The sequence below is a fragment of the Coloeus monedula genome, assembly GCF_965178545.1.
Source record: "Coloeus monedula genome assembly, chromosome: 4".
Classification (NCBI taxonomy): domain Eukaryota; kingdom Metazoa; phylum Chordata; class Aves; order Passeriformes; family Corvidae; genus Coloeus; species Coloeus monedula.
This window is the reverse complement of record NC_138784.1, coordinates 70,562,251-70,684,146: the sequence shown is the minus strand read 5'-3', so window position 1 is coordinate 70,684,146 and position 121,896 is coordinate 70,562,251. Positions and strand designations below refer to the sequence as shown.

General features: G+C 39.2%; 1 protein-coding gene across 2 annotated transcripts; it reads right to left on the bottom strand.

Moving 5' to 3' along the window:
* Window positions 1-799: 799 nt before the first annotated feature.
* On the bottom strand, window positions 800-113,313 carry USP6NL (USP6 N-terminal like). 2 transcript variants are annotated; one of them, XM_082279942.1, is made up of 15 exons: window positions 113,217-113,313; window positions 108,069-108,158; window positions 60,900-60,973; window positions 58,751-58,833; window positions 41,783-41,822; window positions 36,971-37,051; window positions 28,728-28,835; window positions 26,714-26,823; window positions 24,481-24,529; window positions 22,715-22,835; window positions 19,381-19,475; window positions 17,742-17,807; window positions 17,555-17,654; window positions 15,267-15,419; window positions 800-4,374 (listed from the first exon to the last, which is right to left on the bottom strand). In XM_082279942.1, the coding sequence occupies exons 2-15, from the start codon at window positions 108,070-108,072 to the stop codon at window positions 2,933-2,935; spliced, it is 2,526 nt and encodes an 841-aa protein (XP_082136068.1). In that variant the 5' UTR covers window positions 108,073-108,158; window positions 113,217-113,313; the 3' UTR covers window positions 800-2,932. The 2 variants fall into 2 exon arrangements, with proteins under 2 accessions (XP_082136068.1, XP_082136069.1); XM_082279943.1 differs by lacking the exon at window positions 113,217-113,313 and adding an exon at window positions 111,011-111,038.
* Between the last annotated feature and the right edge of the window lie 8,583 nt (window positions 113,314-121,896).

Here is a 121,896-nt window from a genome sequence, read left to right as displayed (position 1 = left end):
AAAGCAGTGATCTTGGAAAATTATGAAACCATATGAAGAAAAAAAAGGTCTCAAGTATTTTATGTTGATACTTACCACTCCACTGTCTTCAGATCAAAGAAAACAGTGACAGCAAAGCTCTTATGAGGATATCTAATCCATGACACTGAGATGATTCCCTCCATCAGCAAGGCACTGGCACAGCTGTGTCTCACTTCACTCTCCATCAAGTGGGTTTTGTTACTGGTATGAATGACAGACTCAAGTCTGGCTGTACCTTGAGCCTGGTTTGTCCAGTTAAATGAAAATAAAAATAAAAATGTATTTTGTACTATGAACAGATGACACATGGTTGGGTTGTCTTTTTTTAAAAAAACAACTCAACAGCATCCTCCAAACACGTGAGAGATGGAAGCCACAGTCAGACTATTATTTTGCACCTTGATCAATGCAACTTTGCAAATTCCTCATGCCAATAATTCTCTTTCAAACTGATATTGGGTGAGATTATTAGAACAAAAAAACCCAGTAAATTATGATCATAGTTTATGCTCCTAGCTTTTGCAAATGATAGGCTAAGGTTTAGCAGTGTAATAAACCACAATCAATGATCTTGCCGCTTCTGCAATAATGCAAAAGCACTATATAGATTGTATCCAGACTGCTCAGTATAAAAATAAACATGTACAGATTAAATAGGCTACATCATATATATACATGATTCATTTATGAAAAGCAATTATTTGTGCTGAGAATAGAAAAAGTCCAGTTTGGAGCTAATCAAATAATTAAGAATAAAGACAAAACAACATAAGCTTAATTATTATTATTTTAACATGTTAAAAATACAGTCACATCAAAATAGGGTACACAGTTATAAAACTGTTGCAGATGAAATAAGAAAATAGTGTGTATATATTTTATATATAAAAATCTACAGTATTTACTAATGCTGATACATATTTTGGAGCCTCATGTTGTTTGCACAAATAAATTGTACAGCCTTGTTATGAATTACAGAACCATCATTAAACACTGAGATTATTACACTTAGCCACAATATTATATACATACATTTCTAAGCTGCTGTAAGCAATCAGAACTAAAGTAAGCCCAAGTCATATTTATCTTCACAATTTTAGTTCAGGATTTCAGTGTAGTGCTTGGCTACAGTTACTTCACTGCCATTTGCAATTTTTAAACCATAAAATTGCCCAGTTATTAAAAATTACATCAGACACGTTATATACACAAAAAAAAAGTTTTGAAACAAACTAAGTAAATGTTACTTCCACTTGTAAAAATTGTTTTACTTCTGTACCTTAAAACTTACAGAGCCAACCTGCAGCAATAATAGGCACTAAAGCTCATTCTTTAAAGGAAAAAAAAAATAATATCCATTTCTATGTTTTCAGTTAACAAACCTTACAAAACAAAAGGGAACAGGACAACCTTCCAAACCATACCAAACTGGTGTTGATACCAATGTTTAGTACTTCAGTATTAGAGAAATCTCTCTGTTCAGCACTCCAAGGACCTCTTCTGGAGAGACCCTCCTCTGCCTCAGCTCCCCGTGAGAGGTCAGCACGTCCTGCAGCTCACAGGACTACATCCTACATGTGCCACTTCACCTGCTTTTAATTCCACCCCCAATTCACAGTCAAAGAAAGGAAAACACAAAGTAGAAAAGGCTGCAAACACTAATTAGAATTACTTATATTAGCAGGAGTTTAAGGTTCCTGTTAACAACAGTCAGCGTCATTTTAGTGTAAAACACCGCGCAGTGCGAGCAGCCCGACACCACAGCAGCACAGGGCCCAGCACAGACACGAACCCGCCAGCAATTTGGGGGGGAAAAGGGCAAAAACACAACAGAATCCACTCGACAAAGCTTAAGAGAGGGGACATTGCATACTCACACAGCTTGGGGAATATCAAGCCTGGAGCAAAGCTCAGACTCCTGCATGCACTTCACGGAGGTGTCAAGGAGCTGCGCAATTCTCTGATACCTGTGAGATTTGGCCCTGCAACCAGTTTTAGTCTGACAGCACAGCATGGCAAAAAGTGAAGGGCGCAGCACCATTTCTGTATCTGGCATTAGTCTCACTGTGCTCCAGTATTTTGCATATAGAATGACATTCTGAAGGTAGATTTGGGTGAGAAGGTACAAGTTCTCCACTTTCGATGCACCTAAAAAACCCCTAAACACTGCCCTGAATTTAAGCACCATTTCTTAGCCAGATTAGAGAGACATTTTTGGCTTTCTGCTTTTGCCTGCCTGCTCCTTCCTGCTGAGGAAAATGACAAACAGTAGTCAAAGGAGAGGAAATTAACTCTCACATATGATTAAATTAATAATCCCAAAGCATCTCTCCTGCCCAGAACAGATACTGGGATGCTGAGGCAGCTGCATAAAAATGACAGAAATTCCCATTCAAAATGAATGGCTTCTCAAATAAATTACAAAGAAAAATTAATATGAAATAAAAGTACTTCAAGAGCTTTGCCCAAAGTTAAATGCATTTACATTTAAACTCTTTAGCTCTTTTCCATATGAGTTTGTGTACTGTAAGTGCCCACTCACACAGGCGCACACACACAATCCATACAGTGCATTAACAATGTCAGTCAAAATAAAACTTTTCAGTGTGTTACAGATTTTAGGCAGAAGGATTGTAACACAAGTTATTTAAATGTAAGGAGTGATGACAGCATGAACCACATGACATATATGAGCTTATTGCTATGTCTATGTGCATTAGATCACTTCCAGTAGCTTCCATGCAAGTCCAAGAACTCCACCAGCCTTCAACCAAAGTCTGAAACATCTCTGAAATAGTGTCATTATTTTTGAACTGACATGAACCATCCACATTTCAGAGAACTGAGGTGGTAACACAGTACTGTTCAACTGGTTTTGGTTCTTGCCATTTTACTAAGCTCAGCCAGATTCTCAGAGAAGCACAGATTCATGCATAGACAACCCATCAGTTCTGTTCCGATAGTGTTGGGCTTGAGCTGACGGGCTGGAATATTGGTACTGTGGGGAACCATTCTCTTCAAAGGTTGGGGAAGTCCTGTATCTTACTGGACTATCCACAGAAACAGCAGGAAGACTGTGGTCTTGTAAAGGTGTTGACTGAAAATGCTGGTATTTCTGGAAATTATCCAAGTGGCCTTTGTTAAGGTCTTGGCTCCAGGGCTGCCTGTAGAGTTCGTGTCTGTAGACAAAGGTGGCGTCTGGCCACTTTCTCTCCTCTGGTAAATAATCTGCTGGAGGGATTATGAACTTGACACCTGGGGAGGACCTCGAGTTGCTGGTATAAGCATCGACAGGAGCAACTTCTGTCTGAGCAGGGGCTGGTGAAAGAGGATTTTGGCGACTGGCAGGATAGGAATTCATTTGCAGTTTATTTGGGGAATAATCGACTGATACAAAAGGAGGGTATGGCCTTCCAGAGGGGCTGGGTCGATTCCCGTGGTAATGCAGAGGTGCAGAACTTGTACTGCCTATACTGGAAACATGCTTTGGAGAACTCCCATAGTAAGTAGGGGGATTACTATAACCTGGCAGTGGCTGTTTTACATTCAGTCCATGAGGTGGGCCATCAGACTGAGATGCGTATTTTGGAGATCTGGGTTGTGAAGTGAAGGTGTAATTATTGGGTATTTTTAAAGGAGCTGGTATTTTTTCCATTTGTTTTCTTGGACTGTTAGAAAATGCTACCTGCCTAGGACTCTGTGGATGAACTCTCTCAAGCATCTCTTCAACAACATTCTCATTCTCAGTTTCATCATCTGAAACATTGTCGTACTGAGATGCATTAGACCCTCGCTTACCTTCATCAGCATCCAAAACCCTCACCTTTTGCTTTACATTCAAAGGCTGCATTTCTCCAGGACTTGGTGGTGGGCCCAAAATCAAATGGTTTACTGGCTTCCCTTTCACCTCTGCAGTGAGTTGCATTGTCTTTTCCATTATTTTGATATCAGATGGTTTATTCCACTTAGGTACAAATTCCCTTCTTGTATTGGAAGTAGCATTAGAATTTTGATTAGCAGCTGCATTATTGTATAGACTCGAATTGTCTGGCTCTGTTGGTGGAGGCTTTTTTCTGGTATCTACCTCACTCTTAGGCAAACTGTTTTGTGTCTCTATTGGTTGCATCTTTTGCTGTTTTAAGGAAGGTTTCTTTTCCACAGAAATGTTTCTTTTTCGGTCATTTGGTGAACTTTCTGGTTCTTCTTCTGTGGATGGTCTTCTCTCTGTCCTTCTTGCTGCTTGTGTACCAGTACTGTTCTGTCCATTAAGCACTGGAGTGGAGTTAAGCACAGAAGGCTGAGGTCCTGATGGAATCTGCCCCAATGGCTTCTTTGGAAATTCATCTTCTTTACCTAAAACAAGAACAATAATAACATAAATTCACCTTTGCGCAGAAGCCTTCTTTGACCTTTTGGTCATGTAAGCAAAAATAGCTACAACTTAACTGGGCCTCTCTCTGGGTCACCATTCTGCTGGACACCTCAAAGGTTCTTCTGTACACTGACATCAAACAGAGATTTTCTTTAACCTCTCATCCCAACCAGTTTTTCCTTCCTACAGCTCATGCAATCTTACCAAGCTTTTGCTCTGTCATGACACTGCTGAAAAAACCCCCATTTTCCTAGATGACATGCTGGTTACAGTACCTACTCTGTATGGAAGCCTCCTTACACTGTCACATTAAGCAAACTACTTTGTCCACTTTAAAAATCCTTCCCAATATCCCTCTCCCAACTGACTGTTCTCCATTCATTCATCTTTTCATGTTCACCCCTAGCAAGCTACACTATCAGCTCCTCCCTCACATGCACAAAGTTCCCAGATGACATCTTTGTTTGTGAAAATGTCTCTCACTTCAGTTTTTAGGTGCATCTCCTCATTAACATCTGCACAATTAAGACCTTATTCCTCCTAAAACCCTCCCTGCCTAAAAATTTCATCCTCAGTATTAAAAACCTCCAGTAAAAGGCTCTAGACACAGAATTTTTTTTTTCAGTTCAGCTTTTTATCAATACAGAACAACTGAAGCAGCTGACACCAATACCAGCTACGTCATGGTTTCAATTGAGTGTTCCGTGGCCGGGTTTTGCCAAACACAAGGACATCATTTACAGGACAAGGACATGAATGGAAAGTTCTCCCAGACTGGAGCTCAATACATTGTAACAGCCAGTGGTAAACATCAACTGTGTGGGGACCCATAGCAACCCACACTGACATACAGAAACAATAAAGAAGCGTTTCATGGCACTCGATGCTGCTCACAGAACAACTCACATCACATCTTCTACTGCAGTCCTTCTCCTTAGCAGTCAACGCCCTTCATAATTGCAGCCAAAGTCTTTTGTCATATCTACTTGCATATAACTTATTTAATTGTGTAATCCATTACTTTCCCATTATAAGAAGAAAAGGTCATGCACTTCCCATTAAATGTATTAATCTAGATTTAATTCATTTAATGTTCAGCATTTAAAAAAAAAAAAAAGTTTTAAAGTCAGCATTACCAAACAAATCCTACTCACTGTGTACCTATTTGCACAGCAGAAGCTCTGCTGTAAGGAGGAAAAAAGAATGGCTACCCTTACTTAAGTGCTATGCAAAATAAATTACATAAAATGGCTGTTGGTAAAATAATCAGAGTTAGCACCTCACTTTGTAGCTATTTGTAATTTAAATTCTTTTTGTTTGTCTACAAGGGTTCACAGGAGTGAATACACACAAATGTCTCTCCCTGACAAGTGCTGTGGTTACAAGTGAGCTATGTTCATTTATACAGGCATGAGCAGGAGCTCAATCTTTGATGAGTGGCTCATGATACAGATACACTGAGGAAAGCCAGCAGCCAAGGTCACTGTTATTTATTATAACAGCATAACAAACTACCAGCACGGATCAGTTGCTGTATAAACTAAATGAAAACTCAAGAGTTTGAGCCAGCCAGGCCATAGCAGGAAGACAGCAGAGAGGAACACAACAGTGCTGTGTGTCACGACAAGGTAACTAAATAAAAGCACTTAATAGAAATAGCCTGGCTTTGCCAAACAATTAAAGTAGTCTTTTCTTGATTTTTCTGCCTGAGAGCCAAAGATCATATGGAAACCTACCCTTTGCTTCAGAAATAACTTCAGAAACCTCACTTCACATATAGCACATGGTGGGGCCTAACCTCAGCATTAGGCTCCAATGAGCAGCTCTGAAATTTTAAGTCTGATGTTTGGCCTCTTTCCATATGGGCCCCCACTATTCCCAGATCAGGCTAAAATCTGGAACAGGGCTCTCAGATCTGCACTCCCCAGCAAGGGAGTGTTCCACCACTGGAAGAACAGATGAGGGGACAAAGGGAAGAGTTGCATGGATGCTGTAAAAAAGGGTGATTTAACAGCTCCTCAATACACTGACTGCTGCACCAGCCTCTCCAAAATTGTCCTTTAGTCTTTATGAATAGGAGTTCACTTTCTGAACTTGATTCTGCTTGGCAAGAGGCATTTTTATCACTTAATTCCATCTGCATCCTCAAATACAGGGTTAGGCAAAGCTGAAGATCTTGTCTCATAAATAAAAGTGCATTTTGCACATAATAAATATTCCTGATATTCAAACCATAGATCGCAGTGCTTTCAGTCTTACTAATCTTGAATGTGAAAATAGCATGAAGTTTGAATTAAGAAAAAATACTCTGGTATGTACAAAATATATACCAAAAACCTGCCACCTAAATCATACAAAACTAATCTTTATAGGCTGCTAATCCGTTTATAGCCTCCAGGAGATCCAAAGTAGTTATGCAATAGCACAAGAAAATGGCTCTGCAACATCTCTAAATTATTTAATTTCTGTCCTTGTATGCAAGACATGTTTTAGAAAAAGTGTTTACTTTCTTCCACACTTGAAGTTAAAATATTCTAGTCATATATATAAAAATCTGAAGACCAGTTCCTCTGGTAGCTGCAATGCTTCCTTCATTTGCCCAGGGTCATCAAAAGCATGAACTGATTTCTTTTCTCCCAGCTTTTACTCTAAGAAATGCCTACAGAGCAATAGGAGATCCTTTAAATACACTTGGTTGCACAATAAAGGTGGGGTTTGTGTGAGTTTTTGGTTTTTAATTTCACACACTTAAGGTTTCCTAATTACAATTAAGCTCTAATAAACCCAAGTGAGAATACTGCAGCCATTTTTATTGAATTCTACCAAGGCTGCTTTGTGCCACCTTTCCTTCTCATTTCAGGGTAAAGGAACACCCTACAAGCAGGCATATGTGGGCTGCATGGTCTAGATGATGTATCCTGAAACACGAATTACATCTGTAAAATTACTATCAGAGAAATCTTGCCATGTCTGTAGTGAAATTGTTAGAATTCAACACTAATTCAAATCCTGAGCAACAAGGAAAGTGGTGCAAGACAACAGCTCATTTAGAAGAAAGCCTCTGCATTTTAACAGCATGATACCATGTTTATAGGCTGGTAACACCAGAGCTTAGTGCTTTCAGGGAAAACAAAATACAGAACAATGAGAACGTGTGGAAGGAGGCTCAGTGGGGAAAAGAAGAAATACAGGTTGAACCCTAGCCACAGGGCTACCACAGAACTCAGTTTAACTTGACCTTAGACACAAACAAGTGGCACTGGTTGCTCAGTCACCCACATCTTCTTGTGGAACTAAGCAAGGCCACATTGCTGGAGGTATCAACTTAGGAATTAAGGTTACCAGAACAGGCCTTGTTCTGGTTCAAAGGTGCTCCAGCACTGATCACCTTCTGCCATAAAAAGTGCTGGGAGGGAAAGAATTGTGTAAGGATCTATTACGCTCCACCAAAAAGACATCCTGCAAACCAATCGCCTTTTAAAGGAAATTTTTTTGAAACTGAAAAATGGCTACTTAATTCTAATTTAAATGTACAAATCATACCTAAATGCCCATACACACACACACATGCAAACAGTTGCCAATTCCAGTGAAACTAATAAATACTTAAAAAAAAAAAATAAGAAGTTCAAAAAAGTTCACAAAATAAACAAGTAGAGGATAACCAAAATTACCACGATGCACATGACTACAATGGGACACTCTTCCAATGCACAAATAGCATGCCAACTGTGTTGGGAATACTTTAAGCCATCCACTATCAGCAGTAACAGCAAGAAACCCATGATGCTGCATGCTGGCAAGAAAGAAAGAAAAAAGGTGGTAAAAGCAAAAAGCTGAGGAAAAGAAACCATAATGCAAATGCAAACAAAAGAAACCAAGTCACAACAAACATCTCTACCTGAAGAGGTGCACAAACAGCTTGCCAGACAAGCATGCAAAAGCACCAATTCCTTCAAGCCACATTTCTTTTATCTACCATTTTTCCACTCCAAATCTGCCTAAAGCCTCACATACAATTCTCAACCATCTCCTTTACTACTTCAACTAAACTCACTGTTCCAACTCCTCAGATCTGAACACGGAGAAATTTTATTTGGGTGTTTTCAAGGAAATTCAATTGAATACCTGTTTGTGTTGTTGATCCAAGATCTGAGTTAATTCACTGTCTGGATATATCTGTCTGACAGAGAAATGGAGAAACTGCTGATTTCTACAAGAAGTACTTTTGGGACAAGTGCTTTTCTATACGATCTGTGATGTTTACATACAAGAATCGAAAGCTTTTTAAAACTAGTTGTTAAGACACAGCTGTCTAGTTCAGCTGTGACTGTTTTGACCTCTACAATCATCCAAATGTCCATTTGTCCTCTGAAGTGATCTGGGCAATTAGATTTTTCCCAAGTTGCCAGTATTCCTGTGAGATATGGATATCTCTACTCTCATCTTCTCTCCTTCCTTCCTCCAACAGAGTAGGTTTCTAGACAGTTTAGTTACTGGCTTTTCCCAAAGACAAGCAATATAATAGCTTGTATCAGAATTTACAGAGCAGGAACTATAGATTTTCTATTTTTCCTTTAAAAGAAAGGCAGTGGTTTAGTTGGCTTCTATGCAGTATAGCATAAAATAAGCAAACAACAAAGGAAACAGGGTGAAAAATGGATGAGGAAGGAGAGCAATGGAAGTGGAGAGAGACAATTTAAGCAAAACAAGAACAATCAAATGCTTGTTTGTTGTTGGCAAACATATTCCCTGACATGAAAAGGAGCAAAGCAAATATGAGCAGATCTGACTGTTCCCCAAAAGGTAAGAAATACAAGTCATATAAAAGAAAGTTTGCCTCCTGACTTCCTCCTGCTCAAACAAGCCTTGGCCACCACCCAGTGGAAGTCGAACTCCACTACAAGACTTTTACAGATAATTGCTTCAGGAGGCACTAACAGCCTCATGCATCGAGTAGCAGACATGTAATTGGAGTAAAGTGCTTTAAGTGCTCTCTCCGGTGAATAACAGTCTAGTCCTTAATTTCAGCACCAGAATACATGCACTTTGACTGTTCTAACACAATTTTCAAGGATGGTAATGGTCATAAAAACAACTCTTAAAATGACATCTTGAAATTTTGTGTTTATTTTCCACCAGTGACATCCCATCTTCTTCGGTTTACAAGTCCAGGAGAATTTTAAAGAAATTTAAGTGCCTGCACTAGAAGCTCAAGCTGCTGTCTGAAAGTCAACCTCTGGTCCTCCTCTATCACTGGCAAAGGAGTTGCTAAATGAAATACTGCTGGACAACTTGAAGGGAGAACAAAAAGCACTCTTTGCCTCTCTGATGCTGTGTCACTTTAGTAGTACTGACAGTAAGGAGAACTTATTTTATAAACATCTGCATTCAGATAAACAACAGAAATTTCAACAGATTTAGTCATCAGCAAGAAGATACAGGTGACCAGCTGCATGTCTGTAAGGTGCCCTTGCAAAAAAAGAAATTTGTAAAATTAGCCACTGTGCTTTACATTCCTAATTTCACATTTCTTCCAGAAAATATACTTCCTTGAAAAGTCAGTTTTAAACAGCAATACTAGAAATGATCACCAACACAACCATCTGGATCACGTGTTTAAAGATCATGCACGTTTTAAACAGTAAAGATTTTTAAATGATGCAAAGCCAACATCTAAAACTGCTGAAGATACATACAAACTATATTAGTATAATTCCACGTATTATTTTAGTTGACAGTCTTGTAAAATAGCTGCATCACACAAGAAACAAGGCAGAAAAAATAGTTTAGTTGATTAAAACATGAAGTGCATTGTCTGAAATAGCTACTTGTGTATTCTTGAAGTACAAGAGAAAAATCCAAAATTCCTCTGAAACAAAACACAACCAAAAGAAAGACACCATCAGAAACAGGAAAGTCAAGCTGAACTACGTATTTCTATTGTTTTGGCTGTCAAAATGCTCATTAACAGGAGAGACCAGACGATATTTAATAGATTACTAAGGTAGTATACATTTCTCCACTATCACCGAAGACTATGTAAAATAGATAAGTGAATAAAAGACACTGATAATAAATTTAGTAACATTTAACTTCAAAGATAAATACCAGATAAACATTTAAAAATTTATGGCAAATGCAAGATTCAAACTTTACTAGTTTTCCCTGAATACAGAAAAGATTGGGAAAACTACAAGAACTGCAGTTTAAAGCTGGTGTTAATCACAAGGACACACGCAGATTCCAAATTTGCCAATATTGCTTTAAAATTAAGGTACAAGACCTTTATCTCTGATTTAAGGCTTTCAGCTGCTGTAAAGTCTATTAAGCTTCCAGTGCTAAAAATCCAACCCAGGACCCCTCTGCCCTTCCCTTTTCAGGACACCTTATATTAAAACACAGGTGAGAAATTGTCTCAAGAACATACCTGAGGGGCTTCAAGACTTGAAGGTGGCCCTGGCTGTCTTGTTTACAAAGCACTGGATTAATAAACTGTTTTCAGCAACATATTTTTAATATGGAACTTTCACTGGTAAGCACTTCTGTTTATTAAAGTCAGACACTATAAAAATCTATCCATATATAAATATTGTTTATTAAGGATTGCATTATTCATGTAGTCCTACAGGAAAAAATTACAGCAAAGCTGGAAATTCTATCCATATCTTGTGAGCATTTATAGAATTTAGCTGCTGTTTTAAATAACAGACAAGGAAAGAATTTGCATCGAGGAATTTTGGAAATCAGTGGTGTGTACCAAGAAAGTTCTTCTCATTATGGTCTTAACATCATCCTTGAATTAAGGAAAAGACTGTTGAATCTACAGTGGATCTGGCTCCAGAAGAATATGTAAAGTCACACAGATTTAGGTGAGAGAGCTGTTCAAGAACCAGCCATGATGTGGACACCTTTCATCATGTTCCAGGCAACCCAGAAAATACCAAATGCCTTTTCTTCTTTTTGAGGGTGTGTCAGAGAAGTACCTTCAAGGACAGTTTCTATGTACAGCTGTCACAGCCTCCCTTCTCCAAGGTCTCAACAACCACAGCTTCCCAGTAAGAGGTGTGCTTATCACACAGCCCCCCGTCTCCAGAATCACAGGAAGAGAGGGAACCCACCTTGGGTTCCTGTAGGAAAAGCACTGGAGTTCCAAGCCATCCTCTGGAGGTTACAGTTGCAAAGTATGGGCTACCCTACACTGGTCAGCGCTCAACGAGAAATGAGCACAGAAAGCAGGAAAAATCCATGGTTTTCTTTATGCTAAACAACCCTGGTATTGACAAAAGCAGCTCACTGACATCCAAAATTAGCAAGATCCCCTTAACACCCATGTTTTCTGGCTGAGCATTTTAGGGGCTGTATCAGTGAGAAAATGTTAAACAAGTCCCTTCCTTCTCTGCTCTGAAGGGAACAAGGAGCTCCTTAATTCAGTGAGAGAAGCCATGGAGGAAGTGAGCCAGAGAAAGCTACATCAGACATAAACAGACATCCACTTTAAAGTAACACGAAAGTTATTACCTCTTTTAATATCCTACTGCAGCTTACCCTACTAGGGCAGGAAAATCTATACAGCCTAACAAAGGATGCCAGATGGAAAATTCCACTGAGCTTAATTAGCTCACTGCTATTCCTGGATGACTGATACTGATGCAATTGCAAGATGAAGATTTTTTTTTCTTTTTTCCTAACATGCATTTTTACTTTAGTTCTTAAAGGTATAATTCTTGCTCAGTGAAAAAAATAAAAAACATACAAGACAGGAAGCAGTGCTTTGATTTCAGCTCAGAAAACTAAAATAAACATTATTTTCTCAGGCTACAGTGAATACTTAAATGAGCAGGCTAGTGTTTTTTGTGTCTGTACCACATATAATAGTTTCATATGTTTTACATTAAATTAGAAGAAAAACAGTAAGACTCGAGGTAGTAAGGACAGTAGAGCCAGACATCTCTATGGAGTTTACATGGCCAGGTTTTGGCAGCCTGTGGGAGGGACCCCAAGCTGGAGAAAGGGAAGTGTGAGGGAGTCCTCACCTCGGGAGAAAGAAGCAGCAGAAACGATGAACTGATCACAACTCTAATTCCCTGCCCCTCCCTGTGCTGCTGGGGAGGAGGAGGTAGAAAAAAAAATGGGAGTGAAGTTGAACCCATGAAGAAGCGAAGAGTGGGGGAAGGTTTTTTTTAAGATTTTATTTCTCACTATCCTACTTTGATTTAATTCATGATAAATTCAATTCATTTCCTCAAGTCAAGTCTGTTCTGCCCAGGATGGTAAGAGCTGAGTGATCGATCCCTCCCTATTCTTATCTTGATCCAGAAGTCTTGTTTTGTTTTGTCTCCTCTGCCCAGCTAAGGACAGCACACAGTATCCTACCAGGATCAACCTGCCACAACACATGAGCAAAGCTGAATGTCTAGAGAATGTTCAGAACCTGTAAAAGAATATTGCTTGAAGACAGTGATTAATAAAACCAAGATTAAGAGAGTGCAGAAAATTTTAAAAAATAAAATAAAACCAAAGGCTTATGAAGTTCCTATGAAGAACGAATGAGGCAGCCTCACTCAAGCAGAGATAAGAGCAGACAAATCAGCTAGATTCCCAAGGATTAGGATGAAGGCATTTTATTTTTATTCTGTGTGAGGTTAAGTAATGTTCCCTTCTACCCCTAGCAAAAACATACCACACAGAAAGGCTTGTCCAGGCTAGTTTGAAATCAAAAAGGAAAAAGCTCAATTCCAGCATCAAAATACACTTTACTTTGGCTTTCGTCTTCCTGTTTTTTTAAAATTGAACTTCCCTTATTTCATGCTGAGGGGAAAAAAAACCAACACACAGAGACATTTTGTTACCAATGTTGCTTTAGCTACCAAAATTAAGAACCAATGTGGCTCAAAACAATTAGCATCCTGTCAGCTCACCATATCAGAAGTTACACCTAAGTGTGCACAGTATGAAATCAAACAACTGTATCCCACTGCCAAAGTGTCTTGGCAAGAAGACACAGTCACCATTCCTTGCTGTTGGTAGCCACAAGAAGACTCCTTGAGTCTCACATTTTCTGTCACAAGGTGGGTGACTTACGTCACCTCAATCGTCCTTGAATTTTCTGTGTTAATCCACAGTATTCTCAAACAAACTTCCATCTGAAGGCATTTTATGTTCTACCAAAACAAAGGCCTTAAAACATAAATAAGTTAGGAACACACTTTCTGCCTTCTGAATCAAGAAAATTTCCAGTAAATTCTGTATTTTCCACAGAGAAGCTCAACACAACCTACATGCACATGATTTTCTAGGCTGGAAGATAAACTAACCCTATCAAGTAGCAAACTACAAAAATCTTTCCCAATTCTTCCCCTACCACAGTTTCAAGTGGAACTTTTCACTGATGAAATTTACTTTAAAACATCCATTAAAAAGTCTATGCATCTACAAACAACTGAAGTTGTTGGGATAACCCCCTCACTGCTGAAACACAACCATGAAGAACTCTGTATTTAAGATTTAAGAGACAGGACTCCTGTGATCTACGTAACGTGGTGGTGTGGAGCTGATGTTAAAGGACACAGCTGCTCATATTTGTCACCACTGTGACAAGATGCCTGAGACAGCACGTGGCTGAAGAGCAGCGACAAAGAGCAACTTCTTCTGAAGAGAAAGTCAAGACTGAAACTTAGCTTGGGGAAAAAAGATGGAGAGAAGGTAGAACAGGAATGCTGTGGTGAGAAAGGGGAAGCAACTGATTAAAAGGCGAAAGACTTACACCTACTGTGGCTAGAAGAAATTCTGCTGGACAGATTGTACAGAAATTCAGGAAGAGGGCAAAACACAGGAATATGGAGCAAGAGAAATCGAAACGCTGACAAGAACCAAAAGAAGAAACAAATATACAGAAAGTGTTTGTACTCCATAGGAACAGATCTGCTAAGAACCAGATGAAACAGGTATTTATTTGTGATGAGTAGTTCTGACACAGCCCAATACTGTGTGCAATAAATAATATCTACAGAAACAGAAAAATTAAGTTCATTAATGAAAGAATAAATTATCACAACAATGCTACACAGGCAATCTTTATTCTGACACTTCTTAACTTCTGAAAGCTAACCACAGCAGCTTTATTAAGTTAATTCAAGGTAAATTCTGCCATGTTTGTAATTTTTAAAAAAACATTTTGTCACATACTTTCCTACAGTTAGCAAGGATAAAGTAAAAGGGCTCTGAGTAATCACAAGAAAAATTCTAATTAAAGACTACGGAGATAGGGATAGAAAAGAGAATAGAATCTTAAGAGGAAGAAGAGATCCCATACATTTCATAAGTAGGACCACATGAAACAACCATCTCTTATCTGTAACCAAAAAGTACAAACACTAAGAAGAAACAAAGAAAACTATTCAATTAAACACCCAGAAGGTCTATCTCTTACAAGAAATTAAAAATCTGGATTTGACTAACAGAAGAAGCTATTTGACCTGAAGTTTGGTCCATATCTAATCAATCTACAAAACAGTCTGGATTCTCAGACAATGTAGTGTTTCAGACACTTTGAAACCTTGGTATTTAATCCTGTATCTGAAAGGTTTTATAAATTCAAGTTAATAAAATTACCAGAACATGGTATTTTTCAAAGTGCTTTGCTATTAGCTTAAAACCAGTAAACAAAACACCAAAAGAAGAGGAAATTCATGAAAGGAAAAGTGCTGATTTTACACTGTAAAATATTTTTGGGTAAAAACTCCCCAAATGTATGCAGTGATGAAGAGGAAAATATTTGCACAGTTTTCAACAGCATGAATTAACATTTAAAAAACTAACAATGTGTGAAGAGTTGCAAATATCTAACTCTGCATATGTGCAAGTTTCTTACCAGCTACTGGTAAATCCAGCTTTGCTCGTTTCAATTCTGATATAGAATTTTGGAGCTGCTCTATTACAAAGTCATCTTCATAGAAGAAATCCTTGGCTAAAGACTCCTGCAGAAACTCTACAAGCTCTTCCATTTGTAATTTCATCAGATGCTCTATACAAGGAGAAAATAGTACATAATACATTAAGATATCTTGATAATGAACACTCAAAAATGTACTTTAGTCATTAGGTGCTTTTGTTTTCAAAGCAGAATGAAAAACACTTGTTAATTAGGCAGATAACAGATTTCTACAACCGGAGATCTAAAAATACATTAAAAATTCACTTGCAAGTCACCATGGAAATCCTTTCTACACGTTATTCTCTAAGAACAGTGCTTTCCAAAACGGGGCATCTGCAGAGAACTAACTACAAGTCATCCTCCTTCAGCCTTCTCATGTCCAACAGCTTCAGGTCTTTATTTGTCAGCCTGCATCCTCAACTTACAAACACTGCTGTAGATCAGTACAATATACATCATCTCTCTTATTAGGAGCTCTGAAAAGCAGAAAAACATTTTAAAAATCACTGTTTACAGTACCCTCATTCAGAACTGAATTAACTCCCAATGAAATGATGATGGCAGCTCACTTCAGAACTGTTGCTTCAGGCCCTCTGAAAATTCAGGTCACATTTTGAAAGTCATTTTACAGTTATCAGACTATTTTTCTTTCTCTTACAGCAGTAAGGTCATGTGGATTGCAAGGCTGTAACTGCATACCTATGTCGCTTTTTTCATCATTTGTATGTCATCCAAAGTTTCAGAATGTATAATTTTAATATGGAAATCACAAAAAAATGTTTTGGTGCTGTAATAAAAATGCTCTTGGCATGTATTCCACAATGACACTTTGACTGGATAGCTATACCATCCACATTTTTGAGGGTAGACAAGAAACTGGAAAACAAATCAGAATCTGTCTTCTGCCAGCTTCTCATCTCCTCTGTTGCCGTGAGGTTCTCTGTGTTTGATCATGGAGGAAGTTGCTGTGTACTTGCTAAGCAAGCAAATCCACACTCAGACTTTTTCCTCAGGCCTTCCCATTAAAAGAGTGGAGAATAACAAAAAACTTCCAGGTAGACGTCTATTTGCAAATAAAGAAAAACCAAAATGCTAAGCCTAATGATTTGCTTCTAGATGTTTAGCCTTCTCAAGTGCAGTAATGTAAAAAGTAACCTTTTCCATTTTTCAAAGCAGTTTGTAAACAAGCTCACGGGAACACCCCAGTGAGACAGTGAGGTAGCATCACCACAGTTCAAGAAGGATAAACTAGCAAGGAAATTACAACATTGATTCTGCAGGCCTCATGAAGACCTCTCTGCATTTACAGAGAGTCAAATGACTTCACTCAGAAAACCAAAATCCCACAGGAAGAGTGTCTCAAACTCGAGCTACAAGTTATCATCCATAGAAATGCTCAAGTCTATTTAGAAGCCAACATCCACCTTCAAAAGCTTTTTGGATCCTTTGGAACTTAGGATGCTAAGTCACTTTGGTGAACCAAGCATAGATGCTTTAGACAGTTCTATCCAAAATCTCGATTTTTACCTCACCTGAAGTCAAGAGATGAAGGAGAAGGTCACACAGGCAGACTAGAGAAATTCTGGATTTTAATTACATTCTTGGACGAACAATGGTATCACCACATAGACTGGTGATTCCTCGTTGCTGAGGTATTTGCTGGTAGATTTTCAGCATTTAGTGGAACACTCTGGATTCTTTGTGTGCTTTTTTAATTAATTTAAATCCTGTGAGGGCTAACAAGCCATTTCCAGACCATGGAACTACCACACTTCACCCCACTGTTTAGTCAGCAATACAACTCACTTCAGGTCCAAATAACTTTTTGACACTAATAAATACTTTTCTTTGACAATCACACTGCATTGGACCCAGCTGAGATGGAATTAATTTTCCCCACAGCTGCCCTCACAGTACTGTGCTGCATACTGGTGTCTAGAAAGGTGCATCTTGCTTTCTCCTTCCCCCAATCCTGCTGGAAGAGGGGAGGGATAGAGCAGTTTGGTGGGCACCTGGATCCAGCCAAGGTCGATCCACAACATACATACATTAATAAAGCAAAGATTTTTAACTTTTTGTGTGTAAGGAATGAAAAATATCCCTCAGAAGCAGCATAAGGCAAATGGGAAACTAAGATGTTCACACATTAAGGTCAAACTACACAAAATCAGATCAAAACTAGCTGAACGTCTGTTTAGGTTTCAAATGTTTGAGGAATTTCTTACTTCTGTGCAGTTTCAGAATTGTGTAAGACATAGCAGTGAGAATCCGCTCTCCTTCAAGTATGTAGATATCCCATATCCTGAGGCTTAATGTAAAGGGAGTCTGCAATGACAGAATCAGGCAATGCTGTGAAAACAGTCTGCCCCAAGTCACAATTAAAAACTGCAACAGAAAGAAAAACATACTCACACGATCAAGAAAACACTGGAAAAACCACTTGGTTGTGTAAAAGCTGGTGGGCATATCCTGGGAGTCCTGCAAACAACACGACAAAGAAGTTGAAAAATATTTTCAAAAATTCAAGTAATGAATTGAACTGTCCATGAAAAAACATTTTCCCCATGAGGCCAATGTAGGCAATAGTCAATAAATAATTAATTAAACTATATAAGACATTGTTACTTCAATCCAACAGATGCAATTCTGTTTTTTATAGCTTTTCTTCATCAATTTCACCATCTGAAGAACATGCACTTGGAAATGCAGAAGTATTAATACATCCTAGACTTTTATCACGTTCTTGGGACAGAGGTAGCAGAGGATAAAATCCTCTCTCAAGAAAATAAATCAATATTCTGGAGCAACCCAAGTTCAGGCACTAGGTCCATTAAGTCTTTCATCTCTCTGTAGCAAGGCTGCCAATTTATGCCAAAGGCTGAAAGAACTTTGTTACAAAAATATATAGGCACCAGAAATGATTGTAAAACAACCAAATTCCTTGACCACTGGGCCTCAAAAACAGGATGCAGGCTGATACGGAATTTTATTTCTGAATTAAGGCGCCTAATTTCCCCTAGAGCACTGATAATCCATGTGGTATGACACTCATTCAAAGATTGGTAAAGCTTCTCTGCAGCTTCATGGAGCTCTTCAAAGTCCTTTGCACAGCTAGAGGAAAAGTTGAAGGAAAAGCTGAGAAGTTAAGAAACCCTGAATTTAACTGTGGGATAACATCATATTCTATGCTTGCCAGATTCAGCTTTTCCAAAAATTATGGACCAAATTTAAGAACTTAGTTATACAAACACTGAATAAGCAACGGGCCAAATCCCTTTGGTTTATGTGCAGGCTTTACTTCTGTCTTTCAGGAGTTAACATTGGCTCATTTTAGTGACACTCACACAAAGAGATGAGGAAAAAGATGTTGTTGCAAGTGAGCATCTCTAACACTACCTTTTAAGAACTGGAGATGAATTCTGGCAGTACCAATGTAGTGTGAAAGGAAATTCTTGATGACTACTGGAAGGACATTTTTCTCCCATGAGAAAAATAATTTACATCTTAGAATAAATATAGCCAATATTAGAAAAAAAAAAGGCATATTATTTTCTATTTAAGAGTATTAGAAAAGATAAAACTCTACATTTAGCTTCAGGAAAATAGAAGTATTTTAAAAGAACCACTAACCCCTCTTATAAGGGCTCTTTTTTAAACAGAGATTAAAACTGGTTGTTCATAAAAGTCACCTCTGTCCAGAGATGAACCACAAAGCTAAACACACAAAAAGCCCTTGATAAAATGTTCTAGCATCAGCTTGCTTACAGCAGCTCACACAAGGCCAAATAGAAGAACCACACATTGTCCTTAACTCAGAGGTCCAGAGTGAGACAGACATCCAAACTACTCACTCTTAGGATCCAGTTTTACCATAAGTCTGCCAAGGTACACCATAACTTTGTCTATAATGAAAACAACAGCACATCTGCTTCTTAAAGCTTTTCATTTTTTCCTGAGGTTTGAGTATTCTTGATCTAGTGGGTTCACCTGAACTGAAACAAGGTAGAAAGCTGTAAAGTAGCGTTGCTTGTATAGTGAAATAAATACTTACCAAATGCTGCTTAAGTTTGGACAAAAACTTCTTCAGTATTTTGTCATGATGTTCCTGAAACCTCAACAGTTTTGGAAAACCAGGAATAAAAAAACCTAAGAAAAGAAGTTGACCATTTAACAAGCATTTGTACTATAAAAATTACATTAAAAAAGGCATTAAGACTCCAAGAACATTATCCTTCTATAAGACCACCGAATCTGAACAGATATTCATAACAATATTTTGATGCTTCCATACAGATATGGACATCCTCCTGCCTAAATAGCTATAATCAATAGTAGTGACTATTACTAGATGTGTGACTTAGTGACTATTATCAGATCAGAATGACAAGTGACAGCAGATCCATCAGTGCTACATTAGCCAACTCAATATAAGATCATGTGAAAACCGTATTTATAATTATTCTTTAAAAGAAAACAAAACAAAGAATCACAACCCACACCCACTAAAATTGAAATTATAGCCCAGAAAATTCATGATAGAAGGGCAAACAGCATAGGTATCTAGTAGAACTGTCTGCATTGAAGAAAAGACTATAAAAAAAAGACGAGGGATATTCCAGCAAGACATCATGATTATATAAGTAAAGACTGTAAACTCATACAACTGAAACAATGGGCATAAAAAACCCTATCTAATAGGTTTAGTGATCATACATGGAAAAGGAAAGCTCTAAGATCCCCTTCCAACTGAGGTATCAGCAGAGTTAAAAAATGGCCCAGAGCAAACACATAACACAAGGCCAAGAATCACAGACAGACACTGGGTTATATAGATCTAGTAGGGCAGTTCCCTATTCTTAGGATGAAAAAGGCTATTAAAAAAATTCAAATATCTTTTAAGCAGTATGAAAACTGGAAGAACAAGTATAGATCCATAGCAGCCATACCACTTAAAAAAAAAAATGACTAAAGAAGTTCCAAACCCAAAAGCAAAGTCTTTCTAGTTACCAATTGTGTAACTCAGTGCATAGTCACTAAAACACAAGATTTACTACCTCAGAATCACACAGGTTTATTATTTTATAGATACAAATGCAAATTCTACAATACTTAAATGTCAGGTTGCATATTAGGAAATTTCAATAACACAGGCAAGGCATTTGGTTTCTTTCTTACTGTAAACAGTGAATGACTACATCAAAGCTAATTAGCCATCAACAGTAACAATAAAGGCTCTTTTTCCATGGAAGGTTGCTCTTTCACGTTTATATACACCAACTCGTTATGCTGAATTTTTAAGACTGTAGAAAAGATCAATGGAAAGAGCTTCCCAAAAAAGCAGATAATTTTCAGGGTCAGGTATCTGTATTTTTATCATTTAGAGACTTCACATACAATATGAAATACCCCAGAGACCAAATTCATCTCTTGATTTCAAGTGGTGTTATAGTAGAAATTAGTCTGGCTAATGGGCTGCACCCAAAAAGTATTCCAGGTTGCCATATCACAGGTAAAAGTGAAAAACACATGAAAAACCTTGTCTGTGGGGAGGAGCTTTCAACCATCCTAATCTTGCCAATATGACTCTAATTGAATTACTCAGCCCACTCCCATGATTTCCATAGGGAGATGCCCATTTCAAAGAACCATCTGATGGTCTGTGGCATCAAGTGCAATTAGAAAAGTTTTTCTTCACAGATATTGGCAAATTGGAATTGAAATTACTTAAGCTTTAAAGAGTTGACCAACAGTGCTTTAAGCTACTTTCTCCAAAGAACACAGAAAGCGCAAACTGTAATATGACATCAGTTAAATCAGTTTTAAAGTTTTCTTTCCACAATCTGCAGTGATATTTACAGCTGCACAGTGACATAAACTGATTTAAAACAGATGCATTCTAAGAATCACAGGAAATCCAGGTTGCATGGGACTTCTGGAGATTATCTGGTCCAACATGTTGAAGGCAGAACCTTAGACTAGTTGGCAACATTTAATAAATGATAAATTGGCAACACATGAGTTACAATTAAAGTTTTATCAGCATATCTATAAATGCAAACTTGCCTAACAGGAGCTGCCAAGACAGTTTCAATGTGTATAATAAAGCTGTGGCATGATGGTTCATATGCCCTGTGGAGGAGCTCATCAAGCCTTGGGCTAACTCAAAGCTCCCTCCTTCCCTCTCATGTCACTTGGCAGGTGTGTGATAGGAATGAAGGAGGGGAAGAGAGAGGTTTGCAATATCTCAAGCGACAAATCTGCCTGTGTTCACCCTCTTGTTCATCACATCTTTGTTTACCATGCACACGATTCGGTAAATAGGGAGCTGATTTTGACTTACTTCCCCCAAAACACCTAGAATTTTCTGTGAGCTTTGAGAAGCTCAATATTCTACACTGTTGTAGTTGCACAGGTTTGGATTATTATGAAATCTATAGATTTTTTGCAAGATGCTTTTAGTCTGTGTTTATTGTGTAAAGCTCTAAGAAAATATTTTGACATTTGACGAATTCAGAATTTCATTTATGACACTGACATCAGATAACACTTTTTTTCCTTCCCCAGTGCTGATAGCTTTGCAGAACTGTAAACAGCAAACTAATAAACTATCCCTTTGTTTTGGGGGTGGAGAACATTCAGGAACACTGAAAAGCTCGGGAAGGAAGATATCACAGAATGAGAAATTCTTCAGCAGGGAAAAGCAGCTAGAGCTTGCTGGAAATGTGCTAAAACCCCAAGTTCTGGATGGCATTTACTTTTGCAGCCTTCCAAGAACCACAGCTTTTGTGAATCACCACAACTGTAACATCACAAAGGTTTTGGAATTCCTGGGCTTGCTCCATACCAACAGCCATGTAATATGCAGAGATCATAATAAATCTGGCATGGAAAGAGAGAACTACCAATAACATAAGAACAACATTACCAAGAGAGCAGGAAATTCTGTGTGAGGCAGAGAAAAAACTGAGAAGCCTGAAGTTCATGCCTAGACACAAGTCCATTTTTTACTGCAGATTCCTGTCCTGCCAAATGATAGCACAGCTGCAATATTATTTAACACATTCTCTATTAGGTTTCCACTACTATTTTATTACTATATAGATGTCTACATAACCAGCTTTCAATTGGTTACATTCCCTGAGAGAATAAGAGAAGAGGAAACCATCTGATTTTCATTAAGAACTACTTGAAAGATATCACATATAAAAACCATTACTTACTCTTACGGATGAGAGCTCCAGTAACATGCAATACCTCCCTCAAGTATAAAACTCCCATTATGTCTTATTTTTGACCAATCAGAACAGCATAGTTCCATTTTCAAATAATTTACAGCTTAAATAGGAGAGGCTGAAACCTAAATATACTGACATGAAACTCCATACCATGCATAGCGTGCTTTGGACCAGAGAGAAGTTTCACCAAGGCCCAGAAGGCATCTTCTTCATTCATGTACATCAGGAGCAAAGCTGTGATCTGGCTCATTCCCTGACAGTATCCAACTTCCTGAAAACCATACAGTGGAAATATTAAAATGCTGGAAACAAAAGCCTCATAGCCATAAGCTTTTAGCTTTTCCTTGGGGTACTGGAGGAAAGATGATGCCTGTCCTGATGGCAAAGCTTCCCACCAAACACACTTCATATTTAAACATTAAAAATATTGGCAGGTAGAAGGGATGATGCACAACCCTCCAACTGAAAAATAACTTGGAAGTATTGATTGCTCATTAGAACTCACTACTGATGAACAAAATCCTTTGTCAATACTAATATTTTCGAGTTACTGTATCATCTTATTGTCCAATGGATGCGTTTCTCATTTAGCTGTAATTTGGGGGGTTCTGTGGAGGGTGAGAGTATCTGGCTTTGTTCTGGTTTACAGTCAGGGCACCATCTGATAACCGCAGGATTTTTCAAGAGTGACCTGTAACTGTAAACTTGCTCAAGTTTAGCAGCCCAATAGCAAGCAACTCTAACAGACCCAAAGAAAAAATTTATTGTTCCAAAACTGAACTTGAGTACTTCCTCTGCTATTAATTTTGAATTTTATGGCAGGAACCAGCTGTCACTATCATTCAGCTGTTCAGATAACCCCATCAATAAAGTTTATGTATGGAAAATTACTTAATTGTTGAGTAAGTTTTTTCAGGTTTCCAAATTCTTAGCACAACTTTGCTCTAGGGAAAAAACCAAAACATTAGAACTGCTACACATTAAGAGGAAAAATACAACAACAGAAGTGCAAAATAAAAACTTCACTATAATATTCTCATCATTACAGTTTAATGATTGATTTTAAACATAATTATTCATGCAACTTGAAAATACAAGTCCAATGTTTTATAGAAGGCATAAAAGGCCAGACAGAAAGGTTTGGATTTTGAAAAAATCCAAACAAACCAGTATTTAATTCAAATAACTGCTTAATTTCTCTTTCCTCTTCTAAAGCTAATGTATTTTATATTGACTTCTAGAGAGTTGCTGATGGATACAAAATGGAAGATACACAGAAATGCTCAAAATGGGCCCAAGGAATGAGGGGACAGTGCATTAAAACCACAGTTAAACGTGGACACAATGGTGTTTCTTTTTGTTCTATTTTTAGCATACAGCCAAAAGACATTGCAAAATATATAAGCTTCTAACCCTTATGAAATAGTCTGGAAAGCCCACTCTAAAAAATCCCCATCCAGGACTGCAGCCAAGACAAAGGGCTTATGTAAAGAAGATGCAACCTTTTAAACTAATTTCAAATTTTTAGAACCTTTCAGGTTATGAAACACACCTGTGGACTCCAACATGAATCTTTCTGCAGTATTTTCCTCCCCATCATTCAAATGAAAGGGAGGCAGATAAAATAATGGGGGGAAATATCAGTTACATAACACTCCAGCACAACACAAATTCATTATTTTAATTAGACACAATCCTTGGCTTCAGCCAAACTGTAAGCACAGTTCAGTCTGTCCAATAAAACTCCTGAGATGCTTTATTTTAACTTCAGCTCAAAACACGCCAACAAATCATTTATTTCTGTGTACTTCCAAAGGTCTCTGAAATGTCTGTTGGTTTTTTAGGGAGAAAGCAATGCAAGTTATCTTACAGCACATTCAGAGAACCAGATTTAACTGTGAAGGAACACAACTTACCGTATTATATATGGAATATGCAGCTAAAACATGGAACAAAGATTGTTGCCTGAAGAAATAAGAGCAGAAAATGAAAAAATTATAGTATTATCTTTTGTAAAAACAGAAAAACATAGAAGTAGTGAACTGGATTTTGGAAACACGTTTTCCCAATTTAACCTGTCTAGCACTGAAGACCAGGATAAACCACACTTCACAACGATAAGTGCTTCTGATTTCAAGCCGATTTCATAATTAGCACCTTTAAGATGTTTTACATGTTGAAATGTTTCAAAAAGTATCAATAATACTTTAGAAGAGAGTGATAGCACATCATCATTTTTACAGACAGGTAAAGTGAATCATTGCATGGGTGATATTTCAAACACTGATTTATTGTGAATGCCAAAATTTAAACGCCCTAAACCTGATTTCTGTGCTTGCAGAACACTAACAGCTGTTAGTGATTCCAAACAGAGATGTAGAAGTGAAGATGTGAAATACACAAAGCAGTCACAAAGGTGTCTTAACCTTGGCACCAAAATTAGAGTCTGCTCTAGTGACTGCTACTGTCGAACTGAAGACAAACAATATTAACTCTGGCTCAGCATCTTGTGCTCAGCCCTCTGCTGATCTCTGGATACTTCAGAATTACCAAGAGCTTTGTAGAAGTCCTTTTCTTTCTGTAAAACAGTCTAACCTGTGAAGGTAGCCAGACAAAAAACCCCAAACAACAACAAACCAACCAGCACAACTCTGCTCTTTCCAAGTGGTATATGAAAGTAATGGTGGAGAGCTCTCATAATCAACTTTTAAACTCACAGCTACTTTTTGTCACCTGTTCAGGAGAGAATCTGGATACCTGAACACCTACTTTCATCTACAAGCTGAGTTTTTCACATTGTTCTTTTTCTATCCAGAGAAATTTTCTTCCTGTTACTAATCAATGAATGGAAAGATGTACTAGCAGGCTAAAAAACAGCATAAGCCAGAAGCAGCTTATTTTCTTTTGGGAAGAGGATTTATACTTGGAGAATTTTACCAAACATCTACATTATGGCATTTTGGTTTACCCTCTTGCAGAATTGAAGTTTAGCCATTCTTCAGCAACCAAAGAAGGTACTAGCCATTAAGCTGGAGCCTCATTTTACAGGACAAACTAACAGGTCCCCAATGTACATAGGAACCTCCTGTACCCTCAGATGACCATATGAAACTGAGCATAGGAGCTCTATCTCATTCACAGTTACATACACAGAATAATGGTGATTTTAGTATTATTTACACTAGATGGTAGCACTAAAGACCTGTAAAAGAATGACCCTTCAAAGACATGCAGTCTGCTTAAAAGTCAAACAAGCTACTGACTTACCCAGGGGACTTTATTTCACTATGTGAAATGATTTCTGAATTTTTCATTGAGGCATTGCTGGAAATGCATAATATATGTACAGTAATTCTGAGATCTATTCCAAGTGTGAAATTGCTTTAGGCAGCCAAAGGCTTTCCTGTGGACTCTGAGGGCATGGTTACAACAGCCACAGGGACTGGAGATGGCTCTGTTTGTGTTAACCCCAAACTGATGAGGCAACGAGCTTCTGCTGACATCTAAAATGTGCGCACAGAACAAAGAGAGGCCCGAGCAGCACAGGCACTGACAGCCCTGCACAAATGGATCTGAACTGCACTGGCTGCATGAATAGTCTCAGCTCGGGAATCTCCGCTCTGTGCTCATTCCTTACAGCCATCACAGAAATTCCCCTGATTTAGAATTTTTCCACAAAACATCTAGAATAACAATGGAAGAAAATGTTACTTTTATTATCACATCGAAGTCCACAGCTCTGAGTACTGCTTTTTGAGAACAGCAGACTACCATAAAATCTGCCTTGGCAAGAAAAGGAGATTAAAACCTGAACTAATACAGAAACAGAAGGGGAAAAATACCCTCTCTTCTTCTCAGCAGGGTGCTGACGCTGCAAACAAGCAACAGTACTGATGTTTGTATCCCCACTTTTTTCACTATTAAGCATTTTTAAAGATGACAGCTGCCTAATATTCCTCATCTAGTGGCAGCAAAAAATAACAAAACATTCTGAAGAAATTCAAAAGCATTATGGCCTACAGTTCTAAATAATTAAATGCTCACATACAAAAATACTGCTTTATTTGGTTCTGAATTAGATACTGGGAGAAGAAGAACACGAAATCCAAAGAAAGTCTAAAATCTCTGGGAAGGTGAAAGTTTACTTACTTTACACCGTATCTGTCCCGAAACATGATGTGGTCTCTGTACGTCCGGTTTACATCAAGGTCAATTTGCCGGATATCTGGCGACGACCCTCGTGCTTGACACTTCAATTTCTGGGAACACGGTAAAGAACAGAATTTAAGTTTAAAGTTGTGAACTCTAAAATAGCAGAAATCTGCTTGACTGTACAGCTATATTAAAGTAATTGCCATCACCCGATTTAAAACAATACAGAATAGCAACTCGTGAGATTAACAGTTTTAACTCCCAAAATGAGCTTATACATGTACAAATTCTGTGAGTCAGAAACAGCCACAGAGAAAAGATGTAGAAAGACCAATCCCATAACACACAATTTTTCACTGCCCATATTTAAGGTTGTTTCAGCATTTCGAATTTCTTATTGCCATTTCTCAAGCAGGCACAGCACTAGAGAAAGACAGAAAATTAATTTTGCTACTCAGGAACAAGAACCTGAGATGCAAGTGCTCTAGACTAGACTTTAAGCAAATGATTTAGTGTGGTTTTCATACTTTTCCTGTCGTTTTTTCTAGCAGAAGTAACAGCTAAATAGCTGCCATTTATTACCTAAGTACAGATAATGGACATTTCCCTAGTAATTTCCTCTGTCTTTCTGTTCTAATCTAATTTAGCTGTAGAGTATGTCTACTTTAGCACTTGCTTTAGTGTTTTATAATTAAATCCATTTTTGTAATTGAATACTTATGAAGCCTGCACAGGTTTAGACTGACACCTTATTTTTTGCACTTAAAATAATTTTCTCTTGACACTCATTCATTTATTCTCACTTCTGTCCGTAAAAGTTGAGTTTGCAAGCCTCTGGATTCAATATGGTATTTTCAGAACATTACTTCTGACTATCAGAGAATACCACAAAAGGCAAAACTCTACAGACTCTGGTTGCAAGAAAAGAAGAGTAAAGACAAAAAGAGTAATAACAAAGGGATCAAACAGGGAACAGTAACATGCATCAAGTCTGTTTGAACACAACCAGAAGCTTTAGGCACATGAGGAATTACTTGTAAGTCACTGAACCAACATAACACTAACCACATCTCAGCTATGTGCACCTTTCAATATAATTTAAACTAAACACCCAGAATGATCTGTCCCCCAGACAGACAAGAAAGGCAGCAAAAGGAAAATTTCTGGTTTTTAAACACCTATGGTTTGATGGGATATAGGAAAAGTAGCACCCTGAGCCCTTGCAGTCGTGGCAGCTTCACGTGTGAGAGAACAGAAAGGTACCGAAAATTTGAGAAACAGGAAGGACAGAAGATTTAGAACTGGTCTTTCCCCTGCAAAGAGAACTGAAAGAAGGTATTTCACCTACAACAAATGTGTATTATTCGTCTAAATTTAGGGTGTGCAGTTTGTGACATTTGCAGTGAGCAGTGTTAATATCATTTCAGGAAACAGGAAAATAGAGAGCAGCAAGATGAGTATATCGCAAATAAATCAGATAATGATGGAAGAAACTCTTTCTACTTCTGTATCTGAACTACAAACACGTCTTTGTTTTGTATTGAGCATTAGATGACACTAAAAATTTCTGAAGATTATTTCACCTATTTTTAAATGCTTCTAGTTTTACTTGGCATTCTTCCCTGCAACGACATTAATCAGCATTAACTCTGTTTTACTTTGGATCTCCCACTACTCTTACTGAGGAATTTACAAAAAATATAATAGTCTGAAAGAGCAGCCTGTTAGACTAAAGAGTGAGAAATATGAGGAAGGTAACAGACACCAAAATTTAGATAACACCAATCCCAACACCAATCTTCTTCCATAAGATTCCTCATCTATTCACACTCAGTCTCAGCTCAGCTTTTGAAATACACAGCCTTTTTCCTAGCTGAAACAAGCAATAGAGTGCAATGTAATTTCTAATTTATTTTTTTAACACTGCATAACAGCAAAGGCTTAATAAAGCCTGTAGTTTTAGTATCTGGTATTTTTTAATTAATATTAAGTAGAAATTCTACAAACTCACATTATAGAAGTCTTTCATTTCTTCTTTCATCTTAGGAACATCAAGCAGCAAAGACCAGACTTGCCCTCTGAACTGCAGTGGGATGCCTTTATAAATTCTCCTATGAAACTGCAAAAAGAGAAAAGAAGATAAAAATGCAGCACAATTCACAATGCTCTGAATAAAAGGAATAGTGATGCACAACATGCTAAAGAGAAAAATGCAATTACACCAACTGCCCTAAGAAAGGGATGACCTGCTGGTGACGAAGTGTTCCAATGTGTTTTGAGGAACATGTCCAGCAATGCCATTTGGGACCTCTTGACGGAATCCAGAGGCACAGGGACAAAATGGATACACAGGCCAAACCTTCCCACGTGGCATTTTCAAGTCAGGACTTTTGCATGTAGGAAGGTCTGTCAAAATTGTATCACCTTTGCCGAGCAACTTTTGTGATTTAGATCCCAAAAATCAGATTCTTAGCAACACTATTTCAGGATAAGCCACAAATAACTCACTGTAATTATGGTCTATAAATAGAAATAGCAAAAGGCAAGCAGCAAAATCACAAAGCTTTAAAAATTATCAGTAAAAAACCAAAAGCAGAACTGATTTTTGAATTCTTGTAAAACTGCAACAGAGTGCTGAAATGTATGTTATGCAAGGAGACAAACTGTGAGATCACAAAAAATCAGAATGCGCCATTTCTAAAGCTAACAGATCTCAGACTCTATTTCTAAACTAATAATCAGTCTCCTACATGCATATTAAAACATTTCCAAAAAAAACAACAAAAAACACAAAAAGGTGTTACCATCTTTTGGAGACATACCTAAGACAAGGGAAATAAAAAAGGCAACCCTGGCAAAGAAAATGAATCCTTCTGAAGTTATGTTTTTACCTTTATTTTAATGATTACACAGGGAGACAATTAGATTCAAAAGAGAACAAACCACACACAACTGCTCTCCAATTTTTCCTTCGTGTTTATCCTACAATGAAAGTCAGACCTTAAAAATCTCAGTTGAAAAAGCTACCACTTCCTTTAAACATTTTTATAAAAAAGTTATGCTTGCAGTAAGAAATATTTCAAAAGCAATGTCCTCCTCAAAGACAGGATTTTTTTTCTTTTCACGTATTTCACATCTCCAGTTTTGGAAAATTAATGAACCCCTCTTTGCAGTATATTTCCAAACCTCCTGCCATTTGGAATATATCGGCTCTTTAAAGGTGTCTTTAATTCCAGCAAGGATTTGTGTCTGGATTGCAGAATCCGTAACTCTTGCACAAGTAAGGTTATGAGTTTCTTCGCTTGCTCCTTTTTCAAATGAAAATTATAAACTTGTATAAAATACAGCAGCCATCCTGAAGACTGTCCACAAAAAAAAATGTTGTGCTTCACAAAGAAAAATTTGCTGCCTTAATACTAAAAATGCTAAAGTGGCAACACTTGCAGTGCGAGCACAGCTGTGCCAGTGCAGTTTCTTCTGTGAAGGTGAAGAAGAACATACAGAGCTCCAAAGCAGCCTTCTCTACAGACGGATACCCTGAGCTCAGGTCACAGAATTCCAGTGTGTGCCAACCCAGACACAAGGGTAACTGTTTGTGGGAAATAATTCAAGTCTTTTGAAAGCCAGACATCCCCAACTGCAGTGGAGTCATCCTAGGAAGAGATTAGCCTGTCTACTGGAAAGCAAAATGAGCCAAATCTGCAGGAACTTTTCTGGAAATCTAGAGGAAAACTAGGGGAAAAAAACACAGTGATCTATGTCCTCAGTGATGGGTAGTACTATTTATTCCTCAGACCCATGTACAGCAACAGAGCACCTTCACAACAAGCACTTTTTTCAGCTAATTATAATTTTTTAACTCATTGCAAATGTCTCCAAGAAAAAAGATTATTAATGAAGACAACTGGTTGAAGAATAAACTCTCAAGACTACTGTTGAATAAATTAGTATTTTGAGAGAAGGTCAGGTGGATACAAAAGGCCAGAAATAAGCTTTTATAATAATAGCTTCTTATCCAAACAGAATTAAAACAATTCAAACCATCCATCCAAAGTGTGGAGATGTTTAGGGGCTTTTTGGAAAATAAAACTGAAGGAGACGAACCTCCAGTTTCAGAGGAGTCCTTGGCATTTACAATTTTCCCATCTCCTGCACTGCCTAGATTGAAACAGCCAAATGCTAGAAGAGCCCTTAAAGGAGGAAGTAAAAACTGAGACACAGAACTGTGGAAGCGCTTTTCACAGAAAAGTTTGAAAAATGAGTTGCAAATACAACTTTTAAAAGAGCAGAAAGGACAGAGAGGCACCACCTGACAGAATAAACCCAAATAACATTCACAGCTTCTTGCAAACTATTTTAGATCTGTGTTCAGCTGACTCTGCTGTTCCAACTATTCTTTTATTGGGGCAGAGGAAAGCTCTCAGTCATCCCAAGACAGTACTAGATCCTGCCTACAGACTCAGCAGAACACTAGACCGAAAACTTTCACTATCTGATACAGAGGAGAGAAATGTCACTCAGTCATGGCACAGGTTCCACTGCACAAAGAAGAACATGGAAACAAGTGTGAAAAATTTCATACACAATGGAAAACTAAGAGGAGTGGCTGATACACCAAGAGGGTTGTGCTGCCATCCAGAGTGATGTCAACAAGCTGAAGAAATGGGCTGCCAGGAACCTCACAGAGTTCAACAAGGAGAGAGGTTCAAAGTCCTGCACCTGGGAAGGAACAGCCCCAGACACCAGAACATTCTAGGGGTCACCAGCTGGAAAGCAGCTCAGAAGAAAAGGACCTGGGAGTCCTGGTGGACACCAAGTTGAGCAGCAGCCAGTGCAGTGCCCTTGAAGCAAAGATGACCAATGGTATCCGGGGCTGCATCAGACAAACGTATTCCCAGCATGTTGAGGGAGGTGATCCTTTCCCTGTACTCAGCACTGGTGAATCCAGTTGTGGACTCCTCAACATGAGACAGACATGGACACATTGCAAAGGGCTACAGGGATGATGAGACCATCTCTGCCATGAGGAGAGGCTGAGAGGGCTGGGACTGTTCAGCCAGGAGCAGAGAAGGCTCAGGGGGATCTTATCAATTTGTCTTTTGCAGAACAATGAAGGACAGGTGCAAAAAGGACAGAGCCAGGCTCTGTTCAGTGGTACCCAGTGACACAACCAGAGGGAACGGGCATAAACTGAAACACTGGAGATTCCCTCTGAACTTCAGGAAAGATTTTTTCACTCTGAGGGTGATGGAGCACTGGCACAGGTCATCCAGTCAGGCTGTGGTGTCTCCAACCTTGGACATACTCAAAAGCCATCAGGACATGGTCCTGGGCAGCTGAGGTGGCCCTGCTCAAGCAGGAGGCTGGACCAGGTGACCTCAGAGGCCCCTTCCAACCCCAACCTTTCAGTGACCCTGTGCAATGCTGCAGCTTTGTGAAAATGACACGGCTGTGCTGCATCTTGGGGACTGTGGGGGGGAACCCACACACACTTCACTGCAAAATTAATTTCTGATAATCATTCAGTCACCAAACAGTTAAAGAAAAGATAAATGAACAAACTGATTATTAGCTAGCTGAATGTCTTTACCATAAGTACCATTCTAGTGCCCTCTGCTGTCTTTTATATCCTTACGTAATACCAGGTTAAAAATCTGCTGAGAAATGCTGGTTGGGTCTATACACTTGCAGAGCTCTCATCTACTTTTCTGCTATCTCTGAATTAATAATTAAAACAGAAAATGGAAAATTCAGGAGGTTACTTTTTTCATCTGCTTCAGGGAAGATGAAATACTGAGTTAATTTTTAACAAATTATTTAAAATTAAAGCTTCCTTAAGGTAATAGCTCAAAACAAAATATATAAATATACATAAAAATACAGGTTTAAGTTCTGTATCACATCTAAGCTGATATTCAGCCAAGGACAGCAGTCAAACTCTTGCAATTATTAGTAATATTGTTGATCCTGAAGTAGGTAGGAGAAACTGACACTAAATGAGGCCCTATCACCCAGGAATTCAAAGGAGCTTCTCATGCAAAAACAAATTGGACCTCTAAAGACACTGAATATACAGAATTAACTAAAACCCTTGTAAAGCAAGAAGACAAAAAAAAATTAGTATAGTCTCAATGAGGTCCATAATGCCCAACATGCAAAAAAACACCTGGAAAACATACAACCTCCCCTCCCTTTGTCCAGCCCCAGTATCTCCACCTCATAACCCAACTGGTTTCTGGACAAGAAATGAGGCCACTGTCACACAGCACTGGCCTGAAGAGTGGCAACTGGCATCATTGCTCCTGCAAAATGTAAAGCTGGTTTTCTTGAAAATAAAACTTTCTCAGCTGCGTCAGGAAGAGCTGCACAAGTAGCAGAGGGACTCTGCCACCTCAAAAAGAATCAGTGATGAGAAGCATAAGAATTAAAATCTGAAGTCTCACAAGAAAGTATATTTATAATGAAAAGAAAATATATTTATAAAGCCTGCTGCCTTTAGAGGTTCTTCAGCTTCTGTGGGTTGCATAAAACAAGAAAAAGTGCAAATAGAGGAGTTGTTCCATCTCATTCAAAAATCTCAGGAATGCAAAGAGGGTTCTTCGTTAAGGCTCTGTGTTCAGATTCCAAACGACCTGGAGACTTGATTATTATACTGCGTGTGAACACAGCAAGAACAGCTGGAAATGGCAGCTACCCTGATTGTTTCTCTTCTTCCTTTCCCCTTCAATTTAGGCAACTTCAATCACAGATAGATGAAGGCAAACAGGGAAAGACAGAAATACTTTGGTGGAAATACTCAAATGGGAATACAGCATGTAACAGTTTTATTTAATCTTTCCTGAAAATTATGATCATACTAAGCCAGGAAAGATTTACTGTCTGTGGATGGTTGATTGTACCCTGAACCACTAAGCAGTAGAATACAAATAGGAAATAAAAGCATAAACTAGAGAAGGACCCCACTGAAACACAAACTTTGCTGCTCTGTGCCACTTCCTACATAAGAAATAACTGATGGGGAGATGAAAGCTTTGTTTTGACAAATATCAATCATGCAAAGACACAAGGGCAGTTACACAGTTCAGAGTGGTATCTATAAGAACCATGACAACTCCACTGAAAGAGATGCCTAAATAACCACACAGGAATCAAGGAGTTTTATACACAAAGAGCAAGTCAGACAAAAGCATCAGGAGGCCTTTATGAATGAACAGGAGCTCCTGGACAATCTCAAACAGAAAATGGAAGCCTACGGGGGGGGGGGGGGGGGGGGGGAAGCAAGGACAGGCAGTTTGGAGGAATACAGAGAGACCGTTCAAGATGCCAGGAAGCAGGTTAGAGGGCTAAAACCCTGGTGACACTAAATCTGGCCAGGGACATCAAGGGCATCCTATGTAAGGAAGAAATTCTTCCCTGTGAGGGTGGTGAGACCCTGGCACAGGTTGCCCAGAGAAGCTGTGGCTGCCCCATCCCTGGAAGTGTTCAAGGCCAGGCTGGATGGGGCTCTGAAGAACACAGTCTAGTGGAAGGTGTCCTTTGTGTATGGCAGGTGGCTGGAACTCAATGATCATTAAGGTCCCTTCCACCTCAGACCATTCTATCATTCTGTGATTCTACGTTGTTATAGAGCTGTACATGGGCTCACTTTATTATGGTGTGTTTCATTACCTCTAAACTATTACTCAAACATGGCAGAGCCTGGCATATTTCTGGTCTCAATATGACAATTCTTCCATCTTTTCCCAGTTCCTCATGGTATACATTCCTAATCTCTATTCCCCACCCCCCTTTTTAGAAGGTTTAAGCACAAGCATTCTAACCGGAAAACAGTGTGAAGTTCCCAGAGGCTTCATCTCTTTCGAGATATTCTTCAACAGTGAAGATCAGGGGAAGATGTAAACTGAAGCATCTCAAATGCACACACACACCACCAGTGTGTTAATGTTTTCTCATTAATTCTCTTTGTGAAGTTATGACAGAAGAAAAAAGTTGAGAAGCAGCCTATAGGCAGGCCTGCAAGAGTACTGAATGAAAACTGTAGTTTTCAATTAAACATTTGACAGTTTGGGATAATGGAATCAAATATATGGATTCATTTACAGTATGTGTACAGTATGAACAGATTCCTTCAAGGCAAAGTTCCCTTAGCTGTATATTATGAAGGCTCACACAAACAGCCTGTCCAAAGCCCTGTATTTTGTACATACCTGTTGTATACCTGAGACCATCACTTTCTCTGAGTCTCCCTTCCTATCTAAGGGCACAAGCGTATCTCAAATATGCCATTTTCCAAAACCAAGCCATCACTACAATTATAATCTATAATCCTACAACATTATTACTGTTGTTGTTGCTGCAATGTTCCCTTCAGTGCTGTTTCTAAAGAATACTGATTTCAGGAGCAGCCTGACTGCACAGAAATCATGGCAATGTCAGGTGAAGTGAGTCTTGTAACACACAGGCTGTTCATTTTCTTTAGCCATTTGTTCTTCCAGCATTAACCACTTTATCCAGTCAAGTGAAGACAGAACACAAGAGTCATGAACTGTTCCTGCAACTACTCCTTCCATGCTTCAAGAATGTGAGCATGGAAAGCTGGTGCATTCTTCCAACACACTTCCAGATAAAAACTGTCTTTAAGAACATGGGCAGGTTTTCCATAAAGAGAAGTGACAAATAATGTCTGGCTTTCCACTGGATGCTCAGGAGGAGGAGGCAGCTGATGCTTTATTCTGTATGTTCTGGTTCACTTACCACATAAGATGTGAGAGAGAATAAGGAAAACACCCTTGTTTTTTAAATCTCATATGCTCCACCAGAGTTCAACAATGAGTGAAAATTTTTCCTAGCCTCAAGCAAAGTTCATCCCTTTATGAACATATTGAATTATTTCAGCCACTATTTATAGTTCAGCCTATAATTTGTTACATGAACTGAAACTCTTTCTGCTCAGCTGATCTGCTATATCTTCTGCATGCCTGGTGAAGGGAGGCTTATTTATTTAAGTCAGTGTCTCATGGACTGATGTCACCAATGGCTGAAGAGTACAACCACTGCTGCTTACATGACACGTGGTTATTGTGTTACCTGAAAGGTCATATTTAACACTCTCTTTGCGAAGTAGCTGTTACAGAGGTTTTTTTATTGTCCCTTTGACTTGGGAACATATTTGATCTTAAAATCTCCTTACTGCCACATTAAGAAAACAAAGTCACAAGTGTTAAGACCCCTAGTTTCTCCTCCCAGAGAAAATGGCAGGACAGAAAGTAGGATAATAAGAAAAACTTTGAGAACAAATAATTATTTTTCATGCATTCACATCATATTTCAAGGAAGTGGACTTTCTAGATTCTGAGCTATACCCTGAAAGACATCAACCACTGGCTTTGGTTTTTAACAAAAGCAAAATGCAAGATACAGCCACCAGTCTAAAAAATGCAGGTAGTGAGCAGACAGGATGAGCAGGGGACATGCCAAGTAAATTTCTCCCTCTACTTTACTTGTAGCATCTCAGCTCTCTGCTCATCAGGCTAACAAGTATTCTGGTCTCAGTATCTCTCTTCAAAGGTCTCAACTTTACACAGATCATTTACTTAAGCAGAAGACCAGTAAGGTGACATTCCAGGCCAGTCATCCAGGCAGGAACCTGGGATGTGTAACAGCTGTCCTTGCTCCTCTGCACAGTATAGGTGGATCAGCAGCATCAAAAGTACCCCCAAAAGAAAATGCAAGTCTTAAGCTGTGTTGAAGAGAAGGAGGAATCTGAATTTGGGATTTTGTGCATTATCCACCGAACAGCTACAAGACCATCTATGAAACCCCCCCCCCCAGAACCCAGTGTTGGGAATACAGCCTCTCCAGAAAGGTTTTTCCAGCCAAAATTCTTCCGTAATTTTAAGATGACCAAGACTACAATTCCAGCAAATAAACTGTTCACATGGAAGTCCCTACCTAGCTTTTAAAACAAGTAAAAGTACTTAGCACTTAATGGCACACCTGACATAACCCACTCTGTCTACAGATTATTTTGCACACATGAACACACTGAACAAAATTCCTCTCTTTTGAGCACCAATTTTTTTGGGTAATTCCTCTTGGGTTATTAGGTATTATTGCATTTTGGAAGAACAAAAAACCTTATTCTTTCAGTGTGGGGTTTGGGTTTCTTTCAGCTATCAAACACAGGCAATCTAATTTCAGGGTATACATTCTTTCAGAAGTGACAGCCAATGACAAAGGCATGCAGAATTTTACCTTTTCACTATTCTTGTATTTTTCCCAGCTTTTCAACATCTTAAGCCATTTTGTAGTCCTTTCAATTTCAAGGTGCTTTTGCTGAAAAGGAATTAGGAAATTTTAGTATCTCCAAAATGAATGCATTTAAAGTTATTTACGTTTTTCTCAAAATAACAAGAAAAAGTTTAACAGAGCATTATGAACTTTTTATTCAGTCATCTGAGAACAGCAAAGAGTAACACCAGTTCATTTAAGACATCCAAAAAACCAGCCAACCAAAAACCAAGCAGAAACTCTTATTTTCAGCACTATGGAAGAAATGTATTTTGTAGGAGGAAGTTAAGAGGACAAGATTTCTAGAAGTTTCTTCTTTATACATTGGGCAAATTAAAAAAAAAAAAACAAAAAACTTCAATTTGTTTTCATACTCAGTAATCAGGCAAATAATTTCTGCTGCAAGCTACTTAAAAGTTAGTTGTCTCTGAAATTATCTTCTTTACCCAGACTTGCCCTAAACATAATTAGCTTCTGTTTGCTGATGATCACACAAACCATCCCTTCTTAAAAGGCACAAAGTTAAAAAGGAACAAAAAGAAGTGCAAGCAAAAGTGACACTGCAGGAGCAGAAATGGGAATAAGCTTTAATTCTAGACATTAAAAGCTAGAAATCCTTGCCATAATTCTCCTCCTTGGCATGGCATATTTTCACCTGAATTACCAGGTAACTTAACATCAGGATTTCTTCTGAAGATCTATTTGCTCAAATTTTATTACTGACAAGAATATTTCAGTAACAAGGTGATAGAATGAGAATCAAACCAAAACAAACCCCATCTTCTCAAAATAAGTAGTCACATTAAGTAGTCTAGCAAGTACAGCTACTACCGTAGAGATTGCCCTTCTGTCTATAAAAATATGCAACAGTTGCTATCAACTTCTCAAATTTGGGAACCAAACAACAACTTGGAATCAGCCATCTTAGTCCACAGAATTCCAAGGTGCTTTGGCACGACATGGTAAAAAATCTGTATTTTGTTAGCTCCAATGATGACTTTTCGCAATTATTTTTACAGCTCAGTTTTACATTTTGGAAAGTGTCTCTGATTATACTGCAAAGTTAATAGTTAGCTGTGTGTTTTTAAATTTTTTAATGAGACTACTTCAACTCTCTCATAAAGCTTTGGAGTGGAAGATCCAGACTGGAAAGGTTAATGCAGAAAAATGTATGTGTGTGGCTATTGCTTTCTCTTCAAAGCTGAATACAAGGAAGAATTTCGTTTTATTGTAAAGGACAGCCCCCTTACCTCCAACTTCAAATCCAGGGATTAATAAAGACAGGAAGGATATTCACATGGCTAGTGATTGAATCTCGTAACAATGTAAAAGTTTAATTTTAAAGCTCCGCAGGATACTAAAAAGCTATTAATACTTTCATTAAGTATTTATAAAGTCAATTGCATCCAAAATGTTGGGGGAAAATATAAAAGAAAATTATTACTTACTGTCCCAACAGAATCCTAGTTTTACTTCTAGCTTTTCCCCCATCAGAATTTGTTCATTCTTTCTCAGCTATCAATGTAATAAAGTGGGCTTCTTTAACTTCCTGAACTTCTTTAATCCAAGATCCCAAAGCCTTGCATTAGCAGAAGTATAACTTCATGATGTTTAGGTCCACCCTAATTATGACAGGTCCACGAAACTTCCAGGAAATAAGTTGGTTTGGGCTTTCAAGTTATTTTTGTTTCAATTCAAATGATAAAAGCCTGACACAAGTATAAAAATGTTACGGGGAAAAGAAGTGCCTCTACTCTTTCAACCTTACCTAACTACTCATGTTGCAATCAACTGCCCACATTCCTGTTCAGGTTCTGGCTGTACTGGGGTATTATCTCAAATACTTGCCTTTTAAAAAAAAAATTTAAAAGACGTCTCTTAAGAGTTATGTTAGAGGGGAAGGCTAGAAAAACTATTGCTTCCCAGATATCACAACACTGTTTCTGATTCTCCTTCACACTTGCAACCCCGTTAAGGAATCAGCATTTTCAACGTCTTAAAGCAGCTGTTCTCTACGCACAGTTTAGACTGCAGGAATAACAGGAAGTCAGGAAAGGTCTCTGCCCTCAACAAGTTCTTCAGAAAATTGGTAAGAAAAATAAAACCCTTTCTGTTTCCACAGTCTTTTTGTTTGTATGTTTGATCTGCTTTCAAGATTTTTGGTCTTTTGAGCCAGAAGCTCACTTCAATTGTAAGTTTGTTCAAGCTTTTATGTCTTTGTGTCAATTTATCCCCGTTCTCAACTGATGCTACTGTAGTCAAAATAGCAATTATTTCTGTGTTCAGTTGTTGAAAACTTTTAGCTACTTCTTTCCCTGCCTGAATTATGTTCACTTTCATGTCTAACAGGTACAACACTGAAAACACAGACAGATCTGAGGCAGCTCATTGCAGAGCAGATGGACGCTGCTGCTGCTCCTTCAGAAAAGTTCCATGTAGATGTCACCAAAAAACCACAAAAAAAAATCCATTTATCTGTCTTCTGAGTACGTTTTACACTTTGAAGCATTTTTGCCATTGAGAGTAACAGAATCCCTAATTGAAGCAGAGTTGGTTTCCTACTCATGTCAGTAAACAATGCACTAGTGAAAGCAAAAATAGTTGGCAAGCATCCCTCTCGTGTGCAGCACTCCACCTTCCCAGAGAGCACGTGTGCCAGGGGATGAGGCTTAAAGCGTGCTTCAGCAGAAGCTTCAGAAAAAAACAGAACATGCTAAACTGTCCCCCAGAGAATTTATAATCAAGTAAACCAAATCAAATCAAATTACAAAACTTAAAAAACTGAAAATGACTTAGAAACATTTCATAGACCTTCAAAATCAGAGTCAGACACAGACTCCAGATTTCCTGAGGTCAGTTCTCTGACTCCTTTCCTCCAGAAAATCTTTCCTCCCCTTGTTTTAGCTGAGGTGTGCTGTATGATTCATCTCAAGGTTAAGTAGTACATAACGAAGGACACTGATTTGATGCATTTAAGGCACCAAATGTGCAGCAAAGTAATGAAGCACCAAAATCCTTAATTATAACTATTAATGCACAGTAAAGGTATTATGACCAAAATACACACACACACAAAAACACACAGAAATCCCAGCCAATTCCAGCATAAGTTTGTTTTTATCTGAAGACCAGATTCCAAATTCACAAGGATATCAACCTTCTACATAAGTTGCAAATGAAACGAAAACTTGAGTTAGGAGTATTTTTTAAAATTCACAAGGCAAAAGGAAAGCATAAATACTTCTGCCGAGTAAGTGACTTCAAAAGCCATTGTACCAAAAGCTCATAATCTTAGCCTGCATTAACATAACACAGTAATCCTTACAAATGGTAATCTCGAAAACTGCAAGGATTCAAACCCTGCTGACAGAAGCCAGATAAAGCCCAGACCAGCAGAGGTCAGGATACCATCAGGAGTGTAACCAGGAGTCTCATGCAGGAGCATCACTGGATGATTATAAAAACACACTAGACTTGCAATTTAACACTGACTCCATAAATACAGTTTCTATGCTGACACTTTGAGACAGCACAAACAAAATTTGGGACAGAGAACTGAGACACTATTTCCACCAATAATTTAAGGCTAACTACAAAGCCACAGTGAATCAGAGCTTCAAAATACATTTACCATAGTTGCAAGCTGCCTAATATTTCTGCTGAGAGACTCACCCCCCCTGCTGTGTCCTTCTGATGGAAATGAAATTATACATACACTCACTGTGTTATTAAATGTAATGAAACATGGCAGGAAAATGCAACTATTTCAGGCTGTGTATGCAAAACCACACATGAACCAAGGCAAAACAAAAGAGACTTACAAGTTCTATTCTTTTATAGTAAGCATCTCTTACTAGCTTCAGTATATAATTGAAGCTCAAAATAATTAATTTTCCAAAGCACTGCTGCTCTTAACACTCAAGGAGCTGATGAGTGTTAAGTCATTCCATCCTTTTTCCATGTATTCTACTGATTTATGCACCCAAGAGGGCTAACTTAAACTTACAGCTTTAAATATTTTGAGTTTTCTGATCCGATTTGGTCTTGGAGAAAGCAACAGACCCAACTGACCAAGGGGAAATACCAACAGTAACTAGGCCCAGACAGGCAGAAATTCAGTTCCCCATTATTTTTATTGCTTTCCACATTCCCAACACATCAGTTGTCAAACTACTTCTCCAGTACCCTCCAGCAGCAGCAGGATTTTTGGACTAGGACATGCTCCAGCTGCCAGCAGGACCTGCATGTCCAGAACACACGCGGCTCAGCAACTCAGCATTACAAGGGAGGTCACCACACTGTAGTGGCAGCAGGATACTTGTCACCATTCCCCAAAGCAGCAAAGCACCCCACGCTCCTCAGGATGGCAGTGCACACCTCAGTGCCAGTGCCACCACCTTGCTCACATCATCCATCCCCCAGCACAGCTGATGGCAGCTCCTGGCACAGGACCACAGCTCTCACTCTTTCAGGGCAGAGCCGGCTGTGAGCTCTTAAGTAGCTCCATTTCCTTCACTAGGTCATATGATGGGCAAGGAATATTCACATCTCATTGACAGGAGCAAATGTAAGAATGAGTGGGCCCCAAGGGATCTGTGGGTGAGTTAATGTGGCCTCAAGGATACAGCTCTTAGGGGACTTAGAATGTGCTTCTTTGGAAATGCAAATCACTAAAACGACTCACCAACTCATTTCACAATGATTTATATTGTTAAAAGCTGTAAATCTGTAAATGTTTACTTCCTAGTAACAAAAGCTGGAGGACAGTGGACTTACCTTTTCTATCACCGCATCATGGACAGGAAGCTCCTCTGGACTGAAAACAAAGATAAAGTTTATATTAGTCTTGGTTAATCTTGGCACAAAATCATTTCTGCATAGCTTCTTACAAGTCACCATTTACAGCAGCAATTTGTACTAACAAGTGAACAAGAATTTTGAACTGTAAAGAAGAACTAATATTTTTAGTACAGAACTAGGATTTTAAATCAAAGTAGTTGCATAACTTACGAAAAACATTGCATAGTTTAAGAAAACTTTTTTTTTCTTCTGTAAAAGCACCTCTGCTGTATTACTGAACTGAAATCCAAACGATTTTTGTTTTATTTGACCATACTATTGTTAGCTGATTTACAAATTTAAAAAAAAAAAAAAGTATTTCCTCCTTTACCACTGTGCTCAAGGAAAGGCTCTGAGACTTTGCTTGACTTAGGAGAGCTAACTCACTCTAAGTAACCAGGAAGAAGTAGCAGAAAAAAAAAAAAAATCTGTTTTGTTACTAGGTACCTAATTAATACTAAAATTTAAAGTCTTTTTACTTCTTACCCTAAGCCTAAAAGGCAGTTTAGGAATTGAAAGCTTGAAAAGCAACCTTTGACCAGATAGATCATCAGACTTTCCATTACCTTCGTTTCATTCTGAGACCTCTGTTTTTCTTATCAAAGAAATTTGTGTTTTTCCTCTCAAAAGTAACTGGACCATCTTGATGCCAAGTGAGCCTGCCTTCCCCCCTGCAGCTTCTGAAAACAGCAGCTCGACTGTAAGAAGCAACTCCCTTCTGCCATAGAGGTCAGATAAAATAACACACCCAATAAAACCATGTTTAAAAGGGACTACAACACAGGAAACACTGGAAATACTATTTAAAATTCCTACTGAGTCTTGGTATTATGAAAAAACCCTCATACCTACATCATTACAGCTTTTTATAGCGAGGCCATTAAACACCAGTATTTTAGACCTGCATCCACTCTGTGCAAGGGTGACCTTGGGGAAGGCTACAGAAGTTAATGCTTCAGTCAGTGTAACAACACTCTGATGCAAAGTGCTTGAATTGTATTCAATCTCATTTCATTTATAAGATGCTGTTTCAGATTCAGAAGTTATATTTGAATAAAAAATACAGACTAAAGAAATACATTTGAACCACCTAATCCAATGGAAAAACTTGCTCCCATCAACACCTTTACAGAGACCAAACACAAGTCAAAGTTTCCAGTCCACAGCCCAGAAATTAATTTTAAAACCAAAAGACTGTTGCTTTTGAGCAGCATTGCAAAAACCGTAATTCCTTCATTTAGAAGCACTTAACTAATACCTGAAAGTTCTCTTGGTGAACAACATCAAAATCAAAAAAACTCCTGATCAACATCTAACACACTAGAAATAACCTCTAGTCAGTGCTATTTGTAAATGTTAACAAAATTACAGTATTGTGCACAGTCTCATATAACTAAATCAAGTAACTGAAAGCAGGCTCTTTGTATGCCAAATATCACCTAGAAATTCAGCTTATTTGAAGCGGAAAGAAAAAGCAAAGGGGAAGAAAAAATTCAGTTTAATACAATCTGCTTGGGGTGCTTGTTGCCTGGTTTGATGTACAAAGACTGCTAGGCCTTCTCACATCACTTAAAATTTCCAATTCTTTAGTGACAGTTGCAGGCCCTGCCTACCCTCCACGAGCCTCCCACAGCAGCCTCATTCTTCACAGCCCTACGAGGTCACACCAGCAGCTGGCTGTGCACACAACAAACTCTTTTTCCTCCAGTGCTGCCTGCAGCGTGAAAGGCAAGGATCTGACAGCTCCTCATCCCCGCAGACTCACACTGGCCACAGCAGCTCCTCTGCTGAACTGGCACCACTTGACAGCTTATCTGCACACTGGCATGGAAGCTGATCACATGCAAGATTAATCAAATCCTATTTTTCACAAGGGGAGAAGGAGTTTTAGTGATTTATTAAGCAATTGCTCACTGCTAATTTTGGGAGTTACCATCAATGCACAAAGAAAAGGCAGGCTGAACCTCCTCAGCAGGAAAAGGCAGCCCTCACATCCTGGGAAGCAGACACTAAATTAATCCAACATCAAATTTATGCCCACATTGCTCGTTATTTTTTGAGCTGTACAGCTCTGCACTAATACGACAGAGCTACACTGAAATTCCACAGCAGCACATTAAGGCAGCCCCATGTTTTTATTCCCCAAGATGATGCTGAGCACCAGGCAAACAGCGCAGAAGCCAATGAATGGCCCTGGGCTGCTCAGTAACTCGCTGGCCACGCAGTTGTTCCTGGAGATCTCCCTCTCCATTAACGAGATGGCACCAACTATGCCCATATACTCATATGTGTAAATATTAAAATCTACCCTGAAAGGATTGAAGAAGAGGAAGAGCAGGCACACAAACTCTCTCAAGCCCCTAAAGGTATTTTAAATAAATACAGTTCCATTTAGTGTACGTGTTTTCTATGCAGAAGAATCTTAAGAGGTTTTTTTATTATTAGGTAGGAACAGACACAAAATCCATTGATGTCTACGAATCTGTTACTTTATTGTACCTTCTATTTTTCCTTTATAATGATGCATCTTCCCCTTCCTTTCCCAGCCCAGCCAAGCCAATCTAATATTGTTACACCTTAATAATTTCTTTTAAAAATTAATCTTCTCCAACCATTCCCCGTCTATGTAAACTTGCATTTCTCCATGGTGTTTATCTGCATACTTCACCAAATAATAATGGGAAGTAGTAAACAATATTAACATAATATAGCCATATCCTGTCCTAAGATGACTGTTTTCCTTTAATAGCTCAAGTAATATGCATTTAGGGGATACAGAGAGAACAGAACTGATTAACATAATTAGCTTGGAACCATACAATCCTGGATATCCAAAAGAGGAGTCACAGGGATGCTTTTAACTGAAGTCTTGAATATAAGGTCTCACTTAGCAGAAAAAAGATCTTAACACTCTGCTTTCCGCACTAAAGTAAAATCTGAACTAGGTAAAGTCAGCTGTTGAATGAGCCAGGAACTAAGAATCACCACACCTGGCCTGTGCCTTGCCATCAAGACAAGAGCTCCCAGCTGCAGCCATACAGGATCCCAACAGCAGCTCAGGGCTCTGCCTGTCACTGCCAAGCAGCTCTGGAGATCGAGCACTAAGAGAGAGGACTGAAGATACTGTCCACACATCTAGGAGCTGCAAAACACTGCAAGATCAAATCACAACTGCGGTAAGCTGCCTGATAGTCATTCTACTAGGAGGCTCCTCAAAGACCTCTCACTAGAAGAAAGTAAACACTGGATTCCAAGGTTTGACTGGAACTTGATATCCACCCTTGGTCCTCACTGGTGGTGATCCGCAGCACCAGCCCAAAGCCATCTTTCCATCTTTCAGGCTGAACTACTTCCACCTTCTGGTGAAAAGGTCTCTAAGTTCAAAGACACAAGAGTTCATTTATTGGACTTGATTGAAAATGCCTTTTTTTATTGCATTGTAAGGGATGAATGGATCTTACATCTTTAAACCTACCACAATGACTAACACAGGTTTTCGTGAATGTTTCAAGAAAACTTAAAAAAAGAAACTATGTCAAATGCATAAATATCTGTCACTTCAGAACATTAAATATGCAGATCTATGGCTTTGACCATTACAGTATGTGTTGTAATTAGCCTCCCAGAGTAACAGTGGTAGTTGAAATAAATTGAAAAGACTTAACAAGCTTACAGTCCCCTACCCACTGCTGCTGTTTAAATCAGTCATCTTTAAACAGCACTTCAATGTATTTTTTCAACAGAAACACAAGGAAAGACTTTCTTGTATTAGACACTCAACAGATTTAAATACAAATGTAGGAAAGGAATAAATCCCAAGTATGTTCCCTGCTGATTCAAATCACCGAATTTTCCTGTTTCTAGTTCGGCTTAAGTTTAAGAAATGTAAAGCCTCCTCTGTCCTTTGCAGCTTCAGTTGAGGGTGGAAGGTATTTAGTGCAATGATCAGTAACCTTGGTATACCAATCACCCCAGAATTCTGAATTCCAGAGGATCGATTAATTTCTTCATAGTCACAAGCTGGACAAGGCCTGACAACCAAATTTTCACTGGGAAAAAAATAAGTGACAAAAATTGACCATAAGAAGACCAGAAATACTATAAAGCTTAATTACCCAAAGAACTGTAATGTTCAAAATCTTTTGCTACACGGTACTTTTATTTCTCAATTTCTATTTCAGAACACAGCACTTGCTTAAAAACCCTCTCTACTTGGCTCTAGTCTGTCCAACCCAGACACAACTGGCCAGGGCACTGTGAAGAACTTTGAGGCTCATCGTTAGGAAACATTTGTGGGAATAACTGTGATATACACAAGTCATCTAATAAAAAAGTCAATTACATTCAATATTTCTGTATTACTGAACTCAGTGTAAAACAACCACTAAAAAAGTTTAATCCTCATAAAACCTGTAAAGCAGTGCCTATGCAAAAAGTTTTCTCACACTATCCTCAGTAATTTTCTCATGCTCTCCTCAAAGTACTCTAAGTGCAATAGCATCACCTTGTACCACTGCACAGAGTTTCATTTTAAATGAAAAGTATTTTGAAATCATATCTGGTGTCACATTTTAAATATAACATAGGATAAGTTTTTTGCAGAACACTGATCTTCATGGTCTCACTGAGTTAACCATAAAGAAACAAATGCTGTGCATTCAGCTTATCATTTGTGACGCACTGTTTTTTAATCCATGAGGAAAACATACTTGCTATTACCCAGGAGACTTACTTTAAAGGCAATATAAAAAAAAAATTAAGAACCAGTCATTTGTATCATTTTGAAGCTTTCATGATCAAGAAATTTTTGAGTGAAACATCCACAGACATTAGTAAGGTATAAAAGTCAAAACCAAAACTGATGTGAAATAAATTCTTAAGAGTGATCATGCACAGGTAAGGTATGAGGGGAAGAATTCACTTGACAGGTCTGAACACAAAGAGCTTTAGTAAAAATGGAGTTGTCTTGCTGTACAACATGAAACTCAAGAAACTCAGATTGCTGAGTAACAACTTCCACCATTACAGTATCCAGATGTATTAGGAAAAAGTAAAATCTTCCCAAATAGGTACAGTTTTAAATTGTGTGATTTGTCAGGAGCAAGTTGTAGGAATCTATGGCTTTACTAGACACAAAAAAATGAGTATATTCACACTGGGAAACCAATTCTACAGCAATAAACACACAACAAGGTGTTGTATTAGGTCTGCCTCCCCCTCAGCGTCTGATACATGGCACATAAAGCTGTCTGGGCAGTATGTGGTATTATGGATGTGTACAACAACGCTTTGCAACAGAATCACACCTTCAACATAATTTTCAGAGGAATCCTGACTATGAATATTGCTTTAATCTTCCAGCTTTTGAAAGGAAATTAAAGCAAAAGTGTTATTTTCAAAGCCAATATCTGAAAATATTAAGGAGAAGGTAAGAAAGCTGTTGTTTTTCACATACAAAATTCTGTGGCTCGCTTCCTTCTTTGTATTTCACAATTTACTTACAAACTCACAAATTTGATTGAGTCTCTCTCTCAAAATAATTGGAGCTCTGCTACTGTAATCATCCACTTGGAATTTTCACCGAACAACCTCTGCACAGTATGGGGGTAGTGACTACAGCAGATTAAAAAACAGCTTTCAGAAGTTTTATTAAAATTCATAAGCAAGCCAAAGCAATTAATTAACATATGGGATAAGCCAATGTGATATTCCACAATATAATTACCAGGAAACATGCTGCAAGAAAGAATTTAATGCTGGCAAAAGGTTGGACCACATGTGATTTTGTGACTAGGTTTTATTTGCAATTATTATTTGTGGATTCTGTGGATGTCGCTGCCAATTTGCACAGCACAGTGCCATGAACATGTAGCTCCTGTCCAAAAAGTCTCAAGCAATGCACACTCTGAGAGATGAGATAAAATAAAATCAAAAGTTTTATCAAAATCAACTAAATCTCAAAATGGTGACTTTTTAGTAAGGTACTCTGCTGCATGGGAGAAGATGACTTTGCTGTAAAATTTTTACTGCCACTATGAAAAATTATCAAGAAATTCATAGAAAAAACATAGAACTGTGTTTTCACTGTCAAATGCTAAAAATATGTGTTTTCCTGTGTTTTTAGTGAAAAGGTATGTTCTATATGCAAACTTGAAAGTTTCCCCAGCTTGGAATTAGAAAGCCTTTGAGAAAATCTATAATATGCTTAATTGAGCACATCAGCATTTCTAGTGATTTTTGATATCACTTTAACTGTACATAAATGAACACTGAGGTTAAAAATGTCTTCTCAGAATCTCGTTTTTATAAAGAAAAAAATTAGTCTAGGCTACGTTAAAATTCTCTAGAGTCTAAAAGGCAAAATGAAAGAGAATGCCTTGCTTCTAATTTACATTTGATAAATGTCCAAAACACCTAGGATTTTCTCCTTAAACACATATCTCCTGCTTTGAAGCACCGCTTGAAGGTTACTTCCCGTGCAGATCACTTACGCCATGAATTAACAGCGATCCATGGTTTGCATGTTGGCAGTTTCATCTGCATTAAAATTCCTGCACTATGCAAAGCTTATTCCAACATAAATTAACTAAGATGGTATTGTTCCAGCAATACATCCTTGCTCACTGCTGAAGTTCACAGCATTATGTAACCTACACTTGCTTCTTTCAGGAAATAAACATCAGTGGTCTCGAATCCCATTTTGGTGGGTCCTTCATTGGGTCTAGAGTAGCAGCATCTTTGCACTTCTACAAACTGTCCCCCCTTTTAGCATCCTTAATCTGTGCCAGTGAAACACACTCTGGCCATTTCCTACGTTCAGTTACTTTAATCTTCTATAAATGCAAAATTTAGTAGGAAATATACAAGGTAATAATGATTATGCTAAATACTTATGTTTTAAAGCTTAAGCAGTAACTCAAAACCACTGCATATCGCTTTATGAACGTTGTATAAATTAAACTATATTAACGTACTCAATCATTTTTTTCAGTTCTGCTACCTAACAGCTCTTTTCATAAAAGGAAGTACTTTATGAATTCCTAGTACACAGTGGGTGATCTTTTACTCAAATCAAGTAGCAGCAGCTGTTAACAAAAAAACACATTATTTGTCCTCAGTTGGCAGAACTATCCTGCAGCTTATTTTTGTGTTTGCCATCAAATCTGCAGGATTGCATTCACCTCATTTCCTTCTGTATCTGCAGAGGATTGCTGAACTGACAGCCTGGACTACCTCAGCTGAAAGAATGGATATAAAATTCAAATTTCAACTCTAGTCCTAAGAATAAGCTTAGAATAAAGCCAAGCCAAAGAAATGGGTTAACACTGTGATACAGTTTTAGGAAGGAAAAACAAGACCATACCATTCTGAGTTACAGAAAATAACAACAGAACACTTCTTCCTTCCACAGGAAGGACCTGCACGAAGGGAATATAAGAGAAGAACCATACACTAGATCACCACGATAAGACAAGGGGAAAGGGAAGACAAAAAATGAAAGAGATCATCTTAAATACAGTTGCAAAAAAAAATTAAATTCACAGTCCAAGTCACAGAAAAATTCATTGGTAACTTCTAGACACGTAACTTCAAGGCACTTCCTCCTCCTGGTGAAGTCCTACCACTAAATACACAAGTGATGTGCAAATATATACAGCTGTAAAGCTCACAGGTGACTAGCTGAGAGAAGGGCTGATTCCTCTCCCTTTGCTAGGTCTGGTTTAGACAATTTTCCTGAAACAGCTTTGAATAAACAGCCGATTTTCACCATCAGGCTGACAAAGAATACTTGTGAAAGTAGCAAGCATGAGAAAAAGTGAACAACAAAGGCACTGAAGAGTTCCTGGTGGTAACCAAAACACCTTCTAAAGCAACACTTCTGACCACATGCTCTTGCAAAATAAGACCTCGCTTTAAGGAAGAAAATACTGCAAATTGCCACGGACAGCTCATGCTTTTGAACACAAGTTCAAATGCATTAATGCAAAGAGAAGAGTCACAACACAACCACTACCACGAGCGCAGACAAATTCAGAGAAAAATGTTCATTGTCCATCAAGGAAGCAGAGCTGTTAACTCAGTCAGAATGGAAAGGACTAAGGAAATTTTACAGCAGGTCCAATGTACTCTTCCACTGTCAGGGATGTTTAAATACAATTACCCATTTACCCTGGTCTCTGACACAGCCTCACCACTTCACAACGGCATAGCAAGCAGGGATTCATTTCAACTTATCAGGAATTCCATAACTGGAAAACAGTGGGTTTGCTGTGTTTTCAAAACAGGTTTTGTCAGACAGAAATACAATTAAAATATTATTTTAGAAGTAGTTCCTGTGGAAGCATGCAAAGGAAAAAAAAAAAAAAAAAAGGATTTGTCTAATGCTAGGAAGATGGACCTAAAAAAAGCATTCTGAATCTCAATTACTAACCCAAGAAAACTACCACTTCTCTCCTTAAATAAAGATAATATCCTCAGGGTATATTAGGGCAAAAGGAAAGAATGTTAAATAGAGCTGAGATTTGTGGTTGGGGGTTTTTTAACAGCAGTTCCTCAATATGATTAGCAATGAATATTTCGCAGCAAAATCAGTCAAGGCAAGTGTTATAACATATTTGAAGGCAGAATCCATGACACATAAAGCAAAACTCCAGTGAAGAGAAGAGAATTCAGTGGAGTTCCCATGGTAAATCTTTATAATGCCACATAAAATTTCTAGACAGTCAAAATGAGGCAAATTCATATATTTAGGAGAAAGAGAAGAGAAACACAACTTTTCTTTAAAAAGAGAGATCTGAACTTTTTTTTTAATAAATATTTGACTTTGGCAGCTGAAAGAGGCTGAACTTGGCACACTTCTTCCCGAGGGAGGGAAGAGTTTCGCCACTCTCCCGACAAGAGGGTCTGACCCTGTCTCACAAAGCTGAGAAGAGGAAAATGACAGCAAGTCCCTGCTGAATGACCAGGATAAATAAAATGCAGTAAGATTCACATTTATAATTGAACTCTTAAGAATAAACATTTCATTGCCATTTTAGCACATCACCACATCACTTAACATGTTTGGCAATATTTACTGTGCCTAGAAAATTACGAATTGTGGCTCCATGTCACTGTGAACAGTAACTTTGCAACTCTTCCAGCAGCCTTGGAGCTCCTTCCTTAAACTCCAATGCAGATTTAATGGCCTTAAAAGGAAATGGCCTTAAGCTGAGACAGAGGAGATTAGATCAGGTATTAGAAAAAAATTTTTCACTTTTAGGGTGGTCAGGCATTGGAAAAGGTTGCCCAGGGAGGCGGTGGAGTCACCATCCCTGGAGGTGTTTAAGAGGCTTCTGGATCTGGCACTGGCTGATGTGGTTTAGTGGTTATGGGGTTACAGTGATGGTGCTGGGTGTACTGATGGACTTAATGAGCTTGTTTCTTCCAACCCTGATGATTCTATGTCTCTCCTACTAAAAATTTGAAACTAAAATTATATAAAATCCCTATTTTTTGAATGCTACTTTGATTATTACCAAATTACATTAACCATGCTTCTTTTTTTGACTGCTATTACCCAAAATCTCAGCATAACTTCTGCTGCTGCCAAGAACCCTCAGAGACCTGTCCTTACAGCTCTTATCTGGAGAGAACTCACTCGTGTACCCACCCAAATCAGCAGGGAGTGCTGTGCAAGAGTTATTGCTTATGGACATGTGGTTCAACAGGCACATGGAAAAAAATATTAAGGAATGCACACAGAATACTTCCGAGATAAAGACTATTTTCCAGCAAGGCTACATACAAATTACCAAGAAATAGAATCCAAGAGGGGATAAGCAGTTGCTCATCATATTGCTCCCTGTCAAAAAGTTCAGGGTAAAATAGTAACACTGGAGGGAAAAAGTAATCAATAGTTTTATTTGGAGGCATTTAATGGAGTAGCTCAGTCCTTGACTGAGCTCTCCCTTTCCTTGCTCCCCTAATTCGTTTTTGCAGCATGCTGTAGAAATGCATTAGAGCTAATAAAAATGCAGGTTTTTTTAAAGAGTGAAGTTTGATGGAGAAGAGCAGGTAGGTCTCTATCTCAGCAAAAGAAATAATAAATTCTGGAATTTGAAAAGCGCCTCTGGCAATGTGATAATCTCCATCATTAGCAAACTATTCTCAAAACATGTTCACTGCTTTAACAGGCTCATGGGATAAAGACTAAGGGTATGAGTCACATTCTCAGCTGCTGTGAACTGGTACAATTCCATCAGAATCAGAACAGAGCTACTGTAAGAGTAGCACAAGAATCTAACCCAAATTTTGGAGAGAGCTTCATGAATGGGGTGAGAGGCAGAACACATCTGTATTTTCTACCACTAGTACTTCTATTGTACCACTCTTTATTCCCTAGGGGATAAAAACCCACATAAACAACCTTGCAAAATAAACCTCCAATCTGCCCAATCTCACTATGCTGATCCTGGAATATTTATCACCATAAGAGCATCTGCCACAGTAAATATACATCCCCAGTTTCCATTTACTGAGCAGGCAGTAAAAGGAAAAACATGTTTAAACTGAATCACCCAAGTCAGAACACAAAATCTAACAATACTGGTTACTGCTATAAGATAACAATTATTACTGTAAGTTAACACAAACCTTGATAATAACAAAGTCTGAAAAGAACTCCTACAGTGCAGGCTGAAGAAATAAAAGTACTTTTTAATTTTTTGAATCATGTCATGGCTGCATTGATTTTCACAGCTCATCAACAAAGTTACCAGAACAATTCCGTGACTGGCATTCATCAGGGAACAATGGAAAGGAAAAAGTTCTTGTAAAGTTGCAGTAAATAAATCGCAGTTTCTTCTGCCATTTTTACTTCATAACTGTTAAGGTGTGAACACTTAAAACACTTTCCACAGTATATTATTCAGAGTATTTAAGTCAGAATCCAGATTTCCCAATGAGGACTTGAGCTGTACCTGCCCCAAATTCCAAAAACCAGTATTATTTTTATTTTACTTAGAAGAACAAAACTGTGGCCTTGAACAGTTCTGTTATAAAAGAAAACTGAACACCTCCCTCACAGATGGGTGATTGTACAGAGAGAGAAATAAAAAAGAATCACCAAGAATATACACACACAAAGATGCTTATATAAGACCATATAATGTAAATTCTAATTGCCAGCTAAAAATGAAAAGTGTGGGACATTTTATTTTTTTTAAATACTTTTGCGTGGCCACCATCTGATTGAAGGACTGAAATCAGTACCAGATCCAACAGGTACCAAACAAATGAACCTTGCTGATGTTTCTTCCTCAGGGGGATGTTGTTTAATGCGTTACGGATTTCAGTACAAAGCCTCTCAGGACCTGGAGTGCATTGACCATTAGTGTGGTGACCTAAGTGCAGGAAGATGCTGTTCAGATTGGCTCAAATTTTAGCTTTCTGTGCCATCCTAGGAAGACACCGAGGCCGTCTGGCTTATCCTGCTCTGACTTTTGGCCTGGTGTTGAAAGGCTCCAAAGAGGATCAGCTCTTTAAACTGGTGTTGACCTTCACAATTGCAAAATGCTGTTCTCAGCTTCTACCCTACTTCAGGATCACGTACAAAGTTTGGGCTGTTTTGCAAACTTCAATCAGACAATGCTCAAGCTTAACATTATGTGGGGCAGGGAGGAAGGGGAGGGAATAAAGCTGTTTTGCCCTTGTAGATAATTGGAGAGTTTCACAAAAAATAAATACAAGGATACATTCAAGAAAAATACATCTTTAAGTACGTGCTTCGATGACAGTCAGTTAAAGCTTAAATTCTTATTTACTTATAAAAATATTGACTGTCATTTGAATTTCTTGCTTTCTTTTACTGTCTTAAGACCTTTAATAACTTTTTAGCTATAAAAATAACTCATAAAATTGTCACTTCTAAATAGACAAATCAATATAGGTATTACATAAACTGTCAGTTTGAAAAAATAAAATACCTTTTAAAACATTCTTAGTTGTGTAGTAGGGAACTTGTCACCACCCAAGGAATAAGGTATTTATTCTAGTAGCTTTTTTAACCATTCCAAAGCAGCACCAAAATCAACTAAAGAATTCAAGGAAGGGGAAGGGGGAAATCCCAGATCCCGAGGCATTACTGGAATGCCTGCTATGAGCTTCAAGACACTCAGAAACTCCTTTAGCTTTTTTTCCCCTGAAATTATTCCCTTATCAATGACTGCTAGAAAAAATGCAAGTAGAAGTATCTACAAGGTAAAGAAAAGGGCTGACAAGAGAAGAGTCCACAGTAAAAATACTGACGACATTTGCTTTAAAATTTAGCCAGGTTCCAAGATAGGACAGAGAGGAACTGCTTTTTTGGGGGGTGCAGGGTCAAAATTCACACAATGTTGACCAAAAAAATACAACATATCCAAGAAGAAGAAAAAAAAGAAACAATAAAAAACTGAGCAAACAAACCCCTTGTTTTTTATGAATATCAAACACATTCTGCCTTTTTCATTTCCAAGAACAGCCAAAACAGGGGGTTTTTATGACTATCTGTGAAGAGATCTTCGGCATTTCTCCCATTCCTAAAATGTTTGATTGCAAAAGTCATCTATTGCAAAAGTCATCTAGGCTAAGGCTTATCTGAGCCCGCCAGGAGTCCCCCGAGATGGTTTGCTAGACTTCCATCAGCTACAGGCACAGCACGAAGCACCCATCTCCTGCACTTTCTAGAAAAGAATATCTAATCTTATCAAAACAGTGGCAGATTGTATATACAGACACTGGTGCTAGACTTCAGAGGAAAAAATGTTCCTTTTAAAACTGAATGGCACTTTTCATATCAGCCTGACTACTCAGCATTCCTGCACTGTCACATGAAATCAGCAGCAGGATTTTTACTGGAAAGTAAATTGCACTGAATAAGGACCATGACTGAGGTTTTCTGGGGAAGGGATATTAGTGACTTTTTTTTCCCCTTTAAATATTTTTGGGTTTATTGGTAATCACATTGCACTTGTATAAAATATGCTGGTCTGCTCTGTCAATACTTGTGGTCATGACTAAGACAAGCTCCCTGACATGGGATTCTCTAAAAGAAATATTACAAAAGTGAAGAGTGAAGTTTTAATAGGCTATTCCATGTAATAGGAATATTTAATTTACTTAATTGATGTATTAATTCAATGTACTATTCCATGTATACCAGGTGTCACTGAGGAAGACCAACACCACTTGGCAGAAAAGAAATCTGTATTAATTAAGAGGAACAATACTAACTGGAGAGACAGAAGAGACATGTGGAAGGGGATGCTGAGAGCATGACTGGAGATCTACTCCCAGCGGGGAGGCACACCATGCCCGGGTGGGGAAAGACATGTAAGACAAGGAGCAGTAGGTGAAAATAAGTAAGAAGCTAGGAGCAGCAGAAAGAAGTCATTGTGTGCAGGAGCTCCTGCACTGCCTGCCACCTCACCGAAGGAACTGGGGTGATCCAAGGGTAACCATGACAAAAAGCAAGGGAAATTTGTCCTGGAGGCAGAGGGGAGACAGGTGTTTCCTCCAGGTGCCTGTTAGAGTGTTATGGTTTGGAGTGTTCCTACCCAGCATCCCAATCAGCAAGCAGAATGTCATGTTATTTGGCAGTAAGTTATGAAAAAAAAATCCCCAAGTTGAGTCTGCTTTGCCTGCAACACCACATGGCTTAAATAAACAACAACCCACCAGTTCCTTATAGCCTTGCAACAACAGTAGTTGGTAAAGGCCAAATTTTCTACATTTTAGCCAGTAACGAGAGTTTCACTCTTCCTGGTTCCTGCATGCCTCTACTGTACAATTTATGTTTCCAGCAGAGTAGCTCATAGCTCCTACAATTTAGTCAGTGCCACTGAACAAACTCCTCATGACTGTATTTTTTTTTGTACACTTTGGTGTTAAACATTTCAGGAGACAGTCCCCTTGGGCTCCCCACAGGTTATTTCACAGCTTAGCTTTGCTGAAAACCTTTGTCCCACATCCAACTTCCCCCTAAAACTTCCCTTAACTCATTTCAAATAAGTCTCATTATTATAATGCTCTGGTACTTCTCACTGAACGTACTTTCTTGTTCCCTAAATTCATTAGGTATTAACTCAGCTATTTTTTGTTGTTGTTTTAAATAGCTGTCTTAATAACTTGTCCACACCAATTTCCTTTTAATATCCAAAGTTAACTACAACATTCACATTCATTTGCAGAACTGCAAAATAACGTACTGCAACAAACAAATTGTGTTCTGAAGGCAGCAGCTACTATAAATTTAAGACAGTATTGGGTAAAGATGATTCTAACTATTGTAAACAATAAATACTACAACACTTAGAACCACTCAAAGATTCCAGATACATCAACGGAGAGTCTTATAAGAAGGTTAAAGTGACCTATTTTACTTGAAGGCAAATGTCAAATCTGTTTCCAATCACAATCCCATTTCTCCACTGTTAAATAAAAAGGTACTTTCCCTCCACTTCTCAGTCTGTTCTCTGAAGAGAACCTGAGCCCACTTCTACAGGTATGGCAGGAAGACAATAGAAGTGTTAAGTCTTCAGGTTCCTCAAGTTTACAAATTCCCACTTTAACACGCAAACAAGGACACTGGGACACCAGAAGAATTGCAGATCTAGACCAAAACTACTCTTTTAATGTCTCTAGTCTTTACATTCTCCCATCTTCTACCCAGTAGCAAGTTACACAGGCAGCCTGAGTGCTTCATTCCCTCAAAATTATCTTTTCTGCCCTATCAGCAATCAACTGAACTTTGAATGCCCCTTCACAAAGCCAAGGAAAGCTGCAAACAGGACACAGACAAGGAGAAAGAGAAAACTACTGATAGTAATCAAAGCCTACTGTACTTGAGAAAACAAGCCCTAATTTTCTGTCTGGTTCCTCACACCCAGCACCCTTCTGATATAAAAGACATCTCTCAGCTACTTAGTTATTTTAAGATGTCAATACAAGCAAGATTACAAATCCCTGCAGACATTAACTAGGGCACTGTAAATTTGGTACTGCCCCCAGATTTTGTTTTCAATGTGTATCAGCCTGTTTGCTAATTTATACTGTAAACACCTGATAGGTCGTAAGGAATTGTGGCTCTCAGGGATGATAACCTTTTGAGGCTTTTGGTACATCCTGCTGCATGTCAAACTCTCATAGAACAGACGTTTCTTTCAGACACAGCAGGCCCAGTATGACAGCACAGATGACCCAGACCATAGTTAAAATCTATAGTGCAGTATAAATTGTCATTTCAGGGCAAGACAGTTGATATGTTTATTCTAATGATATTTCTTCTATTAGGAGAGACTTTGCTTTTCAGGAAAATAAAAATATCATTTGCAATGAATTTATCTTAAACAATCATAAAGCCGCCTTGAGAACACTCCCAGGTGAAATCTGCCCTGTAACAAGACATGGACAAGCTACAAATAGGCACAATTAGTGAACAGATTATCTGCATACACTGCTAACATGTGCAGTCTTTATGTAATTTAAATCTTTCGGCTTTCATCCCTTGAAGTTGACTATTATACAGAGAATTAATTCTGCGTTGGTGCATAAAGATGTTCCTGGGGAAGAGGTCTGGGGTAATGACTGACAGCAGCAGCAACTGGAGAGGACTTGAGTAACAATCTTCTATGGCTTACACATAAAAATTCAAGTATCACAATACAAGTAACAGGGAAAGTTCAGGAGTTCTCAAGGATACCAAAGTCTGAGGTGAACCCCTCAGTGGCTTCCATTACTTCTGCCCAAGAAATAAAAGTAACTCTGACATCCATTCTCCATTAGGAGTGCTACAACTGCAGCTACACCACCAGGCAGTTGTGCTGCAGCTGTGGTTTACCAACACAAAGACCTCTGTGTGTAAAACACATCTCTCTGAATGTCACACATCAGATTAACTCACCCCAATGAGGCACAAGCAGGTAAAGATGACTTTTTAACTGACAGCTTGCAAAAACACTAACATTGCAAAAAGGAAAGAAGAGAGGGGAAAAAAGCCCCCAAAAACCAGAACATACACATCCCCCCTTCCCAGTACTATAAATTACATGGGTATTACTGAGTTTTCCACTTATCACTGATTTTTCTGCATTTCATGTATTCAAACAAAATTGTCAAACATCAAGAACATCAGAGTCCTAATATTATCAAAAGCAGCAAGTCAGCTTGTGTTCAGTTTCTGCAAGGTGGATATTTACTTCTTCCAAACACAAAAACCCTAATACAATTTAATGCTCTAATCTTCTATTTGCCAAAAAGGCACAGATTATGTTACAATGGAGGCACCTATAGGGGAACTGCATCTGGACTCTGGCATTTTCTGACTTAAAGTTGAGATTCAACGTTAGGTCCCAAATCAGCAGAGATTTCAGTAAGGTTAAAAAATATATACAGCTAAAAGATCTTTGAAGGACTGAGATAAACTGTTGCTTGTATACAACCATTGAGTAACCGTAATATGTTAGGATCTTTTTAAAAAAAAAAAATTTAACAAAAGTTTTATAAATCCAAGAACTTCAAATTTGTTTGCATCCAACTAAGTTATTCACAACCAAAATTTATCTGCAATTCAGCTTGAAATATCTTCTTTGTAGACTATCAATTTTCATTCCCGAGTATTTTAGAACTATTTTAAACTATTCCTGTTTTAAAAATAGGAATTCCGTTCCCTATGCAGGATCAAATTACAGAAATAAAAAAACAGATAGAAACTGAACTGAAAAGCACAGTGAAAGATTAGCCAGTAGTAACACTTACACAGCAATTGCCAAAATATCTATTAAAAGGCATAATAATACTTTCACCAAATAGGTAATACAATAAAGAGCCTGAATATTAATAGTAGCAAACTTTTAATCTTATTTTCTTTCCAAGCTTGCTACTTACTGTAGAAACCCAAATCTGTCTGTGACTTTGTAAAGACGGTAGTCAGCATCTTCCCACGGTTCAATCTGAGCACCTTCACGTCCCTAAAGGGAAAGGAAAAAATAAAAAGCCAAATGATGTTTTATGACACAATAAATTAATACAACTAAGACAGCATTTAACCACTCAAAGCATAACCTTTGGGACATGGTGGCAGGAAGTTAGAGGAGGGGGAGGAGAACACCAGTCCTAAACTGACCAGCCAGGAAAAAGGAGAGCGGCACACCTCTCCCAGCCCTTACGAACAGTATTTTCATCACAGGAAATCTCTTTTGGTCACTGCTGTACACAGAATACATTTCAACCAGAGTCATAGTAATCCCAACCTGTTGTTAAACTCCACAATAATCCATCAAGGTCCCCACAGAGTGCCTTCTACTCATTCCATTTTCAAAGTCCATCTTTCCTGAACAATCACTTGCAAGAGCACATCCTGCAGGCAGTCCTGAATTAACGTCCATGCTGACTTGCAGCAGCAGTCAAACAATGTAGCACTGAGTTTTCTCTCAGTGATGCCTTCATTCATGTCCCACTCTTCTATTCCAATTGCCAATCTTGCAAAAGGTTTGCAGAAGTTTAACTCCATTTCAGCCCTATCTACATCTGGTATGGGCTATGCACAGGTTACTGGGTACAAAATAAGGCCACCACTCAGAACACAAAGTGTATTGGGTTTGTGGGGCCAGGTTTCAGTAGCAGGGGGCTCCAGGGGTGGTTTCTCTGAGAAGCTGCTGGACACCTCCCCCACATCCAACAGAGACAAAGTCAGCCAGCTCCAAAATGGACCTGCTGCTGCTCACAGCCCAGCCCATCACTGGAGCAGGTTTGGTGGCAGGACTTGTGACCCCATGGGGAACTCGCACTGGAGCACCTGTGCCTGAAGGACTGACCGTGTGGGAGCGACCAGTGCTGGAACAGCTCATGAGGAACTGCAACCCATGGGAAGGACCCACACTGGAGAAGTTCATGGAGAACTTCAGCCTGTGGGAAGGACCCCACACTGGAAAAAGGCAAGAGTTTAAGGAGACAAACCCCCAAGCAGGAAGGAGCCACAGAAACAACGTGGGATGAACTGACCACAGCCCCCGTTCCCCATCCTCCTCTGCTGCTCGGGTGGAGGAGGTAGAGAAAATTGGGAACAAAGTTAAGCCCAGGAAGAAGGGAGGGGTAGAGATAAAATGTTTTAGATTCAGTTTTTGTTTTCTTATTATCCTACTCTGATTTGATTGGTAATAAATTAAACAGATTTCCTCAGGTCAGGTCTGCTTTGCCCATGACAGTCATTGGTGAAGGATCTCTCCCCTACCCTTATCCCAAATCACAAGCCTTTTGTTCTATTTTCTCTCCCCTGCCCAGCTGAGGATGGCAGTGACAGAGCAGCTTTAAGGGGCGTGTGGTGTCAGCTAGCCAGACAGGAGCATGTTTTCTTTATTCCAAGGTGATCCACTCACTCACCTGCACACACTGTGCAAACACCAGCAAGTCTGGCAAATAAAACATTTCATGATCTCTACAAACACAAGTATTGCTCAGTTCTCCAATGACCCTTATAAAGTCTGTAAGTGGTACAAAAATACCTGACTACAGTGTAAGCAGTCTAGGTATACTCTGTGCCAGGCTTGTCCTGACAAGGGGTCCAAGAACAAACATGACATGACCAGGGCATTTCATTAGCTCTCCATAACAATATTAGAAACCATACAACTCGCTCATCTTTTACTTTTTCTGCAATGATTTCAGTGTTTCTACTACTATAACCAAATACTAAATAAATAAAAAGTAAAATGAGAGTCTTTCTGATCTAATAGATACACTGAGCATCCTCAAACACCCCACTTTCACTATTTCTCATACAATACACTCCCTGAAATAGTCCCAAAGTAACTTGCTATGCACCTGAAAAATTAGTTGAATGAGTCATTATCCAGAATATCCCCCATGGAGGGAGAATTTAATTCACGCAGAGGCCAGTGTGTCATTAAACATCAGATTAGTACCCGACAGAGTATTTTGAACAACAGCTAGCTGGAATAATGATTCAGTTTTTAAACAGACATATTACAAAAATTCATTATAAAATGTCTTTTAAATTATTAACAAGTTCACTTACTCTGTCATACTTGGCAACTATTTCTGCTCGTTCCTGGGCAAGTTTGATAGCAGCATCCTGCTCAGCATCTGCACCTGTAGAGGAATTAAAATAATGCTGTTCAGATTTTCTCCCTTGTGAACAAAGAACTGCAGCCAAATACTTGGAAAATAAACTTCAACTTCAGGGAGACTACTTCAATGGAGAAATGCCAAAACTATTGTGTCAAAGCAAAATATGACCTTGGTGCATGTCTTGAATACTGCTCAAAGCAAAGTACAGTTACTGCACAGCATCTTAATTGCTGAGTTGTGAATATTTCTGATTTTCCACCAATGCAGATATTAAATACAGTAAAAAAATAATTCTGCACAACCCACTAAATGAAGGACTGAAGAAAGTACTGAAAGCCACTAGAACTGGGAATTCCACATTCTAATAGTCAGAAAAAGCTGAAACATTCACTGCTGGCTTAAAACAAATGTGTGAACTATTTACAGGAATTGTAGAGGTATTAGAATACTGAAGAAATACTGCATGGCTTCTTCTTAGAAATTGCCTAAAACTTATTTCTCAGAAAACAGGGAAGGGGGGTGTTACAGTGTCAGAACTGTACCTTGGGCAACCCCGAGATGGAAGAAGTGTAAGGATATGACAACAGGAAGGCTGACAGGCAAGAAGAAAAACAATGTGTGAGTAAGCATTAGACATGAGGACACTGCAGATGCAGCACTTAGTACATGAGTGGAGTTCAAGTTTTGGTAAGTCCTGTTCCTTGAGCAGAGACTATCTCTAGAAAATGGACAGGACCAGAGAGCACCAAGAAAGGAAAAGTTGTTTGTTTGAATATCCAACAACAGAATGTACTTCAGTATCTCAAATGTAATTATATCAAACCAATGAGGTAAATCAGCCTTAATTAGTAAGTTTGTGAAAGATTCAAGAGTTGATTTCTTTTGATTATTAAAAAGCAATGAACTTCAGATAAAGCAAGGATTTTAAAAGGTTTAAAATATATTTTAACCTAACACTGTTACAAAAATAACTCCAAGCATGTGTTTTTCTTCACTGTCTAGTTCATGGCAACATAACGAACTTCAAGAATTGTACATACCAACCATCTGGGCCATGAAATAGAAAAACAGATCAGATATTACAGTTTTCTACCGTATGACATTAACACAATAATTTGCTCAAACCTAGTGTTCCTTTAATAAAGTTTGCCTACATATTTCTCAACATTTAGACAAGAAGTTGTGCCAAGGTGACCTTCTAAGACATCTGTTGGAGATTTAGCATGGTCTCTGCTTGCTTTCACTCCAAGTTTCTCCAGGGGAACGCAAAGAGAACCTCAGTGTGACCCACCACAGACACAAGACCCACCACAGACAAGCACCAGCATTCAGACAACTGCACTGCTTGTCCCAAGCTTCCCCTAGGGGAAAATCTGGCTGCTTCTATAAATCTTTCATTTATGATCCCCAGAAGTCACACTTTGTTACCCTCACCTGGTCCCCTTTTCCTGGCCAGCATCATTTCCCAGTCATATTACCCCTGTTTATTAGCAAGGACACAGAGCTCTGTCATTTCTTCCAGTGTGTGGCAGAACCTGCACACATGTACTTACACAGTTATTTGAGGGAGGGGGGGAAAAAAATAAATAAATAATTCAATCTGCTATATTTGGAAGCTTTACATCTCTGAGCCACCACACTGATAAATAATTTCCTCCCTGTAAGGTAAGAGGTAAGTAGAATCATTTCACATTGCTCATATTTTGGTTTGTCCAAGCAGAACACTGCTCCTCCCCTGCTTTCAGGTGCCAAATCCACATTTATTCCTAAGCCTGAAGAGGACTCAAGACACAAAGCAGTTTGGTCGCAGGTGTGCTTTCCCTGACACAGCTTTACAGCCACTGCAGGGCTCTGTGACCCCGGCTGCCCACGGGAGCTCTGATCAAGGCACAGCTCCCACACCCCCCCACAGCCCTCCAGAGCCCCTCCCCAGCCTCGTCACACGAAAGGGCACAGACACAACTTCACACCACTGCCAGGACATTTCAGCACTATCTCCTCCTCCAGCACAACTACAACAATCTGGCTCCTAATCTTTACTAGCTGGCTTAGCGTGTCTACTAAACTGACAATGTCCACTAAAGCTACCAAATCAACAGTGACAAAAAGCAGTGGATGAACCCTGGTTTTACTTTCCAAGTGAGAAGATAAAGGAACTGTAACCAAAATTAAACTGTGTTTTCTTTTGTAAGACAGATCTGTGCTTATAACAAGTCTTTACAGAAGACCAATTACGGGTTTTTAAAAAGTAAACTTTTAACTTCCTTAGAAACCTGACATTCCTTCAGCAAATTTAAGTACTACTTGACCCTAATCTCCACTTCTCCAATGGACAGATGTGGGGGAAAAGCTCCCTTGTTTGAAGTACACCTGCTGCTGAGCTTCAAGAAATAGGGAAAAAGTCCTATCACTAACTTTCAGGCAAAAGAGAGATTAGATTTAATTTGAGAAAGAGTGAAAGAGTGGCTGAACATAAGTGGACAATACTGTAATACACAATAGTCAGTACATTCACATAGTATGTAGTCAATACATTTTTTTAACTAAAAATGGCTTATATTTTTATCTTAAAATGTGCTCAAAAGGACATGCACAGATCTTCAACAACGCAGACAGAATAACAGTGTAAGCTCAAAAATAGTTTGAACTTTTGCTTAAAAGAATGCCAAACTGTATTTGCACCAGAAAGCAAGTTCCTGATTTATGCTGAAAACGTGGCCATGGCTTACCATCCCTTCCTCTGCATAAGCAATGTGTGAATCAAAATTTGGCATGTTCTGTGTCTCATGACAATTCAATTACATTTAGTGTGTAAATTATCATATTCATTGCCTTTAAAGTAATCCTCTTTGCTTTCTGCCAGAATCATCTTAACCTTCCAGCTGCACTGAGATAGTTCAATACTTCACTAATCCATCAATACTGAAACCCCAGAAAACAGCCTGAGATAGGGACAAGAGGTTATATTTTGGAAGATAAGCATTAAACATGATATTTCTTATAAGAGGAAATATTTAAATATCTCCAACTTCGAAATTACACAGTGATTCCTGATAAAGTAAAAGCTAAATATGGGAACAAGAAAAAGTCTTTGGCACGAAAATACATCACTATGAAATTGAAGACAAGTAACTGCTATCCTAAAGTCTTATCAGTTTTATTCTGTGTTATTCTCAGTGAAAGCAGTTAAAGATACAACACAAGTATGATTAAATTTACTAATTAAAAGTTAGCATTACAGATTATACAGGAAACAATGCCATCTAAGTTGAAGTTGACATTAATATACAGTCAATTAGGTAGTATGGAGAACTGATTTGAACTAAAAAATAGGGAAATATATTAGCAATGACCTGATGATAAAATCTCTCAATGATGGGATGCTAAACAGCACTTTCAAGTCCCCCCAAAAATCAGTCAGGCTTACAAGGCATAAGCAGTATGGCTAAAACTCTGCTCAGCAGCAATCATAGAATGACAGGCTGTAAGGGACCTCAAGAACCATCTAACTCCAAGCTTTCTTGGCAAAAGCAGAGTCTAGACAAGATGGACCAGGCACCCTGTTCAGCTGAATTTTAAGTGTCCAATCTTTGGGAATTCACCACGTCCCTGGGGAGATTATTCCAATGGCTGCTCTCATTGTGAAAATTTCCAAGTGTCCTGAATCTCCTCAGGAACAACAGACATAATGCAAACTAAAAACACGTAACACTATGCTCTGTTAATGCTAGACTACCTGGAAGAGACCAACTGCCATAAGTGACATTTAACAGCAAAACAACGGATTCAAGTAAAAATAAACACTAGTAAAAAAAAAAAAAAAACAAGGTTGTGGCCTACAAATAGATGTAAAAGTTAAATTCTGACTATTAGCAAAACTTCTGAAGGATCCTGCCCCTTACTCTTGCTTTCGTGCCATCTTCTCCCTTCTGTTCCCCAGGGAGGAACAGCAGGTGTCTATGTAGGCACCCACAGACACCAGAGAATCTCGACCCAAAGACCCCCTATAATCCACCTGAAATCTGTAGGTCAGGGTAGGGAAAAAGTAGGGGGAAAAAATTGACAATAATGTAATTTAGTATTGACTTAAATCACTGAGATAAACACTGAGGATCCCTCTTGCAGTCCCTGCAGTAATTCAGTTTTCCAAAATAAAGGAGCACGAACTGGCAGCACTATTCCTTGTGTTTCCATCAGTCAAAGAGGAGCTGAACAGCCTGTGACAGCCTGGCAGCACCTTGGCTACTCCTGGCTGGGGTGGCTAACACAGAGCCCATAGTTACACCTGGCTTTTATCACAGCCTGGCAGAACTGAGCTGCTGCCAAGGGAGAAAGAGCCAGAAGACAGTAAAACACTGGTCTTTCCCACAAAAAGAAAAGCTGCTGCTCTACAAGGTTTACTAAGTATCTGTATTTTGAATTGTTTGTCTAATCCTACATGGCTCCTAATCCTGTTCAGATACAGAACTGCAAACCAGTAAGGCACAGCTTTTTTTAAAGTGATCACCATGTGCAATCCACTGAGCACATATCTCTAGTGCCTGCAAAAGTAGTCATATGACTTACAGAAATGGTCTTTGGGGTTACTCACACTCACTAGAGATAACCTCTCCAAAACAGTCTAAAAAATGACTAGACAGTATCTCACCTGGAAAAGGTAACAACAGCCAAGGACTAGCTCCCTCATCGAGGTAGTATGAAATGAGTACCACCAAGAGCCTCAGCAAGTTCCTTACGCTCGAGGAAGGTACAAGATACACTGCAGTGCTCATGTATCAGCAGCAGCATAATAAACTGCCTCTTACAGATGTGCCATAAATTTAAGAAGAATCATAGATTTGTTTAGGTTGGAAAAGACTTCTAAGATCATTGAGTCCAACCATTACCCCATCGATGCCAAGCCCACCACAAAACAATGCCCCCAAGTGCCACATCTACCTATCTTTTAAATACCTCCAGGGATGGTGAATCCACCACTTCCCTGTGCAGCCTGTTCCAGTGCTTGACAACCCTTTTGGGAAATAAATCTTTCCTAATGTCCAGTCTAAACCAACCCGATGCAATTTGAAGTTATTTCATCTCATTCTGTCATTTGTTACCACCTGGGAGAGGAGCCTGACCCCCACCTGGCTACAGCCTCCTGTCAGGGACTTGTAGAGAGCAGTAAGTTTACCCCTTGAGCCTCCTTTTTCCCAGGATAAACATCCCCAGCTCCCTCAGTCACTCTTCATAGGACTTGAGCTCCAGCCCGTGTCACAGCTCCATTCCCTTCTCTGGACATGCTCCAACACCAAAATGTCCTTCTTGTCATAAAGGGGCCAAAACTGATTCCAGGATTCAAGGTGTGGCCTCATCAGTGTTGAGTACAGAGGGGCTATCACAGCCCTGGTCCTGTTGGCCACACTATTGCTGGTACAGCCCAGGATGCCATCGGCCTTCCTGGCCGACTGGGCCCACACTGGCTCATGTTCAGACACTGTGGACCAGCACCCTCAGAAGCAATGCCTCTTTCCATGGGGCTGAGGCTCAATATACTAAGAGCATCCTGTGCAACCTTATCCCAAATTCTGAAAAGAGATTTCTCCCTGTTTTTCTCCTTTCACCCACCATCGCTGTCTCTCCAACTGCAGAGCACTCTAAAAACCACCCAAAAATTTAAAGATGCTAATTTGTTTCCCATTACTTTACTAAAATTCTTGCTTGTTTGCACATTACACGTTCCATCGCACAAAGAAATGCGCTGGCACAAACTCCTGTCTGCAGGCACTACCACCAGCTGCTACGCATCTACACATTCAAAGCACACATCAGAGCAATAAACAAAGTCTCTGGTCATAGCAGAAAGTCCCTTAAATACTTAGGCTGTTTATTTTCCTTCCAGTTCATTCCCATAAACAACGAAATAAAAGCCATGACGTACACCTAATAGTATTTTGTTCTGGGTACACGATGTTCAAAAGGAAGAATCTTGGTAAATGCCTGCCCATCGATACTAAACCTGCTCTGAACAAAAGGCATTAAGCATCATTTATTATACTTTCTCTTCATGCAGAGAACTTCTAAAACAGAGAACTTCTAACATAAAGTGAACTAGTTAGTTAGAAAAGCAATCCCTTTTACACAGCAACACTTCCTCAGAAGTACGTATTTCCAGAAATTAACTGAGCTACATTTCTTCCCCATTACACATAATTATATACTTTAAACAGTATGAAGTATTTAAAACTGTTATCACTAATTTGAAATAAGATAGAAGTAAAACAGCACAATATAAACAATTAAAGACCAGTACATAAAATTTTACACAACACTTTACCAGTCTTTAGACTGTCATTTTCTTCCCAGTCCTTGTAGAGCTCTGTTTTAGTCTTCATGAAGACTAAATATGGTCTCTTTGCTTCTAGACCATATTCTAAATCAGTTTATCAAAAATGACCAGGGGAAAACTTCTCCTCCTCCACTTGCTGCATTCGTTCCACACAACTGAGCCACTTGACACGTGCTCCTTTTTCCAGACACAGCCCCTCTACAGCTCCATGAGCTGCAGGGACTCAAACAAAGATGCCATTTGTTAATGCCAAGTGTCACGAAGGCACCACGCTGGTGTTCTCCAGCCCAGCCCACAGCCCTGCATTCCAGCTCATAATAAACAAAAGGATTTGAACAAACAGCCTCAGAGGCCAGGGCTCCTGTAACACATCACTGTTATACTCTTGGGCAAGAATTCTTAATGGTGTTTTCCAAGTGCTGTAGGAAAAGCATCTTACTGAAAGGACTTACTTGAAATGGGGCTTGAAGTACCCTCTTTCTGACTTATTACCTAAGAAACCACGAAATTAGGTAACTCTAAAAATACAGTTTAGATTTCTGTAACTGGCATTCCCTACATGCAGGGTGGAGATTTTACATATTTTCTTATCAAAACTCCTTTATTGCTCAAGATATATTGGGGACCTGAAACATACAGGACATCAGGAATTGCCAAGAACGCTTTTGACGATAAAAGTGCAAAAATTCAGGAGTAAAATTGGTAGAAATCATCTGCATCCTGAAAACCAGATCCCCATACCAAATATTCCAGGACAAACACACGAAGCCATTCTCCTGAACAGACTTTAGCCCTCACACATGCTCTCTCACACAGACATTCTGCTGCTGATGCCTGCAGCCAGAACCAGCCAGCTCCATATCCTAACCTAAGCAAGTCAGGGCACATACACTACCAGACACTTTGTGAAGCCAGCTGAAAGACGACCAGTGGCACTGGCACAGGTTACCCAGGGAAGCTGTGGAATCTCCATCCTTGGAGATATTCATAAGCTGGGCATGGTCTTGGGCAACCAGCTCTGCACAGCCCTGCTTGAGCAGGAGGTTGGACCAGATGACTTCCAGAGGTCTCTTCCAGCCTCAACCCTTTTTGTGGTTTTCTTGCACTCAGAGAAGTGTTAAAATGCCAGGAACAGGAGATCTGATCAAGTGTGTCAGACAATTCTTTTTTCCCCAGAGACTGAAAAAGGAACAGTTCCTTCAATTGTTTTAACCTTCCTCCCCATATCGTTCGGCAAAGCACCACGCCTGGAAATGAGCAGCAGCTCCTTTGTCTTTACCACTGATCACTGCTCATGGATCCCACCCAAGCCCAGGTGTCAATAGTTTGGTCTCTGGAATCAGTATGAGTTTAGACTAAGCCAGTGCCATGTCCACCACCAGGCACATTTCCCTCAAAGGCAGCATTTTCTGACTGCTGACACACACAACAGCAATCCTCTTGCTACACAGAAATAATCTTCCACTTTGCTCATAACAGAACTACTGAACTGGTTTTGTAAAACCAAGTACTTTCTGTTTCCTTATCTGTGAGCGTATTTGTGGTGAGGATGAAAAGAACTCACACAGAGTGAACACAAGCACTTTTTACAGGTTAACTCTCTCACCCCTTCACCACTTGAAAACAACCTGCTTTTTAGTATCACTGCTGCTCTTCTACCACACACTACACCCAGGCAGCAATAAGCCATATTACTGACAGGTGTATATATATAGATAGATAGATATATACACACACTATAGCTATACTAGAGATATCTATACTGGTATTTCTCTTATATCTCTCAAGTTTAGCATGTCTGGTTTTGCGAGTGTTTTCAAATAGACTTACACAGAGAAAAGCTGTTTTGGCTTAACTGAAATTTCTCTCTATTTCAAAGAAAAGAAAAAAGCTAAAAGATAGAGTAAAACTCTTTGAAAAACAATATATTGCACTATGCATATGAAAATCGATATATTGCACCAAAAAAGCCCATTGCAACAGCAAAACACATGCACTCTCTCCCTAATATTAGCATTCAAAGTAGACCCAATTGTAGTTTTACATGAGAAATGGGTAAAAAATAGGAAAGTAAAGATTTAACTTCCCTGAAGAAATGTGACTGAACTGTCATCTTAATGAAAAATCAAGTTGCACTATGGCAGAACTCTTGCAGTTTTGCAACATCCCCTATGAGACACTGCACAGTCACCAATGGAAAATGGTCACTTCAGAAATTAGTATAATTAACTGCTACTAAAACCCCACTCAAATCAATTTTAAAGTGATCCCCAAAGGACTCAAAGCAAGAGCAGGGAAAACCAGGCAGCCCTGCTAAACGATATTCCACAGAGGAAGCCTGTGTCAAAACATGAAATGGGAATTTAGGAGTCTATGTATTGCATAGAATTTAAATCAAATACTCTGTCTTGCTTTTAAGCAATGATGGACTAAAGGACTTACAGAAAGTCTACCAATATTAATCAGTTATTGTAATATGTCTGTCATTTTATTTTTAATAACATAGCCTTACTAACACCTTTAATCAATGGAGCAATGAGAGCAGAAAACTCAGAATAAACCAGCAATAAAACAGAAGAAGAACATATTCCAATAAAATACAGCTTGGCCATTTACTTAGTCCTAATTTGCAATTTGTTTTTCTGTGTGTTTCATGTAAGTAAGTACACCTTAAAATTAGATCACTCCATCAGCAATGCCTACACCTAACCAGCTGGAAGCTGCAGTTGGAATGCTCATGTCATCACCTCACTACTGAGCCTTATGCAAGCTCCCACAAGGGTTACAAAGTGGAGTGACAAGATCTGGCAGGGTTCTACTGTAATTCCATTTTACCAAGTGTTGTGTGTGCAGTCATGGGCCAGAAGATAATTAATTTAATGAAGGTTAACATAATCAGCTGCAAAGCCCGAAGAAACCATAATTGCCAATTTGCAACAAGCTACACTGAAAAGAGTAAGCCCAATTTTGAACAATACTCCTTTCTTGAAAGGAAAAGAGGACAAAACCAACGCACAACCCACCCTCCTGGCCAGAACTCTGTCAACACAACCTGAAACATTTATGGCAGCTCTTAGTAGACTTAAATGTAAAAACTCAGGCTGGGTATAATTTGGGGCTTGCCACTATGTAAAGACTGGTCTGACTTGTGCCACAACTAGCTAATGTCTTATGTCTAAGCTTAAGTCATCCTTTGTTCTCCTCTTCCCAAGGGTGTAGCTGGTGTCTGGCCTTTTCATTACAACTTTTCTGTTTTCTCCCTGTTATGAAAGAGCAGCATTGTGGCCACAATGAAGTGGTCGCTCACCTACACGTTTGTCTTTCAGGAGATGCAAACACTGTGCTGAGCTCAGTCATGTCAGCCCTCCAAGCAGCTGTTCCATGGGTGATGGGAGCCGATCTGCATCCTGCTGTTCCAGAGGACACAGCAAGCCTTGTGTCTGTAACACGTTATAAGCCAGCAGCCATGGAACAGCAGAGACACAGCCTTCATGGAAAAACACAGGAGGTTTTCTACTACATGGAAATCATTTTATGGTCTTCCACCAAAAGATTACATTTCTCAGAACTCCTACTGTGGCTAGAACTGATCCCGCTGTAACATATAATCTGTTTCTTCTATGGCTCATGAGTATTACTCCCACACTTCTCCTGAAATCCATGACCTTTCCCAGCACCAGCCCTAGCCTTTACAATTATGTCTTAATAAAATATGCTGCAAATCAGCTGCTGCATTAAATGGTAAGATCAGACACTTGACCTCAGAAGCAGTATTGACAGATAAAAAGCAGGAGTATTTCAGGAATTTGACCCTCAACCTAACATTAAGTCAATGCATCCTTTCACATCAATGGTTTTTCAGGTACTGGTTATGATTTTATAAGCAAATTTAGCTGGAAATGTCTTTTTTTTGATCCCTTGTACTTTAAAAGTGTATTATGCTTGCAGTTCCCAGAGGCTTTTGAAAACCAAAATATCCCTTCTGTGCACTGACGCTGCTCATACTTCTTTTAACCATGACAGGCTACTAAACACAACAAGCAAAACGATCCTTCAGTAAGATTGAACATAGCAGTTCTCTGCAATAAATTTCTTCTTCGTTTTCCCAATGCCATATACCAGGATGACATATAAAAATCTTTTTTTTCCCCAGCAACATAAATCAAAAGACCATTAAAAAATTCTCTGAAATTCTGACATTATTTCCGACATAATTTCAGATTTCCTGTTTTGAACATCATAAGTAGTGCTAGAATATGAATGTTTTCACAGCAGTAAGATTTGCAGTATCAATTTGAAGAGTAAAATGGTTCTAATATTTTAGATTCTGACACAAAGCAGAACATTTCATAACAAGAGCTATTCTCCCCACGTTAACAGGCTTATATTTAAATAGTCAGTTGCCACACTGCACTAATTATGTTAAGTCTCCTGATTAATCATTTTTCTCTCTGCATTAGTCAAAACTAATGAAGCAAACAATACTTATATTTTAAAATTCAGCATTAATGATGTGAAGTCTATTCCCAGTTTAAAACATCACCAAGACAACACTCATACAGACTCCAGATAAAGTTTTTTAAAAGGAGGCAGCTCTTTTAATTTTTGAGGAACCAGTTCATTTCTTCTGTAGGGCTAGAGAAGCTGCAACAGTTATCTAGTTATAAAATTTCATCTATATTGGTATCATTTTATACCGGCTAAAATAAAAAGGTTTGTTCTTCTACACAGATGACCTTTGAATACACTGACATACCCACAGTCCAGCTCATCATTTAATTATACAGCCGATTTAACTGATTGTAACAGGAAGAAAAGGAGGGTTTGTTTTTGTAATAGATGCTATTCTGCCACTTAACAAGACTCAAGAGCTCCAAGCCAGCTCAGAAAAACACCAGCTCTGACTCAAGGTGGCAGGAGTAGAACTTGAACAGCATCATGGGGACGAAGCAGCAGCTCCCCCGACCTGCCCAGTGCCCACAGCCTCAGGGCTGGCACCGAGTTGTTGCTCAGTTGAACAGGCACCACCCAAACCTCGCTGGCCCATGCATGAGATGGAAAAGGAAGCGTTCACAAACAAGCAACTGATGAGCAGCTGCTGAAACCACCAGCTTCTACTCCGCAGCTGCACACGTACTACCAGTCTACTTTTCTGCCTTCTCCTGGAGGACAAAGCATGAAGCACACAGGGATGAGTCCTTGCCCACAAGCGTGAGAAAACCTCCCTGCTGCCTCTGTTCACACCTGAACCTGAGCCTCCCAGGTGCTGAGCTACTGCTCTGCCTTTCTGGGCACAGCCTCTGCATGGGGAGACCTCGGGATTCATTTTCATACTTTAAGTTCAGTTTCACCCCCATACACAGCAAGAAAATAAAATCTTGAATATTGTGGAAGTTGTGGCAGGATGAAAAAGCATTTATTGCTTTATTCCAGCAACAGCATGTTACATGAGTTACACTACTTACTACAGGCTGTTGGACAGACTGTTGTGATCCATACCTAAGAGTGTGGATCGCAGGCATCCCTCCATCTACCACTGGGATACACTGAAGGAACCATCAAAACTCACAGTAACAGTGAGAGGAGCTGCAAGGCCTTTCTCTGTTTGACTTTAATTATCATCTTAACGTACTTAAGGCATTTCACCAAAAAAAAAAGAAAAAAAAAAAAACACAACTGAGTTACACACTACATACAGCTCAGTTCACCGTAGCTGAATAGCTTTCTTCAATTACTCTGTCTCTGAGCTGTTCATCTCTAAGAAAATAAACATTTTAACTGCAGTAATACCTTAAGTACAAATAGGATCCTCTAAAGGAATCCTCTGAAAAGCCTGAATGGCACCAAGAAGCTCATATCACACTAAACCTTCTCTTGGTGGCTCTGTGGTAGTTTGAGTAAGTCCACAGAAAGACATCAAGGCAAATTCAGATACCTGCCTGCTTGTATCAGTCATGTCTACACAGCACAGAGCTGCTTTGAAAAAAAAAACCTGAATAACTGACTAGTTACAACATCTGTCATTCATTTAATTAAAAACGAAAATGACATTTAAGAGGGGAAAAATGCTGAAATCCCCTCTGAACATTTGAAATCATCTTAAGTGTCAGGCAGCAATAGATCCATGTTTTTTATATTTATAAAGCAGTAATAGGAAAGGCTGGAAGAGTAAGAGACAACCAGATGAAGGGTAAACAAGTTTGTCGAAGGGCAGCAGAAACAGGGGAAGTTTCTTCATCTTTGCTGTGAGAAAAGGAAGTTAGTGGTAGACAAAAAGGTTCTGTTGTTTTCAGTTTCGCTGATTGAGGGCTGGTAAACAAAACAAAGTAAACAGCCATGGCATTTCCCATGCAAAACAGGAATTAGGGCTTCCAAGGCTGTCCTGTGTGCCTGGTCCCAGTCCCAAGCTGAGGGAAAACCCAGCAGAGTGGCTGCAGTAAATCCCAGTGCCAAACCCACCAAATCACAATCAGGTTACGTTCACACTGCTAATTAGCAATACCAGTATGAATTTGTTTGCTTCCATCTAGTTTGCACCAGTTAAAACCTTTGCCAATATAAAACAACTTCAGAGATTGGATAAAACACCCCAAAGCAGAGGAAAAGGAGGGAAGAAAAAAGATCAGAAACTTTCTGGCTGTTTATCTACAGAACACTGCACCAGTCAGAAAAACCTTCTGCCTTCGTTATATCCATCACCTTTATTTTTTTTGCTAGAGGAAACACTGAAGTAGATTTTAGATGTAATCTATCCCTAAAACTTAGGGCATTGTGACAAGAAAGGTCAGGGTTTTCTTTTTCCCCAACCTCTGACACCAGTTAAGTACAGACAACACTGAGATGTCAGCACCACTGAGAGGCAGGCACAAAGCCATAGCAGAAAAGGACCACAAAAGAAAAATGAAAAGGCATTTGTTTGAATAGCTGATTTTAAAGGACAGTACAGGCTAATCAGAACTTTCCAAAGAGATTATAAATGTCCTTCAAGTAAGAGAGCACAGCAAGAGACACCATTTGGCTCATTCTGTGGATACTCTGAAAACGTTTTACAAATATCCAGTGTTGACATAAGATGACAGTTATTAATTTATACTGCTGTTGCACAGAAACAGTAACTTTAATAATCAGTGCATTAACAGGCCGACCAGTAACACTTTCTTTTTATTGGCTTAGAGGAAGATGAACACTGAGGTGCTTCAGTGACACAAACCCACCATCAAGTTTTCAATGCTACTTCTCTCAAAGTCAGTATTTTTATTTCAGTACCAATGCAAAAGGAAGAACTACAAACACATGCTGTGAATGCCTTAACAAGTTCCTACTGCAAAACAAACATGAGGTTAATTCTAGTCTAAGCCTTATACACAGGCATCAAGCAAAAAAATCCATTTGTTTATGCTGAAGTCAATAATGCACTGAACCTAGTAATGAAGATCTGCTTTATAACCACTACACTCTGTTAAAGAAAAAAGGCAAACCAAACGAAAACCACCCGTAACCCAGAAAAATCTATTTGTCACAGATTCTCATATCTCAGCAGAAAATTACCTGAAATTTTAAAAAGCAGTTTTAAACGAAGTACACTGAGAAAATCTACTTCATCTACACTGATGCAATACTTTGGAAATCCCTATTCCAGGTTACAAGCATTAGCTCTAGGACAATACACAAATAAAGCCTTTTATGGATTCCAGTCAGCCCATATAACCTATTTCACTCCCAGTAGATCACTTTCAACCTCTGCGAATTTCATATCCCTCACAGAATCAAAATCCACAGGAAGAGTCACAACTTGGTTGAGCTTGTAGAGCTGCATCTGGCAAACAGGGTCCTGTTCCCTGGGAAAAGCAGACCCACTGCAGAACCCTCCCCTAGCGCAGACATGAGCTGTCCCCTCCATCAGAGAGAAGGAGGAACAGCACCAGCTGGGATTTAAACACAGATCCACCCACTGTCTGCTGTGCCTGTAGACAAGCAATGAAGATATTCAGCACTTTGGGGAGGGTTCAAGTTCTCCTTTGTGCAGCTTGGACAGACCAGGAGCAACCGGGCTGACTGGTTACCCAGGCATGAACCAAACATCCCTTCACAAGCCAACAGCTTGGAGCTCTAACTAAAACCAGCAGCTGCAGAGAGAAAACGTAGAGGTCAAAGCTCTACATATGCTTACATGGCCTTTAAATCCTCTTTTTGACTTGGGAGAGATAAGACACAGTGGTCAGGCAGGAAACCTTCCCATGAGGTGTAATGCTCATTCTGAAATCCACTGACCTCACATGAAAGTTCAGCAAATTCATCAGTGAAATTTTAATCAGTGAAGTTAAACCCAAAATTACTTGCAAGGGAGGAAACATATTTTGGTTATGAATTGTGGTTCCCTCTTACCACTGAAGACATTTCTTCAGCACATGTTAAAATGACAACTTTGCATTTCTGATGTTACTACAAACACAGACAAAGCCTCTTCCTGAAGCAAGGAACTGTTATGCAGTAAACCAAAACCACCTCTGCAAAGGTATTCCCAAAAGGTCTAGCAATGGGATGGGAAATGAAGAGGGTGAACATATTGAATGTTCCTTCAATTACAGAACTTTGGAAGGATAAGGAGCTATCACTCCAAGGGCTTCAAACTGGATGAAAATTCAACAGCCTCTCATCAACGCTTACCTCATCAGCAGAAGTAAAGCTGTCATGTGCTGTCACACAAGTCTGAAAGTGAATGAAAGTACCAAATACTTCTCCTGTTTTAGAGTTTTCTGCAACTGTTTAACGACAAACTTGTTATGACAGCAAGTTCTTGAAAGAATTTACAAACAACTCAGTCTCCCTTAAGGCTGGGGAAAAAAAAAGAAGTATCATTTTCAACTTAAGTTTGTTTTACTATAATCCACACTAAAGACAGCAGCTTTTAGGGTGCATTAGTCATCAGTACAAACTTTACTCCACGTAAACAGTGAGCAGAATTTCTACAATTTCTTCTTCTCTAGCTCACTTTATTCCCTGGCAGAGAAAACTCCAGGGGTGTAACTAATGAATACTATATAATTACTCACACATACTCTATTTCCAACACCCACTGTTTTGGAAGATCTCACAAAACCTAAGCATTGACAACAGGAACAGTGGTTCACATTACTGTGGTAACATGTGCCATAAATGTAGAAAAACAAAAGCATCAAAGAGTACTTTGTGCGTGAGGTACAAGAGGCTGCTTAATCCCAGGGTAACAGTCAGGCCACTTCAGACACGTTGTTGACAGGTTTCCCTGAAAAATGAGTCAGCTGCATGCCCTGGGGAAGTTCTCTCTCAATTAAAACTGTATCACAAACAGCCATTATTCTTCAGGTGCTATTGAGCCCAGGTGATGTTTCACTGAATCACCAGCTCCAACCCAGACTATGTCACTTTTTTTTCAGATAAGCAAACAGGATTTTAAGCAAAGGCACAAGACAAAAACACAGATTTGCAACTCAGCTGATCAGGCTTTGCTAAATAAATAAAAAAAACCTTTGAATGAAATACAATGAGAGGCTCCCCCTGCTTGAGAGGTCCAAATCTATTCCGATGCTATGGATGCAGGTGAAGGCTGCAGCACTCAGAGCTCCAGGGCTGATAGAAGTACAGCCCAAGCACTGCTGCTCAGCTTGGACATTGCAACCTTCACCCTGACACACAGCGAGGCAGTGACCTGTGTAATTGTTTTCCGGTAATGTAACACCTTCTGAGACCTGAGAAGCAGAGCAGCGACAATTCAGAAGTCACACCTAATGACAGTACAAATGCAAACAAGAAAAGAGGATACAGAAAGCAGGGGTGGAGGTGGGGAGAAGTGTGATGTTTTAGGTAAGGAACGACATTCTAAGAGGGTGATGTATAAAATTGCTAGAATACATTTAGCTGTCAAGTTAAGGCACGCAGGGATGATCATCAGTAAAGGGTATGGGATTACAACATTCCATCAAATCTGAGTACCAATTTTCCCACCATCTTGCACCTGTTTTCCTCCTTCACACCTGTATATTACATCAGCACTATTTGGTATCTCTCTGCTTACACAAGCAATGCTGAAATGAAAGAAAAAAAAAAGTTTAAAAAGAAAAACCTAAAGGAAAATTCATGGAGGCAGAATATGGATGCAAATCAACTGCACATTCTTGGAAAGACAAAGAAGAAACAGAAGAAGTTGGAGAGGGACAGGCTATGGCACAAGTTAGTGTGAAGGGTCTATGAACTCCAAGTAACTTTGAACAGCACAGTTATTCTCCAACACAGAACTGAGAGTTGTGAAAAACTTATCAGCACAAAAGGAATGCAAATACAGTATAAATTAGCTTATTTTTAAAAACTTCATAGTCCCCTTTTAGGTAGTTCCAAGTTATAAGGATATGAGGATATGACACAGGGAACTGCCGTATTTATAAGCTACTGGGATGGTGTGACTGCCTGATACAGCTGCTACACGGCCCCTTCAGGGCAAGCAAGGCAAATTTCTTACTTCTTACACCACAAACTCAGTGAAATGGTATGTTATTACTAGTCCAATATCAGGCAGTTCCCTGATAAATCATTCAGCCATCAGTATTTTAAGTTCAAGCTTCTTAGCTCATATAAATACAATATCAAATATTTACAGCCTTTCACATAAGACTGAAGGATTTAGCCCAAATTTTAATTGAAGGACTTTTCACATTTGGCTCAGAATGAAGAATGCTTGGGAAAAAAGCTCATCTGCAGGATTTTTAATTGTGGAGGAAAAAAATAATTTAAAGTTATAAAAGGCCTGAAATAGTGTTCATGTTACAGCAATTCTGTAATGTCTTTGTATTAATATAAATTATTCCCAACTATGAAGCTCTAAGACTTCCTTTTTTTTTTTTTTTAGTTTTTAATTGGAAACAAATGTTTTCTCACTAATCAGAAATCTGAGCTCAACTGATAAAAGCTGCATAACATATAAAAGGCTGGTAAAAATAGGTTTGAGAGGAAAAATAAAAGATATTGCAGAAAAGTTGCTTTTTAAGTTAAAAAGGAATCAGAAATTTCCAAGGCAGCTTAGTCAAATAAACAAGGCCCAGACCAAACTATTAAATGACAATTCTACACAAGCAGGAACGATTCAGATACGTCAAATAAATGTTGTTTCCCCTTGTCCACCTGCCCCCTGCAATCACCTCACATTCAAGTGTATTCTTGTTAGTTCTAATTCGATTATCTCTTCTCCAAGCTCCTTGGATCTTGAAATTGTATCATAGCTAGGATGCAAGGGATTATTTGTTGAGGTTTCCTAATGGTAGCAATTACTTCAGAATTTCTAACACAAGCCAAAATTGCTCAAAAAAAGTCCACTGGCATACCAATAAATACTGTTTCAAAACCAATTGCTACACACCAGTATCTGGAAATGTTACAAAGCTTATTAATTTTTAAAAAATTTTTTAACACAGACAGATTTTACCTAGGAGTACATTAAGGGGGCATAAAGGAAAATGCAGGAGGACATCAATCAGACATCCAGTCCTGGATTTACAGTGCTTGTTAACCACAACTTTGCTCTTTGTCTCCAGCCCTGCTGGAAGTTACTGCTCTGGGCAGAGCTGATAAACAACATCATGTGAGTGCACTGCAACCCATGGCAGAAAAGCCCAGCTGCTGAGTTTGCTCAGGCTGCCATCACCAGCAGCTTCAGGGAACCTGGACTGGGAAGAACTCGCAGGAACTGAGGCCTGTAAAGTTTAAGTCTGTCCACATCTTCCATGTTGCTGTAGTGGGTTGACCCTTGGCTGGCTGCCAGGTGCCCACTGACCAGCTCTCACTCCTCCTACTCAACAGGAGAGGGGGAGAAGAAAAGAAGAAAAAGCTGGTGGATCAAGATAAACAGGGAGGTCACTCACAAATTACCCTCGTGAGAAAAACCTACTTGGCGTGGGGAAACTAATTTACTGGCAATTAAAAATAGTATAGGTCAGTCCGTAACACTTGTTTTTTGCTGCTCCTTAATCCTGACACTTGTTCTCATTCTCCAGCATGGGGTCCCCCTCTGAAGGGATACAGTCCTTCACAAGCTGTTCCAGGGTGGGCCTTTCCCATGAGCTGCTGTTCCTGCCAGAAGACCTGCCCCTGGCGTGGGCTCTTCTTCCAGGGCTGTAGTTTCTGCTCCAGCATGGGCTCTCCAAAGGCTGCAACTTCCTTCAGGGCACATCCTCATGCTCAGTGTGGGGACTCCAGGGGCTGCAGGTAGATCTCTGCTCCCTCCGTGGACCTCCATGGGCTGCAGGGGCACAGCTGCCTCACCATGGTCTTCTCCAGAAGCTGCCAATGAAATCTCTGCTCTGGTGCTTAAACACCTCCTCCTGCTCCTCCACTGACCTTGGGGTCTGCAGAGTTGATTCCCCACATATTTTTCTCTCTCTCCTCTCTCACAACTGCTGCACTGTGGTTTTTAGCATCTCTTAACTATATTATCTCAGAGGTGCCAGCAGCTTCACTGATGAGCTCAGCTTTGGCCAAGGATGGGGCTGTTTTGGAGCAAGCTGGGTCTGGCTGTGTCCAACTCAGGGGGCAGTCCCTGGCCTCTTCTCACACAGGCCACCTCTGCAGCCCCAGCTACCAAAACCTTGCCCTGTAAGCCCAATACAGAAACTCTGCCTTTAACTTAGCACTTAATCTCAAGATGCAGAGCATATAAAAACCCAAGTCATAAATGTCAGTCTTCAATGCTTTGGTACACAATCTCTTGATCCCCTTTCTGCCCCTGAAATATCAAGCCTACCAGAAATTCCAGTTATTTCCAAGAAAAACCTCATTAGGCTATTCTAGCCAATGCCAAGATCATAAATCTGGGATAAAAGACTCCTGATGTTCCACGCAATCCTATAAATAGCATTTCAGTCTAAATTGGAAGAGCGCTTTGGAGCAAAGCTCCAGATCATCTCTATTTACTGTTCTCCAGTTTGTGCTGGGAAGAAACTTACAAGTATGCAAAGCTGGATTCCTTCCAGGTTCAACTATCTGGGAGATGCACTCCTACCTCCAAGTTATGGTCTACCCAAAGGATAAGGTCAAGGTTTGATCTACTTTGGAAAAAACTGCCAAATGCAGAGGAATGCTGAATTCCCAGCTTTCCTCTCTCCATCTCTGCCTCCAATGCCACGCTCCCTGCCAGCATGGACATAGTCCATGAGCCACTGCTATGTTAAATGCCCAGCCCGGGCCTCAGCACAATTGTCCTTTGATTTGCCTAAGTATATTTGCTCATTCCTCCTATAAGAGCTTATCTGCACTATTTATAGAATGGCTTTACATTCTTATTAGTTGCCAGACAATGATTTTTAATACGTGTTCCATCACTACAAATACTCCTCTGCAAAGTTTTACACATTATGTAAAACAGGCAATTATCACTGCACAGATTAGAAGGTCATTCCAACGCCTATAAACTAAACAGTAAGTGGGAATTGGAGTCTGCATAGCTTATTTTTTTTTCCACCTATAGATTTGGCAAGCTCCAGACTAGCATTCATCCCACGTACTTCAAAACCTAGCCAGGGTACTAATTCACAGCACAGAATTGACAAAAACATATCTTTGATTTGTGCAATGTGTGATCCACACTACAGTCTGCGAACACAACATTTTCTTTTACCCAGTGATGTGACACGATGGCTTCAAGACTTGATGCAGCTGCAGCATAGATGGGGAAATTTTTCAAAACATTTAAAAGTCTTTTCAATGTACAGCTGTCATCAGAAAAAGGAAAGGATTAGTCAGGTTTTTCCTTTATAGAAGGAGAAAAATTAGGACACAGAGCAATGGTGCAGCCATTTATATATCATACAGCAAAGTGCAATGCCTGAAATCAACAGTATATTGCACACTGGGGAGCCCTGGAAGCATCCCAGAAACACCCAACACTTGAAAGTGATGAAGAATTGTTCCACCAATCCAAACAATGTGACTTTAAATGAAACAGAAAATATTTCTCCAGGCGAGATCACAGCATATTCAAGTTACCAAAGTCCCTTCATTAGCACAAACAGTATTTCCTTTTCTGTCAGCAAGAGGAAGTCTCAGATCAAGGCAATTTCTCACATTCCAGTTGAGACCTATGAATTGCACTATAACCTTTCCCACTCAAAAATGAGGTTTAGCAACAAAAGCTTCACTTCCATTCTAAATGCGACAGGAATCAGTAAACCAAAATTACTAATTAAAACTCTGAAGGATCTATTTCTAAAAAATAAGCCTGAAACTCAGCCTTAACCTCTGTAAGATACTTCTGCCTAACTGGAGATAAAAAAGAGCTTGGCGAGTCCCCCGTAGTCAAAATACTGTGGGGAAAAAATTCACACATAGTGATACGGTGAAACTTGCCTATTCACATTCATATTTCCCTCCAAATGCTTACATATTCATCTTGCTTGGTATATTAGGTAAATCTCAAAAAAAAAAAAAAGTCTCATCGAAAAACTAGGAAAAGAAAAAACAACTGATTTCCCCTTCAGTTTCCAAGTAATAAAGATATTTTCCAGTCAATAAATGCAGAAAGTTTTGTGCAATCTGATTTGCCCACAAGATTTACCGGACTCTGCTATTTGCTTTTGGAAAAATAATAAGCAGAAAGGTTACATCTGAACGTTTCATGTTCAGATATAACTGGCGCCTGCAGCCATCACACCACTATAACATGAATGCTAAGAAAGAGATATTTGATTTTTAAATCCTTTAATAGAAAGCTATTTTTCAATGATGAATTAAAGCACAGGGAAATAAGGAGATTGCTTTTCCTAGTATTCCACTTACATTTCATTACTATCTGCATTAGACTGTAATAGTCCTATGGCTAATGTGCCATAGGAGTGGAGCATCCAGATTGTGATAATGTGCTGTTCAGAAAGCACAACAGTGCCAGACAAAAAAAATCAGTTAAAAAAAGAAAAAACAACACACCAAACAAACAACAAAACCAATTACCACACACACAGTGGGAAAGGAGGGAAAAATATCAACTGCAGCACACAACTTTCGCTCCTCAAGGATGTACGGTTTCAACCGTGTGCGTCAGGATGATACCTGGCTTAAAAGCTACAAACCCCTCAAGGTCTTCAGAACACCCTGAGTCTAAAGGAACAGTTAAATCCTATCTTGCAGAGTTATTGCTCAAACTGGCAATTCCATGTGAAGTGTGCACTTGAGCCATTCCCAGTGGCGGCAGAGAACACCTTCAATGCAGCAGTGGTATCGGGCAAACAAGAGTAACCAAAGTCCACAAGCTGAATACCGATGAGATTTCCCACATGGACAGAACCTGCTCACAGGAGCTGTGGCCAGTCAGCCCAGACTCATTTTACACCAAAGCCCACTTGCACACATGGAGCCCCTCCCTCATGGCTGGCAGGTCCCAAGATTTATTTTTGGGGGGCGGAGTTAAGTGACCATGACACCTGACACAGGGGTCGTGCTCTTCTCCTGGAGAGAAGTGTGCACAATCAAGTGCCTGCACATCTACTTCCTTTCATTTGTTTGAGTGTGTTGATATGTAATAATGCTATAGAAAAATAACAGCAGGGGAAAAAACCTGCATCACCTGGGACATGATGCAGAAGGGAGTAGAATCTGTTCCTTAAGGAAGTAATTTTCACCAAGGACCTGCCCCCTCCAGGTACTGCTAAAAATGCTTAGCTTCTTTATTAGCAAGGAGACAGCAGCAGTCTTGGGCATCTGTGTACTTATTTTCTCATTTCCACCAAGAATTTAATTAACTGACATGAATTAAGTTTTCTGTTTGATCTGGAAATTCAGTTCAAATTAACATTTTTATGGATAGTTTAATACTAATGCTGAAAGATAATTTCCTTTAGTAGAAACTGCTTGGACTTACAACCAGAAGGACGAAATAGTGGAAACTAATCCACTGAAAAACCAATATTTTTATTTGCTGTTAGACAAGATTAACTAAAAAAAAAATTGCTTTGATAGCTTATTAGAGAAAGCTGGATGCTTTCCCTACAAGCTATACCAAAAGATCTAAAAGCTCAACAGGACAAAAATACTTTGAAGAAGCCAGATAAGATGTCCAGGGAAGTTGTGAAATGTCAATATACACCAAAGCACTGTCTAAGCCATCCAACTGCTATAATTATCTGTTGTAGAAAATGTCCAGCTGGGACCCTGTCACTTTGAAATATTCACCACATTTTAAGTTACTGAAAACAAACGGGCAAAGTTATTAGCATTTATCTCTGCACCATTGCTTAATCGTATCCACTGCAATTTAACAAACAAAACTGTAACCTTTTTAAGCTTTTTAAATAAATTCTGTACAAGCTTCCTAACTAACAAACATGGACATTAGCATTCATATTTAAGATTGGATTCCAAATTCCATAAGCATGAGGATAAAAACCTGAAAACTTAAGAATTTAATGCATTAAAAAAAATTAGATGATCCCTCATTGCTTGAAGTGTGCACATCTCAACAGCCCATGATGTGTTACTACTTGCTCATGTAAAATAACATCAGCGTTACCCTTTGACAGTAAGAAGAAAAAAGTTGTACATGCTTGAAACAGCATATGCACAATTGCCATCCTACCAAAAATCAAGATCAGAAAAATATGTTTGCCTGAATTATGAAAATGGAAAACAGAGAATGAAGCTTGTTTTTCTAGATCCTTCAGGCAGAACTTCCCGACCTTCTCTCAGAAGTCTCCAAATGAAAACTAAAATGTCTTATTTGTAAAATTCACACATTGATAGAAGCACAAGAGCCAGTAGAGAGAAGGAAAGGCACAGGACACAAACACCTTTTTGCCATGTTCAGATCCAGGCTTGAGATCTTGGCTCTACTGCAAACATAGTGGACAAACGCCTCAGGCAACACAGAATCATTGTCACACCTGGAGTATCACTGAAACCAGAAAGCCAAATACACTCACCCTACCAGCTCGAGCTCAAAACCATGGAACCCATTAATCTTCCCAAACGTCAAGCAAAAACTTGAATGAATCATTAACTGTCCTCTTCTTTCAAGGAACCTAACAGATTCACTTTGTTTACAGCTGCCAGGTCCCTCCTGCTGCAGTGAAACCAGGCCAGAGTTTGCAGATCCCCGCACACCACACACAGCAAGTCAGATCAGTTTCAGTGATGCCAAAACAGCTGTGCTGATGTACACAGAACTGAATTTCTGTCCCATCTAGCAGAAACATCACTGCAAACCTGTTGTGCTCTTCCCTATTGCTCTAACTGCACTGTTCCCTACTTTTCCTCCTTTTTCAAACCTACTTGTATAGGAATATTTTATGTTAAGCTCCCACATTTCCCATGTGCTACAAATAAGAACGCTAAAATTTATTTCAGGAATATTGAGAATATTACGGTTGAGAATTCATGGGTTTAGGGTCACACCTTCCCAAAAATAACCCCAAGACATAGTGGAATAACAAATCATGGCAGCAAGCTGAAGATGAGTTGCCTCTTCTGTGCTTACCTGCTTGTAAATTAGCTCACTTCAGGTGACTAACATTACTGCACAAATAGAGAACAAGTAGTGCTTCTTATCTCTGTAGTTCCTCCATAGGTAAATGAATTCTAGCTGTCTGTATTAATTTTGTTATGACACAGACCAATTCCCAAGATCCAACATCTACAGACTTTGTTTAATGATGCTACGTACCTAATAACCAAATACACAGACACTAAAGTAAGCCATTAACAGCTACATATGGTGAAGCAGTACCAGGACCTTTCTTTATCACTGCAGTGGGCATCACACAAAGGAGAAGAATAGCATTTCAAAGTACAAAGGCAATAAAATGTCAGGATAATAAATTCAACAGAAAAAGCCACAATGTACGTGTATCCCATGAAAGTTACTACTATTTAAAGTGAGACATAGCAAATGCCAGCCACAGAAAGAGAGTCTTTTAGGTAAAAACACTCTAGATGAGTCACTGTGTGTCCAGCTGTGCAGTGATCCAACTGTATTATTATTATTTTGTGTCTATATCATCCTGAGGTGAATTCCTCACATTCCAGCAGAAGGAAGTCCCACCAGCATTTTGCACTAGCCTCACCCAGTGGGAACACTGAAAGAAGGTTGTCCCCATGGATTCAGTGACACCCCACTGCTGGCTCCTCCTTGGAGCTCACAAGCACCTCTGTGCAACTGCACCAGCAGCTGGATTAGTTAAACTGATCAAGGTTACAGGAACTCAACAAGAACAAAAAGTACCATTTCCCACTCCAAACATGGCTACACAAATGCAGGTGAAGCACCGTGGGCATTTGAACTGGGATGAAGACGAGAAGTGAGCAGCAGAGACAAGGCAGGAGGAGTCATTTGTGCTGGCACTAATTATTTGTGAAACCATGGCTGAAACTTTAACACAAATAATGTGAGAAGAACTGCTGAAATACAGTTACATTTTGTCACACTGGTAGAAACTTAGCCACGGTAAATTATGAATTGAAGCTGTGTACATGTACTGATGAGCTGCAGACTACAATACATTATCTTGACTGCTGTGGGCAGAATTTCATATTTAATGACAGAAAAAAAAAAAAAAAAAAGACATTTAACTCCCTGCTTGCAGCTCACTGAAGAGCTCGTTAACTTTTATTAACTTGGCTCTTCCAGCCAGTCTCCTTTAAAAACTGAAGTAATTCAAGGACAGGTCTATGAGTCTAGAGAAACCTTTACTTCAAATCCAGCACTTACCAGTTAAAATACTCAACCTAGATTATAAGAGTATTATATGAAGAAATAAAATAAGAAATTCGGGTAACCCTGGAGCCTCCCATAAGGGGTAAAACTCTCAGCCTTCCATGCAAAGTTGTTACAACAAAGAGAAAAACCCAGGGATTGAAGAAAGTTTCCCATATTTCCCTAGATGCCTCAAGGGAATGCATTTGATTTGAGCACACTTTTCCCCTACTATCACCAAAGGTAAAGAGAAAACACCACAACTACTTCATGTGGGACCTTTATTTTATTTTCTCCATCTTGCAACTAATCATCTTAGTCCATGCCCAGAAAAACAAACCAAAAAAACGCTGCCCATTTTTTGTCAAGTCTAAGTCTGAAATACAAGGTACCACCACAGTACTGTCTGCAGTGAATCCAGGCAGTAACTTCCAAAGTGTCATTTACTGCTGGAGAATTTAAGTGTAGTTATCCTTGACTGGTCCAAAATTTACACATCTTGTAGGCCCAAACAGTGCAGTGACCAAACATATGCCTCCTCTTGCATTCCATAAAAAAAAAAAAAAAAAAAAAAAAAAAAAAAAAAAAAGTAACATCAGACCAAAGTTTTCTCTCAGATTTCTCTCTCTCACACTGAAATACTGCATTCCTTTTTAATTCTGTGATTTCAATTTAGTTGTCCCATCTGCTAGAAGTGTTTTAATACAACATCTCTTTTTATATCCTAACATCAAGGTGATGTTGCCAATTAAGTTCTGCTGTAGCCATCTGTAAGAGGAAGAAGGGAGAAAAGAAGTAAACATGAGTATTTCTTCATTAATTTTAAACAACTTGGATTTCAACCACGATTTTCGTGATGGAAAAAAAGAAAATAATTAGTAGATTTATATTCTACATGGATTTCTCTAGGAAAAGTAACATTTGAACTATTTTTAAAATTCAGGAAGGTTTCACATCTCAGTAAATGTTTGGCTTCGAATTAGAATGCCTGTCAAGAGAATTCTATACTGGCATGATTTATCATTTTATTCAACACAGACTTTCAATTTCACAAATAAATAATGGCAACTTTTTAAATTTCTTCACAACTTCACATTCACCTTCAAACTTACAGAGCACGTAAAGTGTTACCCTCTGACAATAAATGACTAATGGTAATTTTTTCCTCTAATGAATCAGATATTATCTAAATATGGTAAGGGTCTGGAGTTTCCTTTAGTTTCCCAAAAATTAAACCCATAAAAACCAAACAATAAACTCTACACACTCAGCTTCACTGCAATTGGAAGACTATGGAAAACAATCATAGAACGTTTTTCCTAAAAAAGTTTAGTAATTCAATTTTTAAACAGCACAAGATTTTTAAAAGTATGGAAATGTGAGACATTAGAAATCAAAACACACTGTTCAGCTCACTTCATGTGGTCACTAAGCAAGCCTCCCAGGCCTACTGGAGGATTTTCTGATGTTAGCCTTAACAGTCAGACTGAAGACAAAACCAGAACCACAGGTCTTGCACTGGGAAACAAGGTGGATACCCATGCTCACACTGCCTAACTCTTTGAAGGATTTAGTCTTGTAAACCACCTATTTATCAACCTCTTATGATACAGAAAATTAAATTTAATTTAACTTGTGGCATAGGTCACAGCCACAATGAAAACAGACTAGCCCATGAAAAAGCAAAATTAAATTCCACAATTCTGTCAGACTGTTGAGCTACCCCATTAAATCCACATTTCAACCCATGAAGCATTAGTAATGGGGTTCTTTTAAATGGCATTCTGCAGGAATTTCTTCTGCAGGGATTGAATTTTCATCTCCATAGTAGCTGTGCTTACTGCAGACCTTATAACAAGCTTCTGATGTAGAATGATGGATGCAAAAAGACACTCTCTTGGCTATTAACTGTGCTTCTAAGCCTCAGTCTGAAAATAAATCTTGGGAAAATTGGAGGGCAGAAGAATCCTTTCCCCCACAACCTTATGTACTACTTATAAAAAGTTACATGGTTAGGACCTTCAGTCTTAAAGCAGTTTTTAACCTGATACTATATATGAAATATACAATTAATACACTGTGCTCCTTTGTAACATTTACCCCCCAAGAAATTATATTCTAACTAAAACACTTTTTCAAGGAAAAGAGGAGGATGCACTTGAGGAGTGGGATTTAAAATCTTTACAGTTTAGTAACACCAATTTGAAAACACTTTGGTAAACATAAACACTTCACCCATCATCCCCCAAGTCTCAATGGAGTCACCTCACATTCACAGTGGGCTTCCTAGTCTTCTACAAGTCCATTTTTCTCTTTACTGAAAACAATATTGAGAATGAGTAATTTCTGCAGAATACAGCCCTTCACGTACACCAGATGCCTAATGTTGCATGGTGTGAAGAAAAAAAACCTAATGTCTACTCAAATTACTGTATTTATCACCAAAAACTGTCAGCATTTTGCAGCTTTTGTAAATGTTTTCTTCAGAATACTTGAATGGTTTTTAATGTTAAGATCTTAATATTGCTTGTCAAAATGCAATACCAGCTTCTAGAAGAGCTAGCAGCTAATTAGCTCAGTTAGTAGCAGCTTGAGATACCACCCAAACAATGACCAAAATTAATGCTTTTTAACAAGGGAGTAAAAAAAACAGGAAAAAAACCCTCAAAGCTTTAGAACTGAGAAAGAGCATTTCCTCATGTTTTTCAAAGCTTTCCCTTTCAATTCCATTGAATCTGTTCCTAAAAATAAGTATTTTTAAGGGTTTTGGTGTTACATCTTTTTGAACAGTTCTTACAGTAGTTCTATAAAAGTCCTGCCTGGCTAGTGAGGTATGTGCAAAACAGACAAGCAGAACTTCTGCCCCTTTGTCCTTCTCTGGAAGCAGCACAAATCAAAAATGAACAGTGAGCAGTGCTGAGGTCAAGTAATTCACTGGGATGAAATTATACAACTCTTGGAGAGGATGTTCAACCAATCACTGCAGAATCTAAGGAAGTAATTAGGAAGCTTGCCTTTTTTTCTTTCAGTATAAAAGGGTAACAGCTGAGCCCAGTTCTACCTTCACTCCTTTTGTTTATTTACAGAGATGTTTCATTAACTGACTTGTTACAATTAGAGCAGCCTCGTGTTATTGATGAGTGGTTGGAAATAAAGGTACTTGCCTATAGCCACACATTACACATAAGGGCAGAAAAATGACACAGTAACAGGCAGATGCCGTAAATCTTAAATTATTCATAACCTATTCAATACAAAATAAACTGGTCCTAGAAAATTACTTCTAACAAGAAAGGAATTAAATTTTTAAGTTATCCCCACAAATTATTTAGTTCTTCTACAAACCCAGTATTTAGCAGTTGCAAATAATTAATATGTGAAAGACAAAAGAAGTGTTTAATCAGTTCCTAATTAGATACATGTGCCAGATACCACAAAGGATGGCACTACTTTAGCAAAGAAAAAACAAATGTTCAACACACTGAAGTAAACAAGAACAGCATTTAACATCAATAATTTCAAACAATCATTGATTATCTCAAGCCGTTTTTTGTAAACTTGCAAGAGGCATTTTGGATTTTGCAGTTAATTGTAATCTAGAAATAATCTAATTGTAAAACCTAACCAGCAGTGCAGCTGTGTACTTCCAGCCTCGTTATTTCCACAAGCCTATTTTTGCTCTTATTCTCATTTAGAGCATTAAGACTCTAAAAACTATTTTGATGGGATTATACAGAATACAGCTGCTACTTTCACAACCTGAGCTCTCCTGACAACAAAAATGCTTTTATCACAAAAACAGAAAAAAGGGGAAATCTTTAGTACAACAGTAACAGTTACAGATGCCGACAAACTCAGTTATCACCATAAACGTCACTGGGATTCTCTTTGGGAAAGCTGCAGTTGCAAAAACGATAATAATTAGGCTTAATATAGTTCAACACCAAATTAGGGCAGCTGTACATGCTACAACAAAGAACATTTTTAAGTATCAAGTATGCAATTTAAGTACAACCAAACTCCAAAATATTTCTGATTCACAGCAAGTTACTGAGAACACTGAATATATCCCAGAGCTGCTCTTACCTTTCCTGGCAGCATCTGTTCTCCGTCTTGCTGGCGACACCAGATCCTTTACAATCTGTAGCACTTGAATCATTGCTCATTAGCAAGATCAAAGGAACAAGGTGCTCCTCTAAAATTCCAACAGGTTTCATTACTACACCTTATTACATTGCTGTCTTCAGTATGCTCAAGCAAAACTGATGCAGGAAGAACTCATCTACCTTCACAGGAAGATTTCTGCCTGATGACTCTACAGGCTGAGGTGATGGATTTAAAGTGACTTCAGCACAAGGAGGCAAAAAAACACAAGCAGTACTAAATGTATTTCTGCAGAACATTTTAGAGTTATTTACTGCAGAGAACGCATACCGATTTTTCTAAATAAAGTTTAAAGGAAATGTTCACAAAGTAGCTAAAGAAAAAAAATTCCCCTTGAAATGACTGCCGACAGATGCAGCATGCTCCCCTCGGCTCAGTAACTAAGAAGTGTGGCTTGCATCCTCTTTTCAAGTCGGTTTCAATTCATGAAATTTCACATAATGCTTAAAGAAAGACTCCGGTGCAGTGCAGAGCCAGCGTCAGACCCACCGACAGAACTAAAATTAAACCCACCCTGCAAAAACTCCATCAGGCATAAGCAAGCTCCTGCTAAAGACAGTCACTGGGTTCCTTTTCCCCCCCTCGAACATAAACCTCTGACACCCTTGTACGTGACAGGAATTCTCACACACTGGGAGGCACGCCGAAAATCCTGGGAGTATTTCAGGCATTCTCTCACCCACCACCAGAGGCCCAGAGAACTATTTCAGCAAAGGTATTGTCATTACTTCTGTCAGGTAATTAATTTTAGGCAGACAGATTGCTGTATGTGCCCTGCAAAATTTTTAATGCCATTCGGAAAATGTACAAAGGCCCTTGAGAAGTGCCTTTTGTCAAAGCCTCTGCAGAGCTAACCCCCCAAAAAATAAACATGAGGAATCATGTTTTATGTGATCACTTTAAATAACTGTCAGGCCTGAAGAGGCTCAGTGAACACTTCAGAAAACCAAATTCCTACGCAGCCCTGCGAGGCCTTGCACACACCAAGATCAATTTAGGAAGCCAACTACATGTTCTGAAAACCATAACATTAAAACAAACCACAGGCCACATGTTCCGGCCTTTAGACCTTCTGTTCCCATTGCTTAAGTGCTAGATTGGGAGGGGGGGAAGAGGTCATCTCTTTCCATTCTTCCATTTCCAGCTGCTCATCACAAGCATTTCAGATTTTAAGATTAACTGGCGTATTTATCCACATCCATGTCAGTCTCTTGACTCACACAGAGCACAGGAAAGACAAACTATGTCTGTTATGTCAGTCTCATTCGCAGCCTGCCCATTAATCTCTGCCAGAAGGAAGAGCAACCCAAAGTTCTATCATAATTGGTTAGGCAAAACAAAGACAAGTAAAATTCTTCTCCCTGCCAAGCTGTCCGATTTCTTCTCCCATTCTGCAAACATTCAAGCGTCCACCCAAGAGGAAGCTTGTAGACACACTGTGCAACTATGACTTACCCCTCCCTGAAAAAGGATTCTTCAAAATGGTACAGACAGAATCCTCAACTTTTCTATGTTAAGAGTAATTTCTAACTCCTGGACCTAAAGTTAAATTCCAGGTCTAAGACCAATGACTTTATACCTAGAGAGGTTTGGAGAAGATTACTACAAGCAGCCCCTTCCAGAACAACTTTAACTTCAGAACATTTAAATAAGATGTAAAATGCAGGGTTGTGCAGAAAGGTTTACCTGGAGGTCCGTTATTTAATAATCCAGTGCTCAAAACTGCTGTTGGAAGGACTTTTTCCATGATTATCTTACCATGATGTGTTTGTTCTTTATTTAGTTGGGTAATCAAACAACTTTCAAGTCAGAGGAATAAAACTAAAGGAGTATCATTACTTGCAACTATACTACATTGCAAATTTTCTCTAAAAAACTGACTTCTAAAATCATGGTGAACAAAACACAACTACTACAGAACTACTAAACTTTCAACGGTCCTTATATAAACATATTATGGGCAGGAGGAAAAAGGAAGGAAAAAAAAGAGAGTAAGGTTGAATAACATATTCAGTAATGACATCCACTTGGCCTTCCAAAGCAAGAATATACCTTGCAGATCCTACAACAGATTTTTAAATGAACTTGATTATCTAATTTCTACAGCAACATTCTCAAGTGCTGGAACAAAGAGAGGATGGTGGACTGACAAAGATTAAGAGCTGAGCAGAGGCAGCAAAGAAGAAAGGACTAGAAGGCATGACTTGTACTTACTTTTGTCAAAAATTATTTTAAAATTAAGAAATTAAGCACTTCAGTACCTATTCCCAACTGCAAAAAGGAAGTCATTCCTTTTTCTTCCCAACTGTCCCTTATCCTGCTGGTACAGGTCCCTGTCCTCCCTTTTAAAGAGAGACACAGAAGAACTTCAGGATGGAAAGTCATTTTCACCCACACCTGCCTTCCTCAACATGAAACAGTTTCCAAAGTTGGTGTGCACAGCAGTTTCCCCTCTCTTCTTTGTTGTGACAATTGGCATGTAGAAAAAAAAAACTGAAAAAAAAGTAAAGCCTTAAAATTAATTCAGGAAAATGTAAACAAAATTCCACATGGAATGTAAAGAAAATGGTGCAAGTCTGAAGCAGGCATGATAAACAAGAAATTTCAACAAATCACTGAAACCTTGAAGAATTAACAATAAGCTTGATGGCTGCTATTTGTCTTTCCTCAAATCAATTCATACACCCAGACAGTAACACTAAACGTGCTTTAGGATAGAGGCAATACCAAAAAGATTTCTAGAAATAAACCACACTAACTAGTTAAATTGTGTAATTTCATATCTTATTCATGAGTCAGAACTTGGTTATAGTTCACTCTTATCTTTGACTGATACTGAACCAACTGATACTTCCATACAATCTGTCATTGCAACTGCCACCTCTCAGACCACACATCCTGACACAACACCCACTGTGGGCAAGGATACACCAGATGGAAGTTCACTGCAATTCTGACACAGATACACAAGGTGAACCACAAAGAAACCATGTCATAAATTTAGTGTACCCATTTGAAAAGATTCTGTTCGAGGAAAAAAAAAAAGTAATGCTACATATTCAATGCATACAACATGGATCTCTGCCAAGCGTTTTTCCTCTTCAACAGCAAGCTTGCTAAGCAATATGTGCTTGATGATGTTCTTGGATTTTGCTTTTCTTCCTTGACTTCAAAATTGTAGGGAATACAGAAATCATGCACATGTTATAAACCTGATGAAATACACTGGTATTGGAAGGAGCAGTTAACAGGATGGGATGGATCACTGTGTACAGCCCTTGATCTCTCCTAAGCATAATAAAAAAAATGACCTGCATCCTGGTTAGTCAGCTATCATAATTCAGAATAAAAATGCTTCTGTTAACATAATTATAATTAACTGATCTTTGGAAGCAGTCCTTTTTCATGAAGCATATTGCCAGGAGATAACACATTTACAGCACAAATGATGCTGCAGAAGGATGGCTCAGTGGGTATTTGTCAAAGGTATTTGACAGGAGGTGGGGAAGATCAGAATTTAAGTCTGAGGAAGACTTAATATTTTCTCTTTCACTCTTCTTCTAATCTGTAATGTTTATACATTCACAGCATTCTGTCTAGGCTATTAAAAAACCATCAAGAACCCTCGGGGTTTTCCCAGGCAGCACTGCAGCTACCCCAAAAAGCGCCTGCTTGTTGTGTCCTCATTTACAGAAAGATTTACAAGCTACTAACAGAAGAAAACCCCAACCCACTGCAATGGCTTGAGGGCTTTCATTCATGGAACAATAGCCCTGCACACATTTGAGCTGAAATATAAAGTTACTGTCACTGTTCTTTTTCCATCTCATACCAACCTGAACTGTCCAGAATTCCGCACACAGATTATTGCCCACATCTCTGCAGAAACCTGTGCAGGTCTGGCTTCATTACTCTACCCTGTGTTCCCCATAGCCAGAACTATGTCCTTTTCCCTATCTGCTAGACTCCACACGTGGTTAAGATGCCAAGCTTTCAGGCCTGACACCCCAGGGAATGGAGAGCCCACAACAAAATGGCCAGGAAGGTCCCAGCCCAGGGCAGTGCTGTCACTAATGTTTCAGTGGGAGCAGGATCAAGCCGTAAGCCCTCTAGAAAGCAAATAAATACACTAAACACTTCTTCTGGTGTCTCCAGTTCTGCGATAGAGCAAAGACATTAGAGGAAGAAGAAAAGGATTTACAAAAGAGCAGGGTGCATTTGCACTTTGGACCCTCCTTTCTAGGCTGTAACACCCGGAAGGTGTTCCAGCACAGTAGGAGTCAGCAGGGCTGTCCCAGCCGGGCTGTCTGTAACAGGGCTGTAAAAACTCCAGTGCCATCCAAAGTGAGGACAGCTGCTCCTAATGACTCATTGGAGTGTTTGCTTTAAAAGCTGCAGTTTCAGAAATCACACATGGCACAACTGCTTCATCGTCCCTCCCATCTTAGCAAAGGGGCTCAGAAAATGAAGATGACTTTCCCATCAGGATTAACTACCTCCCATGCAGGACAAAAGTTTTCAAGAATAGACAAAAGGATTAAGGAGATACACATCATGCATATTAGCTGGGAAAAGATTCTTTAAATATCAAATAGAAGGAAGAGTATATTATAAGAACATTTGTATAGTCCCTTACAAAAAAACAGCTTATTTTTTGCAAAAACAATAAATTCAGATAAAGTCTATCCAGTAGCTAAGGCAAATACCTTAACTATCCACAGAAACATTGTTTTATGATACTCTGACTTTTCCTGTCACAACAGGTCTTCAAATTATTTTCTCAAAACAATTAGGTATTGAGCTCTAAGACAGGCAATATATCATAATACAAATTATTACTACAGCTGCTATAAAGTAGTTATCTATAGTTTCTCACTAACATTTTGAATTAATTTTCCAATCTCTGAACTGAAGCCTAAAATTTTCATTAAGTTTTAAATAATCTATTGTAGTTGGAAGAGAATTCCAGAGTTCCAGATCAATAATTAACTGTCCCCATAAATCTCTGAAACTTTAAATTCTTAATCTTCATTATTTTCTACAGATCATTCATTGAAGCACAAAAGAGGCAAAAAAAAAAAAAAGAAAATCTAAAAATTCTCAACAACTCTTAACAATTCCTATGTGAAATTGTGATAGCCTCTCTTGTAAAAATGTTTGCACCAGTGATACAACTCCATTTATTGTTCAGGGGTTCATTTTTCAAAAATAACTGCTTTTGGCTATGCATTTTGCAAAGCATCCATAAAAATAAATAAACATCCTCACCATCTTCTCAGTGGTCCTTCAGAGTCAGTAACTGCTTAATCCAACAGAATTTGCATCCACTTAGGAATATTTTTTTCTTCATTTCTAGCAGGTTTGCTACCAATTTTAAAGCATGAAACTATGGCTGCAATTTTTAAAAGAAACTGATGCAGATTTATGAGCTTTATTTAGAAGGCATCTTCTTGGGAGCAGAAAGTAGCTTGATCTAAAGGCTGGAAAAGTAAAGTTATATTTTTGAAGTGTTTTTCTTTACACTTTAAACATACAAGAAAGCTGTTCATTAAATTCAGATGATGGAAAACTTCAATAAATGCTCAATGAAATTAATTCTACCTATTCCAGGAAAAAAAACCTATAAACCCAAAATAGAAAAACAAATTCTGTAACTGGGAAATAGAGAAGACAGAAAAACACAGGGCCACATTCTACAGACCTTACTACACACAGTGAAGGAAAACTACACATTGCACGATCCCATCCCTGCTCAATTGCTCTCAGTTACCCTTCTTGCATCAGTTTTCATCCCTCCAGCTCTTGATACAACACATTCTGCAAGCAGATCTAGACTGTAACAAGATAGACAGCACGTTTCCCAGAGAGGCACAATGAAGGCAAGGGAACTGTCCATGTAGATCACTTTTATCACCCTGATAACAGACACCAGACACTAATGGAGATCAGTATCAGAAATTTGTGTTCACATAAGTCTTGATGCACTCTCCCCCCCCCCCCCAAAAAAAAATCTACAAAAAGGAAAAAAGCATGTATAGATGCACAATTTGGTTTTTTCTTCCCAATAAATGTGTTTTATACCTGTCACCTCCATGAGAAAAGTAAGAGTACTGCTTTGTCTTTGCTCACATATTTTCTGTAGAACTGTACCACCAGATTTAGACATACAAGTGCATCTAAACTACACAGCAACAGTTCAAAGGGTTCCAGAAGCTCTTAGATATTTAACCCATAAAGATGTGGCAAAAGGAATAGCTCAGGCTGCAGTGCAGAATTCCTTACATACAGAGGAACAGACTCATGTCTTTTGGGTCTATGTGATCAGGATTGTGTTAAGCAAGCTACAAAGTGTTACAAAAATGAGTAAGAATAGAATCACAGATTCTTATTATGAATCTTCAAAGTAATTCCATTGCTTTCTCCTCCCCCGCACACCATGCCCTTCAAAGGCCAAATGGTCACTTAAGGCTCATGAACTGGTCAAGAAAGCACCAACAAAGCATATGGAATTCCACCACCAACCAAAAAAGGTTGTAGCTAAGTAGTCAATTTCAAATAATTGATAAAGTAAGGTTTGGTCGGGTTTTTTTAAACAGGAGGAAGAAAGAGGATGGTAGTACAAGATCTCATCTCAGTGAATGCACACACCCCACAGAATTTCTTCATCTTCCTCATATTAGATGACAAGTTTTCATACAGCTTTAGGTGCAAACGAAGATTTTTCTGCAAAAAAAAGTTCCATACTAGAAGTCTCAAAAAGAAATCAGACATTAATGAAGTTGCAATTCCAGTAACAAAAACTATTTTAAATATATATTCATCAATAATATGCAGGATTTCCTGCACTTGCAGGATTTCAAACAGAATATGCAGCAATTTTACACTGCCTGGATTTGGGTCATGGCTGTAGTGCTAATCAACTAATTTATCTTAAGCTAAAGGATATTATTAAATGTTCTGTCAAACCTAGGCACACAGAAAGAAGCCACACTAGTCATTAAAGACTTTTTTTCAGTTTTGCAATATTAAACAAAAATCAAAACTATTACTATCCTACATGTGCTAATACTGAAGTCAAAGTACATTCATTAGTTTAATCAGGCAAAGACTGATAAAAGTGAATATGTGTTCAATTCAAAGAAAGAAGAAAAATAAAAACTTTGCTTTTAATTTAAACCCTTACTTGGCTTCCTTTTGAAGAGGATATAAATGGGACTAATAATCTTGTACCTCCCTGAGGCAAAGAAAACCTAGAAAATTCTATGCACTGCTATTTGTTAGTGTGATTAAATCCTTCACTGCATGTATACTTCTACACTGATATTTAATCTAATAAAATGCAGCTGTACAGAGGCACCAGGAAGAACATCAAACTTTATTAGTCCACTAAAAAATACACACTACTTTTACTAAGCCCATGTATTTGCAGGCATAGTTTGTGCAGCAAAGAGTACATGGTGTGGCTTTCTGTCACTGCAAGAAAAATCAACACTTTTAAAACAAGTTCTTGAATACTCTGTAATAGGCTAATCTAACACTAAGGTAGCATCTAATCCCACAAATGCAGCCTACCTTAGTAATGAAAAAACTATTATGAAGAGACACATTCAAAGGAAGAACAAATTCAACATTTCGAAAGTAGCCAATGGACATTAACCCAAAGGTCACACAGAGCAGAAGGGACCCACCCTCCTTTAAAAGGAAGTGTACCTGGGTCTGTTTGCTTCGTGCAGTTGTGTTCTAATGGGAAACACCATTATCTGTTCACTTTTAGACTTCTGCCTCCTGCTCTCCTTCTACATTCACTCAGAAAATGCAGCCTTTCAAAGCAGATTTTAAATAACGTATTTTAAAAATTCAAGCTTAGCACTTGAATATGACAATCATGTTAACTGTGACTACTTAAGGTTAATGCTAGAGCTGTATTTGAGATGTTTTCTGACTAAGTGGCTGGTTGTGGCTACCTTTATCTCTGTTTTGCCTCTGTTCTTACAACTGGATTTATTTAGTGCAAATTTGTAACAAGCAGGTCCCACTTCCTTCATATGCAATCCTATTTCCCATAAAAACATACATGTTTCCACTATTGAAGAGTTCTCCTATTTCCTCGTCAATGAAAAAATGGTGGAATCACCTGGACATCTGAGACTTCTTTTGTCAGCTTCACTTTAAGACAATCACTTTATCCAAATGAAGAATGCCTTACCTACTTATTCCATGAGCAAGAACAGAGGAACCTATGAATGTTGTACCAGTTTTGGCAGATGGAAAACTGTAGTGTATTAACTGTTCTCTATGTTCTCTGTAGCTGTAGAGAATTTAAAATCATGCAAAGTTTCAGCCAACAACTGCCATGGTCCAGGGAAGAAGGGTCATCACTCTACCCAGTATTACATTCAGGCACTGTAGCCCAGCATTTTAACTCCCACTGGCACTACACCAATGCTCTAAAGGAACAGAAGTAGTGCCATCATCCCCCCCTTGCAGTGGATTTATCCTTGAACTTGACCAGTTAAGTGTCACGTAATGACACCCAGGTAACCTGGCCTTGCTAAATCATCCTGCAAGTCCACTGAATGTACAGTGTTAAACAAAAATACAGATTGTGTTAGTTCTCCTAAATGGATGTTCCACTTAATGATTGATTGCATTAAGAAGAGGGGAAAAAACCACTCAAGAGCCTTATAGTGAGTTTCACATAAATATTATTTCTTTCAATTTGTGTTAATGCATGAGGAATAAATAAATATTGAAATGTCACTAAAAGTGACTCATTAGCCTTTGCTCTAAAAAGAAAACTTTCCTACCACATACTTAAAGCAATACCTACAAATATTTTTGTCACTGCTTCTGACATAGGAAAGGGGAGGGGGAGGTGGGCGCAGGGGAGGAAGAGGAAATAAAAAGCAGAATTGTCACTTTTCAATTTGTGCCTCATCTTTTTACATCTAGCAATAGACCAGCTTTCTTTTCTCCTGTCCTCCAAGACCAACCCTGACATCCTTCAAACATTCTTACAGTAATTTGCTGCAACTGGGGAGGAGAGGAAGCTAAAAGCTGGTCTGTTTTGCAACCAAATATATAATAATATGAACTGTAACTGCTCTGAAGCTCACAAGGCAAGCAGGGTCCGTCAAACAGCCTGAACACAAGCATAGCTGCAGCACAGCATCATTTCAAGAACTCAGACCTGCAGCACTCAAGTGTCACCTCCAAACCTAAATTTGGGGGAGTGCAGGGAAGGAAGGTTATGCCATTGTACTGTTGGTACAACTTGGACACAGTAGCATCACAAAATAAAACTCCTCGTATAATGCTGTACAAAAGTCTACTAAAAAAAAGGAAAAAAGAGAAGGAAAAAGCTTTATGTTGAACCCAACAGAACATTCTGGTGAGAGACTTACTTCCCTATGTCCCTAAAAATTCTGGCAAGTCTGACTTGTGCTCAAAAGAGCTCTGAGTAAGGCTTTCAGCACTCCACCACAGAATTAGGCAGGTTTTCAAAGAGCTTTTCAAGGCTAAAACAGAAAGACCACATTCAAGAATCCTCTCCTATGGCAAACCAAAGTGCTTTATTAAAACAAAGTGCCCTTTTACAACAGTCATCTGTTAGATTAATGACTGCCCTGGCCAAAAGCACTGAGGTTCTACAGCGTGTTGGTATGCCTTCCGTTCTGGAGACCATTATTTTACACAAAATAAAACTGGGAAACAAAGGAAGAAAAATAAAGAAAACAACACATCACACCAAATTCCCAAACCAGAAGAACTTGGGAGTACTACACAGCTTTGTGCTTGCTTCAGAAATTTTGAGCAGGATACGTCCAGGTTTACCAATAGCCTTGAAAAAATTCCAGCGCTATCTTGCCAGTCCCCCAAATAATTTTAGGAATTAAAGTATCTTAATTATAGGGGAGAGGGTCCTTTGCAATGAGAGCTAACACAAGCCTTAAAATCAGCTGATTGATAGGGTATCACCTAAGTGCAGCTGCTTTGTTACCACAAATATCTGCAACCATCCTTGTAAACAGTGAAAGGATAACAGGCTGGATAGTTTAAGCAAAGAAAAGATCATAAACTTAAAGAAATATGGAGCCAATAATCTTGCTGACATTATTTGCATAACCCCACTTCTGGCAACAACCCCAAATATTTTCCAACTGTGTTACAAAACAAAGAAGTTGCTTCCTATCAGAAGTTGGGTAAAGCATGTCAGAATAGTTTTTCTAGAAACCCAGTCAATTTAGCTTAAAATAACCACACATCTTCTAAATCAGATGTTTTGTTTCTTGAATATAAACATGAATAACAACATAAAATGAGACTACAGCTCAATTATTTTTCTTATCTGTGATAAAGTTACACCAATGAGCAGCAGTGCTTCACTTTTCCTATGCAGTGGTGCATATTATTCAATCATTTGTATGGAAAGTGAGAATCAACATTACTCACAACAGGCAAGGAAAGTCCTGTGAACACCTCACCTAACACTGCTGTTGGGAAAGTTCTTCTTGTAGTCCATTTCTAATCCTTCCTCTGATTCAGCTGTTTTGTGAATTCTTTGATTCAACAGAAATAACACCACCATTAGGGAGCTTAAAGCTGCAGCCTCTGGAAGTCCTCCTGCAGTAACTGCAACATTGTTCTGCGACTACTCAGCGCCCTATGCAGAGAAGGGGGTGCCCACCCAAACATCTACATTTGTAGCTGTTGCTTTTCATCTCTGTTTTAGTTGGGAATTTCTGCATCCTTCCCCGTTTGGAATGTACGTGAATACCACCCTCAACTTATCAGAGGATGAATAGGATCCCAGAAATATGAATTGCTTACATAGTGGCAGATACTTGATACTCACTCCAGAGAACAAGGTTACAGTGTTCTTGTGCTACTCACTCCTTCTGCTGCAGGAGCACCAAAGACCCACGATAAAGGCATCATTGTGCAATGTTCTATATTAGGGAGCACAGAGAGAGGCCCAAACACTAAGATTTAAATAAAAAACGATGTAATGGGAGAATATTATCATGCCAAAGGCATGTACTCCTGTGTATGCCAATTAGTCATCATAATTCAGCACTCCTTACTGGCCATCAATCAAAACACTGAGGCAGACAAATGTTAAAAGATGACTCTCTTTTATTTATAAACACATAAATAAAAGAATTTTTAATATATTTTATGTAGATATATAATTTATAATATAAAGAGAAAATAATTACATAAAATATATATCACAAACAAAACATGTAATGCATGTTTAAATATACATAAATTATTATCATAACCATCTTTCATCATCCTTGTTGTTCTGGACACACACAGCTAGCATATCATAAAGTAAATAATCCAACCTTAATTTCCAGTACAAACATGGCAGAATAAATGTGAAGTGCCTAAAAAGGACACATTTGGGGAACTGTGTGTGTATACAAAAAGACTGGAATTCCAACAACATTAATGATAGCAATTTTCCTGCCACAGTTCTCCTGTCAGCTCAAAATTAACAATAGTTTCTGGCCAGTGCCAACATCTTGGTCTACAAACAGAAATTACATCTCTTTAAAAGTAGGTGTCATGTTGCACTAACTTATTTAGAGAAGCCACATCAACCTGCCAGGAAAAAGCCCAAATGAAAGAAGATAGATTTGAAGTTCCCTTTATAGAAAAATAAATTAAAAAATAACACCTTGTAAAAAATGTTCAGTAAATGTATCTGACATGTATGCAAAGAATTTTACAAATTTAGCTCTACTATACATTAACTAATTTAAACAGTAAATATTATACAATACCTCTTTGTTAGCAAGGCCCTATAAAAAGGGACACTACTGAACTTGACTCTAAAACCTGCAAACACAGCTTCTGGATGTGATTAATGTATTTTTTGGTAAATGCAACCTCCTGCAAAGATGCAGCTTCACTTCTGACTATACAGATTGAAGACTTACTTCATTCAAGTAAATACATGACAGAATAAAATTCAAAAACTGCTTATCTGCCTCTTTGATCTAAAAATAAATTTTAAGTGCAAGGGAAGCAACAACTTACTAGCCCTAAATATCCTAAAAAGTGACCAAAAATAAAGGAAGGATTAGAAAACAAATTTAAAAATTAATTTAAAATCTGTTTAAATACAGATGAATTTCAAGAACCTTTCATTTGTGTTCTGATATATTTAAATAGCTGTACTATGAGCAAAAAAAAAAATCCACAGGGTCTGAGAAGCTGCATCATTACGTCAATTGAATAATAAGAAATCCGACATAATAAAATGTGAATATTAAGACAACAAGTAAGTTTCTACTAACATGCCTGCATTTCCCCCATGTGATGCATCAGTTCTGTGCAAAGTATTTGGGTTTATATTTTATTGCTATTCATGCACCCTGTATATTCAGAGGAGCAGTTTAATTACAGTATTGGTGAGAAACTGGGTCATCCAAGATCTGATTAGTCCTCTGGAGATGCCTCTCCTTGCTTAGCATAGAGGAAGCCCAAGATTACTACATTCCTGAACAACTTAAGCTATAGTTCCATACACACTTCCAGCAAGGGAAAAACAGCATTTACCAGAGTCTCACCCACGGATCACTGACCCCCACCCCTGCACTGCTCTCCCTGCATGGCAGCAGTGCACCCATGGATGCAGCTACCTAGGCAAGAGTTTAGGGACCCCACCTAATTCCAATCAGCCCCATGAATGCCCCTGTAGCAAGGAAGAATGCAGGAATTCAGGCAGGCAAAGGACACCGCCCCCATTACCGGCATGGGCAACATTTTAAAGAGGTCATGAAGTTTTAAGACCCTGAGTTCAGCCTTGGCTCCTACAGCCCAGATCTTTCTAATGAGACTTCATTCAAAACTTCCTTGTCGAACCATACAAGTTTCTGTAACCCATTAATTCTGACCTCTGAATCTGTATTTTGAGTCAGAAAATTACCTGCAGCTCAGCTGCTGACAGTCTCACCCTGTACAAGCTGCACTACGTAAAGAAGAGATAGAGCAGCAAAGGGCCAGTACCCCAAGAAAACAGATTTGAAAAGTTAAGAAAACACAGAGGAGGAACAGTGAAACAAGACTGAGTGGGAAGTTCTACTACAAGATTCCAGAGCCAAACAACAACATGTATTTTTCATGTTTCAACATCCCACTATAAAAAAGTTAATAGTGTACTACTGCTGATCCAAATTCTCATCTGTCACTACAGTTACAGTGGTAAATTCCCTTGACAGCTTCAATAAAAAAAGAGAAAACATTAAATAAATACTGATATTATCAATGAAGCAATTTTTAGGGGGTCACTAATATACAGTAGTTTACTATTTAAGAGTCTTGTGGGTTTCCTTCTTTTTCACATAGCTGAGTTGCAGGGGGGTTACTATTATTTATCTGTTAAAAATTTTTATGAACATATCAGAAGTCTTCAAAGCAACCTTTTTCAAATATGTATTATGGCTCTTTATCCACTGTATTCTACAATTCTTTATTATTCAGAGCTTCAGTTTTTCATAGAGAATTACTACTTCAAGTTTCAGGAAAGATAACCCAGGAGACACAATAGCTTCTTCTCTATTTCTCAAGTCACAGTATTTATAAAGATTAGAAGACAATTGTGCTGTGAAATCACAACAATTGTGAAAACACTTCACAAACCTAGCTTCAAACTTGCATTTTATGAATGGCTTTCAGGGTTCATGATTCAAAAATAAAACAAAAACTTGGCGTGTAACAATCTGACACCCTCTACCTATTCATTATTATATATTGTAGAAGTATTTTGGTTTACTTCTAAGCTTTCCTTCCCCAGCATGCAGTTGTCTCGGTGAACCAGAATCTAGACTTCTTCCTTTCTTTCCTTCAGTCTCAGCTCACTGCAAAGAAGTGATGACTACAAAGCCTCGTAAAGCAAATCTTTCAGCTTTAAAATGATTTGCAACACTTCACCCACAATACATATAGTGCACAGCGACCTACACTTCAGGTAAAACAAACAAAGTCTATTTCCCAGTATTTATGAACAGTTTGACTTGGTCCTCAGTTCACTACAGATTCCTTCTGACACACCAGGAGGGGAGATCAGGGTTGAGGGGGGAAAACTGAGCCAGCCTTAACTCACAGACTTTCCTTAGCACAGGAAGCTTTACAGATGCCCAGAACACTTTCCTCAGCTGCAAGCACAGAAATAATAATATGTAGAATGGTTTGGGTTGGAAGGGACCTTAAGATCATCCAGTTCCAACTCCCTGCCATGGACACGGACACCTTTCAATAGACCAGGTTGCTCCAAGCCCCATCCAAGCTGGCCTTGAGGCAGTCACTACAGCATTGCATCTTTATCTGTTATGGCTGACCTTAACATTTGTTCTAATTCCCAAGTTCATGGTTCATGAACAGGGAAATCGACAGCCAAAAATATTTCTTTACATACACTACAAGAACACAGAAGGAAAGAAAAAAAATCTATTTTTTTAGAAATCTCAAAGCCATAAGGTTCCTCTGTGAACGCGAACTAGAAAGTCAGAGCTGTAATGAGAGGTCAAGGTATGTAACCAACCATCAGAGAAGCAGCCTTTAATCACACCATTGTGGGCTTGATTTGAACTGGTGAAGCAAAAACTTCCCCCATCATTACCAAGCCACACCAACCATTTGCAGAATGTAAGATTACATTGCACAGCATCTCTCAAAACACACAAAATGAGTTCCTACACTCAAGTCGAACAGAAAGCAAACCTGAATTGATGAGAGTGAAGCACAGAGAAGCAGGTGAGCTTCCAACTGCAGCCAGCATTAAGCTTTTTGTGTGTATGAAACAAAACAAAAGCAGAAAGACAAAGTCAGGGAAAAAATATTCTGTATTATAAGTTGACACTGCATCTTATACATTTAAGGGGAAAAAAATTAAGATGTCAGCAGCTTGTTGCGATAGTGTGCACTAACATTTAGTTTCACTGCAGCAGTTCAAATAATTTCACTGTACTGACCTCTCCTCAAAGGAGAAAAGCACAGGAAAATTCCCAAAAATAAAGAGCTGAGTTTATAATATTAAGAACTTACCACGACACTATACATTTTCTGGCCACTAAATGTTAATATCTGGAGAAAATGCAAATTAAACCAACTCTTTCTGTGGTGGGACATTCTAGGCAGGTTGCATCCACCAGGATTTCTCTGAAAAGTTATCTTTAAATACAAAACAAATCAATAATCAACTTCACTTAGCTACACTTAATACTGTTACAAACCCTTTAAGGATATTACCTCAGTGTCCTGTAAGACACACAATCAAAAAGCACAATTTCAAATACAAATCTGTCTTACACTTATTTATGAAAACAGACATTTATAAAGCCATTCCACAGAAATAAAAGCCTCCGTTTTAACAGATTTTTTGTACTGGCCTACAACAAACTATCACCATGAACAGTGAACTCTGAAATTCTGTCAGTGCTCTTCCCCAACACAGGGGAAGATCCAGTACAACAAGGTCCAAACCATGCACTTACACACCTGGTAACTATTTAAAAAATTAAACAAAAAAAGTAGTTCTTTCACTCACTTTCAAAAAAAACCAAACCAAAACTGATCATTGGCTTAAAAATAAGCATGTGTGTGCTTCATAAGTATTAGGATATTAACAGACTTACTTCTACGAGCTATATCAATAAAATAAGAAGCTTTATGTAACTAAATTTATATGGTAAACGACAAATACTATATGGTAAAAATTACTTAAGCTAGTGAATAAAGTTGGCAAAAAGCCCAAATAGATACGATCTGCCTGTGAATAAATTTAGGACAGATATTAGAAAACACATTTTTAATCATTTTAAGACTTAAGAGTCTAGCACAGCCCTTCACAAAGAGCAATGAAATATATATTGCATCAAGTACATCACAAGAAAATAATCAGTAGGATTTGATAATGTATCCTGCACATAACAGCATTCTGGAGTTTTTACTGGCCTTCTGAAGGCTGAAATTACCTCATTTTAGATAGGTTTTTGGTTTGAATAATACTAGGTGATGCACAAGTTAGGAATACTAGAGACTCCCACCATTTTTAATACATCTAGCTATTCCAGGTGCCCACAGATTTTATGGATAAGCTCACATGTACAGAACTATGCAAATAAGTGCAGCTTTTTAAGACATGATACATACCTTATTGACTGAGCTATTTAGAAAAGAGAAGCATAAAACTGAGGACTGTGCTTATAGTTCAAGTTTCTCACAAGTAAACCATAAACTAAGAAATTCAACATCAGCCAAATATAAAACATCTAATCTTCTCTAAACCATATTTTTTTTTTAAGTGGCACTTTGTGTTGTGCTCTTGAAGCCCATCACTTAGCACAGCCTTAAGCATCCACTCTACCACAGGAATGCAGCATCCTGCATTGAAGAACATCAGAACATCGTTTCTCACCACCACAAAAAGTACTGCCAAAACCTTGTCTTGCATTTGAATAAGGGTCTTCATTCTTCCTAATGGACAGCTGAGCCCTCCAGTCTGGAATCAGCTCAAAATCTGACCAAAACCAAGAGTGTTTTGCTCTGCCTGTAAAACCAACATCACCACAGCAGCATCCTGAAGTCACATCTAACAAAGCAACTATGAGTCAGTTATTTGTTATGTTTAAGACTCTACATAAAGTAATGACATCACATGAAAAACTCTGTAAAACAAATGAAGATTCATAAACAGTGTTTGACAAATCAGGATATTCCGGTATTTGAATAACTGCCTGGAAAATTGTCCTCTACGCAATACAGCGAATAGGTTTAAACATCAGAAAGTAAACAAGTGTGAGCAGCAATATGAAAGAAAGTAGAGACACACCTGTATAAAAACTAAAATAGTTCTATCTACACTAGCATGAACCCTATAGTTCAGCAATTCTTTCAGTCCTTTTTTTGGTGTAATTTTTCCTCTGCTGCATTTAGCAAGCATGTCCTTCATCATTCTTTTTTATTTCCAGCTGTCAAGAACAATCATTTTTCATTTAGTTTGACAAGAAATTTAACCAACAATTTTCTTTACTCACTTCCTCCCAGAAACTCAAATGGTCTTATTTTACTAACACAGGATATGATTATCCTGCAAACAAGATGCTTTTTCTTCAGCACATTCAGTACAATTGTGTTGAAGTTGAGCTACATTATAAATACAGTTCCTGTGCAAATGAAGTTTTATCCTTATTTCTACATGAGGCAAGGCCAAGTAACATTGCTGACAAAAGGTGCATTAGGAAGTCTCACATTTGCAAAACTTATGAGACCTTTAAATACTCAAAAGAGCTCACTAAAAAGAGGTTATCTTACCCATCAGATATGACCTAAACCAAAACTTCCGGTGTCTTTCATCTGTTTTTTTCCACCGTAACAGATACTAAGTCACAGTTTTCTATGGCTCAGATCATTCCAATACATGCCAAAATTCCTTTGGGATCAAATCTCTATACTGGAATTTGAGTAAGATATTTATTTTTTTCCTATAAAATGAAGTCCATTCATTTTATGTTGGATTTTTACCAGTTATTTTAATTCACCAGGCAGTCACAAATTTTGGCGTTCTTAGCAAACCCAAGGCATTTTCCCCTCAGAGTTACATGTTTTATTTATACCGAATAAAACAAACATCAGCTTGTTACAGAACTCAACTTCTTGAAAATGAGACCAGACTACAAACAGAGAAGTCTTACAGAGCACACATCGATTGGAAGTTTGCAGATTACAAATGGCATCTGCCAAATCTCAGTTTTATTCACTTATTTTTACAGGACTGAAGACATAAAACTCAGTATGAATGTTTTTGAGGAAAAACCACCTCCCAAAACCTTCTACAGAAGTACAGTTCTTTTAAACTGCAAACTAAGGGGGGGAGAGGGAGGGCTTCTGAAAGAAAGATATCTACTTACTCATGACTGGAAACTTCTTTGTATATAATCCAAGACAGGTCTTGAAGCAAGGTATTTTGTTGGAGAAGGTTTCTCAGAGGTATACATGTCCTGAAGGTGGGAGAAAAATAAAAATACAAATAATTTTTTCAACTTCAAATCACTGGAATATATGTTTACATATAAACAGTCTTTCCTACTATTTTTTCATCCTCTTTGTTAAAAAAAAGAAGGAACACAAAGATATGTTTGCTATGACTGAGGAGCTTTACTGTTTATGGATATATTTTGCAGTTTATTGACTCAAAATGTGCATCTTCTTCTAACGATCACATTATAAACTTGTGTGTTTATGTGCCACAAAAAATGTGCAATAAAAAATAATGTTTGTTATCTCTTGGGAACAGTTAAAAACTTAGTAAGTACAAGACTACAATATGGGTATAGTAACTGAAAATTCCAAAGTAGTGTTTTCCTTCAGCAATCTCAGCTAGCAAGAGGATGCAGAAAAACACTCTTTAAAACACAAGAAATGCAATTGAGATTACTAAACAAGCACAGGTTGGCATGGACATCCAACACTTCCTCCTCAGAAAAAAAACTTGAAAAAGTTACCCTTTCCAGCAACTATAAACCTACAGTTCCATCGGTTCCTCATAGGTTTCAAAAAAGGATACCCAAGTAGGGCAGATATGGATTCACTAACAATATGCCTGGCCCTCCCTAAAGACAAATACAGAGGACTTAATCTCCAACAATGACAGCACAGCAAGTACATTTTGAAAAATTTATTATATAATCTCCCTCCTGCTGCTAAAAGCAAGTTTATACAAGTCTGATAGAACAGTTAAGCAAAAGCAACTTCATCTCACAGCTGAGATGAAAAGAAGAAATCCAGCATATCTACTAAGCTATGAACAGTTTTCATCTAATACCTGCACAAATAGAGACTATCTGTAAATTAAGGAATATTATGTGATAAATTTCCAATTTTCAAAACCAATTAAAACCTGCTGAACCACACCACCTGTGCTAATCCAGCCAGATAATATCTTGTGCTGACTCAGATTTCAAGTCTCAACTCTCCTGATCTCTTCATGCTTAAAAAAAAGCAAAGCAAAATGCAAAAACACATGAGAAGAGATGCAACTTTTCCTAAATTATTGCTTCACATAACATTCACAGATCTACAGCATATGGCAAAGTAGTACAGGAACAACCACAGGACAGCCCAAAAAGGTTCCTTTATCAACTGCTAAAACAATTTTAAAAAAACATAAAATAAACATCAAAACCACACACACCACAAAAAAAAAAAAAGAAATCCAGCTGCCAAAAGGAAGCCTTTGGTAAAGCTGTGGACTGAAAATTACAACTAACTTTTTTGCACTGATAAAGTAAAACAGGGAAGCGACTCAGTAGAGGAAGAAAACAGCTGAAAAAATCCACACACAAACATTCTAAATGAGCAGAGATGAACACAAAGCCATGAGCTGCAACAATCAGTGAAGAAGAACAATTTAACTGCAGGTCCTGTCAACTTTCCAGGAACGTCTGCTAAATTAAATATTTAAGCACACACAGCCAAATCAAAAATGAAGTGTCTGTTGAAACATATCATTAGAACTGCAGCCTTGTCAGCTCCCTCTTGATTACTGGTGTCAAAATTAGCACGTATAACTTTCATGATATTTAATTATTTACTGGGCTAATAACACCTATTATGTTAAGAATATCAACTGGATCAAACTGAGAGACCTCAAACCAGGTCCAAAGCACTTTTGACCACAGCTTCACACTACCTTTGGGCCCAAATTCTTCTGGAATCTTATGCATCATCAACTGGAAGACCAGAGTCTCCCATTCAACTTGATTTTCCAAAGGCATTATCTCACCTTAGTTTTGTAAATATGAACTAACAATACTTTACCCCTGAGACATCGTGTTACATGACATTTTGTGTCTATGTACAGGAAAAGGCTGTTTCATTAGGAAAAAACAAAACAGCAGCTCTGAAAACCACTTAAGGCTAATAATAGCTTAATTATGCACCCTCATCACTTATAAAAACCTTGTCACGTAACACTGAGGAAATGAGATGGGGATGATACAGAAGCTCTGTTCCACCTAAACGTGTGAAAAGTGAATGTTCCAGCGCACCACAGCAACCTGACCTCCAACTCCCAGCCATAAAGTGTTCCTCCTGTATTGCCTTCAGTGTCTAAACATTTTGTTTAGCCATTGCTAGCATCTTTTACCAAACAATGTAGACTTCTGGTAAATTCAGTCGGTTGTTCTTTGAAACAACACTACGTGTGTGGTTTTCGTCATTTCCCTTGTAAATAACTTTTTTAAAAAGCACAAAGTTTTGTCTTTCATCTGTAATTTTGATTATAGCAATAGCAAGCAGTGTTGAAAGTCAACACTACCAAATACCAGACAGTCCCTGCATTCTATTGCATTGCAATACCAACACTTTTTCCTAGGGATGTGTGTTAGGAACCAAACTGTTCCCACTTTGTTTTCTCAGCCAGCCTGGTTTATTTCAATGCTTGCAGGGTTCTCTCCTGTACAGAAACGCTACCAACTACTACAAAACAGAAAGAGTAAATTACTTGTTGAGTGTCATTCTGAAAGACACCATCTTGGAAAAACTTTTAATTCAAAACAGTGCCTGACACCCTCTCTGCTTTCCCTTGCAATCAACAAGGCTATAATAAAAAAAAACCCCAACCACCAACCCACCCACACATACCTTTGATCTTTGTCTTTTCCTGAAGAGCTAACCCTTGTATTCCATCCCATGTTTCCTCTACTGACACACATCTACTCACTCTTGGGTGTATCACCTTCAGTAGCTGTGAAACTACTGGCATTTTAGCTGAGACTTGAAAGGGATACCTGCAGCGAGTGAAGCTCTTTGCAACTCCAAATTCACACACACTCATAATATATTCAATTACCTGTTTCCATAGCTGGTGCCAGGTCTCCTTTTTTACCCAATACTCTGTTTCAGGATAATGAGCAGGAGCCAGATTGCAAGCAAATTACAGCATATTGTAACTCTATGCAGTATGACTCTACCCGCAGAAAAGATTTTCCTTTAAGTTGGCAATTAAAGGTTCACATCTAGCCTCTGTGTGTGTTATTGTAGTATCTGTTTAACTTAGATGCTAAGGAGTTAACATTAAGAATTTATACCCTCAGTTCCCAAGAACCAGGAATCACAGGAGCAGCATGCAACTGCACTGCTTAAATACACAAAGATAAAACAGTCTAAAGACAGCCTGCCTTGCACAAATCAGTATTTTAGTGTCATTTACCATCTTCTTTAAACCAAACGTTATGGCCCCTCACAGAAAACAGAGATTTCAGAAGCACTGTGTTTTAGAGTTGCACAGATAGCTGGCTGGCAAAACACTAAGTCTGAAATTGGTGGTTTCTGTGCTGTATAATCAGAGGGCAGAGGAACAGCTGGTTAAAAGGCAGTTCTACTAAATACTTATTTTACACTGCATCTCAGCTGAATTAACTTTAAAGTTATAATCAGAAACAACAGAAGTTAAAAAGGAGCAAAACTAAGTCACTTCAGAGCACAGCTATTAAAAAGAACGTAACAAAATCCCCTAAGATAGCACCAAGCTTCTGAGCATCCCAGCTCAGCAAAAGGCCCAAGACAGCACAAATGCACAATTCACAACAAAGTGAAATTGCCACTGTTTCAGAACCTACACAGAATCACTGACTGGCCACAGATGAGGAAGCACATGGAAGTACAAATGAAACAAGCTCAACGACACACCCTCCTTTGTTCATAGCAGGAATATTTACACTACAAAGCGTTGAGGCAAATCGCCTTTAGTTTCAGGCACTGCTGATTGGCCGCTGCGTTTAATACACACACGCCTGGCAGAGTTGGAGTTTCGACTGTTACACAGCAGCTCTAGATTGCAGGGCACGCAGCAAGCTAGAAAACCATAGAAAACAATTATTTAATATAATTATCCTAACTGAAATGGTCCTCCACAAGATACATTTGTTGTGAACAGGGCAGATGTGGATTTGTTTTCACTCCACTGTAATTCAGTGAAAGCTGAAAACCAGCTCCCCTCACAGCCAGCTTTCAGTGCAGCTGCCTCCTCCAAGCAGCAAATGGCACAAAGAAAGTTATTCTAGAGCATATACGGGTGAACAACTGGTAAATGAGTTTGTAGACAGTGACTTTTAAGTCACCACTTGACTCTCGTTCAGCTGGCAGTTCAGTGGCTTCTGTGATTCTCTACAGGCAGCCATCCACGCCACAGAAAGAACCTGAAACACCTGATAATAACTGGCTCTTTGCTGGCAGTCTCAGCGGAGACGGAGGACTGGGAGAGGGCCATGGAGACCCAGGGCTGAGCACAGCCTGGAGGACGCCCTCTGCCCCAGCCCACCGCTGCCAGCCTGGCACTTCCCACCACATACCTGAAGTATTACCAAAAGCAGAGGAGGGAGCAGGTACAGAGAAAGCAGCGATGCCAAAAAGTCACATTAAAGGGTTCAGCCATCGAAATCCTCCCTACTCCCGACTAGGGCGGCACTGCCGCCTCCCACGTGGACAGAAAAGGGGGGCCTCAAGGAGGCCCCAAGTGTCCGACCTACAGCCGTGACTCCCTCAAGCACACACCCACACACACAGGCCCCCCCAGCCCCACTCTGACTGCGGCCCCTCACGCCGCCAAACCTCACTGCAACCATACAATGGGACCAAGGGCATCTCCACAGGGCTTCCCCCGGGGTCCCCCAGCACTCCCGGCTCCGCCGCGTCCCGCACCCTCCGCAGCCCCCACGCGCCGACCCCTCCCCAGCAGAAAGAGCAGGGGACCTCCAAAAACGCACACACCCCTCCGCTGGGAATGGAACAATCCAAGCACCCCAGCACCCTGCGGGAGCCGGCTCCCGCCACTTCCACCTCCCCGGCCCAGCGAGGGGTGCGCACCCCCCCCCCCGGGGGAGGATGGTAGTGCCCGCCTCCCCGCAGCCCGGAGGCACCCGCCCGCTTCAATGGAGGCTCCGGCACGGCACCTCCACACACACCCGCGGCCCCCCGCGCACCCCCGCAGTGGACGGGTCCAGCCGGCCACCCCGGGGCCACACAATGGCCGGAGCAAAGTCCCGGCGTGCCCCTACCTTTGCTCGGCTTCCTCCTCTTCCCGGGGCCTCCCTCCCTCCCTCCGCCGCCTTCCCCAGCGGCGCGTCCCTACTCGCTGCCCCGGGACTGGCGGCCTCCGACCAGGAAGTGCCCCGATGTGACACCGCCGCTATGGAAACCCTCCCCGTCCCCGCCCCTCCCACAGGGCTGACCCATCGCGGCCGCCATCTTGGGCTCGGGACGAGGTGGCTGTCCGGGGCTGCGAGCTCCTGTGGGGAAAAACGGGGGGAAAACACCAAACAGGCCTCGTGTCGCTGAGAAACTCCTTGGCTGTGCTGCATGAGCCACCAAGGTCTTCAGTATGGACACCCATTCTCCTGTGTCCAGTTCTGGGCTCCTCAGTATGACACCAAAAACATCGGGAGCAATCAAACTCGCAAACTTTTACTTTATAGCACTGGGGGGCAGGCATTACTTTATTCCCAGCTGGAGTGCATAGCAGATAACTCCAGCCACATGCACTCCATTTCCAAAACTTTTCACTCACACATTTTTAGCAAACAAGTTAACATTTGTTGGTTCTAAATTGCATAATTCTCTCCATTAATTACTACTCTATTAGTTATTGGTTTCTTGCTTCTTGTGCTAATTAGTCCACATTTTTCAGCCCTTTTATCAGTTTTTCCCCAGTAGAGTCAACAGTGCTCAGACTGTCATGTCTTTGTTAGTGTCTTCTGGTTACTCCAGTATGTCCTTGGACGGCCATAAATTTTGGATCCTGGGTGTCCTTTGGATCCTTTCCTTTGTTCATTGAAGGTTATCAGGGTTAGTTTAGCAAAACGTAAAGTTTTGGCGATCTAACAATAAGTCTGTCAAAAGAAACTTAGTGACGTGCTGGCTAAAGCGGAAAAGACACTGTTTAAGACTAATACACTGCTTTTGATTGATTAAAACAATTACTTAGAAAAAATTAATTAAGAAAGTGATATAATTTCCAAAATTTCCTCCCTTTGGAAGGGATTTTAATTATTTCTTTCAAGATTATTTCCACTTAAATCCTTGAGTATTTGGCAAGACTTATCACAGTCGACAGTGTGGCACTGGATGGTAATGAAGCCAAGTAATTGGGATCCCTGTCCTGGGATGCAGATATTGGCCAGAGGATCAGGAAAAGAACAGGAACTCTCAGCCTCTGGAGGCAATTCTTGTCAAGTGTGAGGGAAAGATACCTTTGCAAGGAAGACTTTTCAGTGCACCAAGACAAGTGGAACACCATGGAGGAATGTACCCAGTGCCTGAGAGAATTAGCTGTGCTGGAGATAATCTTTTCAGATAACAAGTGATTCCCTAATAATCCAGACAGCGTCCAGTGCAGACAAAACATGTCATGTGCCAAGTCATTAGGAATGTTGGCATGGAAGAAGGGAGAAAAAAAAGTGGGCATTCTGGTTTGGCAGACTCCAGATATACGAAGAAACTATCTCCGCCCCATTGTGGGCCTACATCTCATCCATGGAAAGACTGAAAGAGGATTTCTGGAATTTAAAAAAGGAAATTAAAGAGGGCCACCAGAAACTTTTAGAAGAGCTTAAAGAGGAAATTTTCCTTGCCCTCTCCAGTATAGACCAGAGTCTCTGCTATTAGGAGCAGGCTCCTGCTCGAGAGAGAGGGGACACTCTATGAGGTAACCTGTGGTTTTACCTGCATGGAGAAGACATGAGGAGCTGGGACAGAAAACCCACCTCTGGCCTAGCTGCATGGGTATGTGAGTTGAGAGGAGGAATGACTACCACAGGAAGCTCTTAGAGGATAAATGCTACTCCAGTTTCCTGTGAGCAAGCCCCCAGGCACAAGAGAAGGGATGATGTTATATCCAAACCTCTCCAGGCCAGGAGGGACAGGGATCATTCATGTAGCCAACAGATTGTCCTCAATGTCCAACATGTAGCCGTTGTCTAAGAACATCAGGAACCTGGAAAACAAGCAGGATTTAGAAATGGAGTTGAACAGAACACAGCTTCACATCACAGAATGGAAATGGAGAACCTCCCCTGTTCCTCCTGGAGTAGGGGACATCCCAGTCCTGAATGAGGACAGGATGATGATCCCAAACTCTCTCTGTGCTCCCCAAGGCAAGAGAGAGGCTGCCCAAATGCTTCCCAGCAGCATGGTCCCAGACAGGCCCTTTCCCTATGCTCCAAATTCCCTCCGTGCCCCAGCCAAGGGAAGTAAAGGAAAACATTTAATTGTTCCTTCTTTCTACAAGAAAAGTTATTTTTGGAGTCTTTGGGACAACACAGCAGGACAACTTCAAGACTTGAACATGTAGAGCTGCACACAACTCCAGGGCAACACCCGCAGCCAGGTGAGAGGAGGAGAGTCCCTGGTGCCTGTGGGGAACAGAGGGCTCCAAGGGGCACCAGGAGCTCTGAGGTGGCATCCCACAAGCTGGATAAGACACCCACTTAGTGCCATGTGCCTCTGAGTAACAACTCCAGGCCCTGGAGCTGTACAAAAGGTGCAGAACAAGGGATCAACATTACAACCAGGAGTATATTTGCAATATGAGTAGTAAATTCCTCCCATTTTCATTCATTAAACACAGATCAGATAGCACAATTTACAGCTGATCCAGAGTGATTAAATCCTTTTTCAGTCTCTTCAGGAAGACCACAAGCCTTTATTTTAATAGACCAGAGCAGCTCTGCAACTTCTTTATTCCCAAAAAAGCTGCTCCAAAACTTCAATATTTTATAAGCTTAAATGCACTTATCTGCTATACCACCTGCTGGGTTTGCTTTCGTTTATTTTCCCCAAAATGAAAGTGGTGGGTTTCAGGTGTTACTTCCAGCCCATCCCTTGCCCTGATCATGTCATCGACATTTCCAGGAGCTTTGCAGAACTGATGATTTAGGCAGAGGTTTGCCTGCACTTACGTGGGAACATCAGCCCCATGGAGACACTGCATTACATAGGAAGGGCTGTGTTAAAAGCAGGAGTCGGGTGGGACTTGGAGCAGGAGGGTTTGCCCTTTGCTTCACTATTTCTGGCTGCCTGAAGGACTGTTTTCCTTTCGGTTGGGATTGTTCGCTTGCCTCAGCCAGTCCCATTGTCCACAAGCTCTGTTGGTTTGTTGAGGTTCAGGTTTCACCCATTCAGGCCTCTCTTCCTGCTTTTGGTGGCTCCTGCCATGGGAATCAGACTTGAATGTGTGCAGTGCTTGCTGCCTGATGAAAGGGGCTATTTCTGTCCCCTCTGTCTGTCAAGACAGATTTTCTTAATTCTCCTTCCTTTTTTCCCAAATTTTCTGTCTCTAGCATTTTCTTGCCTTTTCCCATTCACCTCCTTCTGTCTTATTCTGTTATTTCAATATTCTCTCATTTCTTTCTCTCTCTCCTTTTATATGTTGATTTATCTTTCAGTATTCTTTATCTATGAAAACTACACACAGAGCAACATTTAATACACTTACACAGTACAAAACTTCTTTTTTTAAAGGTCTTAATGCCAAGTAGTTTTTCAGTGAACTGAAAAATATCACAACACCAAAAATGTGTCACTTACCTGTATATCCCATGTCATAGAACTTCCCAGATATCCTTTTCTACGTTGAGTACACAAACAATGCACGATTGGCTGTCTACAGCAAATGCAAAATCCAGAAAGCCTGGCTGAAGAAGGCACGTGTGGCTATATCGAAACTGAAGCACGGGATGGGCTTTAGAACATGAATCGGTATATTTTTCTGAACCTGAGTTTTCGATTCTTAACAGGATTTCATCCTGCTCCCGCAGGAGGATGCAAAGGGATTTGGTGAAAGAGAGGGAAAAGCTATAATCAAATCATACAGCTTTCAAATCAAGGAAAAGTAGAACATAAAACAGGAGAAGAAAAGAGATAAGACAGACGATTAGGTCTTATTGGCAATGATGCTCAACAAAACAAAACAGCAGCTTCATCTTTTGTGTGCCTTATTGTGATTTTCCAGGAGAGCAGCTGAAAGATACATTTTTGTAAAGTGCAGATCTGATGTAGAGTTACAGTAAGACAAGGAACCAGGAATCTCATGACAGTATTTAGAGAGTCAGCGCTCAGAGCACAGTCACAATTAAAGTTTATTATCACTCACTCATAACCGCCAGAATGTCAAAAGCAACTCAGAGTTAACAGAAATAGAATAATTTTTTAGACACAAACAAATCTAAAAGCCTCAAAGGGAATTATTTTCATGAAGTTACAAGTGAATGAAAATGGAAGCCTGTAATAAAATGTGTCGATACTCTGTGCTGTGATAGTATATCCTGCAAAAGGTGTAATTACTTGTCTAATGTAGTGCAAAAGTTAAATCTTTATGACCTTTTCCATTTGCAGCTGAAACCAGCAGAAAGAGAAGTGTGAATGACTGATGGAGCAGAAATATATTCAGTTCGTTCAGGTAAAGCTGCTTGTGAAAGAACAAAATAATTTTTTTCCAGCAATGTGATATTTAGAGTCTTTTCCCAGTTCCGCTTCATGTGGAATTATGTAGCACAATGTGAAGTGGGGGATGCAACTTGGACTTTGCATTCAAGCACGTTCTTCCCCCTCTGCCTTGAGCCATCTGTGTTCGGTCAGCCTCCTGTTCAGGGTAAAGCAGCGTGAAGGTTTCCTACGAAGCCTTAACTGCAGGAATAGCTTGCCAGGGACATGGAAGTCCTATCGTGCTTATCTTTTCCCTAACCAAGCCCATATGGCAACCATAGAGTGAAACAAGACAACGAGAGGGTGGCCAGGCTCCCTCAAGCTGTTTCACACCCATAAAGAACAGAGTTCATTTCTCAGGGAAGGGCCATTGCTGCGTTTCCCAGGGCCAGGCTCCCCAAACACAGGGACACGAGGTTACTCACATTCCTGGCCGGTGAAGAAGGTGTGCTCATAGATCCTGCTGAGGCTGGTGTTTACACCAGGTGCCCCCGTTTCATCCTGTAGGGAAGCCAAGGTCCCTGTACACAGCCACCAGCACTAATAAAGGCACCCCTCAGCTTTGGCAAAGAAAGCCAGCTTGAGGCTGTAAAGCAGGATGAAGCTTCCCAAACTTTCAGCAAACACCTTTGAAGTGTAAACATGCTTTATCCTTTTTATGCAAGGAAGAGCTTTCTGAAAGGTGAGGCACCAACTACCAAATAACAGGCTGTTTTCCTCAAAGTTTCCTTACAGTCCAGTAATTTAATATCACATCCAGAGATATTTCTCCTTTTGTAACCTCAAGATAATAAGCAGGATTCAATCTGACCACACTTCATCTCGATCAACATCATGAAAGGTGGATTTTCTTAAATACTGGGTTGAGGGGAAAGTGAATTTGTGCAAGGACACACATACCTTGAGATATATGAGCCAATCGGCTTAAAATGTTTTTTTGCCCTGACCTGACAAGCCTTGCTGTCTGGCAATGCATAATCTCTTTTAATGTACTCCCAGGAAGGTGATGGCTGTTTGAAAACCCTTCTGAACTGCAGTTTATCTCGATGGCTGACACCTGAATAGAAGCTACACAGCTCTGTGGAAGCCCCAAGACAAGCAGGTATTAATAGGAGTCTATGTTGATTCGGGAGACAAATGGATAAGGGGAGACTCTGAATCAACTTGTTACAGGTTTTGTGAAGAAGTTTAAAAAATTGTGTGTTGAGGATTTTGAAGCAGACACTGCCAATGGAGACACCTACTTCACTGAATAAAGCCACGAGGCTTTGTCCTGCACATCAGGATGTTTTCCTAAGAGCATGCTGCTCTCATTCATCTCCGTCACAGTGATTTCAAGTTGTGCATTTAAGACTCAAGTAAGCTCCTTTGCAAACACTCTTGAGAATAGGATCAAAATGGGAAGAGATTACATGTAATCTAATTATGTTAGGTTCCATTTGAAATCCTTCAGTCTAAAAATTAAAAGAATACGGCACAGCTTTGCAATATGCTGTAGTTCACATGGAAGTGACATGAGCATGTGGAACTCAGGCAACATGTGAGAAAATATCATGTGTTGGGTATACAGTAGTGTTTGCTTTAAATAATCTAAACCTCAGGACTAGAATGGTTTGGTGAACTAAAAATAAATTCTAAGAACTTTATGCCCTCTGTCATTAATGTGACACTGGCCTTTGCCTTTTATTGTCTGGCCACAGCTTATATGAAAAAGCTGGTGATCAAGAGATCTATATCAAAAAGGCAACATCAATCATGATGCTGGTTAGCAAGGTTGTGCCTGGGGCAGCACTGACCCTGAAGATTGGCAGCTGCTCATGGGACAGACAGTGAATCTGTCTGCTGAGTGCTCTGTACATTTACACCATAATCACCTTCTGGTAAGGGCTGTAAGAACATTCATAGTCACTAGAGATTGCTTTGAGTAATTCATTTTCACATTCTTTCAAAACTACACAAGTGAATTAAATGAGCAGCTGTAGGATAAGAAGCAGTAGTTTCACGGAAATTGCACCACCTTGTGATCCACACTGAATCAAGCCTCAAATTATGTATTGAAAGTCTGATACTCACAAGTGCTCCAAATGTGCTTGGAGGGAGGACCAAGAAACCCTGAGGTCTCACTCCCCTCATTCACTGAGTGCTTGCAGGTGATCTGGGGGCAGGCTCTACTTCCCCTCTGTATCACCACTAATGCTCCCAACCCATGTGTGATCAAATTTAGAGCTGAAATATGTTTCATTTGTCAGTCAGGTTTTGGGATGGAGGCTGTCCTTCCTAAACTTGAACTTGAGCACTACCCAACTTCATAAACTGTTCTGTGAGATTCCTCAAAACTGGGATTGTAGAAAGTTCTTCAAAATGTCTTGTCCAGTTCTATTTCCGTTATTCTGAGTTATGTCTAAACTGGATTCATAAAACAGGTTATTTTCTCCTTTTGAATTCAATCTATGAGTTTAAGAATTTTCTACAAAATCCCCCTAAGAAGGGGACGGTCAGATTTCTCTTCAGATTTACCTGTGATTTTAGAAAATGGATCAACCTGGAAAACGCAGACCTGCATTTTGCCCTCCACCACAGGATTCACGTTCTAATTCCATGTAAGTCTATAGATCATTTGCCAAGGATATTTCTTGCCCAATTCCAGACATTTGGGCATGTCTTGATCTCATGTTGTACTCTGGGTCTGATCACAGAACAGCAGCAGGGGAAACCTTGTGTTATGGGCTCCACAACCAAAAGAAACAAATACAGTTTAAAAAATGAAGTAAGTTCTGTAGCAGTTGCTGGCCAGATGGTATTGTGAATTGTTATAATCTATCAGCAAAACAGAGGAAGGAAGTGTTTTAAAGCAAGATTATATTATTTTCCTTAAGTTCTTATTATGAAATCTTCCTGAAGTGAACTTTCAAAACTTGAAAACCCTTCCAGAGGGAATGAATGGAACAGGGCAAACCGGAGACTTGCTGGGGAGTAGTTAAATACAAGGGAGAAGAATAGTATGCCAGTGAAATAAAAGAAGAATTCATTACCAAGTTTTCAGTTTGGGAAGACAAATGAAGAAAAATACAAGTAACAAAAAGAAAGGGGGGGAAAAAAGTACATAAAAATATATGCTGTTTCTGTCCTCTTAATAATTCTAGATTGGAAAGCACCCAGGGTCTTCCCTCCCACTGGAGGGAAATAAGCCTGAAAGCTGAGAAAGCAGATAAGGCCAGCAGTGACATATTCACTCTGTAGGGAAGCTGCAATATGTAGCAACTTACTGCCAGCAAAGTGCCTTGAGATCCTTAAGAAAAAATGCTGGGAAAAATGCATTTTATTCTTGCTGTCATTTAAGAAACAAAATACATTTGAAAACCATGAGAAAAAATGTGTCTTAAATGAAAACGACCCCTGACCATTAAGTACACTCCAGTCAAATAAAACACATCCTGTTTTTGTAACTTTTTTATACACAGCAGATCCTGGTCTGTATAGGCTCTTTCCAGCCAAGGATTTGACCCATAGTTGAATTTTTATTAGAAGCAGGGGAGGAGGTAATGGAAAATACATGGTGCTGCTGCTGCCTCAGTTAAGGTAAAGGGTGAAATCTGAATTTGGGAAAATGCAGAAAAAGGAGTAAGTCCATTGTACTGTATCACAACTAAAGTTAGTTGGTACAAAGAGTTTAGAAATCCTCTGGCAGGGCAAACATAGCTACAGTATCAGTTAATTAAATGACACAAAATGCATCACCTAAAATACATCCTGGACTTCCCATGTAGTCAAGAAAATGTGTCACACAAGCTGCATCAGCCTTTTCTTGATAATTTTGTTCTGGAACATCTGCAATGAGATAGAGAAGCACAGTCATGTTGTGTCCTGTATCAGTCACCCCCAGCTCTTTTCCATGGGAACAAGGAATCATTGGTCACCCCCCTGCCCCATACCCTTATTGTCCATAAAGAAATCATTTTTAATTCTTGTCTAGATTTTGTGGGAGAGCTGGGAAAAGCCTGGTATGTGCAGAGGCTCCAGGCAAGCCTTAGATGAACGGGGCCACAGGTGTAATCTAACCACTGGTTTTGTGAGACTCCTTATCCAGAGCTCTGAGCTCTGTTCTACGGCCCAACTCCTGCAAGAAGTCAGCAGAAAGGATCCCTTCCTCTGGTATCCCCTTTGGGTGGGATGGATCTCACTTAACCTTAGGTTAAGGTCCCTGTGTCAACAGTGTATGTGCCTGTGTGTAAACCAGGTGTCAGGGCTCCCATTCTG

What these genes read in the sequence shown, in the direction of transcription:
- USP6NL (XM_082279942.1), bottom strand. An exon ending in CGGGACAGATACGGTGTAAA is followed by an intron (nt 24,530 to 26,713) that starts GTAAGTAAACTT and finishes TTATTTCTTCAG; the next exon opens with GCAACAATCTTTGTTCCATG. An exon ending in TCCAAAGCACGCTATGCATG is followed by an intron (nt 19,476 to 22,714) that starts GTATGGAGTTTC and finishes TTCTTTTCTTAG; the next exon opens with GTTTTTTTATTCCTGGTTTT.